Below are 121896 nucleotides of genomic sequence, written 5' to 3'. Positions count from 1 at the left end.
TTTATTTAATCAGTTTAATTTAAAAATCAGCGTTTTCCATCATATTCGGTGGAAGGGAATGTGTTGGGTGAGAGCACTTTTCCATTCCTGTTCAGTTAACACTGTTATACATAGTGCTAACTTTAATTTATTCTAACTCTTTTTATGTTGGTGCTTTTTTTCTTAGTAAAAATAAAAATTCCTATTTCAGCAAATATTTATTGAAAAGTCTCATGAAGCAAAATGCATTCATAACGAACTTAAATCTTGTAATATTTTTTCTCCTTGTTTTTTACACTTGTAAATTCCACAACTTAAAAAAAAAATTTGTATATCATGAAGGAAACCCTATTATATTAAAGCTTATAGACTTTTTCAAGAAATATGGTATTATCTTGTTGGAATATGCATTCTCTTGTTCTGTCCATTTCTTAAGTTACTAAACTGAACAAATGGAATAAGTTTTACATCAAATTTATTTTCCCTGATTGGTTTGGCTTAGTTTTGTCTTCAATCTTTTTCAAAGAAAAGCTGCCAATATCTAAAGTTTTATCTGACTGGGACAATTACAATTGAGAAGTCCGTTCATATGTGGCTTTAGCAATAGTTTCACACCACCATTAGAGAAGGAATGGAACTGAAGCTGGAGAAAGATTGAACCAGTCTCCTGTGGTATTAGCAGCATTTACACCTTATGTTCTGAGGATTGCTGTAGTCAAGCTTAATTTGCTGCTGACTTGGCACATGTACCACGAAACTAAACAAATCCTGATCCTTTTAGTCTTTGACATTAACCTGGTTTGCTAGAATTTTAAATGTCAGATGTCTCAAATAGTGTTCGTGTCTCAAATATTAAACGTTTTCCAATAAAGGCACACTCAGGAACAGGAAGGAAGGTATGTCCATGTTATAGGCAACTTCTAATGCTGCCTTCTGTCCGTTACAATAGTAGACTATTGGAGAATTTTGCTTTCAGCTCAATTTTGTCTGAAAAGCCAGTTCAGTCTTTCTCCTAATAATTGACATCCTTTAGAATACAATAGAATATCAATTGAAATGTATTAAATATTTTTGAATCTTTTTTACATTTTCAAAGATACTGATTTCTGTTACAACACAGAATACAAAGTGTACAGTGCTCACTTTATATTTTTATTACAAATATTTGCACTATGATAAACAAAAGAAATAGTATTTTTCAATTCACCTCATACAAATACTGTAGTGCAATCTCTTTATTGTGAAAGTGTAATTTACAAATGCAGATTATTTTTTGTTACATAATTGCACTCAAAAACAAAACCATGTAAAACTTTAGACCCTACAATTCCACTCAGTCCTAATTTTTGTTCAGCCAATCGCTAAGACAAACAAGTTTGTTTACATTTACAGGAGATAATGCTGACTGCTTCTTATTTACAGTGTCACCTGAAAGTGAGAACAGGTGTTCACATGGCACTTTTATAGCCGGCGTTGCAAGGTATTTACATGCCGGATATGCTAAACATTCATATGCCCCTTCCATGCTTTGGCCACCATTCCAGAGGACATGCTTCCATGCTGATAATGCTTTTTTTTGTTTTTTTTTTTTAAACAAGTGTTAAATTTGTGACTGAACTCCTTGGGGGATGATTGTATGTCTCCTGTTCTGTTTTACCCACATTCTGCCATATTTCATGTTATAGTAGTCTTGGATGATGACCCTGCACATGTTCATTTTAAGAACACTTTCACTGCAGATTTGACAAAACGCAAAGAAGGTACCAATGTGAGATTTCTACTGATAGATACAGCACTCGACCCAAGGTTTAAGAATCTGAAGGGCCTTCCAAAATCTGAGAGGGATGAGGTACAGAGTATGCTTTCAGAAGTCTTAAAAGAACAACACTCTGATATGGAAACTACAGAACCTGAACCATCAAAAAAGAAAATCAACCTTCTGCTGGTGGCATCTGACTCAGATGATGAAAATGAACATGCGTTGGTCCGCTCTGCTTTGGATTGTTATCGAGCAGAACCCATCATCATCATGGACACATGTCTTCTGGAATGGTGGTTGAAGCATGAAGGGACATATGAATCTTTAGCGCATCTGGCACGTAAAACCTTGCTATGCCGGCTACAACAATGCCTTGCGAACGCCAGTTCTCACTTTCAGTTGACGCTGTAAACAAGATGGGGGCAGCATTATCTCCTGCAAATTGTAACCAAACTTGTTTGTCTGAGCAATTGGCTGAACAAGAAGTAGGACTGAGTGGACTTGTAGCTTCTAAAGTTTTATATTTTATTTTTGAATGCAATTTGTTATACATAATTCTACATTTGTGAGTTCAACTTTCATTATGAAGATATTGCACTACAGTACTTATATTAGGTGAATTGAAATATACTATTTATTTTTTACAGTGTAAATATTTGTAATAAATAAATATAAAGTGAGCATTGCAACTTTATATTCTGTGTTGTAATTGAAATCAATATATTTGAAAATGTAGAAAACATCCAAAAATATTTAAATAAATGGTATTCTATTATTGTTTAACGGTGCGATTAATCGCACAATTAATTTTTTTAATCGCTTGACGGCCCTAGTTTGCTTTTGGAATGTTTAGCTTTTTCAGTGGACTGATTTCAAATAAAGGAACCTAATAAAATATTTGTTTAGTTTTAAGGCATTAATAATTTACTATAAAGTGTCACCAGTGTTTTAACCACTTCCTAGAGAGGAATGATACTGAAGCCAGTGATTTTATGTAATGTAGCAAGGGACATCATGTTCTCTAATACTACAACTTGTGCAGGATATCCTCAGTCTTATCTCCTTAGCTGTAGCCTGGTGGAGTTCCCTTAGCTAGGGTTACCATTCGTCCGGATTCCCCCGGACATGTCCGGATTTTTGAACTAAAAATAGCGTCCTGGGGGAATTTGTTAATGTCCGGACTCTTTCCCCCCCCCCCCCCCCGGCAGAGCACGCGCAGCTCACAGGGCAGCCGGATGGTGCCACTTACATGGGGCTCCGACAGCGAGAGGGAATCCCTCCTCCCCCTGCAGCAGAGCTCACTCACTCCCTCCCTCCCTCCCTGCACCGCAGATCGGCTCCGGCAGTCTGGAGCTCCTCCCTGCTGCTGCCCAGCGGCTCAGGCAGTTCCTGAGCAAGTTCACCAAGACGTTAGGTGAAGAAAGGCCAACAACAAGGGGGCCAGAGGGTTGGAGAAGGGGCAGGAAGGTTCTGGAGGGGGCAGTCAAGAGACGGGAGGGTCAGGAGTTCGGGGGGGCAGTCAAGAGACGGGGGGTTGGGAGTTCGGGGGGGCTTTCTGGGGGTGTGGATAAGGTTTTGGGCAGTCAGGGTACAGGTAGGGGATAGGGTCCTGGGGGGCATTTGGGGGGGTCTTAGGAGGGGGCAGTTAGGGGATAAGTAACAGGGAGGCTTAGGTAGGGGGTAAAGTCCTGGGGGGCAGTCAGGGGCAGGGGTCCCAGGAGAGGGCAGTCAGGGGACAAGGAGCGGGGGGGAGGGTTGGGGGTTCTGAGGGGGGTGGGAAGTGGGTGGGGAAGGGGCGGGGCTAGGGCAGGACAGGGGCGGGGCTCCTCCCGTCCTCTTTTTTGCTTGCTGAAATATGGTAACCCTACCTTAGCTATCAAGCTTTTTGATTCCTGAAGTCAGTTGTTGTAAGGTAAAGCACAGATCAAGTCCCCTGCTGCACACACCTATTGAGTATAAATGCTGCTTTCCAAATGTTTCAGTTGGTTCCTTTTTGACTATGGTCATCAAAGGAGGTTCCTGCAGGATCTAGTGCTACAACAGGCTATTGTTTCAGCTCTCTTTCACATTCCAGCAATACTCATTAGATATCCTTTCTTGGTTCCTTCCAGTCCTGCTTTTCAGCCCAGGTATGTTTCAGCAGTTCTAAATCTGAGCCCTTTGCTTTCAGTGCATCTCTGTGAGACTTTAGTGCCAGTCTTTTTTTGTGATTGAAACTCATTTCTGTATTGTATTTATAGTTTGCTTGTGTGGAAGAAAACAGTCTTCACTCTCAGGTTGGTTGCAACAAGTCAGAGACAGTTTATTTTCCTGACACTTGCAAGGGGAGAGTACACACGGGCGGGGGTTCCCTCCCTTCCCCCTCCCCCCTCCCAGGCAGGTCTCCGTTAGATAAACAATTAGGGCAAGCATTTACACCTTTTGTTACAGACAATAATGATCAAAAACTGCATCTTGTTTATACATATGCCTTCCTGATATCTCACTTTTTCTCATTAATTTCTGCCACAGTCTACATTCCATTCTTATCTCATAGACTTTAAGGTCAGAAGGGACCATTATGATCATCTAGTCTAACCTCCTGCACAACGCAGGCCACAGAATCTCACCCACCCACTCCTCTAGCAAACCCCTAACCTATGTTTGAGTTATTGAAGTCCTCAAATCGTGGTTTAAAGACCTCAAAGTGCAGAGAATCCTCCAGCAAGTGACCCGTGCCCCATGCTGCAGAGGAAGGCGAAAAACCTCCAGGGCCTCTGCCAATCTGCCCTGAAGGAAAATTCTTTCCTGACCCCAAATATGGTGATCAGTTAAACCCTGAGCATGTGGGCAAGACTCACCAGCCAGCACCCAGGAAAGAATTCTCTGTAGTAACTCAGATTGCACCCTATCAAACATCCCATCACAGATCATTGTGCATATTTACCCGCTAATAATTTAAGATCAATTAATTGCCAAAATTAGGCTATCCCATCATACCATCCCCTACATAAATTTATCAAGCTTAGTCTTGAAGCTAGATATGCCAGATTATCTAACACAAGGACAAAAAACGTATCTCTTACAGTTTTTTGTTCCACTCGCTTTCTACTTGCCTAGGCCCTGCCTGAAATCTCACGTTATTAGAGCTAGTGTTAGCCTGACTCTTACTTTATTCCTAAAAGTTAAGATATCTGCGTTCAGATTTCCTTTATCCTTTTCTCTGCTTCCACACTTGGCATGTTTGCATAGGAGGCAGTTTTGTAGACTAAGATCATGGAAGCAAGTAATACAGGGACTCTCATGCCACCGAGTAAATAGATTATTTTGATATTGGCTGATCATGAATGCACTTTAGGAACAAGCTGTAGCTAGAAGTGCCTGGCAGGAGGAACACAGTTGCAGACAATTGGTTTGTAACCAATCCTTGTAAGAAGTTTCTGGATCAGAACATCAGGGACCAGATTTTCTTACAGTGTGAGACACTGCTTCCATCTCACTTACGCAGAAAGCTATCAAAAGGAGATAGCAAGGGCTGCCTTCTCCATCCACTGGTGAAGGAAAGTTCTGTGTGCCTTTCTACCAGCTCTTCTGGTAGCAAAGGCCTTAGCAAAGCCCAGGATTGAAAGATGTTCAATAATCTAACTGCCCTGTACTGGTCCAGACAGGTATGATTCTCATCTGAGTTTTGTTGAGCAAAGTTGATGCAATCAGGCTGAAAATCTAACCTCAGCTCATCACTTGAAACCACAGCTTCTTGGATGGGGTCTCTGAGCAGGTGCCTCTTGTCCCCCTGCTATTTTATAAGCCATCTGCCAGATAGCCATACAATTTCATGTTACTTCCTCTCTTCATACTTTCTTCCAGCTTGTTAGAAAGATCTATGCTTTTGTCATTGGGATCCGCCCCCATTGGTCAAGCATTCTCCATTGTCTATGTGCTCTCTGAGATATCTCCATTGTATACAGTTCCTGGGATAGTGGATTCTCTTTAATGGGCCATCAGCATGTCTGGCTACTCCATTGTTTGTACTTGAAAGGCTAGTTGTGAGTGTTCCCAACCTCTCAACTTATTTTAGTAATACACAAGTAGCAAAACTTCATAACGGCACATACAATGATAGCTCGTGCAACCCAACAGGATATTAATGTTCAACAAATCAAGACTTTCAAAATAATACCTCACAAGGCATAGTTTTTACAAAACATATAATTATATGACAGTGATGAATATGGGAGTTCCAGGGTGTTGCTCTGTGGAATAGAGAGCCACAATGTGTTCTCCTCAAAGCCATTTCCTTTTGTCAATTCATAGCAAAATGTGCAATTCCAGTTTGGGACTAGTTTGGGTCTCAGACAACTTAAACTCCATGTTGATTTAGCAGACTGATCTGAGTTTTAATTTAAATAGCTCTTCCAATTTTATATTTGCTTCATCCAGTCCAAAAATGTGTGTGCAAAGATAAATACAGCCACATTCTCAGCATATCAAAAGTATGAGAGCCCCAAAGTGGTCTCCTTACATACTAATGCACTGTATTCAGAAAGAAAAATGTCACAGCTAGCTGCTTCCTAAACATGGACCTGATCGGCTGTGCAACTGTCATGCATTGCATCCCCTTTTTGTTAGGTGTTTTTTTGCTTTTAGAACAGTTTTCACTCATTTCAAGCAGAAGCTGGGGTGTAAGGAAAAAACTTCCTATTCAAAGATAAGTATCTGCAAAAATAGCAAAGGCAACATAGCAAATATTTGTAGTTTTTAATATGTTTACTACTTCTAAGTTTTTCACCTGGCAAAAGTCAACTCTTCCCATACATCAGTTACAAATCAATTCTGTATAAATAAAACTAGATTAAAAAATCTGTAGAAGCATTGTGCAAGAGACCAGTTGGAAATGCATCGTTTTCTGCAGGTCATGATACTGGTTAGCTCCCCTTCCTTCAATTTGGATGCAACACCCTTTAGCTGCCTACAAATAATGTACAGTAGAACCTCAGAGTTACCAACACCACAGTTACGAACTGACCGATTAACCGCACGCTTCATTTGTTATTCTCCGACACTATAGTTTTGTGACATCACACTCTATTGCTATATACTGATATCACAAATTCTGTGTTTTGATGTCACTGTATGTGTGTGAAGACAGGCAAGGAAACAGTGATGAAAGATGAATGTATATAGTTCCTCATGTGATATACTAAAGCTGAGTGTGAAAGTTCCTCTTTTGGGGCCTTCCTAACCTCAGTGGTTCTACTTCCATATTCTTTTCAGGACCTTCTTTTCAAGATAATAAATTATTTACACTTTGAACCCAATATCAATACATTTCTAAATGATTTACAGTTAATGTTATATAATTGAAATAATATCAAAGGTCAAGTATTGGGAACATCTAACCCCCGCAGCTTTACCTTGTGCTTGTGGCATTCCCTTCAGTAAGTTTCCTAATCAAAACTGCTCTCCTCTTTGTCCACTTGTCATTTTTTTAACAGTAAAACTGAAGGAAAAGGGCACAATATTTATAAGCTAATATTAATATATTGTACCATTTTAGCATATGTGACTGAATTTTGACCAATTCAATTTAATGTTTTGAGTTCTTATTCTTAAAATTTTGGGAATGAAGTGGATGGAGACAGCCAACAAAATATGCCTTATTCTTCATTTTGAAATCAGTACAGGGCCAGATTGAAGCATAGAGCTATAAAACTGTCCCCCAGGCCCACGCTCTTGGAGTTCCGTGGTCGGGTTAGGATTTCAGCTTTCATTTTAAAAAAAGCCCCAAAACCCAAGGCAAGTTTCTTGCTCTCATGGTTGTGGAAAAAACCTTGAAAACAGGACCAGAATATGACACAGTGATGCCTGCCTGAGTCTGCAGACAGCATGAAGCAGTGACTTTGAGAGGTATGAGTTGCCCCATCCATCTTAAATGGGCTGTTCTCAGGGAAATCCTGCTGCTATCGCCCCAGCACAGGATGCTTGGGTGAGGGCTGCTTTCCAGCTCTTCTGGGCTGGTGTTAAGCAGAGACCCCCACACAGCCGAGTCTTTGGCTTAGCTGGGTGGTGACTGAGTCCAACCTACTGTATGTAGGACAGACCCTAACCCAGTTGAAGGAAGGAGAAGGCCCAGCTTTTCCCAAAGAAGAGTGGTGATGAGTGCCCTCTGTGAGTGAGCAGAGCCACCTAAGGATGAAGGCTTGTGCTCCCGAGGCACAGAGGCAAGGCCATGGGGAGCTCCAGGTGTGGTGTGCATAGAGCCCTAGATCACCTTAATCCTATCATGAACCAGTATTTTCAAGTCATTATGTTTGTGCATGTACAGCAGTGTTTGTGTTAATTATTAAGCCCTTTGAACATCTGTGTCAGTGAATGTATCATGGGGTTAGCAGGGGAGACTATATCAAATGTATTTAAAATGGATTGCAGATTTTCAGCATTTCTAGTTTGATTTCTTGCTTAGTATTGAATATTAAACTCCCTAAAATCAAAAGACTGTCCTGGCAGTGATCATATTAGCAACTTATTTCTTTGCCAACACAGTTTCTTATACCTGGGCACTCGCTGGTATATGTGGTGTTTGACATGGAAGCTCACTCCACCGCCAGGCAGCTAGGATTTCCTTCTTTCCCTTTTTGAATTCTGATGTTAGGCTGCCTGTTCTCCATAACACAGAGCTGTAGAGAATGAAAATTTCTTCTCAAACTGGGGGGGGCTTCAGGTGTATTAGATTTTCAATAACAAATCTATTTTACTTTTAGGCCAGCCCGAAGACTCTGTGCTGAGTTTGTGTTCCTTCCAGCTCCCTCGGAGTGGGTGGATCAGTGCAGCCCAGCCCAGCCTGCCATTTACTACATCATCTTCTGGCTTTCCTCAGCTGCACAGCAGAACAGTCTAGCTCAGCCTGCCAGCTTGCCTGTGCCAGTACACCTCCTGCGTTCCTTCCAGCTCCCTCAGAGTGTTTGAGTGTCCTCCTCCAGCCTGCCGTTTCACTCCCCTTCCGCTGGCTTCTCTCGGTAATTCAGCATAGGGGTCTATCCCCTAACGCCAGCCTTTCTGCCATCCAGATAGTGGGGTCCTGCAGGAACAGGTAAGCTGGAATTTAATTTCTCCACCGTTCCCATGTATGTGTTAGAGGAGCCTAGCTTAGGCTGCTGCCTTGTTGAGCTCATCAGCGGTTCTTCAAAGAGTAATGCAGAATGTTCTGGTAGCTCAGACCACCAGCCTCTCAGTCCCTGTAGACAAATCAAATGGCTGTAATCTGTGGTAAAAGATCAGTATTAGGGAGAAAAGTGCCTTAGATGTGACATAGACTCTGTTCCCATACCTCTTATAGCTACCTGCATGCAGAGCATTTTACATTAGAGTACTAAACTGGGACTCGAGAACTCTGCCTTCCGCTCCTGGCTCAACCATAAATGTCTTTGTGATCTTGGTCTATTCATTGAATCTCTCTGTCTTGTTCTCTACTGTGAAAAGACAATAATACTTTCCAACTCCACTGGGCGTTCTCTGAGGATAGATTAATTAAGGTGTGGGAGAGGATCAGATACAGCAGTGATAAGTGCTATAGAAAAACCTATAAACAAAAACCATAAGTTTCTTTAACAACAGTGCTGTTCTCCAGCTGTTCTAGTCTCCTATGATTTGTGCCCCTTTAATGTGGTCTTGTCCTGGGCCAGCACCCTCAGTTACCTGAAGGTTCAATCCTCTGCCCTTGTGGTTATTAATCCAAGAATGTTGGTATCACCCTTCTCTTCACCTCTTCTGTTTCTTCATAGCAGAAGTGAGACTGCCAGGAACCGTAGCACTTCAATCTGGTTCTGCAGGCTGTCTCTAAAGCTCCTTTTTTAAAAATCCTTGTAAGGAAAGGAGGTTGCTTAAGTTCCATTGAGCTGATCTTTACTACACTGAAGTCCAGAGATTTTAAGCAAGTGCTTAAGGCAACCCAGTTCTGAATAGGTATAGATTTAAGCACATGCTTAAGTGCTTTCCTGATGACGGCTTCTGGTTGCTGCTTTTCCTTCTTTTTAGGAATTACCTGAGCTAGGGGAATAAGTGAGCTGTGTGCTCTGTCAGCTGAAGAGCTTCAAACTTTCAATCTTCAAAACTTCCTTGAAAAGGTGGCACTGTTCTTGGTCTTCATGTTTTGACTTTCTATGCAGCCAAAATAAAAGCGAGTTCCACTTAAACTAATATAGCACCCTCCCCACTTCTTCCATGAACCTTATGTTAGACACCTTACCAGTGATCATTCCATATCTCCCCCTCCTAGAACTGTTTTATCCCATGTTTTGTCTTGTATGTTATGATCCCATTCTGTGAAGCACTGAGCACTTCAAAACTCTCTCATTGACTTTAACAAGAGTGGAAGATGTTTGGGGCTTTGTAGCAACCGGACCTTTGCAACAAAAGCTGCATGCTGAAGGCAAAAGGCGTTTCCCTCAGACTTTAGTGAGAGGTGAACTGAGTCCTTTGTTGTAAATTCTGTGGAGTAGGGACACTCTCATTTCTGTTTTGTTAAACACCTTGCTAGCTTATAGTGCCATGTAATTGTTTCTTAATAAAAACCCCCATCAATCTGTAAAATAGTCACAAATCCTTGTTAAGTAAATAACCTCACAATAACAGCTCTGGTGTTAATACATTGTCTTAAGTGTTATTTAAGCAAGATGTTTCTCACATTTGACATTAATATAAGCTGATGCTGAATAGACTAAATCTTTTAAGAAGCGCCATGATCAGCATGGTTCAGTATTCGTTGTTTGGTTTTTTAACCACTTAATAAGTTTCTTCCTGTTCATGTGGATAATCATTTAAAAAAACGTATTGTCGATGAAAGATCTCTGGTTACTCACATTGTAATGATTAGTTGATTAGGTGGACTTTACTGTATTCGCATCTGATTTTGGGTAGACATTGCTAAGGGGGTCTTGTCAAGAAGGTTGCAGTTATTACAGCCCCATCTGGAGTGATTGATTAGGGTGCTGAAATGCTTTATTAAGAAAACGCAGTGATTATAGAGATGATTTCTTTTTTAATCCATGATCAGTTCCTAAATACAGCAGTTAAACCATGCATAACTTTAATCAAATAGTGATACCTTTTTTAAAAAAAAAAAAAAAAAGGTGTTTCAATGGCTGTACTATAATGAGAAGGATACAAGAATTGAGACTCAATCAAAACATTAAATTAAAAGCCTTACGTGCTGTAATCTTTCCTTTATCATTTTTGGTGCCGTTGAAAGGCTTGCATTATTTCCTCACAGCTCTTTCTCAAAGCCAAAATTTACCCAAGCATCGGGCTTAATATAGTAGATAAACTACACCCTTTGGTTTCTTTCCCATTATATCTAAGGAGAAAGTTTCTGTCTTTCCTTTATCTATATACCTGAATATAACTCCGTAATGTACTCTTACTGTACCTATCTGATAGATATGAGGGAATAAAGGGAGGAACAGCTAGCTTCCACAGCTACATTATGTCTCCTAAGTCAAATCGCTCTGTTCATCCTTATGTATTATACTGGCAAATGCTCAAAAACAAAATTGTTGGAAATCTTTAAGGCCATGCTTTGAGAAATAGATCTGAACATCCATTAATACTTTAATCTTCCGCAGAGAAAAGAAAGGTCAGGAGAGTTAAAAATATGAACTCTGATTTTGGTTCAGCAAAATTCAGTATTTCCATATGATCAGAATTTCAATAATTTATTCTTACACCTCTGCCACCACCAAAGTAATCTGGACAACGTACAACAGAAAGAAACCAAATACAGTAGCATATGTCGCATCTTCTTAAAATACTAATGAGTGGGTCTAATTTAAAAAAGGAATTGAAAGGGAGGGGCTGCGGATACATTTTGAAAATACTTTTAACAGTAGAAACAAAGCTTTAAGATGGTTAGTCTTTTTTTAAATGGGGATGTTCAAAATGAGGCTGACTACTTCAGATGCAATGATGAGAGCCTTAAATGATGGGTTGTGTGCAAATCTGGAAACACAATTGGCTAAAGGAGCAGGTGCATGAGGTCTAATGGCCCTTAAGGTTTTAAATAAAATAGTCATAACTGAAATCAGTGTGCCATTTTAGAGTCAAAGACACCGTGGGAGAGGTAATATCTTTTATTGGACCAACATCTGTTGGTGAGAGAGACAAGCTTTTGAGCTTACACAGAGCGCTTCTTCAGGTCTGGGAAACATACTCAAACTACATCTACATTACAGCAATGCAGATGTAGCACTTGTGGTAGAGATGCTCTAAACTGATGGGAGAGAGCTCTCCTGTAGGCCTAATAACTCCTGCCTCTGTGAGAGGCGGTAACTATGTCGATGGGGAAACTCTCCTGCCAACATAGCACTGCCTACACTGGTGCGTAGGTCAGTATAATTTACGTTGCTCAAGAGTGTGCATAAGTCACCTCCCTGAGTGACGTAAGTTATATTGAAGTAATCTGTAGTGCAATGGTTCTCAACCAGGGCTACTTGTACCACTGGGGGTACGCAGAAGTCTTCCAGGGGGCACGTCAGCTCATCTAGATATTTGCCTAGTTTTAAAATAAGCTACATAAAAAGCGCTAGCGAAGTCAGTAAAAACTAAAATTTCATGCAGACAGTGACTTGTTTATACTGCTCTATATACTATATGCAGAAATGTAAGTGCAATATTTATATTCCAGTTGATTTTTTTATAATTGTTAAAAATGAGAGAATATGCAATTTTTTAGTAATACGTGCGGTGACACTTTTGTATTTTTAGGTCTGATTTTGTAAGTGAGGTGTAACTTGGGGGAATAAAAGACAAATCAGATTCCTGAAGGGGGTACAGTAGTCTGGAAAGGTTGAGAGCTACTGAAATAGTGAGATAGGGTCTCAGAGTGTCACAGCTAAATACAAAATGGAACAAATGGTTTAGCGTAAGAAGTTAACACACATTCAAGCTGAAATGGCCCATTAACACCCCTCCAGTCGTAGGGAGGAAAGGAAGAGGGGAAAGCAATGGGGGAGGGTTATTAGTCGGTTATAGATTGTTGTAATAAGCCATACATCCAGTGTGTCTGTTCAGTCTATGATTTTAGTATCTAGCAAAGTTATGAATTTAAGCTTCCAGGCTCATCTTTTGAAAGTCTTGTGCAGGTTTCCTTTGAGGGTCAGGACTGGTAGGTCAGATATAGAGTTATCACTTTGGGAAAAGTGTTCACCCACATGGGTGATATGGGGTGTTTTTGTCTTTTCTCATTTTCCTGGCTGAGTTCATTTGAGAGAATAGTGATTGGTTTCACCCACATAGTTGCTAGTGGGGTGCGCTGGATGAGGTACACCACATGTTGTCATATGCATGTGTAGGACCCATGGATCTTGAAAGGTGTGGTACGGGGGAGGGTGGGTGGGTGGGTGTTGATCATTGTAGCAGTGGAGATATTTCTGTTGTTTTGCCAGGGTCTGGTGCTGCTTTGAGTTGGTGGGTCCTGGTCTGTAGGGAACTTGCTTCTGATGATGAGATTGAAGAGGTTGGGGGCTGTTTGAAGGCCAGAAGAGGAGTTTCGGAAAAGATTTTAGAGTTCAGACAGTTTAAAAAATGGTAGTCAGATATAATGATGACTCAACCCATTAAGTAACTGAACTGCTGACTGAACAAGCTGCAAATAATGGAGCAACTGTTCATGGGTTGGACATGCATCGTTATGAGGTGGTCAGACACTGTGCTTGTACAATCTAGACAGCCTGAGCCAGGTCCTGTGCCCATTCTAGTAAATGACAACATTCCTATTGCTTTCAAGGAGCAGAATCAGGCCCTAATGAAGCCAGCCATGAATCTGATACAAGATTGCTTGGCTTTTCAAATATAATTACACTTTTGTAAATGTTCTCAAGGATTACTTCATTTCTGTAAAGTTTCTGCTGCAAAAGCCCAAAATGACTCTGCATCTGCACAGATAATCCTACCTTTGTAATTTAAATGATGTGTCCTTAATTTAAAACACAAACAAAAAAAAGGATTTCCAGCTGCATGCTTTCATTTGCATTGAAACTGAACTTTATCAAGGCCTATGTACCTTTGGGAAAGTTCTGGATTGGGAGTAAAATTAGAGAGGAATTCTGGCAACTCAATCCTTACTTTCAGATCCAGTTAACATAATTACAGTTTTGCTACTGGCCAGTAGCACTGCTTTTGATATCATCAAAGCATTCTTGTAAAACATTTTGAATTGCTCCCAGTGACCATTTCTGTGGTCAGTATATAGCACTCTTAATGCACATACCGAACCATGCCTTGTACAAAGAGCTATGAAGATTTTACATATAAACAGCAGTACAGATCCACATGAACTACCAACATACCAAACAGCTTTGTTGTAAACAGCATACAATTTGAAATTTTTACATCTTGGCACCTATTGTGCAAATGTCTTTCAAATAATTTTGGGACTCTGTAGTCTATAGCTTTGCTGCTGTAATCTATCACATTAAATAATACATTTTGAGGGAGCTGTGCCAAAAGCATTGGTGAATCAGTGGCCAATGAACAGTCAATTGACTTTGATCAGTTGCATTGCTAAGATGACGGAGAAAAAGGCTAGAAAGAAAGCTGTAACAATACAGTCTGCCTACAAATATGACAAACTATAACTTCTAGGAAATAAATTGATTTGTTTCTGGGACACATCTGCTTAGTTTTCTAGTACAGTGCAATTTATGTAAAGAAATTGACCTGTTTGAAAGACAAGATTAAACCAATTGTGATGTAGTTTAACCACTCATAGATACATACCTATTACTTTCATTTCATTTGTTTCTGGTAGCACTCAAAATGTACTGGGTGTTTTCAAGAGCTTTAAAAAGGAAAAAATAACAGTCAAAGAGAGAGATGGTAGGAGGAAAAGGTAATAACAAATAAGTAAGTAGGGCCAAGTCTTGATAATAAAATGTTTGTATAATTGAGTGGGGTGTGGGTGTGGGTGTAATACACATGCACTGGAATACCAAAACCTACTTGGTCTGCTGGAATGCTTTCCTTGTTCAAATCCTTCCTGAAGGACTCTGTCTGCTGTGGTGATATCTCAGGAACATTAGCATATATGCCTGTTAGATATTTTCATATTAGTGAATTGTGTGACATGGGACTGTTTGCATGGTGAAATACATAGTTTTGCTTTATAGCACAGTAATAAGAAATATGCTGTTACTGAACATGTTGGAGATGTACAGGACGTAGAGGCAAAGTGTCAGAGAAAGCGGTGAATAGGGATTGTTGTGGGTGTGGCTGCCCTGTAGCCCCCTTTGCTGATCTAATGTGGTGTTCCAGGCACTTGCTTGCTCTCTCCCTTTTCTCAGGGCCCCTTAAGAACGCTATATAGTCCAAGTCCAAAAAGATTTCAGACAAAATTCCCCCATTGCAATTCTACTATTAAATCCCAAAATAAACTCGCAATAAAGGCTCTCCCTTTGCACTCGTGGGTTGCACAACCCTCCTCTTTGGGGACTACGGTCACTAGGATTTCCTCTTTCTTAGGAGAGTTCTGCTCTCTCTCTCTTTGAACCCTGATGACCTTTTATCAGGCCCAAGTGCTGGTTGTTCAATTAACTACCTAGATGGCCTCCTTGAATTAGTTCATCAAGGGTAGCTTGGGCCTAGACACCCTTAAATGGGTCAGCAACCCTGTGACAGGGATGATTGGAGATTAAAGTATGTTAACCAGTTTCACCCAGAACGGCTTTTGTGCAGTGAAACTATTTGTATGAAGATTAGGCAGACTCATATCTCTGTTACATCAATGTAAATTTGGAATAAACTCTGCTGAAATTGAGTTATTCTGGATTTACGCCAGTTCAAGTGAGATCAGAATCTGCCTCCCTCCCCATAGAAAGCTGCCAAGTAGATAATCCCTTGGCACTGGTGTTTGAAATGAGGGAGATCTAATTCTGAAGAAAAGTGTGCAGATAAATCTGCCTACCTGTTTGTATCACATTTGAAGTATTTCTCGGAAAAATCCTTAATACTGTATTTCAAGTACATTTACGACACAAGACTTGCACGGAAATTCTAAATTAATAAATCAAGTGTTTACATTTAACTGTAGGCATTTATTTTTAATTTGTATCACATATTCATAATACCAAACGTAACAAAAAGGATTATAATGAAGTTTTACACAGATGGGCATCAGGTTTCAGTAGCCTTGTAGCAGAACATTCTGATTAGGGTGACCAGATAGAAAGTGTGTCAAATCAGGATACTTCTTTTTTTGGGGGAGTAGAAGAGGGAGGGATAGTTGTGTATGTAAGATTACAAAAAATTAAAAATAGAATGTGCACATAGGCCTACCTTGTACTGTAGGGCTTCTTGAAAGAGTCCGAGCCCTGCAGTGCAAGGCTGATTGAGCTCCTTCAGCCCCGTGAAAAATCAGGACAAATGACGTCCCAACAGTACTTTGATCAGGATGGGGGACAAAGCCTCTAAGATCAGGACAATCCTGATTTTTATCGGGACATCTGGTCACCCTAATTCTAATTGAGCTCTGCATGTGGGATCTAACTTTTAAATGCTGCCTTTCCTCTAGTTCTTTTCCAGCAAGTGCCTACGCATCTTTTGCTCTTTAGCAACCAGTATTTGGATTGGAGGGGAATAAATGTAGCTATTTTATACCCATACTTCTCAATGATGCATGATGAAAAAATGATAGCATAGCATTACGTCCCTTTCTCTTCCCGTTTGAGCATTGCCCCTATCTACCGAATATCACTTCATGATCACGTTAACACAAACAGAAACCATTTAGGGGGTTTTTAGAGTTGTGAATTACTGTAGGATACAGAGTATCTTGGTTATTTATTTCACACTTTCAGAAGTGAGCGGCCTGATTTTCAAAGGTGCTGAGCAGTGCAGTTCCCATTGTCTTAATTGGGATCTGTAGTTGGCCAGCATCTCTGCAAATCAGCCTAACTTTAGGTACTCAGGTTTGAAATTGGTGATTTATATGTATTCCTGGTCTTGAGATACTTAGCACACTTCTGGGTGCTCAGTAAATAACTAAAATAATAAGAACACTGTCTACATACAAACCAATCTCTGAAAAATAGCGCTGTTTGAATGAAATATGGTGAATCATTTTGTAACTTATTGTTGATTATAGATTGCATAGTGTAATGCTGCCTTTTTTTCTTTTAAAGAAGATGGTGCTGATAATCAAATGGTTTCCCTCCATCCAGGAGGTACAAATTATTGCTTGGTAAGAACTGGCACCTTTAAGTTATCAAAAGATCTTTTTAAAAATGATTTGTATACAGTCAGGACTGAGCCAGTAACTTCATGAAATGGTGGGGGTCTGAGTGTTAACTGTCCTTGAGAGTTATGATCATTTAAGCTTCTATTCCCTAGTGCTGATCACTTCTAGGCCAATTATTACTCTTTGTGCCTTGTATAATATTTCCTATTGGAACTGTTGCATTCTTTGTAGGTTCTACTTGTTTCTCCTTTAGGATCTGTAGCAGATTGGCAGTCCAATTTTGACACTCTGGCACAGCAAGTCCTTCAGTGCCTAACTTTGTGCTCCTTTGGGTGACGTATCAGGTTTGGCTTTTCCCTCAGTGACACATTCTGTCCTTCATCAAAATAATTTGGAATGTGCTAGGATTAAATAAATGGTATGTATTGAAATACCAACCTGCCAAGCTAACCACACTTAAGTTTGCCAAACCAAACACGATCTTTGGAAATTTGCCTCAGCCTTGACGTCTGTCTTTGATAGGATAGGGCTGGCTCCAGGGAGAAGAGGCTGCTCAAGAAGACACAGACTCAGAGATCCCATTCCTGGAGCAACAGAAAGCAGACTTTGTTTTGCAAATTCAAACTTTGGGTCAGTGTTATGGGCTACAGCTGAATTTCCACATCTCTGGGTTTGCTAATCCCTGTTACTCACCAATGATTTATCATAGTCCCACCATTTCTAGACTATTTTTAAAAGATTATCTCAAGATGATTCTTGTAATTTATAAAATATTTTTTCCTCATTGCTATTTATAATATCTCCTTAGAGACTTCAGATCGAAATCTATTTCCTGGCAGAAGACTCTCCCTCCATCGTACAAGCTAGTTTTGTAGCATATATAGTGAGATTTGAGCTGCCTGTTGGCATTGTGGTGTATTGGGGTTTTATTTTTAAGAAGCATCAAAGCATTTAAAGTAATAGAAAGAAAACCCACATACACAGAATATTACAAGAAGAGGCTGTTAGGGGGAGGAGGAAAGGTGGTAGGTAAGCTAATTTGGGGTCTACCAACCTTGAGAGTGAGCCTTCCCAAACTTTAACAGCAGCTAAAGAACTATGGGTCCCCTGCACCCATCTGTGAATGGACCATTGCCTGTGCCCATGAGAGGGGGTCATTGCTCTACTATGACACTTGCCCCACTTCCCCAGGAGCTAACACAAACCACTCTGTAGCTAACTACTGGGTTTCTGATTTCAGGAATTTGTAGGGGTTGGGACAGGAGAGCAGGCTGGACTCCTTCACATTCTCCCCCTCTCAAATCCATAGAGGTAGGGTGACCATATTTTCCCAAAGGGAAAAAAGGATACTGCCGGAGGCCAGCCCGAGCCCCCCTGCAGCCTGCCCACACGCGGGACTGGCCTGAGGCTCCCTGCCTCCTGCCCACCCATGTGGGGCCGTCCCAAGGCCCCCCCTCTATCTCCTGCATGCTGGACTGGCCCAAGATCCCCTGTCTCCCACCTGTGCAGGGCTGACCCAGACCCAGCTAACTGCTCTCCTGAGCCCTCCCTCCCGCACAGGGCTGGTATTGCTGCTCATCTCCGCTCCACCCCCACCCCCACCCCCCACCGAAGGTTCTTCTGCGCCACTCTAGGGGTCGCACCCCCACTCCCCCTCCCCTCCAATGCAGCAAACAGGACAAATGCCCAGTTTTACCAAAAAAGTCAGGACGGCCAGGACAGGGCTTAAAAAAGGGACTGTCCCAGCCAAAATGGGACATATGGTCACCCTACATAGAGGGAACCAGTGCACATTAATACAATCAATTGCTTCATTGGGTGGAACCCCCTTTTAGAGAGTGGATCTGAGAGAAGTGGTGATTGGTTGACACTGTTCACAGTGGCTTCCTGGTGGGACCAGAGGAGTCACTGAGCGGGCAGTGGAATAGATGCAAGGGGCGGAATCCACAGGAATATCAGGGTGATATTCTGGGCCTTGCTGAAATCAATAGGAGTTTTGTCATTTACTTCAGGGGGGCCAGGATTTCACCTTCAGTGTTGGGACAAGAGGAATCATGTCTCCCTCCCCGTTCCCTATGAAGTTGGAACTGAGTCTTCACTCACCTCCATGAATTACTCCTATGGAGACTAGGCCCTAATAGGGAAATAGCCTATCTTTGTGTTAGAGTTTTCATCATTTTCTTTCACTCAGAGAAGCCTTCCCCCTTTCTTTCACATAAACCCTTGCATCCAGGATCTCCCAAATCCATACTCCATTCTCTTTAAGAATGCAGCCAGGGTTTCATTTTATCCTTTGTCAGAATCTATCCTGCAGCTCTGTTTTTCCGAGCACACATGCTGCCTGTTTTTCTCCTTTCTTGCTATAGTTCCTATCTCAGTTTAACAAACCTTGAATATTCTTTCAATAGCTCTGTTCTCACTAGTCTGTATGTTGCTATTTTTGAGCTTGTCATGCAATACCTATAGGACATAAAAACATGGGAAATGCCTTATATCCCTCAGTTATATTTAAAGTAGTAAGAGCTCTATTACAGAGTTCAGTTGTAAATTACAGCTGACCTAGTGCGTTCTCAGTTCAATATTTGCTTAGTCAATTTTGCTGATCTTAATTTACTTACATTTGGTTTTGATGCCAATTACTCCTTTCTGTTTGCTATTCCTAGTAAATGTGGTTTTTATGTTGCCCTTGCTCTCAAAGGAGATGAGGTTCACAGCAGCAAATCTTGAGATTGTAGCCTGTAGAACTTGTGAAGCAATCAAGGAAAAGTAGAGTACATAGAGGCCTACCTGCTTTGTTATCATAGATATAGAGATTGCTAATGCCAATGTTGAGTATAGAGATACAGATTATGATTGACTATTTCAGTGGTGGCTGATGTCAATGGTAGCTATGAGGGGAAATTACATCTTTTAAAAACAATCTGTTAATTCAAGTTATGCAGACTTTATGAAATCAGATTTCATAAATTCTACTTTAGGTATGTGTGACAAGGCAGAGTTAAAAACTATATGGAGTTGATAATGTAATGGGAAATCAGTTCTAATACCTAAATAATAACCTCTCCCCAAATTAGTCAAAAGCACCCACTCCTTGCCAGGACCAACATCTTAAATCAAACTTGGAATTCATAGTCCAAGCCGTTTTTGAGTTATGACATGCTAAAGATCACATCTTTTTAAAAACTTTGATATCTCCCAAACACTTGCTTCAAACTTTCCAGATAAATTCTGCCTTGGCGTAAGAGCTTGCCTGTGAAATTTCAGATGGCTTGGTTTCATTTTGATGAAGTTAAGGGAGAATATGTCTAAATCAGCCTGCAAATGGAAGGATTCTTTCAACCTGAACTATGGAGAGACTATTGTCTCTCAATAATAAAGTAATAGATGTTTCAGAAGTGCTTTGAAGTTGTTCCAGCCTCTTCATGGTGCTGTGAAATCTGATACTTCAGCTTTTAAGCAGTCTGTGAAAGTACAAAACTGTAGTACTTGTGGAATTCATTTAGTGACTTCCAGGCTCAAGTCTGGCCTGGGAATGGGAAGAAAGAGTTTAAGGGGAGGTGGGCCGCGGGGGGAGGGAGGGAGAGGCTTCAATAAAATGTGGTGGGCAGTTGTCAATTTTGGCCTATTTTCAGATTTGTGGCTTCATGCTTTCTAGAGATAAACTGTGACTTTTCCCAAAGGATTGAAGGATTTTTTTTCCCCATTGAAACTTTTAGAATCATATGGCTGTGAAGTTAAGTGAAATATGGAACAGCCAAAAAAACATACTTTGTTAAAGCACTTAAATGTTAAATCTTTTGATTTGTTGCAAGACCGGGTCTCCACTTATATCAGTGCAATGCATTTGTGATCTTCAAAAAACAAAATAACCTCTCAGCCCCCACCCCCCAAGTTACCATACTGTGTAACAGTCTAGCAATGTTTCCCTGAAACCCCTCATCCAGTCAGCAGATGTTGGTTCTTCATGGGCAGGAGTAAATAGGTTATGCTGGCTCTGAGGCTCTCGATTGTTACCTCAACGGTATATGAGGGAGGTGGAAGTGATAGAGATGGAGGTTTTGGGGAGTGTGCTGGGCTGGACTGGACTGGAGGGATAGCTCAGTGGTTTGAGCATTCGCCTGCTAAACCCAGGGTTGTGAGTTCAATCCTTGAGGGGGCCATTTAGGGAACTGGGGTAAAAATCTGTCTGGGGATTGGTCCTGCTTTGAGCAGGGGGTTGGATTAGATGACCTCCTGAGGTCCCTTCCAACCCTGATATTCTATGATTCTATGACAGGCCTGCATAACTCGTAAAGTGGCGAGGGCCATATTACTCCAAAGAAAATAGCTGAGGGCAGGGCCGGCTTTAGCAAGAGCGTGGCCCGATTCCTGGGGGCGGGGCTTGCTGCGAGCCGCGTCGCGAGGGGGGGGACGGGACCCGAGCCGCGCCACGGGGGGGATGGGGGGACACGGGGAGACCCGAGCCGCGCCGGGGGGGGGGGGGGGGGGCACGGGGGGACCCGAGCCGGCCGCCGCGGGGGGGCGGGGGGGGGGGGGGGGGGACCCGAGCCACGGGGACCGGGGCGGGGCCTGGCTGGAGCCAAGCCGGGCCAGAGCCCTTCTCCCGCCCCCACCACCCCAGCTTACCATGTGCTGCTGGCCCGCCCCTGCTTCGTCTCAGACTTCCCGCAAATCTCTGATTCGTCTCAGACTTCCCGCGAATCAGAGCAGGGGAGGGGGCGGAGTGTGCAGGGGAGGGGAGGAGGGGGAAGTGAGCTGGGGGCGGGGTGGACAGCTGCAGCGCGGGGCCTTCTTGGCGCGGGGCCCAATTCAGCCGAATCAGCTGAATCGGCCTAAAGCCGGCCCTGGCTGAGGGCCAACCCTCCCCCCGCCTTGCTGAAACACACCCCCCCCCCCAGCGCCACCCAGCCCCCGTGCAAGCAAGCAGGACTCACCCCAGTGGCGCCTCCTGCTGGTCTTCTTGGGAATTAGCTCATCCAGCCGTTGGAGCAATCTCTGCAGGCCGGTGTCCCACTGCTGCTGGCTCTTTGTCCCTCCTGGACCCCGGTGCCCTTTGATCTGGGGTGCTGCCCCCTGGCAATACCCCTACACTCTGGCTCTTGGTCTCCTCTCTCTGGGGAACCCCCAATCCTCTAATCCCCACCTCACCTCACCTCAGTATAAGGCTACTGCCAGTCACTAACTAGCCTCCGCGCCCTGGGGTAGACTGCAGTATATCAGCCACTCATCACAGGCAAAGTTGGGTTTGGACCTGCTGCCTCCCTCTATAGCTGGGCTGCCCCTTTGCAGCCCTGGTACTGGTCTTAGGCCTTTAGCTAGGTCCGCAGCTTGGGGGTTTTCCAGGCTGGAGTTCCCCAGCTCCTCTAGCCTTCCCCAGCCCTGCTCCACTCCCAGTACCCTGCTCAACTCCCTAGCAGCCAGACCCTTCTCTCTCTACAAGCAGAGAGAGACTTCCTCTGGGCCTCTGGCTCACAGCCTTTTTATACAGGCCAGCCGGGGCCTGATTGGGGCATGGCCCAGCTGCAGCGGCTTCCCCAATCAGCTCAGCTTTTCCCCTGCCACAGCCCTCCCCCAAGGCTGTTTTAAGCCCTTCAGGGCTGGAGCGGGGTAACCACCCTGCTGCACCCCCCGAAACACATCCCCCACCCCAGCGCTGCCCGCACCGCGGAAACAAACCCTCCTTCCCCAGCGCCGCCCCGCCGAAACAGCTGTGGGCCGAAAAGGAAAGGTTTTTTTTTGGGGGGGGGGGGGGAGGGTGTGATACTTTATTAAGAATTTTTCAATTAAAGCAAACAATTTTTTAAATTATTTTAATTTTTTTATGAATTATGGAAAAATGAAAACTCCTGTTCGGTTGAAAGAAAACATTTGTACTTTTCATAATTATCTTGCAAATTTAATGAGAGATATTACATCTCTTTTCGGCAACAAGCTTGTCATATTCGGGGGTCATATCTGAAGTGGATATTTTCATAATGTCTTCCAAATGGTCGTCAGTCAGAGAAGAACGTTGTTTGTTTTTATTCATGTTCATGATGGAAAATGTTTGTTCACATATGTAAGTGCTTCCAAAAATGCTGAACGTTTTCAGTGCAACTTCAATAAGATTCTTGTATTTTTCATCGTCCAGACTTTTGTAGAAGTCCCACAGGCTGCTTTCTCTGTGCTTATTTCGGTAAACTGCCGAACATTGAAGTTCAATAATCTCCAACTGCAAATCTTGTGGCACTTCCTCTGGATCCACAGAAAAGGGATCTTCAATCAGCTTCAACTGGATGTCATCATCTTTAGACAAAGTAAGGCTTCTGTCAAATTCTTCAATCAAAAGATTGATGTGCTTTGCATATTTTTCTCCTAACTTGGTGTGTTTGTGCTGAGGGATACGCTGTGCACAAGTGGGAAAGTGACACATTTCACCTTTTGACAGCTGACTTCTGAAAAGTTTCAATTTCATTTTGAAAGCTTTCACTGCTGCACACATTTGAAGTATAAGTTGATTTTTTCCCTGAAGTTGAATGTTGAGATCATTCAGGTGTGCTGTAATGTCACAAAAGAAAGAGATCTTGATTCCAGGACTCATTTTCAAGCTCCGGGAATTTTATTGGCCCATTTTCTAGGAATTTTGCTATCTCCTCTTTCAAAGCAACGAAACGCTGGAGCACTCTTCCTCAACTCAACCACCTCACTTCTGTATGGTAGATTAAGTCACTGCACTCGGCGTCTTCCCCTTCAAGAAAGGCTCGAAATGTCGTATGTTTTAGTCCTCTAGAACGGATGAGGTTTACAATGGAAACTACCACTGACGTTACATGCTCAAGTTTTAAGACTTTGCTACACAAAACCTGCTGATGTATAATGCAGTGATGTTTGGTTATTTGTCTCCCGATAAATTCTTCAAGAAGAGTAACTGCTCCAACATTTTTTCCACACATAGCTGGAGCACCATCAATACAAATGGCCACCAAGTTTGTGAAATCTACTCCCAACTTATCATTCATGCACTTTATCACTTCACTGGAGATTTCTTTTCCAGTTGTGCGACCCATCATGGAGCACAAGCCAACAAGTTCTTCAGTAATTTCAAAGTTTTTATCAATACCTCTAATAAAAATAAGAAGTTGGGCGGTGTCTTTTAAGTCGGTGCTTTCATCCATAGCTAGGGAGTAAAAGCAGAATTCACTGACTCTCTGCTTTAACTGATCACTTAGATTAGTAGAAATGTCAGCTATTCTTCTCTGTACAGTCATGCGTGATAGACTGACATTCTCAAATATTCCCCTCTTTTCTGGACATAACTCAGATACAGCAATCAACATACACTTTTTTAAAAACTTGCCTTCTCTGAAGCATTTTCCAGCAGCAGCAATTTCCTTAGAAATTTGAAAGCTTACTTTAGTAACTGTATTGTTCTCAATGCTCACTTCCTTGAAAATTTGCTGTTCTCCACTAAGGTTTTTCACTAAACTGGCTGCTTTAATTATTTTTTCATTTGGGTTCAATTTGGCGAGATTGGGATGTTTAGTTTCAAAGTGCCGCCAAAGGTTGTATTCTTCCGGAACAGCTAATGTTTCGCGACACACAAGGCACAGTATTTTGTCTTTGGAAACTGTACATAAGTATTTATTTGTCCATTCAGTGTTGAAAACTCTGTGCTCTGATTCTATTTTTCTATTTTTCTTTTCACTCATGGTAGCCATTATGAAGCTCAAGATTTTGTTGAATAAATTCACACACACGGGAAACGCTCAGTCACACACAAAGAGAAGAGATACCTCACTGCGCGTGGCACACTAGCAAGGCACTGACTGTGTGGAAGCCTGTAGAGGGGGAAAGAAACGGCTCGCATAGGGTAACCAGATCACAGCAGTAAAATAGGACCCGCCCCCTCCCTGCTCGGCCCCACCATTACACCCCTCTTTGACCCCCAGGGGTCACTATATTACTGCACACAGCAGTACCAAAATTTAAAATACTGAAAATGGTATTTTCCTTCCAACCCCCGACTCACCGCTCGCCTCCTCACCTCCCCCCAAGTATAAAGCCTCGCCGCCACTACCTGCCCACCCGCCCGCTCGGTTCGTCATCCCCCCATGAAATAAGGGGTGGGGAAAAGGGGGATAGTTTGAAAGGATTTTCTGGGGGTATGAACTAAGCTGGGGTAGGGGAGCAGTGTGAAGGGATTGGATGTGACTGTCCCACACACAAACACAGGGGCCTCAGGGAACCCTGGGGGTGGGGGCAGTGTGATAGGGGCTGGGGAGGGATAAGGTTCCTGGACTAGGGAAGGGGGCAGCGGGCAGGGCAGGGCAGGTGCAAAACAAACACACACACACACACACACACACACACACACAGAGCTTTAGGAAGTGTGGGGCCCAATTCGAACATTTTTGGCAGGGCCCCAGCAGGGATGACTAGAAGAAGAAAAAACATGTAAAAAAAAAAAAAGCCTTTCCTTTCTTCCATGTATTATTTACTTTCCATAACTATATAAATAATAAAATTATATATTATGTACATTGTGTTATATATGCTGTTGATCGGTTGATTAATGAACTCCATTTTACATGTGTGGGTCCCCGCCACTCCCTGGGGGTGTCCTAGGGTGACCAGATGTCCCGATTTTATAGGGACAGTCCCAATTTTTGGGTCTTTTTTTCTTATATAGGCTCCTATTACCTCCCCCCACCCCTGTTCTGGTTTTTCACACTTGCTGTCTGGTCACCCTAGTGGTGTGCACATGTGTGGGTCCCAGCTGCTCCCTGCCCCCCTCATTGTAAGCAGGTGTGCAGGGTTCCTGCCCTGGGAACTGCAGGGCACCAGTGGACATGGGGCTGGCTGGAGGCAGGGCAGGGGCTGACTGGAGGTAGGGTCTGGCTGCAGGCAGGGCAAGGGGTGTGGGGCTGGCTGGAGACAGGGGGTATGGGGCAGGCTGGCTGGCTTCAGGCGGGGCCGCAGGGGGGTGCGGCAGGGGTTGGCTGGGCTGGAGACAGAGGAGTGCGGGACTGGCTGGCTTCAGGCAGTGGGGTGCGGCAGGGGTTTGCTGGAGACAGGGCAGGGGGTGCGGGGCTGGGGCGGGCAGGGGTGTGTGTGGGGCTGGCTGGCTTCAGGCAGAGCCTCAGGGGTGTGTGGCAGGGGATGGTTGGAGACAGGGCTGGGGGTGCGGCAGGGGCTGGCTGTGGGCAGGGCAGGAGGTGCGGGGCTGGCTGGAGATGGGCTGGTGCGGGCAGGCCAGGGGGTGTGGGGCTGGAAGCAGGGCAGAGGGTGTGGGGCTGGCTGGAGACAGGGACTGGCTGCGGGCAGGGCAGGGGGTGCGGGGCTGGGGCATGTGTGGGGCTGGCTGGCTGCGGGCAGGGCAGGAGGTGCGGGGTGGTGTGGGCAGGGGGTGCAGTAGAGGCAGCTGGAGCCCTGGCCCTTTAAATAGCCCCTGAGCTCTCTGCTATCCCAGGGTTCCCTCCTCCCCCCCCGGGTTTTTCCGGCTGCCCACAGACAGTTCAAACCCCACCTCATCACTACGGAGGCCGCCCTGGGAGCAACCAGCACAGTAGCCACCCCACCCCCAACTGAAGAGGAGGCTTGGGGGGTCTTGGCGCAGTCCCCCCCCCAGCTGCGGCTCGAGCCCAGTCCGGGCGCCCCTCCCCTCGCTCGCACTTACCGGCTCTGTCTCGTGCCCTGCGCTTCCCGCCTCAGCAGGCCCCGGAAGTGACGCATCCGCTGTACGCCAGGCGTGGGGAGCGGGAGATGGAGACACGTGCCCGTGTCTGTGTGCTTCTGGCTGTTCGGGCGGTTGGAGCGCGGCACGCGCACGCGGGGCTGTGCGGTTGCCCCCCTCCCCACCTCCCCCGAGACAGGGGACAAAGCCGGCAGCCGCGCTTCTCACCAGCCGGGGCTGTGAGGTTGCTGCTCTTCTTCCTCCCCCTTCCCCCCCCCCGGCAGGGGGCGAACCTGGCAGCCGCGCTTCTGACCGGCTGGCCAGAGCGCTGCGCGCATGTGCGGGACTGTGAGGTCGGCCTCCCTCTCCCCTCCCCCCGGCAGGGGGCAAACCCGGCAGCCGCACTTCTCGCTGGCCGGCTGGTCGGCGCGTGGTGTGCACGTGTGGGGCTGTGAGGTCGGCCCTCTCCCCAGCAGGGGGCAAACCTGGCAGCCGCGCTTCTCAGCGGCCGGAGCGCGGTACGCGCGGGCAGGGCTGTGAGGTCGGCTCAGCCCCCGGCAAGGGGGTGAAGCCATCAGCTCCCCCCCCCACTTGCTTGCGGGCTGCACAGTGAGCCCCCACGGGCCGCATGTTGTGCAAGCCTGTTCTATGAGATGAAGGATCTCTTTGTCTGTTATCCTTCACAATCAGACAGTTTTGTTTTATTTTACAGTAGGCTAGAAAAGGCATCTGATTGTATGTTGCGTCTTAGTTTTTCTTTGGACTTGGTTTTCACTGCAGAGTTAACTTCGAGTTATAACTTGAGAATTGTATGTAACTTGAGTCATGGTCACACAAAAACCCCTTTAAATTCAAGATGTGCGTGTGTGCTTTTAACTGGAGTTGGCTAGCTCACCTGGAGCACAGGCTACAACTCCAGTTAGCACAGCTCCTGAGCTGCTAGCACAACCACTCTGTGCATCTCTAATGTTGTTCTACAGCGTGGCTGCTTTCCAGTAAGCTTGGCTAACTCAAGAAGAATTAAGTTAGGTATGGATAACTGAAGTTAACAATGCACCAGAGAGACAGGAGGACACCAGAGGACTAACTGTGATTCAGTGCCACCATTTCACCTCACCATTCCTCCTCTGCTTCCCCCTTGCTTTGGGGAAGTAGTGAGTTGTTCCACCCTTTTTTGTGGAACAGTTTATTCTCCCCTCTGTGTGTCCATGCAGCTACTCTGACCAGTGAGTACGGAGAGTGGATCTAGGGCTACTGCCATTCCTCCAATGACCTCTGACTCCACCCAGCCCACTTGCTTACAGTGAGGAGTTGTGTCTGCAGAGTAGCCCTTCCTCTGCCCAGTAAAGCCAGAGTCACAATCTGAGCTGGGGAGAGAGGAAGCGTGTGTGAGGGACATCACGCCCTGCACCGCAGAGTAAGGGTTGTGACCATCTAGCATACATGGAATGTCCAGACTGGAGTTTTAAAAACAGTGCAGCACAAAATTTCAAAACTACGTCATAGAGTTGTGTACACACACTCTGCACACATTATATGTCCCTAATTAGCATTCACCAGTACCCTGACAACACCCAGAGTTGTGGTAACTGCAAGCAATCAGATTTAGTGATTGGTGCAGTCACCCCCTATATATAGTTTGTATATCAGATTAAGTTTCTATTGTGTTTTGGGATCCTTTGGTTTGAAAGACACTATGTAAATGCAGGAGCTGATTATTTTATTAAGGATAAATATAAGAATATATATATACACTTAGTTCGCCTGGCTGGGGGATGGATATGATAGTGTAATGGGGCAAAATTTGGCCCACAGGGTAGAATTTTCGGGTTTGTGTCAGATAAGTATGGAGCTTTCTGATGCCAACTCTGATAGAAGGAAAACAACAACTGAAAAGCCCAGCCAATTCTGTTTAGGAATGGCACTAAGAAGCAGACAACTTGGATCAGAGGATAGTCTGCATTGATGCATCCAAAACAACCGCTTTTGTTCCATATTGAGCTGATGCATTCTATAAAATATTCAAGGAATGCTGTGCCATTTGTGGTGCAGTACTATAGATATCATTGTAATGAAACTAAACACTCAAATCCATGTTAAAATAACATTACCGTTGAAACAAAATCAACAAAAGCAAGGCAAATTCCAAGGGAAGACTGCTGCCGTCCTGCAAGTCTACTGAAGTTTGAAATGAAATGATCTCCATTTAACGCTCAGAGCCATCACTCCGAAGGCCTTTTGCTTATGCCAGTTCAGTGGCTCAGAGAAATAGTTTTTAAACTGCTTAGCATCAAGAGGTCAGAATTACAGACAGTAGTTTAAGAATTTAGAACCACCTGTGTGATTTCAATGAAGATGAGCCAGGAAGGCTCCTTTATATCAAGGAATAGTATTTTTTCACTTGATATTGTTTTCTAAGTCAAACGTAGGTGCACCTATATGTACTGTTACGAAATTGTGTGTGTGTGTGCGCAATTCTTACACATACTATAGGTATTTTTGGTGACATCATAATGAACAGTTAAGGTTGCATTCATATTTTCAATTAAAGTGGGATTTCATTCTTGTAGTTAAGCAGGAAAGCAGCTGTTGAGCATAACCAAAATTACACTGCTTGCTCTCAGGGTAAAGGTTCATAAGGTTCAAATTCATTCAATGGTCTTGGAATTCGAAGAGGCTAAAAGTAACTTTCTAAAAAATATTTTAGAGCAGCTAACACTTTATCTTTCAGAAGGTTTTACTGCTTGAAACTTTAGGTAGATATAGATCAAAATACACTGGATACTTTGAAAACATTGTAAACTAACACATTTATTAGCATTATATATCATTAATGTTTCTGTTTACATCACAGTAGCTGAGGGATTTAAAAAATCCCTATCAAATATCATTATCAATACTCTGGCATTTTATAATTTTGGATGTTGGCTCTTTTGAAAGAGATGAGAAGGTTTCTAGCAAGTAGAGCACAAAGTGGTTAGCAATAATGGAATATTTGGGTTAATTACCTTAACCAGTCTCTTCTATTCTTAATGCTTAGGGTTTTGTAAATGTAATATTTTTGTCCTGTACTTTTTGTAAATGTTATAATGCAATTAGAGACTTGTGCACTGAGATGACACTAATATACAAGTGTAAGTATTTATAAATAGAAATAATAACACTAAATGAACAGGCTCCTTTGCATGGGAGTATCTATAGTTTGCCTGGCTAGTGATTTTGGTGCTTCTGAAAGGGGTTGAATTCTGAAATCTTCCGTTAACCTGGAGAACAGGTAGAGCACAAGCAGCAACGCCAGTTGCCATGCTCCTCTGCTTTGATCTATAAGGACCGCTTCTCAGCCATCTTTAAAATGTTACAGTGGGGAGGAACTGAGTGAAAAATACACACATCCTCTTTTTTCTTTAGAACTATCATTTGGATTTGTATCTCCCCCCACCTCCAAGAAAAAAAACAAACAACAAAAACCGAAGTCCTTTTTGTCCTTCCCTTTTGCAACTTGCCTAGTTGTGATCATCTGCTGGGAAGTAGGAACAGCAGCATCTGCCTCTGGAGAACAGGCAGATGCTGTGGCAAACAATATCAATGGTCTGCAGGAAATCAGGGATGGATTGGGAGGGAAGAGCCCCTGTGCTTCCGTTCCAAAGTATCTGCTAAGCAGGGAAAGGGCGGGGAGGGAAAGGGAAGCACTGTGATTGCCTAATATAAATGGAAGGCTATGCTGTCAGAAACCATGGGACTGGATAATGGGGGGCAGAAGCAAGTGGGGTGAGGAAAGGGGGGATGGCAGCCAGTGGCCAGTGAAGCTGCTTTGCCACAGATCTCCCTCCTGCTACCCGTGCAGAGACAGTAGGACTTGCTTGGGCTACCTCTGCTTTTCTCCTGGCAGTGCTGTCACAACACAGGAACTGCAACTGTGCTTGCCCACAGCTCCTCTCTGACTTGCTTTTGGGAGGAGAATAGGGGAGGGGAACAGCATTTTTGTGGAGGCAAAATTCCCCCAGTGCAGGGTTCTGAAATCCCCACCCCTTCTACATTTGTAACTGCACCGGGTCCACTGAGTCAAGGCCCTTTATGGCAACGGAAAAGGGGGAAGGATTTGTCCCTTACCATGAACTTTATTTTTCTGAAAAAATAGGGTTAAAAATATTATAGGAGGTTCTTAAGCCCCACAACATCCTGCGAGAGGTAAGTAGTAGTATCCCCATTTTAGAAATGAGAAAACACAGGCACAGAGGACAAGAGACTTGCACACAGCCACACTGGAAGTCTGTGGTAGAGCTCAGAGTTCAGGTCTACCTGCTACAGTCTTGTGCCTTGACCATAAGACGACTCACTGTTTGACAGATCACCCAGCAGATGACCCCAGTTTGGACACTAGCACTCTAGTAACCTATCTCATCAAAAGGGGTCATTGCTGAGGATTCTCTCAGCTTATGTATTGAGAAGATAGACAAATAGTGTTAAAACAATCCCTTTAAAATTTCCATATACCCTATATTTTACTGTAACTCAACTCAGAAAATCCATTAATTTCTGCCTCTTTCCTTTAATCTCGAAATCCATGAACACTAACAGGCTCTCCTATCTCTTTTAAGGTGATAGTTTATGGTAGTAATAACTAAGATAGTTAAGGGAAAAGAAACAGCTTATTTGTGGTGCATTTATTATCACCAAGAAATGATAAGACAAATAGTAAAATATTTATCTCTGTAGAACACAATTTTGTGTTTTAATGGATAGGCTTTGTTAGGACTAAAAGGGAGTCTTATAATACATTTTTTGAGAGAAGACTTCCAATGTTAATGAGCAGCTGAATCTGTCTCAGGGAAACAGTTTGTTGCTAAAAATAGATCTCAGCCTAACTGTAACTAAACTCAGATTGCAGAAACCAAGCTATTCAGACTCCTGATTTCTAATGCAGGAGGAGATGAAGCTATTACAAACAACTCTGATTAATATATATTTTCAAAATGTGCCAAATGAGCCCAGTTTTGAAATTAATCCACTTGTGAACTTCTATCAAATACGCTTACAACATTCTCTGGTGATTTTCTTCAGATTCCCAAAAGCCAATCAGAAACCAGTTAATAGTTATGAGGCTAAAAGGAAAAACACTGCACACAATCTATTTATAGAATACTAAGCAAAACAGTGTGATAAAGGGCAAATGTAAGCTTTCAGTGAGGCTTCTCCCTTGCAGTCCCAGTCATGTGGTCTTTACATACAAACCATACAATTAACCATGGAAATTAATTTGCTTGAGAACAACGTTATTCTGATTAGAAGAAAGCATTACAGTGTTTGTTTACTATTTAAAATATGCTCACTTGCAGGCTCTCTGTGTTTAAGGGATCATAATGGCTTACAGGGCCTAGAGATTTGGGGCTATATTTTCCAGAGGGCATCTGCAGGTCTGCAAGCATGGGTGCATGATGGAACCTTTCATTTTCAGATGGAAAACTTGCAACGTTGGCAAATATATATATTTTTTTTAATGCTCAGTTCTGGGTGTCCGTGCAGATGGAGTCTCAGCAGGTCGGTGCGAAAGGACACATGCAGAGCTCTGCAGAACTACTTGTGCCTCTTTCAACTGGTGCTATTGTTGCCATTTTTTAAAAACCCAGGCAGTAGGCTGGGGTGTCAGCCAGCTGGAATAAAGGACCCAGTCCAGAACGAGAATGGCAGGGTCATAGGAGGTTCTGCTATCTGTTTTGCAGGTGAAGTTGAATTCCTGGTCATTCTGAGTCTGACTCAGGAACCCCTTCTCACTGGCCCCATGAAGAAAGTGCTAGTACCAAAGTCTAGCAGCATAGGTTGGGCAAGCTCTGAATAGAAGAGATAAGAGAGTAGCACATCCTTGGGATCAGCTGTCATTCTCGGGACCAAAAAGTCAACACATAGGGCAACCTAAAGTGGTGCATACCACCTATTAGTAAATAAGAACTGGTACCACCTGGTGTCAGATAGGAGATAAACTGTCTGAGGTACTGCCTGTTATGAGCTGTGGTCCCACATTTCTAACAACTGAATAGGCCTTGCAGCTCTCTCTGGAACCGAAAGAATAGTGATATAAAATCTGATACAATTAATTTGGGTGACTGGCAAACAATAAGGACAGTGACTTTGAAAGAGTGATGCTACACAGCATGAGATAAGTAGCCAGCAGTGCACTAGTAGAAGAGAAAAACCATGTATTTAGCAATGCAGCCACAGAATTTGATGTCTCATAGACTCATAGACTTTAAGGTCAGAAGGGACCATTATGATCATCTGGTCTGACCCCCTGCATGCTGCAGGCCACAATACCGTCCCTACCCCTTCCCTGGACTCTGCTGTTGAAGTCCCCAATCCTGTGTTTTAGTGACTTCAATTGGCAGAGACCCTCCTGCTAGTGATCCCTGCCCCATGCTGCGGAGGAAGGCGAAAAACCTCCAGAGGCTCAGCCAATCTACTCTGGAGGAAAATTCCTTCCCGACCCCAAATATGGCAATCAGTAAGACCCCGAGCATGTAGGCAAGAGTCTCTAGCCTGACCCCTTGTGACGTTATTGACATAAACTGGGACCGTATAGATCATTGTTGCACCCAAATCTTGTATAAAGGGGGTCAAATGGGGTGTCTAGGACAAGGTTATGGTTTACTGGTTATGATTATGCTGTCTATATGTGTGTATCAGTTTTGTAGTTGAAGTTATGAATATTGGCTCTATACTGTCTGTATGGCAAACTTATGCTATGCTTCTGGGTGACATCCCAGACAAGCTGAGATTAGCTCTGCCTAGCCTGCTTGATGGCCCATTAAGGACCATCAGCTATACAATGGACCCATTGAGAGAAGGCAGATAAGCCTTGTAACTCAGCAAAGTATGCAAGGACTGGCCCATGTGACTCCAGACTCCATTTTGCTGTAATTTTCCACAGTAAGAACAAAGAGGTGTTCTTACACCTGGAAAAGACTATATAAGGCTGATGCCTCATCTCCACCTTGTCTTCAATCCTGCTTCATACCTCTGGAGGAACTTTGCTACAAGCTGAAGCTTTGAACAAAGGACTGAGGACCCATCCCAGTGGGGGATGTATTCCAGAGACTTGATTTGAACCTGCAGTTTATTCCATCGCTGCTGCAAGCCTGAACCAAGAACTTTGCCATTACTGTATGTAATTGATTCCATTTAACCAATTCTAACTCTCATCTCTATCTTTTTCCTTTTATGAATAAACCTTTAGATTTTAGATTCTAAAGGATTGGCAGCAGCGTGATTTGTGGGTAAGACCTGATTTGTATATTGACCTGGGTCTGGGGCTTGGTCCTTTGGGATCAGGAGAACCTTTTTCTTTTACTGGGGTATTGGTTTTCATAACCATTTGTCCCCATAACGAGTGGCACTGGTGGGAGTACTGGGAAACTGGAGTGTCTAAGGAGATTGCTTGTGAGACTTGCGGTTAGCCAGTGGGGTGAGACCGAAGACCTCCTAGTCTGGCTGGTTTGGTTTGCCTTAGAGGTGGAAAAACCCCAGCCTTGGGCTGTAACTGCCCTATTTGAGCAATTTGTCCTGAGTTGGCACTCTCAGTTGGGTTCCGCCAGAACCGCATTGTCATACCCCTGTTAGCCATTATACTATTTACCTACCATTGCTTGGTATTCCTTGGCTACTATGTTTTACCATTAAACCATTCCCTCCATAAACTTATCTAACTTAATCTTAAAACCAGTCAGGTCCGTCGCCCCCACCGTTTCCCTCGGAAGGCCGTTCCAATATTTAACCCCTCTGACGGTCAGAAACCTCCGTCTAATTTCAAGCCTGAATTTCCCCACGGTCAGTTTATATCCATTCGTTCTCGTGTCCACATTTGTACTAAGCTGGAATAATTCCTCTCCCTCCCTTGTATTTATCCCTCTGATATATTTAAAGATAGCAATCATATCCCCCCTCAGCCTTCGTTTTGTCAGACTAAACAACCCAAGCTCCTCTAGTCTCCTTTCATACGACAGGTTTTCCATTCCTCTGATCATCCTAGTCGCCCTTCTCTGCACCCGTTCCAGTTTGAGTTCATCTTTTTTAAACATGGGAGACCAGAACTGCACACAGTACTCCAAATGAGGTCTCACCAGCGCCTTATACAACGGAAGCAGGACCTCCTTATCCCTACTAGATATACCTCGCCTAATGCATCCCAAGACCGCATTGGCTTTTTTCACCGCCACGTCACATTGTCGACTCATAGTCATCCTGCGGTCTGCAAGGACCCCTAGGTCCTTCTCCTCTTCCGTTACTTCTAACCAATGCGTCCCCAGCTTGTAACTAAAATTGTTATTAGTCATCCCCAAATGCATCACCTTACACTTTTCACTATTAAATTTCATCCTATTTCTGATACTCCAATTCACAAGCTCATTCAAGTCTCCCTGCAGAATATCCCTATCCTCCTCCGAATTTGCAACGCCTCCCACCTTCGTATCATCCGCAAACTTTATCAGCCCACTCCTGCAATCGGTTCCGAGGTCAGTTATAAATAGATTAAATAAAATGGGTCCCAAAACCGAACCTTGAGGCACTCCACTAGTAACCTCCCTCCAACCTGACAGTTCACCCTTTAATACGACCCGCTGCATTCTCCCCATTAACCAATTCCTTATCCACCTCTGGATTTTCATATCGATCCCCATGTTTTCCAGTTTAACCAATAATTCCTCATCTGGTACAGTATCAAACGCTTTACTGAAATCCAGGTATATTAGGTCCACCGCATTTCCCTTATCTAATAAGTCCGTTACTTTCTCGAAGAAGGAGATCAGATTCGTTTGGCACGATCTGCCCTTCGTAAAACCGTGTTGTAATTTATCGCAATTGCCATTAACCTCAAGGTCCTCAACTAGTTTCTCTTTCAGAATTTTCTCCAGCACCTTGCACACTACAGATGTTAAACTAACAGGCCTGTAGTTACCCGGATCACTTTTTTTCCCTTTCTTGAAAATAGGAACCACATTAGCTATTCTTCAGTCTAACGGGACCACCCCCGAGTTTACAGATTCATTAAATATTATCGCTAATGGGCCTGCTATTTCCCGTGCCAATTCCTTCAATATCCTCGGATGAAGATCGTCCGGTCCTCCCGACTTAGCCCCGTTAAGGCGTTCAAGTTTTGTTTCTACCTCGGATATGGTAATCCCCCATCCTGTATGCTCCTCTGTCACGGTGCTAGTATCTCTAATACCTTCATTGGCCTCATTAAACACCGATGCAAAATATTCATTGAGATATTGCGCCATGCCTAAATTATCTTTAATCTCCTCTCCGGCTATAGTCTTCAGCGGTCCCACTTCTTCTTTCTTTGCTTTCTTCCTTGCACTGGGCATATGTTGCATATGGACTTCCCAGAGCCTCCATAACATACATCCATTTACAGAGCAAAGAGTGGTAATAGTGAGAACCAGGCTCACCTTGCAGAGGAATCAAGTCATACATATGGCGCTGATCACCAGAAAAATGGGACAGCAGTTCTGTGAGTCGGATGGGCACAAGGTACGAACAGACTGTTATTCATAGCCAGGCTGAATAAAAGACTGCTCAAATAAATGCACAAGAATTAGGCAATGCATTGGAGGCAACAGAACAGTTAGCTAGGTGTGGCATTTGTCACAGGTAATAGGGATGTCTGTAATCCCATAGTAGTAGGTCAGAGGGAATTGCACCTGTGGTACTGCTATCCTTGCTTATAGTGCATCTTAAAGAGAAATAATAAAGTTTATTAATTAATGTACAGCATCCACTATAAAGAAGCTGAACAAAATACCCAGCAAATGCCAAAAACCTACCAATACCTGTATGCTTGTCTTGTATTTGTATTTAAGATCTATCTATCAAAGGTACAATACTTATATGGCCCTCATAACCATAGTTTCTGAGTGCCTCACAATCTCTAAACCCATATGACATCCCTGTGATGTAGGGAAGTGTTATCCCCATATTGCAGATAAGGGATTATGGTATGGAGAGGCTAAGGCCTGGATTTTTAAAGGTATTTAGGCATTGCTCCACTCAGCATTGCAAGGCCTAAGTCCCATTGCCCTTCAATGAGACTTTGGTTCCTAAGTCACTTGGGACTTGCAGTGTTGAATGGAGCAATGCCTAAATAACCTTTACTAGTGTGAGCCTAAGTGAGTTGTTCAGGGTCTTATAGGAATTCGGATATAACACGGTAAAGCAGTGCTACGGGGCAGGGGGCTGCGCACTCCAGTGGATCAAAGCAAGTTCGATATAACGCGGTTTCACCTATAACGTGGTAAGATTTTTTGCCTCCCGAGGACAGCGTTACATTGAGGTAGAGGTGTATCTAATCTCAGATTCCAAAGCAGACTTTTCTTGGCATCCTCTGGCCGCAGCAAACTATCATTTTAACTGAATATATCCGTTTGTTGCACTTGATTTAACAGCTTACCTGTGATGGACCAGAAAGGAGAAAAACTATGTAAAGCTCCAACCAAAGTGAACCCGTTTATTCCTTGAAAAGCATGAACAATTGTACATATACATTTTAAAAGCATTATTCTCTGTCATCTGGGCAGAATTCCCGCTCCTGGGTTTTAGTTCCTTAGCATGACACTGGTGGATCTCCATTAGCTCTTAAGGTTGTATGGAAAGCAGTGGTAGTAGGACAGGGCTCAGGCCAAGCTCCATTGCATGCCAGCAGCTGCTGGATTTAAATGCTGCTTTCTGAATGTTCCTGTCATTTGTTCTTAATGCAATCAACAGACGAGTTCTTTGCAGGAGACTACATCTGACCAGGTATTACTCCACTTCTTCCCCAGATTCTTACAAAGTCTTATCAGGTATCTTTTGAGTAACTTTCTCTGATGTTCAAGAGGTCAGGAGAGTCAGCTGAAAAACTAAAGTCTTTGTCTTAGGGCCCTTCTGAACCATCCTGATACTTCGGAAAAATTTTGACCTGGTTCTAAGTTTTGTAGCTCAGGCCCATTTCATATTTGATCCTCTCAGAAGCTTTAGAGTTGCTAATTATCTTATATTTACTTGAATTAATTACCAAAATCATTTCTTCACTAGCAGTGATCTCTCCAGGAGGGAGAATGGTGCCGTTTTGGCGGGAGCAGCTACAGGAATTGCATCCCTGGCATCTCAGACAAATTACAAAATAAGAACTTCTTCCTCACTCTCAGGGAGATTGTTTTTAATGCCTGTGATAAGGTGTGTGGGAAACTGTAGGCAGCAGGGTATTATATTGTGGATGATGTTGCTACAAGCTGTAACTTTAAATGTTTGCATACATTTGACTGCAGAAGCCTCTGTTGCTATGCACTGGCAACACCTGTTCACTTCTTCTGGAATTGTAGGTTCTCAGCTGCTCCAAAAATCAAGCCAGGCATCCAAAATTAGTGGGCACCCCTTGAATATTTGGCACTTAGTCTTCCTCTGTCATAATTCTCTTCATTCCCTACAGCACCACATACAAACTAAAAAAATTTGGACACTGCAAACTCATTCTAGGTTGAGGTAAGTTAAACAGGGAGAAAATATCAAGGCTTTCACGTCTAACTCTGCTGTCTCTGATCTATATTTTGCAGCTAGGAAGCTGGGTAGCAAAGATCAGCCAACATGATGCATATGTTTGTATTCCCATATGTCAGTCTCTCAGACAATTTCTCAGATTAGCTAATGGGAACTAGGCTTTTCAATACAGCTTCTTCAGGGTTCTTATGGAGAGATGTGAATGTACTCCAGAACCTTGCTGAGTGATAGAGGAAGCTCTCAAAGACAAATTTCCACTGCTGTTACTCAGACACACGACCTATATAGGAAGTCAGGAGTCACTCTCAGGTTAAAGAAATCATGATGTGAATTGTTTAAGAGCTCCGCTATTCTTGTGTTTTTATTTATTTTCAAACACACAGTGGCAATGCAACAAAGTTACAGAAACAACAGCCTGAACAATGCTATCTTACCCCTGGTAACTCAAATTTTATGGGCTCTGGGTAGACTTGAAGGAGAAAAGCACAGAATAAAGCAAAGCCAGGGAGCAGTTGTGGAAATGTTCCACAGAATATGGCAATTACACTGGAGTAGAATAGGCTTTACATCCCCACTGCACATGGGGAACCAGAGAAATTTTCTGCACCTTCCCCAGTCACTCTGACCCAGTTTCCCTGCATGTTACCTCATAAGAAGTTTGCATGGAGGTCCAGTTCCATGCTTCACAGGCAGTAGCGGATTTAACATGGAGCCACTGGCGCCATGGAGCCAGGCCCACTCCAGAGGGCCCCCGACCAGGCCTACTCTTCTCCGCCTTCCGCTCTCTCCTGTGGGGGGGCAGAAGCTTGGTGCTCCTGCTGCAGTAGGGCAGCCAAGCTCCCCTTCCCCTGCCTCTTCTCACAGCTTGCTCCCTTCCCCCTCCCTGCTGCCGATCAGCTGTTTGCTGGCAAGAGGGTGGGGGAGGAGCACAGCCGCAGCATGCTCACCTGGGGAGAAGAGGCAGGGTGGGGAGTGGGGGTGGAACGAGCAAACCTACTCTGACTGCAGAGCTGCACAGCCAGGCTGAAAAAAAGAAGGTGCTGCTCAGCTCCCGGGACTTTGCAGCTGGACACCACCTTCTGGATCCTAGTGCTGGTTGAGCTCCCTTCTGTGTGCTGGGAGCCATCCTTCATCTTGTACAACAGTGATTGCCAATGGTGGGGCAGGCAGGGCAGGGGGACAGAGGCAGTGGGGAAGGAAGGGGATGGGATGGGGAGGAGATGGAGTGGTGGGGAAGGGGCCTGGGACGGGGAAGAGAAGGGGATAGGGCAGGGATCGGCAACCTTTGGCCCGCGGCCCGCCAGGGTAAGCCCCCTAGTGGGCCAGGCCAGTTTGTTTACCTGCCGCAGGTTTGGCCAATCGCAGCTCCAGGCAAATGGGGGGCTGCAGGATGAGGGATGTGCTGGCCGCAGCTTCTCGCAGCCCCCATTGGCCTGGAGCGGCAAACCACGGCCAGTGGGAGCCACAATCGGCCGAACCTGTGGACGCGGCAAGTAAACAAACCGGCCCGCCAGGGGGCTTACCCTGGTGGGCCACGTGCCGAAGGTTACCGATCCCTGGGATAGGGGAAACCGGGTCCCAGCATGCGGATCCCCTTGGCAGCAGCTGGGGCTCCCCTGTTAAGCAGGCCCATCAAATCCTCACCCTGACAAGCCCCACCTCCCCTGCATCTGTATCACCCCGATGAGCCCCCCCCAGACATCCTCCCCACTGAGCCCCAACCACCTACACCTAGACCTCCACCCAAATGAACCCTGTAGATATATCTCTGTATTAAGCATCTTCACATAACTTTCATGTGATTTTGTATTATGCCTCTCTATATAACCTTGTATTAAGCCTATCCATATATAGAATAAGATTCCCCCTCCCCACGCTCCCTTAATCAATTGGCATGTTGAATGAATGAGGTATGAATGAGGAAGGCGTGGAACGCAAGCACCTCCAGACAGCTAGTTGGAGAGGGGATGGAAGCCAGACCCAAGGACAATCAAACTTGTCAAGTGGGCTCACTAAAGAAGAGCAGACATATTGACAGCCTCGGGGACGGGAGGGAGTGGCGGTGGAGGGGTGGTTTAGAATCAAGCACCTTCTTTTGGAAACACCCTCTTTGAACAGTACCTTCTTTTGGAAATAACCTCTTTGAACAGGATTGGGACAACACCCAGAAGGAAGCAGCACAAAGGACCAAGGGACACAGATTTTGAATCTGGTATAGATTTGCATGAGAGGGAAGCTGCTATAAATGTGAGGTGTCTTGCAGAGGACCATGGGTCTTGTCAACATCGGAGCATTGATCCAGATAGGCAGAAGCCCGGCTACATCGCTTCTCTATCTAACTCCCCTGGCCAGTGAAGTTAAGGGGAGCAACTAGTTGGTAACAACAACGAGACGGAGTGTGTGTGTGTGTGTGTGTGTGTATGTGTGTGTGTGTGTGTGTGTGTGTGTGTGAGTGTAATATAGATCATATGCATATGATACAGTGTTGATTGATGCATGTATTACCAATGAATGTGGCGTTTGCCTTATTCCCCCTGAAAAGATCCTGTGCAGTACTTTAAGTACCACAACCCCCCTCCCCTGCACCCAGACTCCCCCACCCCACCCCACTGAGCTCCAACCACTTTCACTTGGTCCCCCCTGCAGACTCCCATTGCCCCTGCACCTGGCACATCCCTGTACATCCAGATCCCCCACAGAGCTGCTTGCACCCAGACTGCCCCCCCCACCTTCTGACCCCCTCCCCACAGAACCCTCTTACCCCCATCTGGATACCCCCCACACTAAGTCCCTCTGCACTTGGATCCTGCTGCTGGGCTGAGCCTCCCTGCCCACATCTGGTGCGCCTGGCACAAAAGGGGCAGGGCCCCAGGCTGTTTCTGTGTCAGGCATTGCCCTTGTGCTGGGTCAGGTTCAGTCTCACTGCCAAGTCTCTGTCCCAAGGGGGTGGGGGAGGCTGCAGGGTATTCTCCCACTGCCATGGTGGAGCTTCCACATTTATTTATTATTAAAAAAAAATCAGAATTTTAAAATATTATGCACAGAACTTGATGCAGAATTCCCTCAGGAATATGGGGCGCTGTACAGCTGTGATGGTGGGATTGTAAAGGGGGTGCTGGACAGTAGGGGATCTGTGGGTGGGGTAGCTGGGCAGGGGGTATGGTGTGCAGGGTGCTGTGCAGTTGTGGTGGGATGTCAGCGGGCGGGGTCTCTAGGCAAGGGGTGCTGGGCATAGGGATCTGTGGGGGAAGTCTCTGGGTGAGGGGGCACTGGCATAAGAGCAGGGCACTGGGCCCGGGGCCAGTGTGGAAGGGGCATGCTGGCAATACAGGGCTGGGTGGGCCAGTGTGCATCTAGCAGTTTGGGGTTTGTAAACAGTGCCTTTGTGCTGGGCTGATTGGGGCCACTCCTGCTGTGCTGCATCTCATTGCCCCCAACCGGCCCCTCGCTCTGCGGACTGCCCCCCATCACATGCCCTATTTCCCCAATGGGGGCCCTTAAATATGTTTGGCGCCAGGCCCCAAAAAGTTAATCCGGCCCTGTTCACAGGGTGTGCTAATTCCCTGGTTGTCCCATGCACAGCCGAATTCTGCCTCCCTCTCTTCTTGGACAGCAAAACCTGCTCCGCTGCTATCTGGCTCCCCATAGCCACAGAGATAAGGACAGGAATTGCCTGTGCATGTGTCATAATGATGGGAAACAACAAAGGTAAAAAGAAAAGCACAGTTTGCCCCACAGTGTGTGTTGCCTAACAGATTCCTGTGGGTATTCACCCTCCTCCTCCTCTCTCTCTCTCTCTCTCAATGTGAGAGTATCCTCTTACTGGTGCATAGCTGAATTAATCTTGATTCACACTAGAGCTGATCAAAAAATGGGGATTTTCTCCATGGAAATTTTTTTTTCTAAAATGAAAATAATTTTTTTTCATAGAAATGTTCTATGGAAAACTTAGAATTGCCAGTGAAATTACACCCCATAATATTTAGATTCTGAAAGTCCTCCCTTATGGAAATTGTCATTCAGATGCCTCTTGTTCTCATTCTCCTCTATAGGTTGGACTCCCCCAATTGTATTCCATCTCCCATGATGCACTACAGCCATAGGATTGCCATGATGCACTGCCTCCCCTCTTAAAGAGTAAAGACCGTGGGTGGTGTGAAAGCGAAGAGGAGAGTCGTCACGTTTGCAGCAGGTTGGAAACCGTTTTCTAGCTCCATCTCCCAGAGAGGTACCACATTTTTCAGGACACTGTGTCCTGAATAAGAGAGGTTGCATTTTGACCCCAGTAACACTGGCTGACATTGGCACCCACTTTCTGGTGCATGTGGGTGGTTGTCTCACCATTGGGACTGCATGATCTTAGTTTTAGTTCCCCCTACTTACACAGCTCCGAATATTTCACAAGGTCTCAGCTCCTTTGCTCCTGGCTATTGTGGCATCAATGATTTTTTTTCCTCTTATGGTCATTTGTGCATGAAGTCATCTCAAAATTCTCTCCCAAATAACTTATGACCTAAACTGCACTCACTACATTAGATATCTCTCCCCCTGGCCCCCTTGAAAAAAAATTCCCAGTCTACCTAGTTCCCTTATTAACAACCTAGAGTGAGGGTTAGTGTAAGAGAATCTCTTAAAAGCTGTTCTGCTGGAACACAAATGGGTACAAATGTGCCTCACCACAGTGTACTTCTCAGTCTGAGACTTGCACCTCGATAGCATGGAACACACTGATCTGATCCATTCCTGTCACCTTCAAATATAAACCTGCTAGAACAGATAGTTCTGCACAAAGCCATCCCACACTCCCACTAAGTGCTAACTAATAGGATAGTGCTGGGAAGAGCACACAGTAAAGCAGCAGTGTGTTCCATTATTTTGTAAATGATCTAGGGGACAAATGAGACACCAACCCAGTTCAGGTCTATGCAGATTATGGAGGCTTTTCAACAGAGAGAACATACAGCTCACTGCATGGGGCATGTGGGGGAAATAAATATCATCGTAAAAATATATATATATATATATCCCAACTTCCTTCTCCTTGGGAAGATTTCTGCTGACTTACCTAAGAATCCAAGAGAGGAGTTCTGAGAATTTCTCAGCCTTTTGGCCCTGATTCTTGAACAGATGAAGGTAGGAATGGAGTAGCCCAGTGAGCGCATAGGGGGGTATTTTCTCCTCTCAACTCCTGATGGGTCATTCCATTCCAACTCTCTGAAGCACCATACTTCAGATTGCAGTATGTTTTAATATAGGTGTGTAGATGCACAATTTACAGTAAAGATGCAAAAGAGACCACACTTAATAAGCAGCCATCTGTCCCAAGAGACTGCTTCAAAGTATTTCCAGCCATATGGGCCAGATTGTCTGGTGTGGTCAGCTGCTTTGTGTCACCGTCCTGGCATAAACTAACCCTGCTGCTGACATAACACACATGCAGAGGGTCACTTTAGCACTCTGGGGCCTAGTAGGGGGAGGCTGAATGGCTGGAAGAGGGGGAGGACATGGCTAGGATGCCACTCTACCACACTGATCCTCAGCTGTGCTCTTGCCCTATGGGGCATTTTCACCCAGTATAAATTAGAGCAGCCTTTCCTTGGGGACATCTGCCTGGCATAGACACAACACCAGGACTGGAAGAGTGTCAGATTTGATTGTGTTTTTGTTTTTACTGCTGGGAATATGTGATCTTAATTTTAGTTTCCCCTACTTAGTCATTTCTGAACCTTGCCCCCCCCCCCCCCCCCCCGCCCTTGCTCTTCAGCAGGATTAGATCCTTTAGCTTCACAGCACAGACCTCTGCCATTTGAGCTAACAAAGTAACTGATAGCAGTAGAAGGGTCTCACGCTCCGTGTGGACCAGCCACTAAAGGGAGATGAGGCACATGTTTTGCCAGTGGGTTTCACAGGCATTAAATACAGCAGAGGAACATTGGAACTCAATAATCCTGGTTCCAGAGTCTGAGAGGAACATTCTCTCGTGATCACAGATTCTTCTGCCCCAAGCCTCCCACTCCCACCAGGAGTATAGTGGGAGTTCTGAGAGTCACTGAACCAAGCTGTAAACCTTGCATATAACGGAAACCACTTTCAAGCCAGGAGGTATGGCTGCACCCCTAGTTCCAGCACTTATGATCCCCACTTCTCCTTTCCCTGGCACCTTCCGTCTGTACTTGTCCCAATCTCTCCCCCATGCTTTGTTTCAGTCTGCCATCTCGCCACCCTCAAGCCTGGCTCTGTGCCCCTCTGCATTTCAGTTTGGTTATTTCCTCCTCTGCCTGGGCACCAGTAGTGAGAGTACTGAGAGCACAGGAGAGGCCGTCTCCCTGCTGTCAGTTCCTGTGCTCTGTGCTACACTGGCTCCCTGGCAACCAGGAGGAGCAATCAGAAGGAAAGTCCTGTTCAGCTCATGCAGCCCCAGGTTGCAGCATGCTCACTCATACTCTCAGGATGGCACATAGGAGCTATGAATTGGTGGAGCATGATCAGTGCAGATGGACTCTTCAAAGAAGTAAGCCGCCAAACTAACAAGTCTCTACTAAGCAAGTGTAAATTGAGATTTTTCAGAAGGGGCTTATAACATGGCCAAATTCGGGTGAATTTTCAGAGTGCTAGCAAAAGGCATATCTCTGACCTCAGGGCAATGCCCCTGCCAATTCAAAGTTCCAGCTCCAAAGCACAAAGGCACTAGAGGTTCTCAATGAAACAGTTGTAGATTTTTTTTTTTTTAACACAGAACAAAGTCCTATTTCGAACCTCATTCCAAGAAATCGCTTTTCTGTTTTTGCTGAAATTTTTCAAAAATACTCAGCCTGAGGCATGGGAAATTTCAGCCCAAATGGTTCAAGTTTGTCAAATTATAAGAAACTGAAAACAGATTCTTATCATGGGGAATGGTGGGTAATTTTAACTAGTCATTGCTATCTGCCCCATTTTTATAAATCACATCCATAGAATAAGACTGTTTGGTGCAGTATAAAAGTTTTGGGATGGGTGTAATATAAGTGGTAGAGCACAGGTGAGTTTTGCAGGTTCACACAAATATATTCTTTATATAGCACATTACAGAAAATTATTTTAGAAAGTGTTAAACCATTTTTATTGGGGTTATTTTTCATATCCCTCTGCCAGTAAACCAAGTGCCTTAGTTGTTATCACAATGGTACAAGATTTTCAGGGAGCCATAAAATTGATCCCAAGTAACCTTTTATACCTAAAAATATTAACTCTTATCTTGACATCTCCCTGGGCTAAAAGCTGGGAATCTTCTCCATCCAGTGGTACATGGTTTCTCTTCCTAACCCATGATATAGCAGATTTTCAAGTAGTAATATATATATATATATACAAGTTGCTACTGTCCCAGGATTGAATCGTATCTATCCTGGCCTGCGGATTGTGGAGAAAATTCTACATTTGTGTGTAGAAGGGTGAAAATTTCCATTGGCAATTTGATTTTAATAAATGGTGGTTGTTTGGAGCAGCACAGTGGGCTATACTGTTACTCTAAGTCTAGGGAGATGGGAACAGATTCATTATACAGAAATCTCCTTCTTTAGGATGTTCTAATGGGTTTTACATCTGATGCCCTTTCAGTTTACTTGTCTAACTAGATAAAAGTTTTGATAGAAATATTAATTTGTAAAGTTGCTGATGGCTCAGAAAAGTATGGAGAATGTAGTATCATCCATTTTATGCATTTCTTTTTCTTCAGCCATTACTATTGTAAGGATTCTACAAAAAGAGGAATTTTGTTTGTTCCAAGAGGTCATCTGCTTCTTCTCCTTATTCCTCATCTGAACTGAATGATGTCAGAATCCAGAGATGTAAGATGAATTTTCCTAGCCAATTTCCAATCTGAAAGGCTCCAAAATAGAACAGCAATATTTGACTCCATCTAAACTCCATTCCACAGGTACATGTGATTTGGATGCAGCATACCGAATGCAGCTGTATTGCTTCATTCATGTATGTGACACCTTTGGGTTTTCCTTCACTTTTGTATATTTCAGAATAAGATACAAACAAGCCTTACCATAGTATGCTCTGTATGTGTGCATGGATATACACAGGCGGATAAGAAACAAGTTGTTTGCGACAGTTGTGTGTGATGTATACTAAAGTTGGGCCTAATCCTTAACACAATTACTGCCAGAGAACAGGCAAAATTGTCCATGCAGCTAGTCTGCATAAAAGTGTTGTCATACTATTGGTACTTCATCCTCATCCCCCCAACCCTTGCTTGTTTGTTTTCATGCACCAGTGGCATGTTGTCCTTATCTTAGGTTGTTTAGCTTTTTAGGGCAATAATTTTTTTACTACATGTTTTTAACATGCCTAGGACTATTGGGCTCTAACCCTGAATTTCGGCTTGTGTGCTGCTGTAATGGAAATAATAATAAGCATAGTGAGTTACATGCAGTCCCAAATGGAATCGATGCAGCTCTGCTAGCCAATAACTACATTTGTGCATTCAACTGTTGGCAAAGTTGTTCCATTAATTGGTGACCAAGGAGAGATGGTTCCGTACAGTGTATTTAAAACAACCTATCACAAGTACCCTAAACCACACCAATAAGTGAGGCATTTCTTTGCAATACAGCCACTGCACTCCTAAGCACTGCTCTGTTTGTTATACATTTGGGGATATGTAAATATAATTAATTCCATTTGGGTTATGCTAATGTGTGTTTATTGAGGAGTCCAACTTCAGAAATCCTCAGAGAATAAGAGAAACAGGTGCTTTCCTGTAACACTGCAAATTCTGTTGGAATTTCTTCCTTCCTTCCCTTTGGGCTTAATATGCTAATGCTGTGATACCATAGTGATGGCAACATTTATAACAAGAAATTATACTAATACAGCAAAAGTACAATATTTTTGCAGGATTATTAGAGAATAACTGGTTGTGTATGAAATGGCTTCCAATGTTGAACATAACTTTCTATCACAGGCAGCTACAGTTATTTATGATAGCAATATAGCTGCTGTTTATTATTGGACAAATTTCTCATACACAAAACATAAAGAACATAAGCTTTCTTTGGAATCTCCTTAGTAAATAACAGAGGAAAGTTTTGGAGTTTCAGAAGTTCAGTCCCTTAGGATAAAAAAACAACAACCCAAAGCTATAAATCAGACCTTACTAATATGAGCGCTTCTTACCCTGTTTCCCCGAAAATAAGACATCCTCCGAAAATAAGGCCTACTTACAGTTTTGCCTCTCGTTGTAATATAAGGCATCCCCCCGATAATAAGACCTCCCCGATAATAAGGCATCCACCGATAATAAGGCATTTTTCATTTCTGAAAAATAAGACATCCCCTGAAAATAAGACCTAGCGCATCTTTGGGAGCAAAAATTAATATAAGACACTGTCTTATTTTCGGGGAAACAGGGTATTAGCATCATAGTTTTCAAATAAACAATGTGTCTAATAAGCAGTTACTCTGGGATGTAAACTGGAAATGGAACCTATTGGTAGGTAACATAACACTAAAATCTGTCAGTAAAACAAATATTGTTTTGCTTCAACAGCTCTGATTTTTACTCATAGAGAACAGAGCTTTCTAGGCAGTTTTAGGGGCTAATGTTTGATAGACATGTTACAGCACTTCTCTGTTTACATGACCGTATCATGTTATACGGAGTCTTTAACCTTTACAGTTATTTTAATGTTATAACAAAAATAAGCAAGAGAGCATTATTTAGTTAATTTAAAAGTAATCTTCTATGAGCATTTGGATCAAATAATAATAAAAAAGCATAGCAAAATGTATCTTCTATATAGTCTTGTAGACCTGAGGAAGTGTGCTGGAAGTGATCTTTTAAAAGTTTTTTCACAAAATAGAGACCAACATATAAAAATTCAGAATGCTCGTACTTCCTCTGGGGTTTCTAAGGAAATGGAAGCTACATTTTAATTTCATTTTTGCTTTACATATTAAAATATAAAAAACAAGAAACCCATTGCAGCAGCATGAAATGTAAAACAATAATTTATTGGAAATATATTAAAATATTGGATCATTTTCCAGTAATGTTTATTATTTCAAAGTTGTTTGTGTACAGAATTTACCTGTCATTGGAAAACTCTGTATACTCTCTTGGATTCTATTAACACAATTATTTTCCAGAAATCACACTCTCTATCTCTGGGTAAACAGGGATACTAGGTATTCCTTTCAATCCCAAGGTGATTGTTGTTCATTTTAGTTTATTTATAGCTTTGAAGAAAAGGGATAATTTTTTAAATGCAAATCTTGAGCCATTCTTATCTTTGTTTCATTTGGGACTGACATCATTTTGTGAAAACGCAAAGAATGTATAGTAAGGCGTAGAGTGGGAAGAAGATCTTTGCAGAGAGATGATTAATGGTGTGTAAAAGAAGGAAAACAATTATGTAATAAATACAACCCATGAGATGCAAAGTGAAGAAAGCATCACAGTGCAGACTGTGAACAGGCCCCAAAAGCAAGAATATCGGTCTCTTAAAGATATATTCTTTAAGCAAACAGAAGATACATAGGATATCTCCTTTCATAAAGTCTGTATTTTATAAATCATTACATGGAGAATTTAAAGGTCTAAATGTTTATAAACTCAAAAGAACATCCGTACTCCTGTATAGTACAAATAGTACAACAGTGTTAATTTACATGAAGTGGGAAAGATGTGTGGGCTAATGGGTCAGTTTGCTTTTTTACTTTTGCAAACTACGTGATTTCTGCCTCTCTTTGGTTTTGTTTTGTTCCATTTAGCTGTTCTCAGCTACATAATTGTTCTTTTAGCCTGTAAATATTATGGTCAATCTCCAGCAAAGTTTAGATGAGGCCAGTCTAATGTAAACAAGTGTGTCCATGCCAAATAATGAGAGTAAGCATAGCCTCTCTTGTGATATTTCTTTCCTCCTTTTCCCAAATGTCCCTTGATTGCAAGAGCATTGCAAAACCTGTCACAGTAGCACACAGTTCTGAGCTCAGTTTGACTGTCCATCTGGTATTTAATCTTGATGTTTGATGCAGGAAACATTCAGTAAAATGCAATGCGGAAATGGAAATAAGATAGTTTCGGGGATGTGTCCTGCCTCCTGCAGACAAGGTCCCTGATCTGCCACATGCATCCACACAGATGAGAAGCACCATCTGTAAGATGAACATGGATGCAATGTAGTTTTCTTCCAATACGTCAGGGGGTTCAGGTTCCCCTTTCTCTACTATTGCCTAGTAACCTCCCACTCTGTCCCCAGTCCCTGAGTCTCCTTGCTCATCCTGTTGACCTGGTAGCCTTTCTTCATTAGGTCCTTAGTGTCTGAGTCCCCTGCTTCTCCCTCCAACTGTGGCAACTCAACTCCAGTACCAGGTCTCTTCCCCTTCCTCTGTCCCATTTCCCGTGCCTGCCCCCCAACCCCACTCCGGTCCGTGCTTATCAACATCCATATCTGTTTGTTAGCTGTAGGACACTGATGGTCACTGTTTGGTGCAAGATATTCACTACAAATATGGAATCTTCACATCCTTATTAGTCCCTAAGGAGCTAAGGTGAGAGGAGTCTGACATTTTCCATTACCTAGGGGAGAGAAAGGAGTCAGGCTGTTCTCTTCTCCCCCTCTCCCCCCCAAGAAATGTATCTATTTTTGAATGCAGAGTACTTTCCCTGCCATGGAACCCGAAACAATGTTCATTCACTGACTCTCTGTCTCTGGAGGATTTTTTCCCTGAGCTTAAGAGGCGAGTGTTGTGGTGAGTTGCAGCATGCTTGGCTAAAAACTATTTTAAATAGCAGGTAAAAATATAACCCATTTATAGGCACATCTCAGCTTTGGGGGCATATTCAAATATTTTCCACCAGCACAGCCCCTCCATGTTTACATTCAGAGTTACTGTAGAATTGATCATAATGGCTATTGGGGGGAGAATCCAGATGCAGTATATTAACAACAGATGAGTTATTCTGTATTTCTTGTGTAGGAAGCCAAGCTATAATTTCAAACTTTCCTTCCTTCTCTTAAGGGTGCTTTTATACTTCTTTTTTTTTCTTCTTCTTCTTTTTTTTATATAAAAATCCTTTAGTCACTACATTATTAAATCTGCTCTGTTGCCTGTTTATTTATTGGTAAATGCTTTCAGATTAATCTTTCCTTCTTGGGAAATGATCTTTCTAAAAGCTGGGCAAGAGCTAAGGAAAATCCACTAGACTGGATCTCTCCTCTTGTGGCCTATGGGAGAATGTGGTGCAGAAACAATTTTTCCTCTAACCTATAGATTTTATGGGACAAATACAGCCATTAGGTAAATGTGATTAACGTCTTTCAGTTCAGGGGAGATGCTTTCACTAGGACTGAATATAGCCTGTGTCTTTACCTTAACCCATTTCTCAGTTCCTGCTTCCCAACTCTGGATCTGAGCGGTGCCCTTACTTCGCAGGATTTTTAATGGAACAGTGTGCTGTTTCCACACAAAACACTTTACCAAAAAAGGTATTGAAGGCCCTGACTATATGTAGTTTACCTTCACATTATAAATGCCACACAATATATGAAACAATAGCAAATATATACATTAATACGTCTCTTTTACTTTGATTTACTAGGAAATCTATGCACTCAACCAGTTCTTTAATCTAAACTATAGGAATAGCAAAGTGGGACAGATTTTAAAGAAATGCTTGGAGAAATCAATTCTTTGGGCACTGTTTTGAAAATGTAGTTCCTACTGTCTTGTCTCATGTTTTGAATGCTCTTGTCTTTATGCAAGTCAGTTTAGTTAGATCCGAGCCTCAGGGTATGTCACAAGCAGCAAACAATTCTCATGAAGAATTTTGCTGCCATTTGGTAAATCTCTGTAGTCCAAAATGTGTAAGGCTTCAAACTGCAGCTTTATTTTAGCACCGCCTTTCCTGGTTAGGAAGTGTCAGAACATTGACCTGTTAATTGAACTTCTCCTGGGAAATCACTGGGTAATTGTCATTCATATGATGTTTGTGCATGTTAATTTCACAACTGGATGATTAGATGCAGTAATCTCTTTTTAAAAAATCCTTCTGGTGGACAGAAGTGTAGTAGAGATGTTCAGTGTATACTTTTGGTAGATTTTCAGCAGATGCTTCTTCAACTATGGGCTCTTTGATCTCTTTGCCATCTTGATGGGGCTCAGCTTTCGTGGAAATATAGTCTCCAGAGAGATGCTATACAGATGAGTCCCTCCCAGGTATTCTGCCTTGGTGGCACACAGGTAAGCAGAATGCATCTTGGGGTTATGAGGTTGCACACTGAGAATTTGCATCTTACCCCTTCATCTTGAAGGTGGTTATGTATTCTCTCACTGCATCAGCTTTTGCAGAAAGGGTGGGGCCATGGCTCTATCTCCTTTGGTATGTCTAGCACTGATAGCAGTGCCAACACTCCCTAATCTTTGCACTCAGTACCGGGATCATGACTGCCCTAATGTGTGTGTTCAAATGGGTGTCCTTTATGCCTCCTTTCCCTATTTGTTCATCATTGTCAGGCCCTAAATATCCTGTTTTTAACCTCATTAACAAATAGCCCTGTATGATGTTAGCTAGGTACCATCTATGACCTTCATCAGCAGTAATATGGCTGCAAAGCAAAATTTGACATAGAAAACTCAGTCCATGATGCATTCTCTGAAGAATAATATCCTTTTCCTTCTATCAGCTAGAGTCCACCTCAAGAACAGAATAATTGCTCAAAACCCCTTCATATTGACTCTCCATGTCTTCTGTTTTCCATTATCTGTCAGTTGCTAAATATCATAAAAGGCAGAGTTAATAATAATTATTAGAGCAAGCAAAAGCATTTCATCGGGATAACCAGTAGTTTCAGAAACTTCATCTGTTCACCCTGCTTTGTCACCTATTTAAAAAAGTGTCCATGTTTCATTGCTATCTAACAAACAAACTTCTGCCCTAGATCCATTTCCTCTTGGGCAGTTTGCCAGAAATAACAAATTCAGCTTCAACTCTTTGCTTAAGAAGTTTCACTTTACTGAGTAGAGTTCAAGTGCAGTCTATTACCCTAAACTAAGTGATAAAAAGGCCTTTGATGTTAGCTTCTTGAGTGACTTATATAGGCCAGTGCTTCCTGTAGGGAAAATAGGACACAATCTACAGGAAATGTTTGATTTATCAGGTAACTCCCTCCCCAAGTTCAAAATTATAGTGCAAATGCTTGACTGACTTGTGGAAGAATTATACATACTCATAAATAAAGGGCCTGATCCTGATCCCATTCAGATTAAGGGGAGTTTTGCCATTGACTTCCATAGGACTATAACCAGGCCCAAAATAACAAGGAAGCAGAGGATATGGTAATGTGGATATTCTGAATTCATTGCTAGTCATCTTCTAAACGTAATTCCAAATATGGAGATTGAAAATCAGTCTCCTCTCCCTCTGGCCAGTGGAACAACTGCTTCTGTTTGTACAGTATCAGTAGTTCTTACTAAAATACTATTATATGTGAGTGTTAGTTAGGTATATGTGATAGGTTATTTGTTTATTACTTATTTATTACATGCATTTGTAAGATGCCCATTGCCGTGTTATCTGGGGTTATTTTTTTCCTGCAAGTTTAAGAAGGCAAGATTTCATTATAGACCCAGCCAGCTCCTACTGGTCAGTGGGAGCCTCCCCTGTCGCCCCCGATACCAGTGAGAGCAGGTTCAGGCCAAATCAAACACTAATTACAGAATTAAGACATATATCTCAGTCTGCATCTTAATTCTGAGAGCTTTTATTTTGATGTAACTTTATTATAAGGCAGTTTATATGTCAACATGTGGAAAGTCTGCACTAGAGGCTGTCTCTAGTACAAACACACAAACCTGTGTATATGTAGAGTCCCTTCTGTATGTTTACACTATCACGGTAAGTCGACTCACACTATGCAACTCCAGCTACATGAATAACGTAGCTGGAGTTGATGTACTTTAGGTCAAGTTACCGCGAGGTCTACACTGCAGGGGGTCAACTGGAGAAACTCTCCTGTTGATTTACCTTACTCTGCTTGTCAGGGGTAGAGTACAGGGTCGACTGGAGTGTGATCTGCTGTCAATTTGGCGGGTCTTCAGTAGACCTGTGGAACGATCTGAGCGTCAATCCTGGCTGTAGTGTAGACGTAGCCACATGTGTGAGTAGCTCATGGGCTGTGATCACAGCCTGCTCACTTCTAGTCCTCCCCCTCCCTCCTGTTCAGCACTGACTGAACCTATCGATGAGGGGATTTGTGAAAGGGCCTGGTTCTAGTCAGGGCTAATGGCACCAAAATGAAGTGATTCCTTGTATGTTACTGGCTGTGGGTTTGAATCCTGATATGGCATGTTAGCAATTAAAAAAAAAAAAAAAATTAGGCTGGTTGTAAGAACTTTGACAGACCATTTTTTGGTGGGAAAATGCAGCTCCATCGAAATTGAAATGCTTTGTGAAATCAAATCAATTTCGAAATAATTTCATTTCAGAGGAAAAAAGGGAACAAGTATTCAGACAATATCTATTTTGATATTTTTGGAACTAAATGTTTCCATTTTCCCTTTCAAATAACTTTTCCCTTCAAATCTTTATTTTGTATTATATTTATATAATATAAAGTGTACAAAAAAAAAGTAAAAATCAAAATGGAATGTTTCGATTGAATCAGAACTATTTTAAAAATTTTCTCATGTGAAAAATTTTGAAATCTTCAGGTTTCATCCCGAATTGGAATGCAAACAGATTTCAAAATCATCCATACAATAGGATTCCATTCTGCACACACCTCCAGAAATATATCCTCCATACTAGTGGAGGGGGTTGGACAGTATTTGGTTAACTTTAATTAAGAAGGTCAAGGCCAAGGTTAAGGGGACAATGTCAGAACCAGGACTGGAGTTCTGTTGTGTCTGGTTCTGTGGACAGTGCTCAGGCTACATTAGATCTTGCCTCTCCTGAGGATAAGGAATATTTGTTACTTTTCAAGAAAGCATGCCTGTCTGGGTGTCAAAGTCCAGATCTGAATCAGCCAGCATTGTCTCACTCTGAGCAGGAATAGAATGATTAATTGCACGATTCTGCCACCGCAGCAGTGTACCTTACTTCATCAGTAGTCCTCCCACTGGCTTCAATGGGACTTCCCATGAAGTAAGGTATTACTCAACTGAAGTAAGGGGGTCAGAATCCAGTACTAAACGAATGGATTAAATAATAAATTAACTCTTTTCTTCTCCTTAGGGAAATATAACCACACAATTTCCTGCCTATCCAAAAAATCAATCATTGGTTGGATTGTGCCATCTTGGATTTATGCCAGAATGTTCAACACTGGCCTGGGTGGATGGGGTTTTTGTCATGAACAGGATTGGCCACTCAGGGCAATTTAGATCAGACAGTTATTGCAGGACTCTTTGGAGGCCGCAAGTGGGTTCAGGGACGTAGCTGAGAGGCGGGCTGCTTGACGAGGATTTCCAGCAGCACTCAGAACCCCCAGGCATTCAGCTATGTGCTTCTGACTTGGTTGTGTCAATGTCACAACTAAACCAGCAAGCACAAATTAAGCCATTGGCTAGAGCTTTCTTTCTTTCACTGCTGCTGAAGCTGCTCTGCTTAAATCCTTCCATGATGCATTCTGGCATTGTTCTTGAAACGCGTACATCAGGAGTGGGCAAACTTTTTGGCCGCATCAGGTTTCAGAAATTGTATGGAGGTCCAGTTAAGGGAGGGGGTCGTGGCCCGGCCCCCACCCCCTATCTGCCCCTCCTACCCTATCCAACCCCCCCTATTCCCTGACTGCCCACCCCGGACCCCTGCCTCATCCATCCCCCCTGCTCCCTGTCCCTTAACCGCCCCCAAATCCCCGCCACTGACTGCTCCCCGCTGCCACATCCACCCCCTCCTCTCATTCCTGATGGCCCCCCCGGGACCCCTGCCCCATCCAACCACCCCTTCTCCCTGTCCCCTGACTGCCCCCCGCTGGCCCATCCAACCCCTCTTCTCATTCCTGACTGCCACCCAGGGACCCCGTCCCCATTCAACCCCCCTGTTCCCCGCCCTCTGACTTCCCTGACCCCTATCCCCCCCCCCCCCCCTTGACCACCCCCCCCAAACTCCCCTGCCATCTATTCAACTCCCCCTCCCCCCCGCTCCGTGCCCCCTTACTGCGCTGCCTGGAGCACCAGTGGCTGGAGGCACTACAGTTGCGTCGCACAGCTGGAGCCAGCCATGCCGTCGCCACCACACAGCACAGAGACTGGGTCAGGCCGGGTTCTGCAGCTGTGCTGCCCCAGGAGCTCGCAGCCCTGCTGCCCAGAGCATTGCACCCGTGGCGCAGTGAGCTGAGGCTGCAGGGGAGGGAGGACAGCGGGGGGGGAGGGGCTGGGGGCTAGTCTCCTGGGGCAGGAGTTTAGGAGCCAGGCAGGAGGGTCCCGCGGGCTGTAGTTTGCCCACCTCTGGTGTACATGGTTGAACGTGATGTACACTTGATTTCCGGTGGCCCGGGTAATACTGAGTATAATCCTCTGAAGGTGGCATGGCTGCTGTTGTTTCTGTCTCTGTGCCCCTGAAATATCAGGACATTGTCTTCAGTTCCTGGCTATTTCACAGTCAGCCTCACCTACGTTCCCCATCTTGTGAGTGACTGAGCGTCTGGTGTCAGGGTGATGTTCAGTGTACAGAGGTGCTGCTGGCAAAGGATACTTCTTGATGTGGTCTTGTGTTTAGGGTGACCAGATCACCCAAGTCTAATATTGGGACGCAGAGGGAGCGGGCGTGTGGCGGGAGGGGGCGGGGCAAAAAAACAAAAAAAACCAACACCAAAAAACACCCTTCCTCCACAAGCGCTGGAGGGAGGCCCGGGAGACGCAGGGGAAGCGCGGGGCCAGGGTGAGTGAGAGTCCGGCCTGGCCCCGAGCAGGCAGGACTCAGTCGGGCGGTAGGGAGAGGAGGGGGGCGACCCGCGGGGCCAGGCGGTGGCTGTTCTCCCCGCCAGGCAGCGGGACTCGGGAGCAGCCGCTGCTGCAGCTCCCACTGCCGCGGGGGGAGGAAGCAGCCGATGGCCAAGCTCGGCGGCTGCGGCTCTGGCGCCCCGAACCCCCCGAGCCTAGGCCTGCTGCGGGGACCTAGCAGCGCGCATGCTGCACCCAACCCCTGACCAGTCGTGTCTGGGCTGCTGCCCAGCTGGTGCTATCCCACGGCAGCCCCGGAGTGGGGGCAGCAGGCCCCAGCCCCCCCCGTCCCGCTTAGGTCTCGCAGGGGAACGAACGGGCCTGGGCTGCCGATGCCTCTGCCCTGGGGCCGCCGCGGGATTGCACCAGCTGGGCAGCAGCCCAGACGCGACTGGCCAGGGGCTGGGCGCAGCGTGCGCGCTGCTGGGTCCCCGCAACAGGCCCGGGGGTTCGGGGCGCCAGAGCCGCAGCCGCTGAGCTTGGCCATCGGCTGCTTCCTCCCCCCACGGCAGTGGGACCTGCAGCAGCGGCTGCTCCCGCGTCCCGCTGCCCGGGGGAGAGAACAGCCGCCGCCTGGCCCCGCGGGCCGCCCCCCTACTCTCCCTACCGCCTGACTGAGTCCTGCCTGCACTGGGGCCAGGCCAGACTCTCACTCAACCCGGCCCCGCGCTCGCCTGCGTCTCTGGGGCCTCCCTCCAGCGCTTGTGGAGGGAGAAGGAATGGTGAGCCTGGGGAAGAGGCGGGGATTCGGGGAGGGAGCCAATGGGGGAAGGAGGGGGCGGGGGCGAGCACTTCCAGGCTCCAGAGCATTTCCTTGTTTGTTCAGTGTCCCGACCGTTCATCGGTCGGGACGCGGGACAAACAAGGCTATATCGGGACAGTCCCGATAAAATCGGGACGTCTGGTCACCCTACTTGTGTTTGTATGAGAAATGCATCAGTTTGGGGCAAAAGGATGCTGCAGTAGCTCCCTGGATAAAGTATATTCCTTTCCTGCAATATGTCTCCATCAGCCAAGCTAAGCAGGCAAATTTAAATCAAGAGGCAGGTTTTCTCACACCCTTCTCAGCACTTCCTTTTGTGCCGTCGTGCTTGTTTCTTTTATCTCCATGAGTTCTTCCTGTCACCTAGTGTGCCTCATAGACCCAACACAGTTTTCTGCTGAGTGCTGGGGAACCGTGGTAGCAGTGGTATTTAGCAACAAGTGAGCAGAGCAGTGGCTGGATACTGCAATCCCATATGACAAGCAGGTTAGACAAACACCTGTCAGGGATGGTCTAGATAATACTTAGTCCTGCCATGAGTGGAAGGGACAGGATTAGATGAACTCTCAAGGTCCCTTCCAGTCCCACGATTCTATGATTCTATGACAACTGCTTTCTGAGAATCCTGATGGCTGGGCTCACTGCTAGAGAGTCTCAAGACATATGCATTTTTATGAAACATCGAGTACCACCCACCCTCAGCTCTGAAAATCCTTTCATTGGTCTTGGCTGCTAAAAGAGAGAGCATGGGTTTCTGTTGGACATTCAATACTCTCCTTTTGAAAATTCCTCAGCGCTAGTCTACACCTGGGCTGCAGAGACTCTCTTGTTTCTTCTGCAAAGCTTTTTCACCTTCCCATGAAAATACAGCCCATCCGCTGGTTCAAGGGGAACGTTCATGTCTTCCTTGTACTGGCCTACAACCCAGCAATACGGTCTGTATTCTGAAGGGGGATAACATTAGGATTCTTAGATACATGGAACCATATTTCACCCCCTCAAGAGATGTGTTTTTATCAAGCTAGTTGCTTAAGGAAACATAAAAATGCTGGAAACCAGAGATGTGAGCTGCCGAAAGCCTTGGAAGCTCTTGGAACCAATTTATTTATCTGACTGCAGGCTCATCCTTATCTCAAAGTGTATTGTGACTGTGTTGTCAGCCTGTCGGGTGCATGTTCGGAATAGGAGCAAATGGGGTTTACAAGGATTGTACAAATACATAAACCTGTTAAAAAATTTCAGTGGCAAGATCCAAATCTCATTTCCTAAATCAAGTAAGATATGGCAAAAATAAAGCAGGACTGCTTCTTTTCTCACTACACTCTGATCTTTGGGTGAGATGTTTAAAATGAAGTCCATTCTGCCCATCGTATACAGGGCTTCTTCAGAAAGAGTAGGTGATAAAATTCTGGTGTCTTTGCCAAGATTCTTATATCTGCATGCAATAAAGCACATTCTAATGCCTGTAAGGTTTTATAAGCCCCAGGAACTGGGTTTATCATACAGAAGAATCAACAGTTATTATTAACTGCTCACATGTTCAGCTCAGTCTGAATCCGTTTAAGCTCCCGGAAACCTCTAGTTCACACTCAGCATGCACAGAGAGATGCAAGTGTAGTCACTCCAACATTAATGTTCCATTATTTCATTTGCATAGTCACTCCTAGGCCACATGTGAGCTTATTATTGTGAGTGCACAATGGCATCACACTAATTACGCAAGGTATATTATGTATATGTAAAGAGAAGCAGGATAGCCTTACAATAACAGGAGTTCTGCTTTATGGCTGCCAGATTACTTCTGCCTAGTAGCAGGGGAAAGGCCTCAGAAAGGCTTAAGATGGGGGTTGTGATAAACCTAACAAGCATCTTCACCAAGGTTCCCCCCCACCCTCCCATTTTGGTTTTCTGTGCACTTGGGCATTAGGGAGCAAGCATGAAAAGAGCTTGAGACTTACTTGCACTGATGTGGAGGGAGGATCAAATCTAGTGGCTGCCCTTATTTGCATATGCATATAGCCGCTTATGCTTGTGATGGATCATAGCAATCTTCCGCTTTCTGTTACACATCACCCAAGTTATTTCAGGCTGAAGTCAGTCATTCAGCTTGCTGGGTAGTTGGCAATTTTTCTTTGATAAAGGCTAAAAAATAAAATAATTGCCTAATTATAAAATGCCATTATATGCATGAAAGGACAGAAGAAATATCTACAGAATACCATAGACCAGTGATGAAAAGCCCTGGCTTCTTCCTGATCAGCTACACTGTAAGAACCTCTCAAATCATGGCTAACATGTTGTCTTTCATCTAGGAGACAGGAAATCTGAGCATCTATTTTAGAAACCCTGGGCCTGATCCTGTGACATAAAGAGCATCAACTCCTATTGTAGGGCTGGTGACTTTACATTTGATGTGATAATGGTAGATGTCTCAATGTTTATCTGTTACTGGTGCTGTAGACCATACAGAAACATACGCTTACAACCAGATAATGTCACTGATGTCAATGTCTTTGCTCATTATCCATGATGTTGGCTTAACTGTTTCTTTAAAAATACTGAGGTACCTTTAAGAAGAGGGTTTAAGCTTACAGGTATGTGCACTTTGTCATGTCGTCTTATGCCTATTACCATTGAATCTGTTATGACAGGCTCATGAATAGAACAATGATATTCTGTTCGTCTGCTTCCTTTTCCAAACTCATTTTCTTTGCACTCATATTGCAGAACCACTGTACCACTCACTTCCGTTACTGTTGGGTGATATTAAAAAAAACACTGTTGGTGAAATAAGGACTCTCCCAAACTTATTTTGAACCCAGACTCGAACTTTTAAGGGATTTTAGAAAGTACAAGTATTTTAAAAAAACTATTCTCCAGGATTTGCACACTCCTTGGTTTGGGGGACAGGGGGAAAGTGGAAGTGTCAACAAAAATCCCAGGAGAAAGTTTGTAGTTTGTTCTTATTCTATTTCCAGCCCTTTTTTTTAACAGAACCAAGAGATTTGGAAAAGCATCTGCACTTGTGGGTGTCAATCCAAACTGAACCAAACCACTGAACCAAACCACTGAACCCTTTTGAGGTTCACCTATTAACAGGCTCACTTAATTAGAAGTGGCACCAGCTTGCCCAACAACAGAGTTATGTCTACATTGTACCTGGGAGTGAGCCTTCCAGCCCATGTCAATAAGCCCCACTAGTGGGAGTCTGCCTTAGCATGCCAATGGTACCTGTTTAGATGCTGCTTTGACATGGCAGGTCAAGCTGGAGTTGGGCCCTTGAGCCTGGGGAAGAAGGTGTGGATGGGGAGGGTAGGTGTCTTGAGAGCCTGAGTTCCAGTCCAAGCTGCAATGTCAAAGCCATGTCCATGATGCTGTTTTTAGCGCACTAGCGCAAGCCTCGCTAATGCAAGTCTGTCCACTGAGTTTGGTTCCAGCTGCACTTCTGATCCAGTGTTCCCCAAAGCTCAGGGACGTTGATATTCAGCAAGTAGCAGGGATAGCGTTTGATCAGTCCAGCCCAATGCTGCATGTACTTCGTTAATAACCCATGCCGTATTTTTTTTAAAAGCTGTCACTCTTACAAGGGGGAGCCAGCATGTGCCTGTGAAAGGTGTCAGTCTTGCTGGGGATGGGAGTGTAGCCTACTCCAAGGTAGTGTTAAAAGCTGGAGGCTGTGTCTTCCTCTGCCCTCACCCCTGTAGGGCGGGGGTGTTGGTGCCCTTGTCTCTGGCCATTCATGCCCGTTAATGACACACAAGGAGGAGGCTGCATTGCAGGTCTGGAGGTAGAGCTGGTCAAAATAAAATTGTCCACACTTTTTAAGAAGAACAATGGCTTTGGCCAAGAATTTTGTAAAATGTTTTCATGGTCAAGTTTTTCTTTCTTTTTTTCCCCTTTCTTCTTCATCTCCCCCGCCCCCCCCCTCCCCCCAATCAAAATAAAAATTTGTTTTATTTTGCGGGGGGGAAGGGAATCATTGAGGTTTTTGTGTTTTTCTTTTTTTCCACATTGACTCTCGCTTGTTTGCCTTTTTCCACTGCAAAACTGGAGAAAAAAAAAGTGGAAATCCCCTTAAAAACCTCAAAGGTTTTTCGGGGAAGGGCCTGAAAAACTAACAAAACAAAATCATTTTTCATTTCATGTTTTGATTTGTTTGGATGAAAAATTTCAAACCAAATGAAAACTTTGTTTCTTTGGAAGTGTTTTATGAAAATGGAATTCTATTGCTCAGCGAGCCCTACCCACAGACTTCCTGCCAACGTTCAGACAGGCCTGCCAACGTTCAGACATTGGTGCCTGGGGTGTCGCAGGACTGTGCATGTGCATGTTTTTTTGATTCCTCTCCTGAATTGCCTCCCTGTGCCCCCCACCTCAGTTACTGGGGAATATAAAGGGTGCCCAAAGATCATGGAGCATGCAGTATTGCACATGTGCAAATAGAGCAGCTTTTTTAACCCCTTATGTCCATGCTACTTGCCAATAAAGATTCTTTATATAAATCCACATTAAAAGTGGCGATCTGAATCCAATGAATTATCAGTTATTTTCTGTTTCAAATATCTCCATACCTTCTGTGACTGCTTATTTGATCTTGAACACTTTGATTAATACAACTTAAAAATGTAAGGGGTCTTGATAATTGCACTGAGCATTAGCGTTTTATGGGTATACATGAAACCTAATGAACAAAAGGAAAGGTTACTATTTGCTGTAAACATTTTTATATATAAATGTCACATGAAAGGCTGCTGGATTAAAGAATTACACCGTATTGCTGAGTGCCTGGAAAAAATCACTTAAGCATTATGTTAGCCCTTGGCAGGATATATTGCAATATATACTGTTTGTTTAAGGAATCTACATCTCTGTTTCTGAAATGACTTTCTTAGGACTCTGTGTACAGACTCAAGTACAGGAATCTATGTATAGGCCAGTAGAAATAGTCTATCCTCCTTGTGTGTGTTTGTAAGACCATGTAAGGGCACAGAAGGCCTCTGAATGTACCTCAGCACCCCAATAACCAGCATGGCTAAAAAAAATTACTTCTCTGTAAATATTTTTTGGCCAGGAATGCAATTAGGCTGGGGGCAAGAGAGTATAGATTCACCATCCTAGTGCTCCTCTTTGGCTGCTGCTGATCACTTACCCATTTCCTCACAAAAGCTCAAAGGGAACTTGAAATTAATCCACTCAAAATTTGCATTCATGATGGCACAACCCTTAGCCAAATGCACGTAGCCTAAAAGTGAATAGTTATCTGGAGATTCCTGCAGCCCTCAACCAATACGCAATGCTTATAGATTGACAGTTGGCAGCCTTTTCTCATACCTTCTCAAGTTGTTTGGATTGTTTCATTAAGGCATGGGTTTAGCTGGAAATCCTGCATCATGGCATAACAAATACCATTGCCTTTTACAGGAGCTCTCTCCTCTAGGGCAGCAATACCACATTGGTCTTCCATGCCTCATTCTTTTTGCTTGCACTGAACAAAACAAATTAAGAACTCATTTCAAGTGTGGGAAGTATAATTCAAAGATTTCATAACTGGAAGATATTCAACAGGGTTTGAACTTTCAGGTGGCGTTAAGACAAAAGGGAGAGATCATTACCCATTAGTTCTGCACTTAATACTGTACTCACTGCTTTTGTGTGATACAGTTAAAGTTGAGAGAGATCCCTTGCATGTGAATAGAAGCAGGTTAGTGCAATGGCTTGGAGCCTGGAAATACCTCTTGGCAGAGGGGAGGCACTAATATGAAACATAAATGTCCTCTTTAAAGAACAATCCATGGCAAGGATTACCCCAAAGGTCCCTTCCTTCCCGATGTCACTGTGATTTGTAGGAATGATCAGTTACATCAGTAATGGAATACATCATTAGAGAAGCAGGATGGAGTTCAGACTTGAAATATGTTTTCAGCACTGACTTAAGTTGAACCTCCCCTGCTGCTCATGCCATGTTAGTGGTTCCTCTGCCCTGAATTGTCTAAAGACAGTGCCTTCAGAAAAGCCAGGTTAGTGTGACAATCTGGTGATGGGAACATAAATATCTTAAGGAATGGCAGGAGAACTGAAAAACAGGAAGGAAGGAAGACAAAAAAGGGTGAATTTAAAGAGAAAGAAATAGTGGGTGAGGGAGAGTAAAATATGAAAGTGAATAGAAGGGGTGATCCTTGAATGTTTAAGAAACCTTTTCCACCTGTGTGATAGTCACTTCTTACCTACATGATGGGCGTCTCATGAAGCTAGTTCTTTCTTCCAGGAAATTGCTTAAGCTATTTTAACTATTATTTTCACTCCTTGTGGTGATGTACGGAGCCACTCCTTTAAATATCTCTGCTGGATTGTATGCAACAGTATTACAAACGAATGAACCAATCGTAAATAGGCTGAATAACATGAATATCAATTGTATTCAGCAAGGCAATTCTGGCCCATGCAGGGCCGGCTTTAGCAAGAGCGGGGCCCAATTCCTGGGGGTGGGGCTTGCTGCACCGCGTGGGGGGGGACCTGAGCCGTGCCGCGGGGGGGGGGCGGGGGCGGGGGGGGCCGGGGCGGGGCGGGGCGGCGGGGGGGGGGGAGGACGGGAGGGGGGGGGGGGGGGGGGGACCCGAGCCGCGGGGACCGGGCCGGGCTGGAGCCGGGACTGCGGGGCCCGGGCTGGAGCCAAGCCGGGCCAGAGCCGCTGGGGCCTGCGGGAACAGGCCGCGCCTCCCCGGAGCCCTTCTCCCGCCCCCACCACCCCAACTTACCTTGTGCTGCCGGCCTGCCCCTGCTTCTTTTCAGACTTCCCGCGAATCTCTGATTCGCGGGAAGCACAGGAGGGGGCGGAGCGTTCAGGGGAGGGGAGGAGGGGGAAGTGAGCTGGGGGCGGGGTGGACAGCTGCAGCGCGGGGCCCTCTTGGCGCGGGGCCCAATTCAGCCGAATTGGCTGAATCGGCCTAAAGCCGGCCCTGGGCCCATGTATAATTCAGTCTATATATGGTCTATTTGTTGGTTATCAGTTCTGAAGCCCAAGATCAGCTGTCTTCAGGAGAGGGTAGCAGGACCTGTGCAAATTGAATTCAGCTGGATGAGAGGATCAGCTTCTCTTCCAGTGCCTGATCCCACTTACCTCCTACCATAATGGGAAAGCAAGAATGCAGAGCCCACTCCTTTCATGTTCCTTGGACCTGGATAAGTGCGGATCTCTTCCTTGCTCCCAAGTCCTGAAGGGTAGGGAAAGTAAGACAGAGGGAGGTGGAATAAAAAACTCTGTTGTAGCCCCACTGCTTGTCCTCCTGTAAATAGAGGCAGAGCTAAAGTTCTCTCTTCTTGGGGCTCTCTTTTCCTGGGGACTGAAGAGACACATCATGTACCTCTATCCTTGTGGTTACTCCACTCACTTAAGCCTTCATGGAAGGGAGCGAAGAAGAGGTGTGGAGTGTGCTCCCAGATCTCAGCCCTTGAATCCGAACCCTTCAAAAGGCCCAGGTTTCCCATCCTCCCACATCTACTTAGGGAGCATCTTCTAGGGGAAGACTCGGAGGCGCTGAACCCCTCATCACTACAGACATCTTTGGGGCAGCAGTTCGCTGGTCCTCTCTCTTAGGCTCCTCGGGGTAGTCAACTGGCCCACCCACATTGGCATGTTTTCCCCAAAAACTGTCTTCAGATGAAAGAGATATTGAGTGGGATTTCTGGATTGGGGGAAATTCTGTCTGGATGATATTCATTTGTGTGTGCGGGGGGGGGGGGGGGAATTAACATCTGTTCATTTAGACCCCTGAATATGAAAACCTTCCATATATCAGCCTAGTCGCCCATCACTACTGTACAGTATCCATAATCTCTCTTCTCATTCACTTGGGTTTTTTCTGCCTGCTCTCTCATGCAGCAGGAATGACAGGAGTTATAACAAGGGCAGCATCCATCAGCAGCCCTTGATGAAGGACTAACTTTGTAGAAAAAAAAAAAAACCCACCCCAAAGAAACAAACAAACAAAAAAAGTAACAACCCCAAAGTAGCATTTAACTAGCCACTGCAGAATCATTACTATTTTTGAAATATATTCTTATATAATCAGGAGCAGAGACGAGTGGTCTGAAATCTTCAGGGAAAAAATATAAATAAGAAAGTGCAACTAGTTATCAGTGAGGTCCTGTTTTACCCCACAATTTACAGCTGGACTGGTGGGGTGCTACAGGGTCACATGACTTGCCCAAAGTCACATAATGAGTTTATGGGCTAACTGAGAAATGAGCCCATAGCCTTCCTGGTCCCTCTCCTTTGCTGTCACAACTAAATTAAACTAAACTCAAATTACCTTCAAATATTTAGAGATGTACCTTGTCAGAATGTAATTTCTGGATTTGTCCCTGGTGGGTTCCCTCACCTGCCTGACTTAATTAACACTTGGTCTTTATAGAATCCTTATTTCTGGTCACATGAAAAGCCTTCTAAGATTTTTTTTTCCATTTAACTGAAAAGAACCGTTGAACCAGGAAGCTGGAAATATTTCTGAGATTTCCCTGTCATGGCAAGTTGTCAGGAAACCTCCAGTAATTGTTTTTACTCTTATATCAATTGCATCAACTCAGATCCATCAATATTACGTCCTACCATTTTTTTACCTTTCAACAAGATTGCCAGTAGCAACATCTCATTTGCCTGCTGCAAAGGGAAGCATAAGAAAACTGATTAGCCTTTGTGTGTAATTTCATTGACAAACAAATAACGCAACCAGTTAGAATTCTAAATCCAAATGACTCTCATTATTGACTATTGGGCTTCAGCTCTTTTGATTATACAAATTATCTGAACATAGAGATACTGTGTGGAAAGAGTCAGAGGAAATTATACTTTAAAGAATAACTAAGTTACTGGCATAGGCACTGATCTTGAAAAAACACACATGCGTAAGTGCTGACATGAGTAGTCCTGCTGAAGACAAAGTTACATTTGTGTGTTTGCTGAATCAGGACCTCAGTACTCTTGGTGTATAGCCTATGTCTTGAGATAATTGGCTTTTCATCATCCCCACTGTATTCTGTTAGGTTTTTTGGGGGGTGGTGGTGTTATTTTGTATATCTTCTTATTTGAAAAATATAATAAACTTTCTTGATAAGACATGTATAATGCATGCTACATTCAGAAGTTTTAGAGAGGTTTGGTATACTGTATCAATGTGGTGTGTGTGTGTGACACCATAAGAAATCGGGGGTCAAATTCAGATCTGGTGGAAGCAAGTGTAATTTGGTTGAAATCGGGGACAATTTCAGACATGATGTAACAGTGGAGTCACCCACTGTGTTTTTAAGAAGGCAAGAGATGGAAAAGAATTGAATATATGTGGGGGGGTTTTATGGAGTAGGTAATATACCAAGATTATGGTATCAGTTGTAAGTGGTAACTGAAAACTGAAGGGGTTTGGGAAATTCTTACGTTCCAGAATCAACTCTCAAAAGAGTGTCCACTAAATGTTCATTAGTGACACATCCTAAAGCTGAACTTATTCAGCTCTGGTTTCTGCAAGTAGAAGCACTAGAGACTTGTTTCTTTAATCTTTTTTGTTTTTAAGATAAGAACAAGTTATAGTGACAGGTGATGATGCTCAAAAGGTTCAGCGATATGGTCCGTATAATCCCTGAAAATCCAGAGAATTCCTGGAGTTTTCCTTTCCTTTTCCCCAGCCAGACTTTCTGACCTGATTACAAACCCTGCTGGTTTCCCACTTTGGAAAAGGGCCTGATATGGACCAGCTGCCTCTGTTCTTCTGCATTGTTTGAAGAGACTTGGCACATCTTCCATCTTGGCTACCAACTTCATAGCTTGCTTGCTCTTGAACTTCCCTAATATTAGATAGATGCAAAATGTATTTCATGCCTCTGACCCTGGAGGAAGGCTATGAGTATGCAAGATTTGAGACAGCAGTCAGCCCAAAAGAGAATGTCAGGTCTGTTAAGACACAGAAGTAGACTTTGCAGGATATAAGCAAATGTAAGAAGGGCCGTTGGGAACAGATTGGATGAGGTGAAGATATGCCAGGTTGATCTGAGTCTTCAAAAAGGTTTGGTTCTGTTCAATCTTTGTGAGAAAAGTCAGGGTCAAGATACTTCTGTCAATGTACTAATATCTAATATAGTAATGTGACTTTTGGGGGAACCTAAATATATCCTTTTGTGGGTCTTGATAAGCCTCTTTCTGAGACACATTCCCTTCTTAGCACTTCCAGATCTTTTTGATTGTGTCAGACCAAGAGATTAGAACACCACGGCAACAATAGTGTACATAATTCAACAATGCAGCGAGCCACTGTAATGGAAAATTTGGATTTCTAGCATATTCTGAGGATAGGGCAGTACAATGCCAGTTGAGAAGGTACCTGTATGGACTCTTCCAATCCATGCCAATTCATGCACAGGAGCAAAGGAAAGTGTATAAAAATATTGAAGAGTAAATGTGTTCCAGAAGACAACAAGGAGTCCTTGTGGCACCTTAGAGTCTAAAAAATGTATTTGGGCATAAGCTTTCATGGGCTATAACACTTCATCAGAAAGTTAACTCTAAGATGCCACAAGGACTCCTTGTTATTTTTACTGATACAGACTAACACAGCTACCCCTCTGAAACCTTCCAGAAGACACTTTCCTTAGCAAATATCATGAATTTCTGTTACAAACTTGCTTTAATATTTACTTGCTTTAAACATCTATTTGATACTGAGCTGTAGTTGCTAATTTAAACCCATTGACATCTTGTGCAACCTATTTGACAGAAAACAGTTTGTAATAACAGAACAGGGCATGATTGTCTGAAGTGAAGTCTTTTTCAACTTGAAGGAAAATTTGATAACTCCACATTCTTTTCAGTATGGTATGTGATAAATCCATGATAACACCAGGAGAATGCTGGGGTATGTGTGTGTGTGTGTGTGTGTGTATGTATGTATGTATATATATATAAAGTCATCTTTAACACTGATGTCACTGATGAAGTGTAATTTAGGACAGCTGTTGTGGTTTGTAACATTGTGCTCTGTCTTTCATTGTTTATTTGTGCCACCCTGATAGCTGAGTGATGGCAGTAAATGGGACTGAAGAGGATAAGGTTACAGGAAAGAGGTGATATGAGATACTCGTATACCTGAAATCAATTGGAGCAGGTCAAATGTACAGTATTCTATAAAGAGAAATAAGGCTATTCCTGTTTGTTAGCTGTTACTTTCATAGTGGAGCGAAGGAAAAGATAGTGCCTCTTCAGTCCCGTTACAGTATGGAAGAGGTCCATTGTTCATCTAAGCTCTAATAATTGTTTATTCAAGCTGACATGGGAATAAGGGAATAAGGACATAAAAGGAATGGCTGGAAAGGAAGAAGCCACTTGACCTAAAAATCCTGTCCCCCTTTAAGTTTATCTTAGCCCCAGTTCTCTGCTTTGTCATGATATCCTTTAATCCCTTTTCTCTCCATAAAAGTGCCAAGATGTCTCTATAACCCACTTATACTACAGTACTTGTTTCCATGGTCTTATTTGGCAATTAATTCCGTACATTTATTACTCTGACCTTGAGTGAAATAGTTTTGTTCTGTATACACTTATTTTTTTAGTTATTTTTTAATGTGACTCCTGACTTTTGAGCCCCTCATTAAACTGCTGTGAGCAGTTTAAATGCGTACACTTTATCAAATCCCTTTGTAATCTTTGAGTCCTGTTACTGGGTCATTTCAAAGTCATCATTTCTTCGGGGGCAGTAGATTATTCAGAATTTCTTCATAACAAATATTCTCTTGGAAGCATGATAAAACCTGGGATCATCCGTTTGCCCTATACAAGTAGGGTCTGATTCTGCCATTCTTGTTCATATTAAGTAGTACTTTACTTCATAAGTAATGGGACCATTTGTGGAATAATGTACAACTCAGTGTGTATAACGGGATGAGAACCGGGCTTATAATAATCAGGATGGTCATGTATTCTTTTCTGTCCAGGACAAGAATATCCAAACACATAGGCTCTGTTCTGATCTAATTTACAGCAGTATAAATCAGGAGCAACTCGACTGTCTTCAGTATATTGTGTGAATGAAAAACCCAATGTAACTGTGGTCAGGATAAGGGTCTGATATTCTGATGTCTAATCATTCTATTCTGAAGTATTTATAGTCTTTTTAATATGCATCTTGTTTTCCTTTTTGAAGTATTTTTCAATTAATACATTTTATAAAATATCCATGAATAAAAATAAATGGCAGATACTAAATATCCAGTTACTGCACATAGAAATAGTACAATGGATTTACCTTCTATTCTCTTTCAGGCATTCCACTGTATAGTTATAGCAGGTAATAAGACACTAAAGAGTGATTTCCTCCACCCTCCCCCATTACTGCATCCATTTACTAGACTGACTTCTTCAAGTACTTCTGTAAAATAAACTCTCCGTTCAAATCCATTTAATATCTCCAACCATTAGTCTAACAAAATGCATCTATTTCAGTGAAGATTGAGTTGGCGTAAGAGTATAATTGAGGGTGCAAAATGGACACGGATGGTTTCCCAGCTGGAACAGTTTTGAAGTTAGTGCAAAAGCTGATAATAATCTCCTAATGTGCATCGCCAGCCAAAAAAAAGAGAAGAAAAGGGCTTACACCACTGAAGTGGTATTTACTATTTTTTATTTCCTTTCTTAGCTTACTATCAGCCATGGGAATTTACAAGCATTCCAAAGAGGCTGAGGAAATCCAGGAAACCACAATGACAGCTCTACTTGAAAAAGACCATTATATGATAGTGACTTGAGAGAGAAAATACAGCATATTTTACCTCATTCATGAAAGATTAGAAATATCACTTATATTAAACTGTTTGGTTTAATAAATGATTTGGTTTTAATTAGAGCTGGCCAGGAATTTTTTGATAGAATGTTTTTTGTTGGAAAATGACAGTTTGTTGAAACCAAAACTTTGTGCAGGAATGTAGCAGGTTCAACAACGTTTTCAAGAGAGGTTTCTGAGGTACAAGATGGAATATGTAGTCCCAGAGGGAGAGAGACAGACAGACAGATACCAGAACAGCTGTGACTTGGGAGGCCTGTGTTCAAGACCTTGATCCAAATCAACTACAGTGGGGATTCAAACCTGGGTCTTACACATTGCAGGTGAGTTTCCTAATACAAGGCTATTCTGGGGCCCCTCTCTGTGTGGGGGGAAAACTTCAGAAGGTCTGTTTTGTTCCAAAGTGCAACAGAAAATTTTTTGAAATCTTAAAAATTTTTGTGGGACAGGAGAACCATTTCCCTACTAGCTCTAGTTATAATGCCTTGCGGGGAGACATTTCTTTGCATCAACTGGGATTTTCCATATAAAGGTCATAGTGATTGACTTCTTGGAGATATGGCTACGTTCTTACTTATGTCTTGCTGTATCATGTGCAAACTTTTTTTGAAATGTACCATTTGTTCTCTTTAAGTAATTTACACATTATAGGCAAGAAGCCTCCTCAGAGAAGTTACTGGTTATTTTCCCATCCATATGTTTAACAATGAGCTTGGTGTGATGCTGTGTATAAGAAAGATGATCATTTGTATCATTGTTTCTACCACTGTTATACAATTGCAACAAATCTTGTACAACGTATGTCATGTAAGGTGTCAATGGAAAAGTTCGGATTTACTAAGTATGATTATTCTGTTTATACGCATGTATCATCTTTGTATGTGAAGTTATGAATATTGGCTATGGACTTGTATCTTAAACATGTGTTGTATTCCTGGGTGACAACCCTCAGCAGAATTTACATCAGGGCTAGACAGCGATGTGTTGATGGCCCATCAAGGACACTCCACTCTCAGAATGGGTCATTGAAGAAACTCATGCTGCCCAGTAGGTCTTTCTGCAGTTGCCTCAGACAGCGAGGAGCCAATGGCCATCCCCTGTGATTCAGCAAAACATGTAGGGGTATGTGATATGCTCATGTGATCCCGGACTCCATCTTGGCCGGAAACTTTCCACAGACAGGGGCTGTGGGCTTTGTTTGGAACAGTAAATTTCCATGCACATGACAGAGGGTATAAAAAGACACCCAAGACACCTCCACATTGCCTCTTTCCTTCTCTAATTCTCTGGATTGTGGATTTACAACTAAAAGGAGCACCTTGAACTATGGACTGAGCACCTTCCAATCTTTTGGAACTTGCCAGAGAGACTTTAAAAGCCAGCAGTCTATTTCACCACTGCAACATTAAATCATTTGTATGTATGTGATCTATTAACCATTTATAACTCTCTTCTTTTCTTTTATTATTGAATCTTTAGTTAGTTTACTAAGGATTGTCTGACATTGTGATATTTGGGTAAAGTCTGAGATTCATATTGACAGAAAGAATCTCGCTTATGGTGAAATGGGTTTTCAATAACCTCTCACTATATTAGATTGGGTTGCCTGGATGGGAACCAAGGGCTGGAACGCCTAAAGGGGAATGTGTTTGGCTTCTGGTTAACCAGTGTGGTACTGCAGATGCTCTTTTGTTACTGATCTGGTGAATCTAATTATAAAGTAAACCACCAGATTTGGGGATTGTCTGCCCGGAGTGTGGCATTATCAGTGTGGTCTATCACAGGCACCCAGTCACACCTGGTGTAAGAGCTTGGGCTGGATAAGCAACCAAACATTCTGATTATTTTTTTTAAATCCTTGTCAGATCTGGACATTTCTCCCTCTGTATTGGACAGAAATACAATAGAAAAAAGCCTCTCTTGAAGTATCTTGGTTGCTTTCAGCAAGAACCAGAAAGTCCAGAGGCACACAAAAATGATGGAAAAAGGTTAAGCAAATCTTTGCAGATCTTAAACCTACCAACCGAATCAAACATCCCACCAACAACAAATCACCACCACCACAAATTTGGTTTGAGTTTTTGGGGTAAAGGTTTGGCTCTTTCTTTTAAGAGTTTAAAATTTATTGTTCCAATTTTTGAAATAAATTTCTTTTGTGAGAAGTTAATGTTTCCATTTGTAGGGTGAGTTTAGATCGGAAACCTCAAGGTCACCGCTCAGAAAATTTTGAGGAAACGTATAGCTGGTATTTTCCAAGCTGCATAGGTGGATTTATCCCCACAACTTCCATCAGTTTGAGTGGGAACATCCAGGTAAATTCAAGTTGTCAGGTTTGAAAACCTCAGTGTTCTCTGCCTATAACATCCATAGTACTTGTCTCCATACCAGTCACTAACTGAGGAATTTTCAACCAGTTGATTAAGTAGTGGTTCTACTCTGAAACATTGTTAAGATAAAAGATGCCTCCACCCAATGGATCTGCTTTTTGTATGTATCTACTTCTTGATATTAGTGACAAAGAGGTGTTAGTTCTTCATTAATCCCATTTAACACTTTAAATGGGAAAGGAATCTGTATTCTATTCTGTTTTGTGAATCTTCAACAGAATTGTTTGCTAAGTTCCAATCAGTCACACATGCACAGCCCTGAGGTTGCACAGGTGTTACCGAGGGCATACCTTAAAGATGCACAGATATAACTGCTGTTGTGATTTGCCCTACAAAACCTTCATTACTAGTTATGATACATGAGGAGGAAAGAGCCATCTTGATTCTCAGGTCCCTGGATGTTTCCAAGGCTAGCAAAAGGAGGCTTAGGGCATTTGATATGGAAATCAATTTGAAACCATAAATGTGGAACCCCATATGTAACATTATTGGGCTTCACCAGACTCCAGTACTGCTGTAGGTGGTGTAAGTGGCTCTTTGTAGCTGAATGCATAGCCAGTTAGACTGTGGGGAAAATGACTTTTGCCATTGATGCTGTAGTTGCTTTTAGGTGCTTTGTCTTAGCTTGAATCTTTCTACTTTACTCTCTCTCTCACTCATTGGGCTATTTCTTAAGCATGGAGCTGCTGTCCCAGAAGCAAACAAAATATTACATGGTGCCAAAGCATTATGCAATGATGCCATGTTACAGGATCATTTTTCAGAGCAGAGCTGCACCTTAAGCAAGATTTTGGTCCAAATAAGTTGACATGGGCTGGCTTGAATCAAATTGCGTGCTGTTTTTTTCCTGTGTTGCTTGCTAAATTCCACATTCATCCCCAAATGCTGTTAATCTAAGTGGGCTGTGTTGTTTAGTATAATACAGTACTTTTTCTCTCCCTTTTTAAAAACTATTGTGTTTGATTTGCCAGGCTACCATCCTCAGGAATCTTACATCTCACTAGAGAATGCCCACAGTTAGCAACTGATTTTGATACTTTCCATCTTCATTTCTTTTAAACTGATGGAGTTACCTGGACCTGGACCTTTGACTGCCCTGAAATCTGCAGTTTTTAAATAATGCTACCCAGAGTGACCGTCCCTGTTTAATTTCTTCATTTTGTGGGCATTTGGCAATGAGTGATTTTTCTAGTTTTGCTCCAGGGAACCTGTCCCAGAACAAAATGTTATGCAGGTACAACTGTAAACAAAACTGAAATGGCTAGGCCATGCAGTAGCAATTCAGGATCATTTGCCATCCTCTTGTAATTCAGGAAAGTGTCAGCTAAGGTCAGGACTCTTCTGGGAAAATTAGACGGATGGTAAATGTATTACCAGCCGACTATCAAACTCCACATACCATGAAATATCCCTGACTTAGGCAACCCTTCCCTTCCTGTAATGACAGAAGGAAAGCAACTGTTTAAGAAATCTGTCACTTTCTTATCCTGTCTCCAATTCCCCAATACCAATTTTAGTGAACCAAGTTTCTCCATTACATTCTGTGTGTTTGTGGGCATATTTGTAAAGCTCTTTATTAATAGATGAAATATTATCTGCAATTTAACATTTGGTGCTTCCCCAACCCCCGCGGGGGAATAAGGGGGTACAATTATTTAATGATCTTTTAAACATTATTTTCGTAACACTGCTCCACTTCTTATCAGATTTTTGGCCAGTTTCTGTTCTCTGTTACACTGATATAAACCAGAACTAGTACCCCTGACTTATTTTTTGGCTGCTTGTTGTATGTTTCACGAGGACGTGGAGAATCAAAGCCTTTGCACCAATGGAACTGTTCATGGAAAGAAAGATTTCAGGATAGGGTCCATAAATGGCCTGGTGTACCCAGAGAAACTTCTGTCCATCTACACATCTCCAAGATGCTTCTTATCTTGGCAGCTAAGAGCTGACTTGAATTGAATTGGACTTGATGACTTGAACTTGAGTTTGAGGTAAAGATTTTTGAGTTTCTGATTTTGATGCTGGTCTTCAGTGGGACTAAGCACCCACATCCCCTATTGATTTTGATGGAAAGTGATGCTGCTCGGCACCTTTTAGGGTTAGGCCCTTTGTCTGTTTCTTATTTTATTTTACTGTTTCTGTAAATAATCCGGTATAAAACTATACACTTCTGGTCAGGGCCTTCTTTCTTCTCTCATATATTTCATATGTTCATGTATATACATACATGTACACCATAAACTGGGATGATCAGTGTAATTTCCTCATGATTCTACTATTTGTGTCATGCAGCCATCTGTTATGCTGATTAAACCCCTAGACATCACCACACTTTCATGTGTGTTCTCACTTTCTGTTTCTCAAGTATGAGTGTGTGTGTGATGATATGGTGCAATCTAGAGATTTATTGTTATGAATTTGGGATGACCATACCACTCATGAGTGGGAGTTATGCAGTTCATCCCAACAAGTGCCAATAACGACTTTATACCACATATTCCCTATATGTGCCAGATGTTCCACAGAAAGCTGTTTTAGAAATCTTTTAGAGAGTTATAAAGTTGTTTTTTGGTACAGATTTTCAAACCCCTTCACCTGAAAGTCTTAAAAAGAACAGGAGTACTTGTGGCACCTTAGAGACTAACAAATTTATTAGAGCATAAGCTTTCGTGGACTACAGCCCACTTCTTTGGATGCATATAGAGTGGACTAAATATTGAGGAGATATATATATACACATACAGAGAGCATAAACAGGTGGGAGTTGTCTTACCAACTCTGAGAGGCCAATTAAGAGAAAAAAAAAACTTTTGAAGTGATTTTTTTTTTCTTAATTGGCCTCTCAGAGTTGGTAAGACAACTCCCACCTGTTTATACTCTCTGTATGTGTGTATATATATCTCCTCAATATATGTTCCACTCTATATGCATCCGAAGAAGTGGGCTGTAGTCCACGAAAGCTTATGCTCTAATAAATTTGTTAGTCTCTAAGGTGCCACAAGTACTCCTGTTTTTTTTGCGGATACAGACTAACACAGCTGCTACTCTGAAACCTGAAAGTCTTAGTTACCATTAGTACAATGGTAGAACCTTCCAAGGGAGAGGAAAATCATAAATAATACATTTTAGAATCCCTAAAAATGTCCTAAAACAGCTTTTCCATGCATAATGTATATTATTTCACCCGTGGGATTATACTAAACAAAACTGAGCACATAATGGAAACAATTTTCTATGAATATTCATTCAAATCAAAAACCAAATTTCAATTCAGCTATGTTCATGACCCATTGTGTTCACTTTCTTTGAACTTTCAAACTACTAGCACAGATACAAAGAGAAGTGATGACTTTAAATTGTATGTTTATTTTTAATATTCTGATTTGCATTATATTGGTTCATTATATAAATCTTAGAGTACGTCTACACTTAGGGTCCGGCGGCAGGCAATCGATGTTCTGGGATCGATTCCGGAAGTGCTCGCCGTCGACGCCGGTACTCCAGCTTGGCGAGAGGAGTACGCGGCATCGACGGGGGAGCCTCCCCGCCGCGTCTGGACCTGCGGTAAGTTCGGACTAAGGTACTTCGAATTCAGCTACGTTATTAACGTAGCTGAATTTGCGTACCTTAATCCGAAGTGGCGGGTTAGTGGGGACCAGGCCTTTGGGTGCTGTTTTAAACACGGGGCTTTTGTAACTCATGAACACAGTTTGCAAATATTTGCAATAAACTGCTCACAAAGGATTTGCAGATCAAGAATTATTCATACACATTATTTGTGAATAATTTTGATTGCAAAATTCTCTAATATATTTAATAATCTGCTTGTGAACAATTTCCAAACATAAACAAAGATGAAATTTGTCAAATAAATCATTTGTTCAGATCCACCACATATATGATGATGGTATTCAGGTAATAAGTGTTTTAATGCAAACATGATAAATGGTGTAATATGTGTATATGACCCTCTAATCACTATTAATCCACCTCAGCTGGGACTACTACTGACATTCCAAACCTGAAAAAAAAAATTGGAAGAGCCACCATTAAAAACAAAAACAAATCCTGTCACAAAAGAGTTTAATTATTTCCATCAACTATAAGTCACAAGGGATTTTAAATTACTCTCATCTAGAATCTTGGATTTGTAATAGTCAGACCTGGGACAGTGATAATTTTAGAGCCTAATGCTTGGAGAATGTGGTGATGGGCACTATAGAAAATGTAAAATAAGATTAAAAATAAAATCTTGTGACCTCTCAGAGGCTCTGTCTCATAGGTGGGATGGGAGTCTATCCAACCTTTCAAACAGATCATGTATTTGTATCCCTGCAGGTTCACAAGATATCATACCTTAAGCTAATGTCACCCTGATGTATAATAAAACTGTATTATATCATTTTTAGACATTTTAAAAGTTTAGACCTCAACCCTACACTGTTGTGCATATGGACATATCCCTATGCCTACAAAGACTTCAAGAGGCAGCGGCACAGACACAGAGGTCCTCCTGCATTCTTCACACGGCAGGATAGGGGCCTTTTTCTTTCTTATTTTGTCTCTCTAAGGCTTTTACATGAGAACTAAGACAAATTGGCTTTACAGCCACAGGGGTACAATTAACTTTTCTCTAAAAAATGGTGTAAAAGAATAGTATTTGTGGTAATGTAAAGATATGCCTGGAACTTGCATCTATAATTGTATGCTGCATGAATAGAATCAGTTATTTATTATTACAGTGCTTTAGTTGTGTGCGGCACTTTTCAGATATAGATGGCAAGTTCTATGCACCATAGAGTTTACAATGTAAATTGAAATGCTCACTTGGCCATGTTGCACAAATCCCTTTATGGCCCTGATCCTGCAAAGGGAACCAGGTTGTAGGATTAGGATGATAAACAGTACAGGAAAGGAAAATTGGAATAGAAAATATACCTGTGAGATACTATGGATTTAGCACTGTGGGATAACAATATCTAACTCTTTTCATTAGTAGAGCTCCGTGATTTACAAAGGAGGCCAATATCATTATTCCCATTTTACATGTGGGGAAACTGAGGCAGAGAGAGGTTAAAGTCACTTGCCCTAAGTCACCCAGGAGGCCAGTGGCAGAGCCGGGATAGGAATCGAGGTCTCCTGAATCCAGGGGTGAAAGTAGAAATAGGGACTTACCGGTACAGGGCTGGGTTGGGGCTGGCTCTGGCCCCCAGAAGGGGCGGGGCCTTGGGTGGAAGGGGCGGGGGTGGGGGGGGGGTCAGAGCCAGCCCCGGCCACCCTGTACCGGTAAGTGCCCTTCCTTGCCCCCTCCGGGATAGCGGCAGCCGGGGGGCTCCGCCAGCAGTTTAAAGGGCCCAGGGCTCGGCTGCCGCTACCGCCTCGGGCCCTTTAAACCACTGCCAGAGCCCCCGGCTGCTACCCCAGTGCTCTGGGGGGGTTATTTAAAGGGCCCGGGCCTCTACTTCCCCAGGCCCTTTAAATAGCTGCTGGAGCCTGGCGGAGCGGCAGCGGGGCTCCGGTGGCTATTTAAAGGGCTGGGGCCATAGAGGCAGCGGGAGCTCCGGGCCCTTTAAATAACCCCCGCTGCTGCTACCCCAGGGCTCAGCAGTGGGGCTCTGGCGGTAATTTAAAGAGCCTGGGGCTCCAGCCACTGCTGGGAGCCCCAGGCCCTTTAAATTGCCGCCTGGGGAAGCCGGGCCGCCTGGGTACGGCGCACCGACTCTTGCCGGTACACCATACCAGGGCTTCACCTCTGCCTGAGTCCCAGTCCACCACTAGACAACACTGTCTCTGGAGAAGTGTTTTGTAAATAAACAAAACTTTTGGAAATGTCTGACTTTTGAGTGTATAATTGTCAATTGTGCAACCTTAATGTTGCATCAACAGTATTTTTCCTATTTCAATTTTCGTAATTTTTAATTTTTCTTTTTCAGTTCTTTGGATTGGTCATCTTGCAAGCTCTACAAGTTTTACAATGGAGCTTGGTACATTTCTTGATTCACATTTCTTGGTTCCCCAGTCTTGGCCAGTTGTAACTAGTATAATAAGGCTGAAATTCATCCCCGTGCCGAGGGTCCACGCAAGTTCCATGTGTATCATTTTCAGGGTAACTGTATTCCCTCTCCGGAGTTCATTCCAGGAATGCCCCTTCAGGTCTGAGGCCTCCAGCCATCACCTGTATCTAAGCAGGAATCCGTGTCCCACTCTCTTCTAATTGGGAGTTTTAAGGCTAAACCGCCCCCTTCCATACACTGTGATCTCCTCAGCAAGCCAGTCTACCTGATAGCCCTCAGTGAGAAAGCTGAGCTATGACCAGTGTGTGCCAACAGTTACAAGTTATCATGCAGCTCTTTCTCAGCAGAGTACATTTACTCTTTGGAGAAGTGCATCATAGCGAAAACCCATAAACAATACAAGTTCCTACACACTTACTAACATACCACAAATTTCCCCCCTCCCCACTTGGGGAGTCTGATAGGCTAACGTCACTTGCAACTCTTCAGCAAGGGTTGGGGGTCGCCTTAAGACTAAAAGTCCTATCTGTTTGCTGAATCAAAAGAAAGACCCTGTGTTAGTTCAACTTAGTCTTTATAACCTAACTTCTTTCTTTTGTCTCTTGGTCTCTGGAAAACGCAGTTTGAACCAATATATGCAAACCATCTCTAGAGTTGTTTCTAGTCTTTGCAACTCACCTTAATCCCCACCTCTCCATTGGTTTTAGTTCCTGGAAGAGCTGTGGTAGCCCACCCCCATGGAGTAAAACACAATTGTACATAAACCATTCATAAATGTAATCTAGTGGTGCCTAAAGATACTGCATGAGGTTACAACATCTGTCACATCATGCACCACTCAAATCCAATTTACACCCTTTTTTTAGAGTTTAAAAGAATTTATGTGGTGCATAGCCTTGAACTGGCTGTCTGCACTGGCATGGATTTGACCATAAGTCCCTTGCTCTAGAGCTATTGGGCTTATAGAAACACAATGTTATTGTATGATCTTAGTCTAGTGTTAACCAGCTTGCTTCACTTGCAAGCTCCACCACTCATTGCTTCAAAGCCATTGAACTCCTCAAGTTTAACAATATGATCTCTGGCTTTAGCTGCTGAGTATGTCCTGGAACCAAATAACTGTGCAGTTAACTACCTGCACATGTGTTCATCCATCTTTAAGGAACCAATTCTTGCTCCTGCTTCCACAGCAGAGGAGGGTCAACTGGCAGTGGAGCTAATGCAGTTCCACTGTACAAGAGAGAGCAGTACTTGTGGGGTAATGTAAGGGATATGCACCCCTTGTGTGGAGCAGCGCCATGCTTTATGGGTTTAACCCTTCTGCCCATCAGAGTTGGCAGCAACAAGGGCCAAGTTCAGTATCTTGGGGTTTCTTTTCAATAACACAGTGCAAAACCGTCTCAAGCCTCCATCCAGTGACCTGGACAATTACATACTACCCCCCTGGGCACCCCTAAGAGGCAATAACAGTTCTCAGTGATTTTGCTGTTAGTATGGAACCTCAGTGCTGGTATGCTTAGACCTAGGTATAAGTGATTTCAGCTTTACAGCATGTAACAAGACTCCTATTGGAACCAAAATTAGCTCTGTTATTACACCATGGAGAAAGAAAGGGTCAAAGTGGTGTTTTTGGGTCCTCACTACCAGGGACACATACCCATCCCCAGCCTTTCTCAATTCACTGGGCTTTGGAACCCATGTCCCTTGCCTAGTGAGTGCTACTTAGTTGAAGGTGAGTCCTTCCGTCATAAAATGCCAACTACAGTTCTATTATCCTTGATTCACAGAACCAGGATAACAACGCTTTTTTACTCCTGGCCCAATAACAAGGAGACTGGGGATCCCACAGCAGCCAAGGTAACCATTTGGGCAAGCGGTCCATCATGCTAGGCAGGGTGGGTGTGCCCATGCAAACGAGATCAGCCCCTGAAGTCCTTTTTCACAGCTCACCACCAGATGTCAGGGTAGAGCTCATTCTGACTTTGCTTACATGGAGTTCCCTCGGGGAGTGGGGCATGGGGTAGGTGACAGGAGCGGTGGGGCTGGAGGATGGTCTCTCCCCCATCCTCTGCAGAGGTCTGCATAAGGGCCACTGAGGCTATTCCAGATACTGATCCACAGTAGCCTTGGAAATCTCATGCAAAATGGCTCCATGGCCTGCAGGGAGGCACACATCTTCCAGGACCTGGATCTGCCCAACTGGGCTAGGGACTAGGTGAAGGTTGCCACTATCTGTGCATTTCAAAATGACTTGGCAGTTTCTACTGTGCATCTTCAGTCTCCCGTTTACAAATATTCACTGCTTTGTTATTTTGAAACTTTTTTTTCAAACCTAGCAAAACAACTTGAGCCAGATCCTCATCTGGTGTAAATTGGCATAGGCTGATTGTCAGCTAGCCCGCACCATTCATCAAGAAAATTTCTGACTTTCTTTTTAATTTTACTGTGTGTGTGTGTGTGTGTGTGTGTGTGTGTGTGTGTGTGTGTGTGTGTGTGTGTGTGTGTGTGTGTGTGTGTGTGTGTGTGTGAGAGAGAGAGAGAGAGAGAAATTCTTACCTTTGTCTACTTTCAAAATGGCTGCTGGGATTTCACTCATACTTAAAATGTTCAGGTGAAAAACTAACAGGGGAAAATGTCAGCGTAAAAGATAAAATCTTTCAGAAACTCATGGATTTGTTTAATTGTAAATTAGTTTTCATTCTAATCTTATAACCTAGATTTTAGGGATTATGACTTGCATGACTGTTATACTAATAATACATCGTGTGGTCTGTTATCAAATTCTTATTGCCATGTTTTTGGGATGATCACATTATTCACCATGTAGTTTTAGCGTCAGATTCTCAGCTGGCGTAAATTGAAGTAGCTCCATTTAAGTTAATGAAGTTATGGTGATGTACACCAACTGTGGACCTAGCACTAAGTGTCTAACATTTTGCTCATTGCTTTGACTACTCTGTTTTACAGATCCTTTTGTATGGCTCCCATCACAGTAAGATCTGGGCACTTTGGTAACCCCTTATGTCAATATTTCTCTACTAAAAGTTATAAGAAGTGGGGATTAAAACTATGTGAATAATCAATTTTTCTATTCAGGGGCTGAACCAAAAAATTGAAACAAAATTGTTTCAGGTTGAAGAAAACATCTTGTTTGACCTGAAAGGAAATATTTTGTTTCATTCTTGGGTCTTTAAAAAAAAAATGTAGTAAAATTCAAAACAAAAAGGTATTTTGAATTGAAAAAAAAATTGACCAGAATTCACTTACCCCCAATCTGTAATTTTCAGCCCCCCCTCCATTCCTCCCGCTCCCCCTCCCCCAAAAAAAAGAAAAGAGAAGAAATTTTTTTTGGCCAAAAACTTGGCCCAGCCGTAGTGGGGATTGAGTCTGATTTTATACGGATGGATGAATTTGCGCAGATGTGAGAGAAGTACTTGGGTCATGCCCCACTTCATCTGTTGGAGGCCAGGAGCTTGGGTCACATTTGATGGAGTAGGACTATAGGATTCATCTATGGCTAAGAGATTAGATGGACTGGCTGTTTCTGCTGTTTTAGTAGGGTTACCATAGTTCAACAATCAAAAAGGAGGACGGGAGGAGCCCCGCCCCTTCCACTCCCTCCCACTTCCCGCCCCCCTCAGAACCCCCAACCCTCCCCCCAACTCCTTGTCCCCTGACTGTCCCAACCCTTATCCACACCCACACCCCCAGACAGACATCAGGGACTCCCACCCCCTGACAGCCCCCCCCCCCGAACTCCCGACCCATCTAAACCCCTCTGCTCCCTGTCCCCTGACTGCCCCCTCCTGGGACCCCTGTTCCTAACTGCCCTCCAGAACCCCACCCCCTACCTAAGCCTCCCTGTTCCTTGTCCCCTGACTGCCCCCTCCTGGGACCCCTGTTCCTAACTGCCCTCCAGAACCCCACCCCCTACCTAAGCCTCCCTGTTCCTTGTCCCCTAACTGCCCCCTCCTGAGACCCCCCCCACCCTGACTGCCCAAACCTTACACCCCCAACCCCCAGACAACCCCCCCCGAACTCCCGACCCATCCAGCCCTGCTCCCTGTCTCTTGACTGCCCCCTCCAGAACCTCCTTGTCCCTTCTCCGACCCCCTGGCCCCTTTACCGTGACGCTCAGAACAAAGTGCTGTGGAGCGGCGCGCTGGGCAGCAGGGGAGGGAGAGCAGGGGGAGGAGCTCCAGACTGCCGGAGGCCTGAGGCGAATGGCCGGCCGGCGATCTGCGAATGCAGGGAACAGGAGGGAGGGAGAGAGAGGACGGGAGTGGTCTCAAGTTGCAGGGGAGAGGAGGGGGAAGTGGAGGAGGGGCTCTGGCTGCCAGAGCCCCATATGAGTGGCACGATCCGGCTGGCTGCCCTGTCAGCGCATGCGCTCTGCATGGGGGGGGAGTCCAGACATTTACAAATTCCCCCCCGACGCTATTTTTAACTCAAAAAAGCCGGACATGTCCGGCAGAATCCGGACGTATGGTAACCCTAGTTTTAGTGCTTGACTCTCTAGAGTAAAAAAAGATGTTGGTGGTGAGAGTCTTTTCACTGTAGCATCTCTGTGGAGATGATGTCTCCTATGTCAGGGGGTCTCTCAAGAAATTTTTTGGTGGCCTCAGAGTGCGGCCACCAACTCTTGCTGGTGGCCACTCTGACAATTTTTCCTAAAATACTTAACATTAGGAAAAACAAATATCCACATAGATATGTCCAAATCGTAATTTATGTAGCTTTTTATGGCAGACTCAATAATAAAAATAATGTACAGTTGTCTCTATTTTTTACTGAACCTAAACAGAGTAGAAACAAATAATGTGCCTTGTACATTCTTGTCTTTTTTGTTGTTGTTGTTTCTTTTGCTTTTTTGGTTGCTTTTTTAAAAAGACTTGCTTGCTAGTAAGTGGAAAGTGGTATTTGTATGTTTATTAACACTGCTTTTGCCCTCCTCTGCTCCAATCACTACCCAGGAGGCTGTGACTGCATAAAAAGTCCCTGGTGGCCGCATGCAGCCATAGTGGCCGCATTTGAGAAACGCCATTTTATGTGGCTATTGAACATGAAATAAGTATTGAAAATAAATTATCCAACTGGGGGAAAAAAAAGGTAACTGTTGTCTTTACTCAGTTGCTGCAGAGTTTGCTGTGAAAAGTAGCAGTTAATCTGAAACACCGGCAAAAATAACTGCAGCACTAAGGATATGTTTGCCTTGGTTGGTGTCTGTTTTGCATTCTAAGCACTATATAGTACCAAGCAGCTTGATGGCCTAATGCCAGACTGTAATATTTCCTTTTGCTGTTGTTCATAAAGGCATTCAGGAAAACAATTGAGCACAATAAGGGCCTTCCTGTTCCGGCAGGCGTGTGAACCACCCAGTAAACTTGGAATGAGTCATCCGAATGAACTGTGAATTTCCCTTTCATTTGTAAATAGAGCCTCTCAGCAGCAGCTGCAGCAGTCTGAAAAACACTGAACCCCAGATAGCTGAGCTCAGGACGGCTCCAATAGATTAGCCTTTTCAAAATCAATTTCTCTCACCTCTCAGTGCGCAACAGGATTTCCCCAGTCTCACAAAAGTAAATGTTTATACAAGGAAACGTCACAAACATATTTTGGTTCGAATGTTGGAGGCTTGGGGCTTAAGCGCTTGTCCACCCACAAAAGTTGTACACTTTAACAATGCTAGTATGTAAAGACAGGACAACCTTCCTGGGGTAGACCTAGTTATACTGGTATAAAGGTGCTTTGTAGTGGTGGTGGTTTCCTGTGTAGGGAGAGGAATAAGCTCCTATAAAGCATCTTTATACTGGTATAGCTGTGGCCACTCCAAGGGTTGTGCTGGTATACCTATTTCAGTTAAAAAACGACACCCCGAAATGGATTAGTTCCACCGTTGCAAAATCTCTATGTAAACCATATGAAATCAGCTACCCATGAAATCAGCTGTGAAAAGGAAGTCATATGGAATGTAAACTAATAAGGATAGAAATGTCTTGAATTACATCTGCATGAGCTGAGACACAAAAGCAATAAACAGGAACAAAATGGAAGCCTTTTAGTCATTTTCCTTTTCTACATGTAGAACTGTGCTATTACAGCCTGATCTTTCAGGGGGATGAGTTCCTCCTGGTTTCAATGGAAGTCAAGAGCACCCAGCACCTTGCAGAATCTGGGCCCTTAATGCCCCTTGCCCAAAGTAAGGCTAATGCCCCTTTGACTTCAATAAGAGCAGAATCAGGTCCAGACATAGCACAGATAAGTAGGCCATGTCTACACTTGGTGATTCAGCACTCAGTGGCCAGCACTGATGTAGCCACGCTGGGGCAGACCCCTAAGTATAGACAAGAGTGTGCTGGAGTTTCCGCAGATTGTGCTAATGGATGTTGGGGTCAGCACCAGTGCAGCTGCAGCGAATCTTGAATTGAGGCTATTCCTGGATGTTGACAAGGTCAACAAGGTTTTTACATTGTGTGGGGAGTGGGGTGGGGGTGGGGGGGAAATATGCATAATTATGAGGTCATGGTCATGGTGTTGGCTGCAACACCCATTCCAGGAGGAACCCCAGTGGGCCAACCTATATTCCACCTTAGTCCCATGGCCTGCCCGGGGGTATTGGTTGGTTGCTCCTTCACAGAACCGTGAGCACAGGCGTGTACTTGGCACAGTTCATCCCCATCCCTGATACCTGTCCCTTTTGCAGCTTGAGGGAGACCCTGGCGCATGTTTACCTAGAATGTGCCAGGTTGCAGCCCCTTTTCCGGCTCCTCCTTGACCTACTGCTGCATTTCTGGTTGCACTTCTTCGCCCACCTTCTTATATATGCACACTCTATGCATGGCTCCACAAAGTCATGGGACCTCCTCGTCCAACTACTTCTAGCGATGGCCAAAGTGGCCATCTACAACAGCAGGCAGAGGATGTTGGCTGAGAGAGTTCTCTGCGACAGTGGGGCCTATTTCTGATCCTCCCTTCATTCACGCATCCGGGCAGATTTCTTCTGGGCGGTGTCTTCTGGCTCCCTTGATACCGTTGAGGAGCAGTGGGTGCTGTCTGGGGTTCTTTGCTCGGTGTTCCCTTCAGGTCCCCCCCCCCCCCCTTTTTTTTTTTTTTTTTTTGACCCTTTGACCTTCACATCTGTACTTGTTAAATATTTATGGGGGGTGAGTCCTTTAGCCGTGGGTGGGCTTGCACCCGCCCACCTCGCCCGAACCCAATAAGACCCATTCCACTCTAACCCAAGACATTTTAGAGCTAGAGAGTACGGTGAGTTTATCTTCTTTGACTTTTTGCAGACTTGCCCACTGTTCCAGCGCGGCCAGCACTGTTCCCAGTGTCCAAATCCAGTTCTAAGCAGCTGACTCAGTATCTTTAAAAAAAGAAATAGGGAGTGGTGGGGGGAAGGAGGGAGGAATTTGGTCTCCCGCCAGTAGAGGCCACTGTTTATGACTACTCCCTCCATCCCTCATCAGCGCTCCAGTAGCTTTGAAGTCTCTGGCTGCGGAGAGAGCTGCCAGGAAAGAGTCAGCAGTTGGCTTCTTACCACACAGCACCAGCATACTGCAGAGGGGTGGCGTTTAGAAGAGCTCGTTTCTTCTCTTTCTCCTCTGAACATCATCTCAAAGCTGAGAGGGGAGCAGAGTGGGCTGGGGGACAAAGGTGATGTAACAGAAGATGGGAAGAGGACGAACTCCACCCAGAGGAGAAAAAGATAGGAGAAGCCCTGAGGCGTAGTGAAGAGGACATAGAAACCCCCACCCCCTTGCTCCACAATCTACATGAGGAGGAGGAGGCAAGATGGCTCCAGAAACTCTGCAAAGCACCAGCCTAAGGTTTTTAGCGAGTGTTAGTGACAGGAATATTTTGCATACACCCAAAAACGTAACTAACTCATTTTAAAAGTAAAAAATGTGTGAGAGACTGTGACATTATCCAGGATACAATCTGGACTAATGGATGGCTGTATCCCCTCAATTCTCCAGCCTCAGGTGCCTTTTACACTGCTTCACTGAGGGTATGTCTACACTACGAAATTAGTTCGAATTTATAGAAGCCGGTTTTATTGAAATCGGTTGTATACAGCCGATTGTGTATGTCCACACAATAAAATGCTCTAGGTGCTCTAGTCGGCAGACCGCGTCCACAGTACGAGGCTAGCGTCGACTTCCGGAGCATTGCACTATGGGTAGCTATCCCACAGCTATCCCACAGTTCCCGCAGTCTCTGCCGCCCCTTGGAATTCTGGGTTGAGATCCCAATGCCCGGATGATGCAAAACAGTGTCGCGGGCGGTTCTGGGTACATGTCGTCAGGCCCCTCCCCCCTCGTCACAGCAACGGCAGACAATAGATTCGCGCCTTTTTACCTGGGTTACCTGTGCAGACAACATACCACGGCAAGCATGGAGCCCGCTCAGCTCAGCTGAGCTCACCGTCACCATATGTCCTCTGGGTGCCGGCAGACGTGGGACTGCATTGCTACACAGCAGCAGCTGCTAACTGCCTTTTGGCGGTAGACGGTGTAGCATGAGTGATAGCCGTGGGGCTGGCAGCCGTAGTGCTGCATTGCACCAGCCCCTTGCAGGCGATGGTATATTATGACTGGTACCCGTCGTCGTCGTACTGGTATGGCTGTCAATCATGGCCACCTGGGCAGACATGCTACTGTTTCGATGATGACGGTTACCAGTCATAATATACTATTTTCTGCCAATTGCCCAATATTGTCTGCTAAGCACCCAGAAGAGGCCGAGGGCGATGCTGGGTGCTGGCGGACGTGGGGCTGGCAGACGTGGGGCTGCATTGCTACACAGCAGCAGCCCCTTGCCTTTTGGCAGATGATGGCATATTATGATTGGTACCCGTCATCGTCATACTGGTATGGCTGTCACTCATGCTGCAGCGTCGGCTGCCACCTTAAGATGTAAAAAATAGATTTGTTCTGTGTTCATTTGCTTCCCCTTCCTCCGTGAAATCAACGGCCTGCTAAGCCCAGGGTTTCCAGTTTAATCTTTGGGGGGACCATTCTGTGTGACAGTTGTTTGTGTTTCTCCCTGTTCCTGTACCTGTACGCCATGTCGTCACTCGGCCCTCCCTCCCTCCCGCCCTCCTTCTCCTGGTCCATCAGATACTACTTTCGTGCCTTTTTTCTGACCAGGCGCCATAGCTAGCACTGGGATCATGGAGCCCGCTCAGATCACCGCGGCAATTATGAGCACTATGAACACCACGCGCATTGTCCTGGAGTACATGCAGAGCCAGAACATGCCAAGGCGAAACCCGGACCAGGCGAGGAGGCGATTGCAGCGCGGCGACGAGAGTGATGAGGAAATTGACATGGCCATAGACCTCTCACAAGGCACAGGCCCCAGCAATGTGGAAATCATGGTGTTACTGGGGCAGGTTGATACCGTGGAACGCCGATTCTGGGCCCGGGAAACAAGCACAGACTGGTGGGACCGCATCGTGCTGCAGGTATGGGACGATTCCCAGTGGCTGCGAAACTTTCGCATGCGTAAGGGCACTTTCATGGAACTTTGTGACTTGCTTTCCCCTGCCCTGAAACGCCAGGATACCAAGATGAGAGCAGCCCTCACAGTTGAGAAGCGAGTGGCAATAGCCCTGTGGAAGCTTGCAACGCCAGACAGCTACCGGTCAGTCGGGAATCAATTTGGAGTGGGCAAATCTACTGTGGGGGCTGCTGTGATCCAATTTGCCAGGGCAATGAAAGACCTGGTGATAGCAAGGGTAGTGACTCTGGGCAACGTGCAGTCAATAGTGGATGGTTTTGCTGAAATGGGATTCCCAAACTGTGGCGGGGCCATAGACGGAACCCATATCCCTATCTTGTCACCGGAGCACCAAGCCACCGACTACATAAACCGCAAGGGGTACTTTTCAATGCTGCTGCAAGCCCTGGTGGATCACAAGGGACGTTTCACCAACATCAACGTGGGATGGCCGGGAAAGGTACATGATGCTCGCGTCTTCAGGAACTCTGCTCTGTTTCGAAAGCTGGAGGAAGGGACTTTCTTCCCGGACCAGAAAGTGACCATTGGGGATGTTGAAATGCCTATCGTGATCCTTGGGGACCCAGCCTACCCCTTAATGCCATGGCTCATGAAGCCATACACAGGCAGCCTGGACAGGAGTCAGGACCTGTTCAACTACAGGCTGAGCAAGTGCCGAATGGTGGTGGAATGTGCATTTGGACGTTTAAAAGCGCGCTGGCGCAGCTTACTGACTCGCTCAGACCTCAGCGAAAAGAATATCCCCATTGTTATTGCTGCTTGCTGTGCGCTCCACAATATCTGTGAGAGTAAGGGGGAGACATTTATGGCGGGGTGGGAGGTTGAGGCAACTCGCCTGGCCGCTGATTACGCGCAGCCAGACACCAGGGCGGTTAGAGGAGCACAGCAGGGCGCGGTGCGCATCAGAGAAGCTTTGAAAACGAGTTTTGTGACTGGCCAGGCTACTGTGTGAAACTTCTGTTTGTTTCTCCTTGATGAACCCTCCAACCCCCCCCCCCGACCCGGTTCACTCTACTTCCCTGTAAACCAACCACCCCACCCCACCCTCCCCTCCCCTCCCGCTTGCAGAGGCAATAAAGTCATTGTTTTTTCACATTCATGCATTCTTTATTAGTTCCTTACAGAGGTAGGGGGATAATTGCCAAGGTAGCAGGGATGGGTGGGGGAGGAGGGATGGAAAAGGACACACTGCATTTTAAAACTTTAACTCTTATTGAAGCCCAGCCTTCTGATGCTTGGGCGATCATCTGGGGTGGAGTGACTGGGTGGACGGAGGCCCCCCCACCGTGTTCTTGGGCGTCTGGGTGACGAGGCTATGGAACTTGGGGAGGAGGGCTGTTGGTTACACAGGGGCTGTAGCGGCGGTCTCTGCTCCTGCTGCCTTTCCTGCAACTCAACCATACGCTCGAGCATATCACTTTGATGCTCCAGCAGACGGAGCATTGCCTCTTGCCGTCTGTCTGCAAGCTGACGCCACCTATCGTCTTCAGCCCGCCACCTCTCCTCTCGTTCATGTTGGACTTTTCTCATCTCCGACATTGACTGCCTCCACGCATTCTGCTGTGCTCTATCAGCGTGGGAGGACATCTGCAGCTCCGTGAACATCTCGTCCCTCGTCTTACGTTTTCTCTTTCTAATGTTCACGAGCCTCTGCGAAGGAGAAACATTTGCAGCTGGTGGAGGAGAAGGGAGAGGTGGTTAAAAAAGACACATTTTAGGGAACAATGGGTACACTCTTTCATTACAAGGTCGCATATTTCGGCTTGCAGGCAGCCATCGTAGGCCACAGTGTTTTGGCTTATTTAACCTTCTTAACATGCGGGAAAGGTTGCAAACAGCAGCGCATTTCCCATCTCAAGGATGAATTGGGTTGTCCATTTAAAATGGGGTTTCAATGTAAAAGGAGGGGGCTGCGGTTTCCCGGTTAACATGCGGCACAAACACAAGTAAACCACCCCCCCCCACACACACACACACGATTCTCTGGGATGATCACTTCACCCCTCCCCCCCACCGCGTGGTTAACAGCGGGGAACATTTCTGGTCCGAATAGCAGGAACGGGCGCCTCTGAATGTCCCCCTTAATAAAATCACCCCATTTCAACCAGGAGAGCTTTCTGGAGATGTCCCTGGAGGATTTCCGCTCCATCCCCATACACGTTAACAGACTTGCTTGCTTTTTTTTGTAATGTTTACAAATATTTACAAAGTTACACTCACCAGAGGTCTCCTGTGTGCCCTGAGGGTCTTGGGTGAGTTCGGGGGTTACTGGTTCCAGGTCCAGTGTCACAAACATATCCTGGCTGTTGGGGAAACCGGTTTCTCCGCTTCCTTGCTGCTGTGAGCTACCTACAGTACCTCCATCGTCATCTTCCTCGTTCCCCGAACCGTCTTCCCTGTGTGTTTCTCCAGTGAGAGAGTCATAGCACACGGTTGGGGTAGTGGTGGCTGCACCCCCTAGGATCGCATGCAGCTCCGCGTAGTAGCGGCAAGTTTGCGGCTCTGCCCCGGACCTTCCGTTTGCTTCTCTGGCTTTGTGGTAGGCTTGCCTTAGCTCCTTAATTTTCACGCGGCACTGCTGTGTGTCCCTGTTATGGCCTCGGTCCTTCATGGCCTTGGAGATCTTTTCTAATACTTTTCCATTTCTTTTACTGCTACGGAGTTCAGCTATCACTGCTTCATCTCCCCATATGGCGAGCAGATCTCGTACCTCCCGTTCGGTCCATGCTGGAGCTCTTTTGCGATCCTGGGAGGACTCCATGACGGTTACCTGTGCTGATGAGCTCTGCGTGGTCACCTGTGCTCTCCACGCTGGGCAAACAGGAAATGAAATTCAAACCTTCGCGGGTCTTTTCCTGTCTACCTGGTCAGTGCATCTGAGTTGAGAGCGCTGTCCAGAGCGGTCACAATGAAGCACTGTGGGATAGCTCCCGGAGGCCAATAACATCGAATTCCGTCCACACTACCCCAATTCCGACCCGCAAAGGCCGGTTTTATCGCTAATCCCCTCGTCGGAGGTGGTGTAAAGAAACCGGTTTAAAGGGCCCTTTAAGTCGAAAGAAAGGGCCTCGTTGTGTGGACGTGTCCAGGCTTAATTCGGTTTAACGCTGCTAAAGTCGACCTAAACCCGTAGTGTAGACCAGGCCTGAGAGAGCAGCCACTCCTGGTCTGCTCACACACAGCTTCCAGCATGTAAATCACTCCCAGTTATACTGTGTGAGTGCTGTGGTCAGCCACTCATGAATTGCTCTGCAGAGCAACACAAGCAAATTCCCAGTCCCAGACTTTCCCCCAGAAATGTACATGTTATCATAGAACTGGAAGGGACCTCGAGATGTCATCTAGTCCAGTCCCCTGCATTCACAGCAGAACTAAGTATTATCTAGACCATTCCTGACAGGTGTTTGTCCAACCTGTTCTTAAAAGTCCCCAATGATGGAGCTTCTGCCACCTTCCTAGGCAATTTATTCCAGTGCTTAACCACTGTGACAGGAAGTTTTTCCTAATGTCCAACCTAAATCGCCCTTGATGTAATTTAAGCCCATTGCTTCTTGTCCTATCCTCAGAGGTTTAGAAGAACAATTTTTCTCCCTCCTGCTTGTAACAACCTTTTATGTACTTGAAAACTGTTATCATGTCCCCTCTCAGTCTTCTCTTCTCCAGACTAAACAAACCCAATTTTTTCAATCTTCCCTCATAGGTCATGGTATCTGGACCTTTAATCATTTTTGTTGCTCTTCTTTAGACTTTCTCCAATTTGTCCACATCTTTCCTGAAATGTGGCACCCAGAACTGGACACAAAATTCCAGTTGAGGCCTAATCAGCACGGAGTAGAGTGGAAGAATTACTTCTTGGGTCTTGCTTACAATACTCCTGCTAATACATCCCAGAATGATGTTTGCTTTTTTTGCAACAGCGTTACACTATTCACTCATATTAGCTTGTGATCCACTATGACCCCCAGATCCCTTTCTGCAGTACTCTTTCCTAGGCAGTCATTTCCCATTTTGTATGTGTGCAACTGATTGTTCCTTCGTAAGTGGAGTACTTTGCATTTGTCCTTATTGAAATTCATCCTATTTCCTTCAGACCATTTCTCCAGTTTGTCCAGATCATTTTGAATTTTAATCCTATCCTCCAAAGCACTTGCAACCCCTCCGAGCTTGGTGTCGTCCCCAAACTTTATAAGTGTACTCTCTATGCCATTATCTAAATCATTGATGAAGATATTGAACAGAACCAGACCCAGAACCGATCCCTGTGGAATCCCACTCATTATGGCCTTCCAGCATGACTCTGAACCACTGATAACTACTCTCTGGGAACAATTTTCCAACCAGTTATGCACCCACCTTATAGTAGCTCCATCTAGGTTGTATTTCCCTAGTTTGTTTATGAGAAGGTCATGCAAGACAGTATCAAAAGCTTTACTAAAGTCAAGATATACCACGTCTACCACTTCCCCCCATCCACAAGGCTTGTTACCCTGTCAAACAAAGCTATCCGGTTGGTTTGACACTGCCCAGCCCCCTCTTGGACAATACAAGCTCATATGAAGTCTATCATTTCCTTAATAGCAAATGATATGCACAAATCCTGTTATCTCCAATGAAGTTTCCCAAGTTCAATCCAAATACACTGGTTTAGATAAAACAATAAAACAAATTTATTAATTACAGCAAGATAAATTTTAAGTGATTACAACTAATGAAGCATAAAATGAGAACTGGTTATAAAGAAATAAAAGATAAAACACAACTAATAACTTAACAAGCTAAATGAATTCAAAGCAAAGCTCTCTCTCACCACAAGTGCCAACAATCTCGCTGGCTAAGGCCATGTCTTCACTTACAAGTGTACAGTGGCACGCTGTAAAAGTAATTGTGTAGCCGTGTTATGCCGATGGGAGAGAGCTCTCCTATCAACATAATCAAACCAGCTCAATGAGCAGCAGTAGTGGGAAAGCATCTCCTGCTGACATCGCACTGTTCCCATGAGCGCTTATGCTGGCAAAACTTATATTGTTTGGGTGTGTGGGTTTTTTTCCCCACACTCCTGAGTAACAAAAGTTTTGCCGACATAAGTGCTAGTATATCTTTCAATTAGGATCTCTCCCCAGTCCAGTGCTGCTCCTTTCTTCAGGTGGTGTTGATGCCATTGCCAGAGAGAAAGGGAGCAAGGATTTGGGGCATTTGCTCTCTTCTCTTATACTCATTTCTCTTGTGCAAGAATCATCTCCAGCTGAGGTTCAGAAGACAGAAAGTCTATGTGGCCAGGAATCTCAAGCTGCTGCTTTGTCAAAATGTAGATTCTTTGCCCACACCCTCTCTCCTGCTGAAGAGTGGCCACTTAATCAGGTCATGGTCCATTTGATCTTGTTGACACCTGGCTGAGGTGCTGGCTAACCTTCTGTCTCTGGGGAACTGGTTTGTGCCTGCCCTCCAGAACATATTGGAATATGGCTCAGCAATATCACACAGTGGACTCTTATAACTTGACACACAATGTTGCCTCACATATTCTACCAAGACAATAATGATCATCAAATCATGAGTTTTCAAATGATACCTCACCAGGCATACTTGTACAAGTTTTAACATAATCCTCTAAAGCGGGTGAACATAGTGGTAGAGACTATCACAGACATTTAGACCTGGCCAAGTGTCTGGAAAAGTGAATTCCAGTTGCTTTTTCTCCTTAACCTTAGCATTATTGTTTCCACTGTTTTATGTTTTCAAGACTATTTTGAAAAGGAAAGGGCTGGAAACTCTCTTAAAAATAAAGCTCAATTGACATTATTTATTTATCTTCCTTTGCATTTTTCTAGATCTCCCATATCAGAGGAGAGTGGCAGATGCAGACTTCATTGTGGGACCCAAAGGCTATCTCTAACTAAGGACATGGCTACACTTGCAAGTTAGAGCACATTAAAGCAGCCCTGTGTGCTCTAACTCACGATGCGTCCACACTGGCAAGGCATGTAGAGCGCTCTGACTCTGTGGCTAGAGCACTCTTGGTAATCTACCTCGGCGAGTGGAATAACATTTGATGCGCCCCCAATGGAGTGCTGCGGCGCCAGTGTGGATGCCCTGGTCTGTTAATGCGCTCTGATCGGCCTCCAAAAGTGTCCCACAATGCCTGTTCAAGTCACTCTGGTCATCACTTTGAACTCTACTGCCCTGCCCTCAGGTGACCAACCATCAGACCCGCCCTTTAAATTCTCTGGGAATTTTGAAAATCCCCTTCCTGTTTGCTCAGCCAGACCTGGAGTGCTCTCAGCGAATCTTTCCAAGTGACCATGCCTCCACGTGCCAGGCGATCCCCAGTATGGAGCAATGGAGAGGTGCTGGACCTCATCAGTGTTTGGGGGGAGGAAGCTGTCCAGTCCCAGCTGCGCTCCAGCCATAGGAATTATGATACCTTTGGGCAGATATCAAGGGACATGATGGAAAGGGGCCATGACCGGGACACACTGCAGTGCAGAGTTAAAGTGAAGGGGCTGCGGAATGCCTACTGCAAAGCCCGCGAGGCAAAAAGCCACTCCGGTGCTGCCCCCGTGACCTGCCATTTCTACAAAGAGCTGGACGAGATACTTGGGGGCGACCCCACCTCCACTCCGAGTACCACCATGGACACTTCAGAGCCCAGTTCAACAAGGCAGGAGGAGGAGGAGGAAAGTGGGAGCGAGGGTGCTGAGGGGGAGGAAGACACCCCAGTATCCCTAGATGCATGCAGCCAGGAGCTGTTCTCAAGCCAGGAGGAAGGTAGCCAGTCACGGCAGCTGGTGCCTGGGGAAGGACAAACACCAGAGGAAGTTCCCAGCAAATGGCTTTTATTTTGGGAAGGAAATTATTCGGTGCGGGCTCTTGGGGCGAGGAGGGTTAGGGTTGCGTGCATGCCTAGATGCAGAATAGGTGTTGATGTGCTCTCTCACATCATGGTAATTGGCCTCAGTGATCTCTTCAAAGGTCTCATCCAGAACTTGGGCAATGCGCTTGCGCAGGTTTCTTGGGAGAGCCACTGTGGTCTTTGTCCCAGTCAGGCTAACATGTCCACGCCACTGTGCCGTGAGGGGTGGGGGGACCATTGCTGCACATAGGCAAGCTGCATATGGGCTAGGGCAGAAGCCGCATTGCAGTAGAAGACCCTCCCTTGCTTCCTCTCAGCGGCGAGATATCGTCCAGGATGAACTCCTGTGGAAAATGTGGGGACAGTGTTCAGTATAGGGGCCCCCTGCAGCTGTTGGCTCTCCCCAAGGCACAGAAACCCAGAGGACAGTACGGCAGTGAAACAATCAGTCTCTCTTGACCCTGTGCTTACTCACCATTTTGGGGCTCCCGCGGGTTATGTCCGCTCGCTTTGAGACGGGCAAATTATGCTATTGTGTAGACTGTGCTTGCCCTTAAGTACGGGGGAATCATTGCTCTGTCTGGTGTGAACAATGCTGCCTCTGGTAAGTGTTGCATTTGCCTTTACAGATGCAACCTTGAGATCTCAGCCGTCCGTGTTATCACCGGCGGAAAGACTCCAAAGAATTAGGAAGAGGCCACGTAGAAGCAAAGAAGACCTGCTGCATGAAGTCATGCAGCAGCCCCTTAACGAGAATCTAAAAGCGCAGGAGTGGAGGGAGAGTGAAAGGAGGATCCGCCAGCAGAATGAGGTGCGCCAGCACAAAAGTGCGGCGCTCCGGCAGCAAAGCACGGATCGACTGATAAGCATCATGGAGCGCCAAGTGGACTCGATCCAGGCGCTTGTAGCCATGCAGGCGGACCACTACCGTGCCCGTCCCCCCACATCCCTTGTCCCAAAACTCTTTCCCTTGTCCCCTCTGTCACCTCCAACCCACTTTCCCCAACATCTGGGTTCTTATTGCCACCAGCTGCCTCCAACACCTGTAGCTTCACCACCCAGCCCTGAAAACTACGACCCTTACCCACTTCACTCAACCCCCATCACCATGCATTATAGCCATCCTGAAGTGTAGCACTCATTGCACAGCACTCCAGACAGGAAGGCTGAGTATGATAACAGGACATATGCAAATCTGTGATTGTACCGTTCCCCACCCCACCCCCTTACCCTTTCTGTTTCCCAAGAAGTTGTGTTTCTTTTCAATATATGAATTTTCTTTTCAATAAATGGATTTTTTGGCTTGAAAACATTCTTTATTATTACATAAAGTAAAAGATACCTTAGCCCAGGAAAGCAACAGGCACTGCAAGTCAGCAAACACAGATTCCTACTAACATTGGAACCACTGCACTTCACTCCCATGCAGGGCACCAGACATTACTGGTGGCTTTCAACCTCAAATTGCTCCCTCAAGGCATCCCTAATCCTTGCAGCCCCGCGCTGGGCCCCTCTAATAGTCCTGCTCACTGGCTGTTCAAATTCAGCCTCCAGGTGTTGAACCTCTGAGTTCCATGCCTGAGTGAATCTTTCACCCTTCCCTTCACAAATGTTATGGAGGGTACAGCACATGGATATAACCGCGGGGATGCTGTCATCAGCCAGGTCCAGCTTCCCGTACGAGAGCACCAGCGGCCCTTTAAACAGCCAAAAGCACACTCTACAGTCATTCTGCACCAGCTTAGCCTGTCCTTGCTGCTGTCAAGGCTCCCTGTGTAGGGTTTCATGAGCCACGGCATTAAAGTGTAAGTAGGGTCTCCAAGGATCACAATAAGCATTTTAACTTCCTCTATGGTGATTTTCTGGTCTGGGAAAAAAGTCCTTGCTTGCAGCTTCCTGAACAGGCCAGTGTTCTGAAAGATATGTGCGTCATGCACCTTTCTAGGCCAGCCTGCGTTAATGTCAATGAAACGCCCACAGTGATCCACAAGCGCCTGGAGAACCATAGAGAAATACCCTTTCCAATTAATGTACTCGGAGGCTAGGTGGGCTGGTGCCAGAATTGGAATATGCATCCCATCTATCGCCCCTCTGCAGTTAGGGAAACCCATTTGTGCAAAGCCAGCCACAATGTCATGCATGTTACCCAGAGTCACAGTTCTTCTGAGCAGGATGTGATTAATGGCCCTGCAAACTTGCATCAACACAATTCCAGCGGTAGACTTCCCCACTCCAAACTGGTTAGCGACCGATTGGTAGCTGTCTGGAGTTGCCAGCTTCCAGATTGCAATAGCCACCTGCTTCTCCACTGGCAGGGCAGCTCTCAATCTCGTGTCCTTGCGCTGCAGGGTGGGGGGGGGTGAGCTTATCACACAGTCCCGTGAAAGTGGCTTTTCTCATCTGAAGTTCTGCAGCCACTGCTCGTCATCCCAGACTTGCATGATGATGTGATCCCACCACTCAGTGCTTGTTTCCCAAACCCAAAAGCGGCTTTCCACGGTGGTGAGCATGTCCGTGAACGCCACAAGCAATCTTGTGTCATATGCGTTACTCGAGTCCATATCATCGTTGGAGTTCTCACTGTCAGTTTGGATCTTAAGGAGTAACTCGACTGCCAAACATGACGTGCTGGTGAAACTCGTCAGCATATTCCTCAGCAGTTCGGGCTCCATTCCCGCAGACCGAAAGGGAAGACAATGCGCGGAGTACAAAAAACATTGAAAGCTGGTGCCAAATGTGGATGGAAGCACAGGGATTGCTGGGATGCAAACTGATGCATTGTGGGGCATTGGGACAGGACCCAGAATGCCCCACACCCGCTGCCCCCTTCCCACAAGCCACAGCGCCAGAATGGGAAGAGGTGCTCTGTGGGATAGCTGCCCATAATGCACTGCTCCCAATGCCGCTGCAAGTGCCGCAAATGTGGCCAAGCCAGTGCGCTTGCAGCTGACAGTGTGGACACACTGCAGCGCTTTCCCTGCTGCGCTCTCTGAGGGCTGGTTTAACTCACAGCGCTCTACATCTGCACATGTAGCCAGGTCCTAAAAGTGAAATATTTCTGTGAGTGGTAAGTTTGGAGGGGTGATCAGGCTGTGCATGTGTGTTTTGTGATCTTGTATCTAGCAGGATCAAGAATTTGAATCTCCAAGTGCAGTTCCACCTATGTATCAGAATTCAAACTTCATATGATTTGAGGAAATACTAACTTTCCATTTTCATCCTGAATGTATTCATGCCGTTCCACAATATACAAAATTTCCCTAGAGATATTGTTACTACTTTGCCTTAGCAAGAAATGGGCTGTCTTTGGAATTATAAACTCTGAGTTCAAATCCTGTCACTTCTTGGACCTGCATGGACTGTGTGAGGTTTGTAATATTATGCAGCTGTGGATGGATCATTGCGATCTGCTTCCTAATATTTGGCAGCTTGCTTTTTAATATTTCCAAACACTCCTGTTATCTCTTTTCAGCAGTATGATTCTAATCGCTACTATAAATTCATGATCCTCTGTTAATCCAGCAAACCCTCAAAATTATCAGCATATGCAGTTATATTTGCATTTTAGGAATGCACATTGAAGCAAAAATTTCCACTTCTTAGAGACTTGGGTCTTTTAGCTGTAAGATGCACATTACTAACTAGGAATGGTTTTGCAGCAAAGGCTTGTAAATACCTGTAAGTATTTAGGATTGTGCAGATGACATTTTCCCCAATGAATGTAAGAAGGAAAGCTGCAGGGTTTCAGCCAAATTCAGCAGGAAGAAGGAGAAAATTATTTCCACATCTCTTCTGTATGTTATTAAAATGGAAAAATGAGATAATTCTGCAGTACATATGACAACTAAATAGGAGGTCTATTCTCTGTATAACTTCAACCAATTTCAATGGCTGTTACATGCACATTGATGGGAAAAAAGACACCTAAAATAGACTGATACATGAATGACATTGTACATTTAATACTAAAGAAAATGCTCATTTTACTTAGGATAGTCACTTTTTATTCCAGATATATGCATGCATTCTTTTTACAGCAATTATTCCAGTTGTCAGAATGACCTGATACATTTGTTCTTTGATGTCAATTTGAGTTGCATCACTGTGGAATCATTGCTACAGAAACTCCAACCCGGTTTTTAAATGTATTGCTTTCACTCATTTTCTTCAGAGAAGCCGGGTTTGATTTCTCATAGTAAAATAGAGAAAATCTCTAAATCTACGGCAGTGTGCGTGGCAAAAGTACCCAGAAAGCTAGATCAGAGACAATATGGAAAAAAATGTGATTAAAATGCCAACAAACAAAATTTATCTCTTGATAATACGTGCTTCATTGTAATTGAAACCAGTGCTAAATTAGATTAATACCAAAATATTAAAGTGTGCCAGACCTGTTTTCTGTAGGCTTTGCCATAATTGGATTCTGATGCGGATGATAGTTTAAGTAGATAAAGTCTGTTGATTAAGGAACTTGATTATTCATAGGTCAGGAGTTTTCTGCTAAGGAATACAGTGCTTTTGCTTTTTTTTTTTTTTTTTTTTTTTTTTTTTTTTTTATAGAATCACTCATCCTCCCTTCCCTGCCCCTATGATCCATGCTTATGTATCTAAAGTCCATATCTTGCCTACAGTAAATCTTTCTCTTGCTCAGAAAGAAACTATTTCACTATGTAAGCCAGGCATATTGACAACAGATTTAACCCAGCCAACTCAGCTTTCTTCAATCACAAGAGAGCTGGGTTGGTTTCAGGTTTCTGGGATAGAGGCACAAAAAATTTGCATGCCCCAAGTAGAATCCATTTGTTTTCCTTTGAACACACCTAGGGGGAGGTCAAAAAGAAATAAATATTTTAGCTGCTCAGAACGAGATGAATTATGGGATTATTTGTAATCCAGAGTGAAAATTTAGTTACACCAAACAAGGTAGCACCAAAAATAAGATCCATTAACTCCTGAGAGTCAAAAGCATATTTTATATTGCTCCTTTAGATTTATCCTGTGTCTTTTTTCTATTCAGGTTTATGGCAATCACTGCATATCTCATAATACCCCTCATCTCTTTGTAGAAATGCCTATTTTTGGAAGGTATAAGAAAAATAGCCATTTATGTATCCTGTCTGTTGTATTTCTTATATTGTTGTAACTTACAAAATGGAGTGAAGTCTAGACTTTTGTTGTAATATTAAGAATAAATCAAGTTAGACTCAATACTAAGAGCCCCAGATTCTCTGTGGAGTTCAACCAAACAATGGTAGGGACAATTTGTCACTAACATCTCCGGCTGTTTGATTTTCTGGAGGTTTGACTGGTGATATTTAGGTTTTCACTACCACATATTCTACAGCTTTAAAAAAATGCATAGCTGTATGCAGGGGTGTGAGTGTTCACAGAAACCATCCTTTGAACATAATAATAATAAAAGTGAAATCCCTGAGTAATAAAAATTGCTTTAGTGAACAATGAAACTGTGGAGGATAATAAAAAATTGCTTTAATGAATAATGCAACTTTTTTTTTCTCCCTCCCCAACCTGTTGCCAGAAATAAATTCCAAACTAGGAGCTGCTTTCTACACAGATCATAAATACTCAGTATTTTCTTCAGAGACTGGCCTAAACACTGAACCAAGCTCCAAAATGAGACACTGGAAAGGTGAATTGGTAATTGTTTATAGAAGTACATAGACTTCTGCCCCCCTGTAGCTTGACCATCTACTCAGAGGTTAAGACTATTTGGAATATACCCTGTCTACCTGCCCTGGCCCATAGTATGCCTATAACCAATGCAAAATATTCCCAGGTCTGGCTAGGTTGTCTAGTGAAGTAAGGATCAGGGTTCAAATTGTGAATGTGGTCACATGCCTCATAGGCCAGCAGGAGCTGGGGACACAGCAAAGGTGGTGTGTACTGGCCACAGAGGTTGGAATGGCTTGCACTGTTCTAGAGTGAACTCTAACTATAGTTGTGGTGACAGGATTAAGATGAAGTTGAGGCCAATCCATCTCAAATGGTTGGAAGCTGAGTGAGCTGCAGGCCTTTCAGCAGTGGATGTGAAAGATCTCACAGGACTTCTGTTTAAAAGAAAAAAAAAAAGAAATATTATTTCATCCAACTAACATTGGAATGGAAAAGCCCTCCTTCCAATTTTAAGTGTCCTGACCTTAACGGAACCTTAATGGAAAGGATTATAAAGCCTTTCACTTCTGTATTGCTGGATCAAATCCAATGTAAGTAGGTTGTGACCAGAAGTTGATATCACCAGATGACTATTAAGGAGCCAGTGTGAGATGAAGCGCAGTAGTTTTAGTACAGTTCTCAGTGAGCAAATGTCAACATCACAAAAACTACCATAAGTGACACTTTGTTTGTTTGCAGCTTCAGCAGAGAGGCCCAGTCCTGCAATTTTAGCCCTCTGGCCTCCAATGGAAGTTTTACCTGGATAAGTGGAATAAAAACAGGACCGTAGGTAATAATTTAAAAAAATAAGTAATGCCTTTTGTTGCTGTTTATATTTGTATAGCTGAATAAACTATACATCTAGGAGGAGAAAATGTTCTTTCCCCATCTTTTCCTTGTTTAACTTTGATGAAAGATAGAATAAATTCTTAAGAAATAATTTATCTACCCCTGCACAGGCTGGAGCTTTTATAAATCAAAGATAATAAAGAATATTGTAATAACGTAAATCTGAAAATATAAATGTGGCCATGTATGTACATTCTACTACTTCACTGTATTCATTTGTGTTTCTAATAGTATTAGTCCTGTAAATTTTGTCTTTAATATGAATTATTTATCAAAATACTTTTGCACCAAAGGAAACATATTAAAATATAATGACCTGAAATGAATGCCCATTTAAAGAATAATACAGTTAAATTAATATATTTTTAAGTAACTGATGTGTGTATTTGACAGGTATCTACTTTATGAGCAGAGAATAGCAGGAGGAAAATGAAGTATAACTGAGACAAGCACAAAAACCACTAATGGCTATAGATTCCATGCCATCAGAAAAAAAATATAGGGAGCAGTTTTCCACAGGAACATCTCGACAGCAGTGGCCAGTAATGAAATCGGAATACAGCAAGGTAAGCAAGGCCGGCTCCAAGCACCAGCTTGACAAGCAGGTGCTTGGGGCGGCCAAGGGAGAGGGGTGGCATGTGCGGCATTCGGAGGTGACAGGTCCCTCACTCCCTCTAGCAGGGAAGGACCTGCTGCCGAACTGCCGCTGCCGATCGCGGCTTTTTTTTTTTTTTTCCCCAATTGCCGTTGCCGGTCGCAATTGCGATTGCGGCTTTTTTTTTTTTTTTTTGCTTGGGGCGGCAGAAATGCTGGAGCCGGCCCTGAAGGTAAGAGCTTTTAAAAGAGCAAATTTAGGCCCCAAAGAGCTCCCAGTGAAATCAGTAGGGCTTTGTGAGTGGACGGGGATCCACCTGGCTGGAGCTCAAGACTGGCTCAGGGCTAAGGTTGTAGTGCTTTCAAGCAGTAAGTCTGGGATTTGAGTAGCACAGTTCTCACCAGCAAAGCTTGGTACAATTTTGAAGATGGCTGAATATGTGTGACAAAATTGATGTGCTGAGGGAGGTGACCTGGGACCACTGCTAGGAGAAAGCGGGTTCGGGCCGAGATGCATGTACTGGGATCCCCGCTGGTACTGGGGGGAAGGGGAGGCCGGGCAGTGGTTTGTGTCCCGGGACCCCTGCTGGTGCTGGGGGAAGGAGGGTTGGCAGGGCTGGCAGGGGCTCCCTATCTGGTTCCGTGTCCCTGCAGCTCCTAGGCGGCGGAGGCAGGGGCCAGGGCAGGAGCTCCTCCTCTACTCCTGCCACAAGCGCTGGCTCCCGCAGCTCCCATTCACTGGGAACCGCACACAATGGGAGCTGCGGGGGCGGAGATGCCCCCCCACCCCTCCACCATCTAGGAGCTGAAGGGGGAACCCCCACTCCAGGTAAGTGCCCCACCCCACCCCCCAAACTCCTAGCGCTGAGCCCCCTCCCACACACCCAAACTGCTGCTGCTGGGCCAGGGGCTGCCCAGCTCGGCAGCCCCTGGGCCAGCACCAGCCACTGCAGAAGTCACGGAGGTCACGGAAAGTCACAGAATCTGTGACTTCCATGACCTCGGTGACAAACTCGCAGCCTTAACTATCAACCATTTTTATTCTCAAGCGGAACATCCCCAGGCCCTCAAACTGCAACTAGGTTCTCTGGTCCAAACCAGGCAAAATTATAAATAAGCATTTGTGTTAGCAAATATACAATTGCTAAAAATATATAGGGCCAAATCTACCACCCCTGTAAGGGGTGTGACAATTGACTTCAGTACAGTTCCACTGGCTTATGCTAGTGGTGGTTTTGGCCTGTACTGGGTACATTAACTTAAGCACATTTAAACACATTTATTGGGATTTATTGGTAAAGTTATCAACATTGAAACCTTACTGTTTTCTTCAAATGTATTGCTATTTTTATCAGTTTACAAATACTTAAAATACTTACAAATTTAAGAAAGCAATGTTCATTGACATTCATACAGACTGATACAAGGGAAAAGTAAAATATAGGGGTTAGACTGTACAGTATGGAAGAATCCTGTACTCCATTTCAGGAAGAAGGACAAGAGAATCTATCTTGCTTCAGGAATTTATGCCTTTTACTATGCAGTCCCAAATTCCAGTGGCCTTAAGGCTAGTCATACTGCGTTGCTAACTCGTGTCAGATTTGCAGCCCTCTGTTATCTGTCGGTCTCCTTCCCCCTCTCATTGATAGAACGCGTTTCCAATTATTTCCTCCCAACTTATACTAGGTTTGTTTTTTTTCCAAACTGAATCTAATTGTTATTTTTTGCACCAGTTTTTTTCATAATTCTAGTTCCAACTGAATCCCACTTGTAGATCTAATTATTAGGGTTGGTCAAACATTTTCCATTGAAATAATTTTTATTTGACAGGCTTTTGGATTTATTTGTTTATTGGTAAAAAAAACTGAATACCCCAAAACCAGAGTGTTTTGATTTGGATATACCATTATGGTGCCTCATCTGAGTTGTAGTTGAATTGCTTCATTTGCTCTGTCTCTGTGGGCTTGGCTTCCCAGCTGGACTTCATCTTCCATCATGCACTGCAGCAATGAAACTCCTATGACGCAGAGTGATGAGAATACACCATGGGTGATGCAGTCCACCCGGAAGCCTCTTCTACAGACAAGAATGGGAGTATGAGGCACCTGAACTACAACTTCAGAAGGTATCATGGCAACATTTCCAAATAAAAGTTTTCAGTTCTTGGCTTAAAAATTTTGGATTTTGATTTTTCACTGAAAAATGAAAATTGTCCAAGGGGGGTAGGGAGAGGAACAAACATTTGGTGGCCAGCTCTACTACTTATATTATTTCTCTGGGAATGCCCTACTGCTAAATGATGAACTAGCACTCGGCTGAGCTGTCAAGGGTTAACACATTGTTGTTAATGTAGCCTCACACTGTACAAGGCAGCAGGAATGGAGGGAGGGGAGACAGCATGGCAGACAAAGACAGAGACACACATCCTGTGTGCGTGTGCGTGTGTGTGTGTGTGTGTGTGTGTGTGTGTGTGAGAGAGAGATGCGCATTTCCCCTTTAAGTAGCTGACCCCACTCTTAAGTACATTGCCTTGTTAAGTTAATCAGCAAGCTAAGATGCAGCTGCTGCCAGGAAGCTCCCTCCCTCCTGAGCCCTGTCGTGTGTCCCCCCCTGCTCTATAGAAGATGGGGTAAGCGGGGTGCAGGAACAGGGGGGTGGGGGACACCCTGACATTAGCCCCCCTTATTCCCCCTCCCCCTGCACAGCAAGCAGGAGGCTCGGGGAGCAGCTCCAAGGCAGAGGGCAGGAGGGCACATGGTAGTGTAGGGAGGGACAGCTGAACTGCTGGCAATTGATAGACTGCTGGGTGGCTGCTGCACAGGGAACTTAGGGGAACAGGGAGCTGATAGGGGGGCTGCTGGTCCACCCTGGTTCCAAGCCCCCACCGGCTAGCTGCAACAGGCTGCTCTTCCTGCAAGCAGTGGACAAAGCAGGCAGCTGCCAAACAACGTTAGAAGGGAGCATTGCACAACTGTAAACGAGCATGTTCCCTAATTGATCAGCAACGTAACAACGAAGCAACGTTAACCGGGATGACTTTAAGTGAGGAGTTACTGTAAATAACTTGCCTACTAGTTTCACATGTTCCATTAGTTCCTTCCTGTTAGTAATACACAGATCAGTAATGGCTTCTCCTTTAGTTTGGAGTCTTTACTTGCTGGATCATAAAATTGTCTTGTATGTATCTTAGGAATCTCTTTAATGTTTGTTTGGATGTTTTTATTACTCAGCTATCTGAATAGTACAGTGAGTGTCCTGTCACTTTACCTTGGGAGTTGGCCCAGGAGTTTTTCGCTCTTGCCTTTTCCCTGGTTTGGTGAAATGTATCAGATGCCTGCAGCAATTTTTTTTCTTTTCCATTCCTTATGTCCTTCAGATATGATTTCAATACTACTATAGTACCTATACTGTACTGTATTATACTATATACTATAGTAGAGACTGGTTGTAATTAAGGGTCTTTTGAAAAATAGTCTTCTACTGCCATTGTACTGTAGAACCATTCCAGTTCAACTATTGAATGAAATTTTCCCACTGAATTTATGTCATATCTACAGATCCTGTGTGTACAATTCAGTGGAAGTGTTATGATATTCTTGTAATGTGTTATTGATGCGTGTGGCACAGATATTAATAATGCTGTGAAGAGTTACGTAACTCCGCTCTTTTATATTAGAAAAAGCTGTAAAAGGCACCACTCCAGATCCAAGGCTTGCACATTTTAATTTTTTTAACAAAGCACATTTTGTTTTACTTAGAGCATGCCAAAAAAGCATCTGCATCCACTAACCCCTGATACTTATTGATTTATCTGTATATAAATCACAGCATAATTTACGTCAGTTTTTAGAGAGAAATTTGCATTTCGACTGACAATTTTACACCATGCTTCAGTCAAGTGTGTCTTAAATGGTGAAATTATGAAGTTTTAAATTGAAAGTAAAATGATTCTTTAAGAGAAAATTATAGTGATTATTTATAATACCTTAGCAAGCTAAATAAATATTTACTCAAGGAAAATACATACAGTATAGATTTTAACAAAAGAATTTTCAAAACAGCATTAGAAATGCCTGTCACAATCTGTCTCTCCATTCAACAACTGGGGCTGCTTCTCACAGGGTGTGAAATTCACCCCTGTGTGGGGGGCCAGCATGAGGCCTGGGCACCACAGTTGAAGTGGACACGTGTGCTGGCACTCTGTGTAGGAGCAAATATCACCAAATTAAGGGCTGCCCTGTGAATAAAATATCCCAGCAAGGACCCTATGTGAGCATGTAGAAATGGGGGTGAAAGATTCTTTATGCTATTTGAAAGCACTTGCTGTTCCAGAGTCATATGGTAAGGAAGGTTCTGTTATTTTTAAAAAAATGTTTAATTTAACATTTGGTTAAACAACTGTTACATGAATCAATGTTTCAGAAAACATCCAGACCTTATAGGTCAGCAACGTTCAGATTTCCATTGCTTCCTAATGATAAAGGATCAAAGATTCATAGCAGTTAGAGGAAAAAAGACCTGATAATCATAGTTTATTCTTTGGCATGGGCAGGCAATCATTTTTCCGCAAATCTGGTTTAAATTGTTTTGACAAATCTGTGATAAACCAAATGTTAAATGAAACTTGTAAAAAAAAAATTGCAGAACTTCCCATACCATACGACTCTGCTTTTGAATAGCTTTTCATCCCTATTCTGTACTTGTCAACCTTCTCTTCCCTTCCCTCATCCCCTGTGAGCTATATTCAGCTCTTAATTATGGCAGTTTCTGCTGAGGACTGTGGGATCATACTGATGTAAACTCTATGTAGGGGAGAGGGCTACCGTGCTGAAAGATGCCCTCAAATTCATGTGGCTGGTGGCTGGAGCTGACTGGAGCTGCTTCAGAAGTAGAAAGCCAGCAAAGAGGTTCATCTAAGGTACCTGTAGGATCTGCTAATTCTGGCAACCCAACCACAACTTAAAGTAGACTTTTCCTGACATGACCTCTGAGAATGACAGCATTGTAAATACCACCAGCGCTGTGCTGGGGTACGCCCCCTGCACCTTTGGCAGTGAATTTAGCCCAGTGATTGCAAACTGCAGTAATTTCTGTATACTTGTAACAAGGGATTACTGCAGTATCTCCAAAACCAGTGAGTGGAAAGTGTGGGCAAACACTGACTTTCTATTTGCAAAGTGTACAGTTATTGGAATATCATTCATGTTGAACTGAAATCTGAGCCATCTTAAAAAGGTCAGGAAGCCCACAGACCTGGGTGGGCTCTTGAGTCAAAGACACCCTTGTCTGGTCATTGTAGCTTATGTCGACCTCCTGACTGAGAAGGTCGCTGTGGCACTGTAATTTCTCTGCTGGCTACCAGCCAGCTGCTTCAGGTGTGCTGTGGCAATGCTGATCAGTCGCTCTGGCCTGTGGTGACAGGTGGATAAGGAAGTACATCCAAAAAGCCACAGCCATGCTGGAGGCAGCCAGTGCTCCATGTGGAGACTCTCGGGAATAGCTCTGTTCCCCCGGTGAGTGGAAGGAGGCTCCATGTGAAGAACTTAAGCTGGGGGGGAGGTAGATATGCTGGAGGGTAGGAATAGGGTCCAGAGTGACCTAGACAAATTGGAGGATTGGCCCAAAAGAAATCTGATGAGGTTCAACAAGGACAAGTGCAGAGTCCTGCACTTAGGAAGGAAGAATCCCATGCACTGCTACAGGCTGGGGACCGACTGGCTAAGCAGCAGTTCTGCAGAAAAGGACCTGCGAAGAGGGCCGGCTCCAGGCACCAGCGGAGCAAGCACGTGCCTGGGGCGGCACATGCTAAGGGACAGCATTCCATCCATTCTTGGGGTGGCACAGTCCGGGCGGCTTGCTTTTTTTTTTTTTTTTTTTTTGTGCTTTGGCAGTTCGGGCAGCAGTCCAAGCATTTCTTTTGTTTGTTTTCCTGCTTTGGCAGTTCGGGCGGCGGCAGTCCGAGCGGTTTTTTTGTTTTCGCTTGGGGGGGCAAAAATGGTAGAACCGGCCCTGCCTGGGGATTACAGTGGACGAGAATCTGGATATGAGTCAGCAGTGTGCCCTTGTTGCCAAGAAGGTTAACGGCCTATTGGGCTGCATTAATAGGACCATTGCCAGCAGATTGAGGGAAGTGATTATTTCCCTCTATTCGGCACTGGTGAGGCCATACCTGAAGTATTGTGTCCAGTTTTGGTCCCCCCACTACAGAAGGGATGTGGACAAATTGGAGAGAGTCCAGCGGAGGGCAATGAAAATGATCAGGGGGCTGGGGCACATGACTTACGAGGAGAGGCTGAGTGAACTGGGGTTATTTAATCTGCAGAAGAGAAGAGTGAGGGGGGATTTGATAGCACCCTTCAACTACCTGAAGGGGGTTCCAAAGAGGATGGAGCTTGGCTGTTCTCAGTGGTGGCAGATGACAGAACAAGAAGCAATGGTCTCAAGTTGCAGTGGGGGAGGTTTAGGTTGGATATTAGGAAACACTATTTCACCAGGAGGGTGATGAAGCACTGGAATGGGTTACCTAGGGCAGTGGTCTCCAAAGTGGGGTGCGCTCACCCCAGGGGGTGCGCAAGAGGATCCTTGGGGGTGCACGGCAGGAGGAACGCTTTTTTTTTTGCCCCCGCTTCGGCAGTTCGGGCAGGAGTCTGAGCGGCTTTTTTTTTTTTTTTCCTTCGGCGCGGCAGGGGGTCCATGCTCAAAATTGTTTACTGATGGGGTGCACAATCAAAAAAGTTTGGAGACCACTGACCTAGGGAGGTGGTGGAATCTGCATCCTTAGAGGTTTTTAAGGCCCGGCTTGACAAAGCCCTGGCTGGGATGATTTAGTTGGTGTTGGTCCTGCTTTGAGCAGGAGATTGGACTAGATGACCTCCTGAGGTCCCTTCCATCCCTGATATTCTATGATTTTAACCCTTTCCCTTCTGTGATCACAGACTGGCAGGAGGCAGAGTCCGAAAATAACTTCTCCCTGCCTGCACTCTTTTAGCATGTATGGCCATGGGATAGTGGGAAGAGGCAGATGCAAAGCTGTGATGATCTGTGTGAGGGAGATGCTGCAGTGTGATGCACAGAGATGGAAGAGGGAATATGGAGACAGAAAATCAGGAGGGTCCTGGGAGAGCCTCTAAAAAGAAAGCGATTATGAGAAGATGTGGGAAGTGTGGAAAGGGTTAACAGCAAATTAAGGAGAACAAACGTAAACTATATCAGGGACGATGTACACACACAGCTGGTTGTAAAGAGAGAGATTTCCTGAGTGCATCTTCGGCATGTGCTTTGAAAAGCATGCCTTGTAATTCAGTCTCCATTCGAAGCTGTGAAGTGCCGTGCAAGCCTATTCCCTGCTCTGTAGCCATTTTCTTCTGTTTTTGTTAATGAAAGTGAATGTGTGTGGGTCATTCAGTGGTGCTAAATCCAGGGCCGGCTCCAGGGTTTTGGCCCCCCCAAGCAGCCAAAAAAAAAAAAAAAAGCCGCAATCGCGATCTGCGGCAGCAATTCGGCGGGAGGTCCTTTGCTCCCAGCGGGAGTGAGGGACCGTCCGCCGAATTGCCACTGAATACCTGGATGTGCTGCACCTCTCCGGAGCGGCCGCCCCAAGCACCTGCTTGCCAGGCTGGTGCCTGGAGCCGGCCCTGGCTAAATCTTCCGTTGGGGATCTCTGAGGACCTGGGAATTTATGTGGGGGAAGAGTGTCCAGACTACCTCACAGGCATGTACTGGTGCTCCCCAGTGATGATTTCCAGGTGATTTCCCTGTGGCTGTACCAGCAGGAGTGACTGAGGAGCTCAGGAGTCAACAGAAGAAGAGAGTGAAGCTGAACGTATATTAGCAGAGCACACAGTGGAGAGCAGACTTGCCTTGTACGAAAAAGATGAATGGTCAGAAACTGCAGAACACACTGCGATTTTAACATGTTCTTCTGCAGTATTATCCGCAGGATGTAACCCATGTAAAATCTGGACAAATTGTCAGTTGTTTCAAAGTGGACCTATTCATTAGGGCAGAGGATAAGGACATGTAATGCCAGACAGATTCTGATCTAACAAAGGAGCAGAGTTCTCACAATTACAGACTGACCTCATTGCTGAAAAGACTTGAAGGTCCTTCTTGCTTAGTGATAGATAATTCACTTCTAAAGTTTTGGAAACAATTTCACTTCATTATCCATATTCTGCAGGGGTTGATCCCCATGCAGGGACAGTGTGGCCTTCTCTGGATTTGTACAGTGCCTAGCATAAAGGGCCCTGATCTAGGCACTACTATTAGAAACATGATTAATAATAATCCTACATTTTCTATGCAGGAAAAATCCTACTGAGTCTTGCGCATGCAAGGATTGTAGGATAGGGGTTAGAGAGTAATTGATACAGCAGTGTCTCAGTTGTTTGCCCTGGATCCTACAGGGGCTACAGGGAGGATGAGGAAATAGAGCATAACCCACATGTAAAAATAAATGTTTTTTTTTTTAAATTGCTCTTGTACAAAAATAATTATTTGGAAAGTCAGTGGCCTGTTGTATAAAATTTTAAAATGGAAGATAATGAAGTCCTGCTGAGAATACTTCAATACACTTCATTACACATTTTTGACACAAATAGCTGTGTGTTTTCCTCACCTCACACACTTCTTCCATTCAGCACCCTGGCCAACACTCCTGTCCTTCTTACACACTGTTTTTGCCTCATTCATGCTGTGCAGATTACAACATTTGTTCTTGCTTTATCGCACCCATTGTCTGAAAACCTATAAGTATTTTTCAACACACTGGCAGAGCATATTTTGGAGGGCTCCTTCCCATGGAAAGAGTTTGGCTGGCCTGGGCCCTCTGGCGCGTGTGTGTGTGTGTGTGTGTGTGTGTGTATGCTAATTCTTCTGCCTTTCTCCAGTGTACAGACATACTGTACGTGGTAAATTCTGCACCTGTTACAATTGTGCCAATATTTACCTGCTATGGATAATGCTACCTAATCATGGTGACACACTGGGGGAATTTAGTGGATTGTTACAGTACACGACGAGCCTGTCTGACCAAGCAGGAAACAACAGCTTGTGAGAAAGTGGAAACTGCCTGTTTTTCCCATCACTGCAGACTGATTACAGGAGATGGTCATGGAAAAACTGCATACATCCAAATAAATCTGGAGACAATATTTAAAGGGTTGTGTCCTGAATCTCTGCCACAAAGGAACACTTGGATCTGCTATTAGAGCTCCACCACTACTTCAGCATCCCATCGACCTGTCTTGTTTTCTTGCACACTCTCCCATGCCTTGCCTCCACTGTGCAGCTGCTAAGGTGGCCTCCAGCTCCCTGAAGAGTGCACAAAGGGCACTTCTTGTTTGAACGCTCAGCTTTCCATGTGCACACTTTTCAAGTGCTAACACCTGTATGCACAATTGATAGCTATCCTCACCTGCATGCACAGACCATCGGATTGGGCCCGTTTTGTAATCCTTGCTTTTTTCCCTTCTAGTACAACGTAGAAATATTCATTTAAATATGGAGCATGATTTGCAATGTTACTATCCTCCCTCACCTCTCATGAGTAGTGGAGTATGAGCCTGTAGCAGCAACAATGCTTGTTGTAGCTGTAATGATTGCAGAATGTTGCATAATATTTATAGTCCATTATAATTCAATGAAATATATATATGGAATAAAAGGGGAAAACTGCTCCTAGATTTCTGTTCCTCAGAATTGTTTCCATGATGCATGTGCATCAATTATCAGCAGAGGTAAAAGACCAGATAAAAAGAAAGCATTGCCAATTAGATTTTTATTTTTACATTTAAAATTTCGTAGCAGAATAACTCCTCTGAGACCCAATGGGATCCAAGAGCAACAATAAACAATTACAGCTTGATGGAGCGCCTTCTTGCCATGCAAGGAATGCTGATCTCTACAATACTGTCTTCAAATGAGGGAGACAACCTTCAAAGCTTGTGTACAGGTGATTAGATGGGGACCCATTGCATGAATATTAAGTATTATTTTTCTATTGTACTCTTTCCTCCCCTCATTTTAAACCTGTTACGCAGCATGTGGACAGCATATGGTATAGACCACAACCTGCAGAGACCAAAAAGGGGGATAAGAAAGGAAATTTGCAAATGAGAGAGAAATATATTGTTTGGTAAAATGTCTGGTGAGCACTGAATTTTTGCTGCTAGGATAGGGAATAGGGAGAGCTGCCTATAGTGTAATCTACTCCCAGCTATCCCACATCATTTTCATGCCACAACAAGGGGGTATAAGGAATGAGTGGGGGTGAGGCCACACTGAACAGTTTTACTCACAGGACTCCGGTGCTACTTCCACTTCACATCCGAAATGCCACTGCACGGCAGTCCCTGTTAAGTGCAGCACAATCTTTTGCAGGATGTGGCCCAAGATAGTCAATAGAGGGAACAGAGTATCTGAGAGCAGGTATGGTAAAAGACATTAAAGCTTATTTGTTCCCACCTGTGAAGCCAGAGCTCTCTGACAAAAAATGTGCTTTAACAGAATTAACTTTAAAAAAGTGTCAGACGAAATTGTGCTTTGAATGCATTATAGGAACTGACTGTTGTGGAGTGAGAATAGGGGTAGGCAACCTATGGCACACGTGCCGAAGGCGGCACAGGAGCTGATTTTCAGTGGCACTCACACTGCCCAGGTCCTGGCCACCGGTCTCGTGGGCTCTGCATTTTAATTTAATTTTAAATGAAGCTTCTTAAACATTTAAAAACCCTTATTTACTTTACATACAACAATAATTTAGTTATATATTTTAGACTTATAGAAAGAGACCTTCTAAAAACATTAAAATGTATGACTGGCACGCGAAACCTTAAATTGGAGTGAATAAATTAAGACTCGGCACACCACTTCTGAAAGGTTGCCGACCCTTGGAATAGACAGTCAGGTGTTGATAGCATGTAGGAGGAAAGAGTGGTTATTAATCAGTGGGAAGAAACACTGAGTGTGGTGTGGGAGTAGGGCAGATAGGAGTGACTATACAGGCTCTTATCAAAATTATTCACCTTCTGAATCAGCTTCATACAAACCTACTTTTAGAGCCTGCAGCACAGAGTAGCCTCTCCCTCCACAGTCTGACAACGTTGCCAGGACGAGTATGGCATTCAGCGAGGTGTTGAGTCAGCTCTAAGCACAATAGTAATTCATGATGTACAGCTAGTGCTTTTATCACTGTTTCAACCAAATAGACTGTGACTATAGTATACTGGTGGGAAGCAAAGCCATTAATTCAAGTGCTCTGTGGGATGGAGAAGTAGTAAGAGGTTGTTGTTAAGGTAGTTAGAAGAAGTGTTTGTGCATCTCTGTTTTGGGGGCTATTTTCCATATCCACCCCCTTATAAAGCCAACTGCCTTGTTGCCATGAGTCCAGGTGTATAAGGCTCAGTGGGAACCATAAAAACCTCTACTACTGACCTATCCTGGCTTTCCTATACTGAAAAATGTCACCACTGTTGCCTTGGGCTTGGGGCAAGTGCTGTGTATCTCAACTGGAAAAATTCAGCAGCTCCCTTTCCCAGTGGAATTACAAAGCTCCCGTTTCTAGCCTTGGAAGGCCATGAGACAAACAGCTTTTATACATTTACACACATGCACACACACACACACACACACGTGAAACATTGCAGAGTAATGTGATAAGTTATCCTGCAGCTTTGACCACCTCACTGGCAGCCCCTGTCCTGCTCACTAATCCATCCCCTCGGGACTTATTTGAACATTCCAACCCTTTCCTCAGCATCTTCAAATAAGTGCCAGGTTAAACAGAGAAATGTCTCCTCCTCCCCACAAATGTGGAATTTCCCCCCTCACCACTCAGTTACCCCTGCTAATGTGTTTATGTGATGAAATAAGTGGGCCCAGAGAGTCAAAGGTATTAACCTGATTGTGTTGCTGTACATCATTAAGCAATTAAATGTGGTTCAGGGATTTGAATACAGACTTTGTTTTCCTCAGGAACATCCAGAACTCAACACACCAGTGAAGATGCCTGATTATCACTGGCAGACGAGCAATGATCTCCAGATAAAGGGGTGTCTCAAATCCAGCAAGGGAAAAGATGTTAATAAACACTTTGTTGGGCCCAAGACCCCCTTATTAAAATGACACTACCCAACCCCCACAACAAGCGAAATTCATTCCTGGGAAGTAAGACCTTTTTCTGTACATAAAAATGTCATGCTTTAAAGTCTATTGTCTCACAGTCTCTGTTATATGGCAGCCTCAAGCCTGGTCCATTCAGCCACGCAGGATTTCAGAAAAATGTGCCAATTACTTGGTTATGCTGTAAAATAAGGTGACTCCTATACTTTGCAAAACACTTCCATGCTCTCAGCTGAATGAGCACTATGTGATTGCAAAGCACCAGCAACTACAAACAGCACCCAAGACTCAGTCATCTTTTCTAAACACTTGCACGCATTCTCCCTCTAGAGCCAGGAACAGAACCAGGAACCTTGATTCTCAGCACTCCACTACTGTCTACCACAGGGGTAGGCAACCTATGGCACGTGTGCCGAAGGCGGCACAGGAGCTGATTTTCAGTGGCACTCACACTGCCCAGGTCCTGGCCACCGGTCCGGGGGGCTCTGCATTTTAATTTAATTTAAAATGAAGCTTCTTAAACATTTAAAAACCTTATTTACTTTACATACAACAATAGTTTGGTTATATATTATAGACTTATAGATAGAGACCTTCTAAAAACGTTAAAATGTATTACTGGCTCATGAAACCTTAAATTAGAGTGAATAAATGAAGACTAGTATGAAGCTGTGCCTCCCATCCCCAGCCACATTATGGCTGGACCCGCTGCAGTGGAGCAAGGAAGGGGAAAAACTTCTCGCTCCTTCTGTCTTCCCTTGTACCTGTGAGGGCCAGCCACAATAAGCCTCCGATATATTAGTAAGAAATAGGCACCTTTTTAGTTAATAAAAAGCACAGCTGTAAACAACTCAATGTGAAGCTTAACTTAATGAAGCATATTTTCTGGGCCTCTCACAAATCCATTAACACTCTCTTTTCGCGTATGTGCTAGTTCTGAACAGAATGTACTTGTTGCAAATATTTTTTTTCCCAGTTTTTGGTCTTCTAAAATAATTTTCCCCCAAAGGGCCAAAGGAGGTTGATTTGACAAGTTTATGCCTGAGCTTCCCAGTGCAAAATCAGTGGTTTCACTCTCAGGGTCAGCGTTGAAGGGTATTTCCCGTGACACCTGGGAAACATAGAGGAAAACGAGCCTGTGCACTCCACTTTTGTGGCTCTATGTATGTATTATTACATTTATTGGATATTCTTTCTGAAGTTTTATATGGTAGAAGTGTTTCAACTTTCAGGGCCTTTGTCATTAAGTGTGACTCAAACAACATATAAGGGTGTGTGCATAGACAGATACAGATAAATAGGTAGTTTGCTTTTGGAAAAGTCTTATCCTGCCTGCATGGCAATTGATAAAAAAAAAAGGAAAAAATTCTAGTTGGAAAATATATTCTTCTTCGAGTGATTGCTCATGTCCATTCAATGTTAGGTGTGCACTCGCCATGTACATGTTGTTGGTGATTTTTCCCTCAGTGGTATCTGTCAGGCCGGCTCTATTGTCCTCTGGTGGCATGCGCTGATGCGCTGGATTAAGGGGCACTACCAGCCCCTGCACCCCCTCCCCCCCAGTTTCTTCTTACCGCCCGTGACAGTTGCTGGAACAGCTTCTCTTGCTTAGGCAAGGCATTTTTCCGTGGTTTTCTTCTCTGCATCTTAGTTATTATTCTTAGTATAGTTGTAGTGTAAATACACTAGCGTAGACCCCCTCCTTTATTGTAGAGGGGCTCCTGTTACTCCTGAGGCTGGGCATGCACCAGTCTGTGGGATTCAAATCTTGTGCCTCCTGTGGCAAGCCCATGCCAGTGATTGACCCACACTCCAGTTGTCTGAAGTGTCTGGGAGACTCTCACGTAAGACAGCACAGTCAGATTTGTTGAGACTTTAAGCCTCGTATGAAGAAAGACAGAGAAGCTAGACTGAGGGCTATCCTAATGAAAGCCACTCTTAGACTGGCATTGAAGCCAGGTCACTCAGATTCGGCACTTAGCACTTTGGCCTTGGTTCGTAGTGCCCCTTCTCCACCATGCGTTTCCCGATACTGTTCTCCATCTCTGGTGCTGAGGAAGAGAGATTAAAAAGCAGCGCGCTGAGAGAGGGCACTCTCTGGTGCTGAAGAAAGGCAAACAAGGGGAAGACAGTGGAGTGCGACACATGTTGGGCCACTCCTCCACCCAAGAACCTATGGTGGCACCGTCAACTCTGCCTAGATGGACTTCGAGTCCAGTACAGAACCCCCCACTGATGCCAAGAAAATCATAGCGGCACCAGCAGGATCATGGTACCTTGTACCCTGGAGGTCTTTGCAGTGGCCAGGGACTTCTTATCGCTCCCAGTACCGCTGACCTTGATGGGACAACAGACGGCTCTGATGAGCATGAGCAGGAGAGAGCATAGTGCTCTGAGCTCCTTCCCGGCACCAGGACCTTTGGTATCTTTCAGGGGCAAATCGACCCTGCTTTCTTCTGCATGGTCGCCTCTGGTCTGGCTCCGGTCCCCAGACTCTCATCACTGAATGGTGGAAGTGAAGGGTACTGCTCCCCGTGATCACCTCAGGAGGACTCTTTGTTGGAGTCTGAGTTGGAGTCCTACGCCCATCCCAAGAGATGCCACCGGTACCCATCTAATGTACCGTCGCATCCCGATGCGGGTTCCCGCCCCAGTACCTTGTCAGGTGGATGATGGCCTGTGCAATGGCCATTCTGGAACCCATGGGGATTTTCCTCAATACCGGGTCCGTCGTCCCACTGATTATACTCAGTTGCTTCACTGCTGTGCTCGGCACTGGACCCTGACTCTTGTACCGAACCCGGCACCGATACACAGGATGTGGGCTCCATGGGAGTAATCGATGCAGAGGAATAGGAGGAAGCTCCTTCTCTGGTACAGGCCTCTTCCTCCTCCCCAGATAAGGCTGTCTTGGGACCCAGCAGATCCACCAGGAGCTTCTAAAGAAGATAGTGGCTAACCTGGGACTAGAGGCTGAGGAGCTCAGGGAATCATCTCACAGTCTCATTGACATTCTGACTGCAGCAGCACCATCTAAGGTGGCTCTGCCCAGTAATAAGGCTGTAATGGGTCTGGTCAGAGCCCTGTGGCAGACTCCTTCTTCTCTCCCTCCCACTTCAAAAAGGGCAGAGAAGAAATATTACAGCCAAAGGGTATGAGTACCTGTACACTCACCGTCCTCTGGGTCCCTTGTTGTCTTGGTGGTCAATGAGAGGGATAGATGTGGCCAAGCAAGCGCAACCCCGAAACAGAAGGACTCAAAGAAACTGGATCTGCTTGGCAGAAAAATGTATTCGATGGGTGGACTACAGCTGTTTATCTCGAACCAGCAAGCCCTGCTGGGGAGATACAATTTCAACTTGTGGGACTCCTTCTCAAAATTTAAAGACTCGCTGCCTTAGGACTCCGGGCAAGAATTCTCTGCCCTCTTTGAGGAGGGAAAAAATGTTGTGAGGGCCTCACCCCAGGCAGCACTGGACAGCGCTGATGCAGCTGCCAAAACAATGACCTCTGCAGTGGCCACGAGGTGATGCTCTTGGCTACAGTCCTTGGGGCTACCTGAGGAGGTCCAGCAGTCGATTCAACGCCTCCCTTTCCAAGGCACCTTGTTTTCAGAGCAAACAGACACAAAGCTCTGTGGCCTGAAGGACTCAAGGGCTACCCTCAGGTCCCTGGGCCTCTATGCCTTGGCTACTTACAGGAAGTGCTTCAGGCCTCAACAACCGGCCCACTTCACAGCTCTGCCGCCAAGACAGGGCCTGTTCAAGAGAAGGGGCGGGTATTACAAGCCTCGTCAACTGCTTCCATCCACCTCAGTCTCACTGCTGGGGTTGCATAGGTACTCCCGGAGGGCCCAAACAAGCCTTTTGAAGGTGCGCCCGAGGGCGCTATACCAGTACCTGTTTCAGATCCTGCCCCCTCTTTGTTTTTAGACTGACTTTCCCACTTCAGCCCAGCGTGGTTCCTGATCACATCAGACCTTTAGGTGCTAAATACAGTGGTGGATGGTTATACCCTTCAGTTTTCCTCCACCCCTTCCTCCCACCCCCCATCCATGTCCCTCTTCAAGGACCCTTCTCACAAGCAACTCCTAGCCCAGGAGGTGCAAACCCTTCTATGGGTGGGGTCAGTGGAAGAGGTGGCTCAAAATTTGAGAGGGAAGGCATTTTATTCCCGATATTTCCTAATCCCAAAGCTTCGTCCCATCCTGGACCTGCGTCACCTCAACAGACATCTCAAGAAACTGAGGTTCTGCATTGTCTCCCTGGCCTCCATCATCTCCTCCCAGCATCCAGGGGATTGGTACACCCAGGTTCCCTTTCAGATGCCTTCCTGCTTCCATGGACAGAGTGCCTATTCTATACATTTCCTCCAGTTCTTCTGGTACACAAGATCCTACTGAAAATCAAGTGTGTCAAGGTGAGAGTTATTCTTATAGCTCCGGCGTGGCCATGCCAACACTGGTTCAGCACACTGCTAGACTTATCAGTAGCACCCCTGTTGCTGCTCTCCCTCTGCCCAGACATGATCTCACAAGACCACAGCTGTTTACTCCACCCAAAGCTCGAGGCCTTTCACCTGACTGCATGGAAGCTCCATGGCTGAACCTGGAGGAGCAAGCCTGTTCAGAACAAGTTCTCCAGGTCTTGCTAGGTAGTAGGAAGCTATTTACTAGGGCAACCTACCTTGCTAAGCAGAAGCGTTTCTTGATACAGTCTTCTCAACGAGGTCTCTCTCTGATTTGGTCTTCCCTTCAATCTATACTGGATTCCCTGCTCTACCTGAACCAGCAAGGTCTGCCCTTGCATCTATCAAGGTATGCCTAGCAGCAATTTCGGCCTTTCACCTGCCAATGGGGGTGGTAGGCCAGTATTTTCTCACGAGATGGCAATCTGCTTTCTTAAAAGTTAGCGAGGCTGTACCCTCAGGTTTGTGAACTGATTCCACCATGGGATTTAAACCTGGTCCTATCAAAACTCGCTGGCCCGCCCTTTGAGCCACTAGTGTCATGCCCCCTGCTGTTTCTCTCATGGAAGGTTGCCTTTCAACAGCAATTACCTCAGTCAGAAAGGTCTCTGAAATCAGGGCCCTTAAGTCAGAACCAGTGTCCTTCAAGGACAAGGTTCAACTACGGCTCCATCCAACCTTCCTTCCAAAGGTGGTCTCACAGTTCTACAGCAACCAAGTCATTTTCCTGCCCATTTTCTTCCTGAGGCCACACAAGAATTCAGAAGATCCATGGCTTAGATGTTAGGCGTGCCCCTACCTTCTACATTGAGATGACTAACCCATTCCGCAGGTCCACACAACTCTTGTGGCAATAGCAGAGAGGATGAAAGGCCTGCTGGTTGCAGCCCAGAGAATCTCATCCTGGGTAACCTCCTGTATTTGAGCATGTTCTAGCTCTTGCCATCGTGACCACTCATTCCATGAAAGCTCAGGCCTATTCTGCATCATTTGTGACGCAGGTCCCAATCCAAGACTTCTGCAGGGTCGCAACCTAGTTGTCGGTGCATACCTTCTTCTCCCACTGTGCCATCACACAACAGACTTGAGATGATGCAAGGTTTGGGAGAGCACTGTTCCAGTCCGCGTGTCCATGAGCTCTGAGTCCACCTCCTTGGGGACAGCTTGTGAGTCACCTAACGTGGAATGGATATGAACAATCACTCGAAGAAGAAAAATGGTTACTAACCTTTCTGTATCTGTGGTTCTTCGAGATGTGTTGCTCATGTCCATTCCACAGCCCACCCTCCTACCCCTCTGTCAGAGTTAGCTGGCAAGATGGAACTGAGAGGATGTGGGGCCGGAAGTGACCCTTATGCTGGTGCATAAGCATGTGGCGCCAGAGGGCGCTAGAGCAAGCCCAACGGATATCACTTAGGGAAAAATCGGTGGCAACAGTGCATGCGGCATGCGCACACCGAACGTGGAATGGACATGAGCAATACATTTTGAATAACAACAGTTACGGAAAGGTTAGTAACCATTTTTTTCCATTTCTAAAATAGCTGAAGGAAGAAAGACAGGAAAAAAATAAGAAACAGGGGATCAGTCAATGGCAATAACAGAGGTGAAGTGTGCCCTGACTCAAAAATAAAAAAAGCCTCTGGTTTCTGCTGTGTGTTCATGAAGCCCCAAAACAATTTAAAAAGTGAAAAGTATAAGCTAATTGAGAATTGATTATTGAATTGGCCCCAGTTTTTTCTTTCTTTTTTCTCTTTTTTTCAATAAACTCTTTCTCATTGTAAACTTTTGCATGACAAAACAAAAAACTACCACAACAAAAAATGACCCCTCTCCATAAATATCTGGAAGAGGCATTCTTATATAATAACCATTTTCTTGCAGTTAATTTTTATCATTATAGCAATATCTTAATAGTTTTGATGGCCAAGTTACAGCCAATCAAAGCTATTGCAATAATCGAGCATTTAACCATTTTGGAAATTAAAAGTGTAACCGTGACATTGAAATGTCTCCAAACATGATTTAAAAGATGTATTTTTACCAAATGATTTGTACATTATCTCACTTCATTTGAATTTGAATTTTATTAAAATTGCTTCATTGATGTTCTTTTTTTCCCTTTTTGCTCCTGCAGCAATTTTGCAATAGACCTTCCCATCTGTCTTTAATTTTTCTAAACTTGATCATAATTTGCTCAAGATCAGATCTAAAAATTCTCCATTGTGGGTCATAATTTAGCACCTGACTACTGGTGACACTGTAAATTATGCTGTAAATAACTAGCAGGCTAAGTTCCTTGAAAGGGTAACAATGCTATCAAAGTCAGTAGTTAAACTGGTGTCAGTAAATGAGAGAGGTTAATACAACTCTTTTTCTCTTTTCAATTAATGTTTAAATGTTTTTTCATTTTGTAGAGACTTGCATATTACAATACATTAATTTTATTTTATAGTATGTTAATATCATAATAATTATAAGGTTACATTACATTTATTATTACATAATATATATTATATTTTATAATGTTTTGACATTATTGAAACAAAATAATTTGACATGAAAATAAAACAATTCAACATGATTGACACAAAATGTTTTGCAGTTTCTGAATCAATTTTTTATGAATTTCCATTCCAGGAGAAATTTCAAAATTTCAACTTTTTGTTCCAATTTAGAATGAAAACAAATTTTGAAATGACAGAATTTCCCACTGGACAGAAATTCCATTTTCTGACCTGCTCTGCTCAGTTGATGTAAACTGGGGTAGCTCCACTAGAGTCAATGTAAGTGTGCTAATTTACATCATTTGAAACGTTTTCCCCCAACTACGAATACTTGATCTCCTGCATACTCCTAATAATGAGGTATCAGTTTATTCCAGTGGTATTTTATCACTGTGGGTAAAAGCCTGATTCATTCCTTATTCAGGCAAAACACCCCAGATCTCAATGGGAAGCTTGCTTAAGTAAGAACCAAGTAAGGAGTGCAGGATGTGGCTGATGGTGCTACTTTTTATTGCAAATATTTCTTTCACTTCTCTTCATACTTTTATGGCTGCATGTATAAAAGGGGCAGTTAATTCTGCAGAACAGGATGACAGTGGGCCCAGTTCTGCTCTTGGATATGTTGGTGTAAATCTGGAGCAACTGCTGATGATGTTGGTTTAATTTAGATTTACAATGAGATCTACAAATGGCAATGAGAGTAGAATTTAGTCTGCAAGTCAATTTTCTTAACAGTCAATTTCCTTATTCAGAGGGAACTTTTCCCTGATGGTGAGAGATTATCTGCCTCCCTGCCAGAACACTGGGGATAAGTCCTCATTGTAGCCAATATATTCCTATTTAAATTAGCTGAATGGGGCTCCTTTCAGAATCCACCAGTGCTGACCATAGGCCGGGTTTCACCTGTGTTCTTATTCAGTAGTTCAGAGCACTGCCACTAGGCCACTGGGTTAGCTTAGATTCACTCTTTGTTGTGGAGTAGAGTTGCTTACCAGTCAAGTACGTAGCCCAGATATTTTGAAGAGAAACAAAATGCTATTTTCCTAGGTTGAAACCAAGACAGCAGTGTTTCCTTTAAAAAAAATTTAGATTTATACCGTCCAACTCCTATTTGGGGATGTTCAATAGGCCTTTACTGCCAAGCTGGGGCACATTCAGCTCAGTGAATAAGAACAGCTCCGTTCCCATTACTAATCCCTCTAGCAAGTCCTGCTCTCATAACTGGCTTAACAAACTTAAGTTATAGGAGGAAAATGGCACAGATCAGC

General features: G+C 44.4%; 1 long non-coding RNA gene across 1 annotated transcript; it reads left to right on the top strand.

Annotated features, from left to right (window-relative positions):
* Window positions 1–8492: 8492 nt before the first annotated feature.
* On the top strand, window positions 8493–69873 carry LOC117883354. The gene is made up of 4 exons (XR_004647238.1): window positions 8493–8807; window positions 42174–42313; window positions 45836–46036; window positions 69493–69873. It is a non-coding gene; the product is annotated as an uncharacterized LOC117883354 (long non-coding RNA).
* Window positions 69874–121896: the final 52023 nt, after the last annotated feature.

The sequence above is a fragment of the Trachemys scripta genome, chromosome 9 (genome assembly GCF_013100865.1).
Source record: "Trachemys scripta elegans isolate TJP31775 chromosome 9, CAS_Tse_1.0, whole genome shotgun sequence".
NCBI classification, from domain to species: Eukaryota; Metazoa; Chordata; order Testudines; family Emydidae; genus Trachemys; species Trachemys scripta.
The sequence above is the reverse complement of the archived record's forward strand: the minus strand, read 5'-3'. Positions and strand labels throughout refer to the sequence as shown.